Source organism: Artibeus jamaicensis, unplaced genomic scaffold, assembly GCF_021234435.1.
Source record: "Artibeus jamaicensis isolate MK-2021 breed Jamaican fruit bat unplaced genomic scaffold, CSHL_Jam_final scaffold_369, whole genome shotgun sequence".
Classification (NCBI taxonomy): domain Eukaryota; kingdom Metazoa; phylum Chordata; class Mammalia; order Chiroptera; family Phyllostomidae; genus Artibeus; species Artibeus jamaicensis.
In genome coordinates this window covers 17157978-17302156 of record NW_026522042.1, presented here as the reverse complement: position 1 = coordinate 17302156, position 144179 = coordinate 17157978, and the positions used below count along the sequence as shown (strand labels likewise).

Genomic DNA, 144179 nt, shown 5'->3' with positions numbered 1-144179 from the left:
GTTGTTTAGCTTCCTGTTAAAGGTGAGATCATATGGTATTTGTCTTTCAGCACCTGGCCTATTTCACTCAGCATAATGCTTTCCAGTTCCATCCATGTTGTTGCAAAGGGTAGTAGCTCCTTCCTTCTCTCTGCTGCATAGAATTCCATTGTGTATATGTACCACAATTTTTGGATCCATTCATTTACTGATGGGCACCTAGGTTGCTTCCAACTCTTGGCTATTGTAAATTGTGCTGCTATGAACATTGTGGTGCATAGGTTCTTTGATATTGATGTTTTAGGATTCTTAGGATATAATCCTAGCAGTGGAATTGCTGGGTCAAAAGGCAGGTCGATTTTTATTTTTCTGAGAAAAATCCATACTGTTTTCCATAATGGTTAGACTTGCGAATACTGCTCATTTTGTTTTTATATAAGACGTATCACATTCTCTCCCATTAGTGCCTGATTGTAGTACTGGTAAATCTACAGTGTATTACAGTGTGCTATATAGGCACCAACTAAGTGTTCTTTTTATAAAACATCTAAAGTCTGGTCTTGTAACCTTCCTACCTGAGGGAAGGGAGGTTGGGAACCCTCATTCAAATATAATTACTGGTTTCTTGTCTTGTCCAGCTCCTTAATATTTATAGAATTTTATCAATACTTTTAAATGATAAGCTTCTAAAATAAGCTTTATTTCAAATCCCTAAACATGAAAACAAATGTGAACTCACTGTATTTAAAAGTAACTATTAGCCTCGGCTGATGTGACTCAGTGGATTGAGTGCCAGACTGCAAACCAAAGGGTTGCTGGTTTAATTCCCAGTCAGGGCATGTGCCTGGGTTGAGGACCAAGTCCCCAGTTGGGTGGGAGGTGTGAGAGGCAACCACGTACTGATGTTTCTCTCCCTCTCTTTCTCCTTTCCTTCTCCTCTATCTGGAAATAAATAAATAAAAATATTATTTAAAAAGTAACTTACACATGGTCTTGTTTATACATAGTTGATTACAGTATTAATTCACAAAAGCTGTTTTAAATGGTTAAGATAAACTGCCAGCTGGAAAAGATAATGCAGTTTTCATAATGTGAAAGGTAAAAGTGCAACTGCACGTGACTATTTTAACAGAAGATCTAATTATATTTCATAATGAGCAAACATGATCTCCTTCTTTAAAAACTAGGATGTCAAATCATACTTAGAATACCACATTTAAGTGAAAAGTTAATTGAGAGATTTATAAACAATGAGAGCTTATACATTTTCTGTTTTAAATTTTGTTTACATTTCTAATAACAACCTGAGAAGAAAGAGAGTGTTATTAGTATGTAACTATTTTCCACTAATTACAGTCTCGTTGCTGTCATTTCACATTTTTTCTTTTTGTCCAGAAGATGCTGCTGCTGCTGCATAGAATCTGATGCAACCTTGGCTACTGGTTGTTCTGTAGTCTCACTGTCACAGTTATCGTTGACTAAAAAAGACATCGATGTAGATTTTCCTCACACAGATTTTGCTCTCTACTCCACTGATGGCTGCAGTCTTAGAAAACAAGATTTATAAAACTTAAAGGGTATTCTAAGGAATCCATTTCTGCTATCTGATCCAGAAGAAAAGCAAAAGCAAAGATTGGATTAAGATGAGGTCAGGCACTAAAGATTTAGGATATGAAGGGTAAATGTGGTAAGTGATGTGCATTTGCAAACAGTATTAAAACCTAAAGAAATCATTCTTACTGGAAAAAAAGCCAATGCTCTTAACAGAATACACTGGAATAAGTCAAAAGGGAAGGTTAAAAAAATTAAAAAGGAATGGTTCATTTAGGAACAGATACAATCAAATAATTTGCTTTTTTTGCTTACTTATGATAATATAGATGAAGCTTAAAATATTCTTTAAAAAATCAAATTCCACATTATGATTTAAGGATCCACTATGCATGAAGCTGCTTTTGTGTATGTTCTGTACCCTTTCAGTTACAGAATTCATTAACTTAAACTGGAAAGGGGTTCTGATATAACATAGCTTCTCTCTCTCTGCAAAAGAGGAAACGATCTTCACAGTGATAAGCTCGTCCCATCTCCTGACATCCTTGTTTATGAAAGTTCTAAATGAAGCATAATATCTATAGGTCTTTTCTATAGATGCAAAAACATGTGTATACACATACACATACACACATCAGTTACTTATATAGACTTCTTTGTTTAGCCGCTATATACAATGAATTTTAGAGAAAATTTTTATCTGTTTTACATTTGTATTCTTAAAATGGCAGTTTTAAAATAATGTGGACATTTGAAAAACATGCCAGTATGGACCTATGTATTAAAGATCTTATTTTTGCTTGTGTTAAAAAATAAAATGTGTGTGTAGAGAGAGAAAGAAAGGGGTAGATGTTCCTTCTCCTCTGTTAGAACAATGTTAAAAATACTTCCTCTGTTGTGAGAAAATATTGTTAGGATCCCAAATTCTAGAACCCAATAGCTGAAAAAAATAGCTGGAGAGAGAGAGAGGGAGAGAGAGAGAGAGATTCTCATGTGGCTGAAAGTTAATAAACAGTATGAAGTTTCTCTATGGTACAAAAATGATTTTTTAAAACTTGGCATTGATAAGCTTACTCTGAAAAATAGCCATTTATTTCAAGCATATCTAAAACAAAAAATGGAGCATAATTCACTTCCAACAAAATAACTCTCAGAAAATACCAAATAATAAAATCACATATTTTCTTTTAGCTATAATGCAAAAATAATAATTTAATAAAAATATGATAGCTCCTGGCTGATGTAGCTCAGCAGATTAAGCACAGGCCTGTGAACCAAAAGATTGCGGTTCAATTCCCAGTCAGGGTACATGCCTGGGTTGCAGGCCAGTTTCCAAGAGGGGACACATGAGGAGCAATATGTGATTGTCTCTCCTGCACCCCTCACTGGGGACCTGGCCTCCAACCCAGGCATGTGCCCTGACTGGGAATCAAACCCACAACCCTTTGGTTCACAGGACAGCACTCAATCCACTGAGCCAACCCAGCCAGGGAAGAAAACGTTTATGTATTTAGAACTAGAACAACAAAGAAAACATTTTTGTACAATGTTTGGAATAAAAAGGAAAATATTTATTTTAGTGTGTATACTTTCTCATACAACATGTTTGCTATTAAGCAAACAAAAAATTATGAGGCATGTAGAACAATGTCAAAAAGCAATGATGAGAATAATTGGTATGTCTAGGATTAGACATACCATAAGATACAATAAAAACAGAGTGTTAAAATAAGTATGATTAATATAATAAAGCCCCTAACAAAAAGGTAGATTATATGCACAATGGGTAGGTAAATTCAGCAGTAAAATGAAAATGAAAAAAATGTAAAGGAAATGAAAATGATTAAAAATTATGTATGGAGATGGAGAAAAGTAAGTCTGTAATGAGCTCAGAAGATTCAGCAAAGCTGAGGAAAAATCAATTATTTTGTTGCTTCCAGCACTTGGCTATTGTAAATTGTGCTGCTATGAACATTGTGCTGCTATGAACAATTCAAACAATTCTTTTGAATTGGTGTTTCAGGGTTCTTAGGATATAATCCTATGAGTGGAATCACTGGTTCAAAAGGCAGATCCATTTTTTAGTTTTCTGAGGATATTCCATACTGTTTCCCATAGTGGTTGTACCAGTCTGCAATCCCACCAACAGTGTAGTAGGGTTTCCTTTTCTCCACAACCTCTCCAACACTTGTTGTTTGTTGCTTTGTTTGTGATGGCCGTTCTGACTGGTGTGAAGTGGTATTTCATTGACCAGAGGGGAGAAGAGAGGAGATTTCAGGGGGAAAGGGGAAGGGTTTGCAGGAACAAGTATAAAGGACACATGAACAATTACAAAAGGAGTGGAATGGGAGGAAGGTGGGGGTGCTGGAGGGTGGTCTGGGATGGGAGTAAAAGGCAGAAATCTGTATTTGAACAACAATTAAAATTTTAAAAAATGAAAAAAGAATCAATTATTTTGAAGGTAGGGTGTTTTAATTACACAAAAAGAAATGGCAAGAAAACAAAAGTAAAAGACAAAAGGAGCAAGAAGTCCAAGAACTGTAGCAGAATGTTAAATGACATATGTGGGGTCTAGAGAAAGTCCAGCCATTGCTAATATAATAAAAACAGTTTGCACTACATCAATGTATCTTGGCAGCCAAGGAGAGTGGACTGAAATGTACATGGGTGAACAGTGACAACTTTACTGTATTAGTCAGTGAGGGGTGGTAGACACCGCTGAGTGAGCTTGTGTACTGTGTGGCTATCACATTCAAAATCAATGAGCAAGGAGAACAATGAATCTGCATCAAATTTTTCATTAACCTTGAACACTCCTCCATGGAAACTCTTCAGATGAGTCAGAAGGCTTCAAGGAAGATGCAATGAATGCAGCAAAAATAAAAGTGTTGCACAAACACTTCAAAGATGGCCAAGAATCTATTGAAAGTGATCCACATTCTGGAAGGCCTGCAATAAGCTGAACTCCTGAGAATGTAGACTATGCATGGCTGCAATCAAAAAAGATTGGCAACTGACAGTACGAGAACTGGAAAGGATACTGTGTCTGAGATTTCAAAGCAGGATATGGTATGAAATTTGTCATGGCAAAAGTCTTTCTATACTTTCTACTAACAGAGCAGAATGCAAATAATGCTGTAGTTGCTAATGACCTGATTCAAACTGGTACCAATGAACCAGAATTCCTCAAGAATGTCCTAAAAATGAGAGAATTGTATGAGGCCCCAAGGTGGCTACTTTGAAGGAGACTGAGGTGTCGTTATTCTAAGTACAATGTTTCTGTATCTTGTATCTTCTTCAATAAATATCTCTATTTTTTTAATAGTACATGACTTGATATTTTCTGGACAGACCTCATATGCTTAATTGCAATTCCTAGAAGAGAACGTTTGAAAAGAAAATGGCTGGCATATTTTCAAAATTAATAACAGACAACAAATCATTGTTCTGAGAAGGTCAAAGAATATCAAAATCACACACTTACTCACTTACGCATGCATACAAACAAATGAAAACACAAATGCAGGCACACATACACATACTAGAACATATTATAGTCAAAAAGCTAAGGAGCAAGGACTGTGAGAAAAATCATTAAGCAAGTCAGAGAATTACGTTTTATGTTCAGAGAAACAGTGATAAAAATATAGCAAACTTACCAAAAAATTATGAAAAAAAGAAAACAAGGATTTGATCCAAGATGGCAGCAGGGTAGTTGGAAATAACACCTTTTTTCAGGACAAAAACCACAGAATACTCAACCTGAGTAACCAACTGCAAAATAACTAAAAACAAGTCTTATAACCAAGTATTTACAGAAGAAGCCACATTACAAGAAGGTGGAGAAAGTAAGAGTGATAAGTAGACACAGCTGGTAAGTAGAGCCACATCTTGGGGTGTCTCGTGTCTTTTGTCCTAGGTTCAGTGTTGGTGGAAGCCAAACTTGGTAGGCAGCTTATGCCTTCCCACATACACCCATGCCAAACAGAGGCAGCCACCAACAGTGGGTGGCTTTGACCTCTTAAAAAGTAGACCAAGACCGTTACAGGGAACTTCTAAATGACACACACCGGTCTCTCCAAAGAGGCCCCAAAACCAAGACCTCCACTGGAAGACTTCAGACCACCTTGGACCACAACAAAATTAACTCCACAAGCAGCACACCCAAAGGCAGAACTCAGCAGACACTAGACTCTGCTGGGGAAAATCCCACACTGTGGCGTCAGCTTTGGCACAGCAGCTCACACACTGAGGATTGTGTCAATACTCACAGACAGCTTGAGGGTCAACCTCACCCATCCATGGGCCAACAGGAATCAAGTCTCAGCTATATCAGCAGGGCTCACATAACTCACATGATGGATGTTTCTGGAGCATCTAACAAAACAGGTGATCAGGGAGACTGCACCACAGAGTCCCACAGGACACCTACTACATAAGATCACCCTACCAAGACCAGGGCATGTAATAAATCTACCTAATATATAGAAACAAATACAGAGAAGCAGCCAAGTTGGGGAGACAGAGACACATAACCCAAATAAAAGAACAGGAGAAATCTCCAGAAAACAACAACAACAACAAAAAAAAACTAAATGAAATGGACACAAGCAACCTACCAGACACAGAGTTAAAACAAAACAAAACAAAACAAAACAAAACAAAAAACAGTTTATAAGGATGTTCAAGAAACCTAGAAGAAAAATAGATAAACTCAGCAATACCATAAACGAAGTGATGGTAAATGTAAAAAAATACATAGAAACCATAAAGATTACCAGTCAGGAATAAAGCATAAAATATCTGAAAGACTACAGTAGAAGGAATTAACAGCAGATTAGACAAAGCAAAGTAATTTGGATAACAAGGTAGCAGAAATCACCCAATGAGAGCAAGAACAATAAGAAATAACTTTAGAAATGAAGATAGTTTAAAGGACCTCTGGAACACATCAGGCCTAATGACATTAGCATCATTACTAAAGAGTAAATGGGTTAATGAAATCTAGGAAGAAATAAAAAGATTCCTTGAGATAAATGAAAATCAATACACAACAACACAAAATCTATGAGACACACAAAAGAGTTTTAACAGAAAATTTTATAGCATTGCAGGTCTACTTTAAGAAGCAAGAAAAATCTCAAATAAACAATCTGTCCTTACACTTAAAGAAACTTAAAAAAAAGCAAAAAACAAAGCTCAAAGTGAGTGTAATAAATGAAATAATAAAGATCAGAACAGAAATAAACAAAATGGAGTCTAAAAAGTACCAACATCAGTGAATCCAGAGATGGTTTCTTGAAAAGATATGATTGATAAACATTTAACGAGACTTATCAACAAAAAAGAGGACCCAAATAAATTCAATAAAAAATGAAAGAAAATTAACAAAAGACACCATAGATTTATAAAGGAATATAACAAAATATTACAAATAACTATTTGCCAACAAACTGGAGAATCTAAAAGAAATGAATAAATTTCTAGAAACAGAATTTTCTAGGACTGAATAAAGAAGAAAGAGAAAACCAGAATAGATTGATTACAACAACAAAATTGAAGCAGTAATCAAAAAAATCCCAAGTCCTGGACCAGAATGCTTCACAGTTAAATTTTATAAAACATTCAGGGAAGAACCAAAAAATATCTTCTTCAGGCTACTAAAAAAATTTTAGAAGACTCCTAAGCTCATTTTATGAGGCCATCATTATCCTGAGTTTAAAACTAGATAAAATAAACTGCAAAAAAAAAAAGGACAATTATAAGAAAATTGCCCTGGCTGGTGTAGCTCAGTGGATTGAGTGCAGGCCTGTGAAGCAAAGGATCACAGTTCAATTTGCAGTCAGGGTACATGCCTGGGTTGCAGGCCAGTTCCCTGTGGGGGGCACATGAGAGGCAACTACACATTGATATTTTGTTCCCTCTCTCCTTCCCTTCCCCTCTCTCTGAAAATAAATAAATAAACTATTTTAAAAAAGAAAATATCTCTGATGAATATAAATTTTTAAAAAACCTCTCAGAACATATAAGCAAACCAAAATAAAAATACATTAAAAAGATGATCAAGTGAGATTTATTTCTGGAATGCAAGGTTGGTACAATTGCAACATAGCAATGTGATACACAACATAAAGATGAAGGATAAAAATCATATGATCACATGAATGCATGCTGAGAAAACATCTAGCAAAACTCAGCACCCTTTTGTGATAAAAAGCCCCAGCTAAGTTAGACTAGAGGAAACATATCTCAACACTATAAAAGCCATAAATGAGAAACCCACAGTGAAGATCATACTCCACAGAGAAAAACTAATATTTCCCTTAGGATGAAGAACAAACAGAGATGTCCACTTTTACCACTCTTATCCAACATAGTACTGAAAGCCCTAGCCACAGTAATCAGACAAGAAATAAAAAACTCAAAAGATCCAAATTGGAAAGGAAGAAGTAGAACTATTATTGTATGCAGATGACATGAAACTCTATATAAAAAACTCTAAAGAATCTACCAAAAAATACTAGAATTTTAAAATAAATCAGTAAAATAGGATAATATAAAATAAATAGCCAGAAATCAGCTGTATTTTATACACCAATAATATGTACTATATAATAAATGGACAGAGGATCTGAATAGACACTTCTCAAGAGAAGACATACAGATGGCTAATAGGCATGTGAAAAGATACACAATGCCACTAATCATCGGAGAAATGCGAGAAATGCACATTTAAACCACAATGCAATCTCATCAAACATCTGTCAGAAAGGCTATGATAAATAAATTGACAAACAAGTGCTGGCAAGGATGTGGAAAAAAGGGAATTCTTGTGCACTGTGGTTGGGAATGCAGACTTTTGCAGCCACTGTGGACCACAGTATGGGGTTTCCTGAGAAGGTTAAAAATGAAACTCCCTTATGATCCAGCATTTTCATCTGTGGTATGTATCTGAAGAAACACAAAGCACTAATTCAAAACAACATAAGCGCTCCTATGTTCCTTGCATCATTATTTACAAATCGGCAAGATGGAAGTAATACAATTCCCCATCAAAAGACAAGTGGATAAAATATGGTGGTACAACAAAATATCACTGGACCAGAAAAAAATAAAAATACCTCACCATTTGCCATAAATGGAGTAGCATGGATGGACCTAGATGGTGTTATGATAAGTAAAATAAGTCAGATACAAAAAGACAAATATTGTACAATTCCACTTTCATGTGGTATTTAAGATAAAAATAAATGAACAATTCAAAAAGAAATGGGTTCATACATACAGAGGTCAGACTATTGCCCAAGGAGAGTTTTCACTTCTGGGTAAAACTGAAGGAACTGAAATAAGTAGATCAAAAAACTGTGGAACATTTACACAATGAAATACTACAACATTGAAAGAAAGAAAGAAGGAACTCCTACCCTTTGTGACAACACGGATGGAACTGGAGATCATTATGCTAAGTGAAATAAGCCAAGCAATGAGAGACAAATACCATATGATCTCACCTATAAGAGGAACCTAATCCACAAAACAAACAAGTCAGAAAAACAGAACCAGAGACTTGGAAATAAAGAACAAACAGTGACCAGAGGAGAAGGGGGAAGGGTATAATGGGGAAAAGAAGGGTAAGGGGCAAGCAAAGGAACTCATGAATAGAGGACTCATGGGCATGGACAATGGAAGGAATTGCATTTGGGAGTGGGGGCTGCAGGGTAGGGTAGAGCAGTGGAGAAGAAGGCCGGACAACTGCAACTGAACAGCAATTTAAAAAGCAAAAAAAAAAAGTGAAGAAGTATAAATTGGCCATTACAAATTAGTCATAAGGGATGTAAAATACAGTGTAAAAAATGTAGTCAATAATATTTTATTGTCCTGGCTGGCATAGCTCAGTGGATTGAGCACGTGCCTGTGAACCAGGGTATTGCGGTTCGATTCCCAGTCAGGGCACATGCCTGGGTTGCAGGCCAGTTCCCAGCAGGGGACAAAGAAGAGGCAACCATACATTGATATTTCTCTCCCACTCTTTCTCCTTCCCTTCCCCTCTCTCAAAAAATAAATAAATAAAGTATTTAAAAAAATAATATTTTGTTAACTATGTATGGTGCTACATGGGTGCTTAAAATATAGATACCATCTTGTAAAGTATATGATTATATAACCACTAAACTCTACATCTAAATCTAATACAATATAATATTAAATGTCAACTATAATTTTAAAATGTTTAAAAAAGGGTGAGGTGATAAAAGAAAAGTTTATGAATCCCAAATTCAATACCAGTAAAAGACATCTTTCCAAGTTACAGAAAAAAAAATTAGTGAGAAAAACTATCCTGAAGGAATTCAATATTAGTAGAACTACTTTATAGAAAATGTTAAAGAAAATTCTTCAAGAAGATGAGATATAATATAGTCAGAAACTTGGATCACGCAGAGAAATAAATTGGCTGTAGAATAAATGACAACTCCTTAAATTAGAAATGGTAATACTACACATATCTACTTATGCATATATAGCAATATAACTATGAAAAAGTAAAATTTATGACAAAAATATGAAATGAGAGAAAGAAATTGAGAATGTAAGTTCATACACTACATGTTAATGGCATAATGGTACATTAAAACAGCTCCATGTAATTAAAAAATGTATATTATAAAACCTAGGGGAATCACTGAAAAAAATCAAGCAAATAAAAATAATAATAATATAAAAAAAGAAAATATGTAAAAACTATGAAACCATTCAATACTGAATTAAAACCAGGAAAAAAAAAACTGACAAAGCAAGGAAAAGAAATACAGAGCAAATCAAACAAATTGAATACTAAGAGATTTTTTCCAAATTTATGTATAATCTTGTAATTCAAATGAGAGTGGTTTAAACACAACTGTTAAAAGAGAAAGAATGTTAAACCAATTTTTGAAGTAGAACTAAGCTATTTGCCGCCTACCAAAAATCCAATTTAAATATATAAATATAAAGAGTTAAAAAGAAGGAATAATAAAAAAAATTATTATGTAAGGTCTAACTCAAAATAAAGCTAAACTAGCTGCACTTATTTCAGACTAGGCCAATTGCAAAACAATGAAACTATGAAATTCTTAGAGTACCATTAGTTAATTGACAAGGGATAATTTTTCTAGAAGATATACTAAAATGGGTATGTATCTAAAAACAAAGCTTGGAAATACATGAGGCCTCCCTGGTTGGTGTGGCTCAGTAGACTAGAGCTGGCCTGCAAACCAAAGGGTCGCCAATTTGATTCCCAGTCAGGGCACATGCCTGGGTTGTGGGCTATGACCCCAGTGGAGAATGCATGAGAGGTAACTGCGCAGTGATGTTTCTCTCCCTCTGTTTCTCCTTTTCTTTCCCTCTCTCTAAAAATAAATAAATAAAATCTTCTAAAAAATGAACAAGAGTCAAGCACACACATCCTTAGGATTAGCTTCTGGATTAAAAACAAAATGAGAATACTGTTGTAGGATCATTGATCTTCACTCTTAGCTATTAAAAATACATAAAGTCAATATAATATATATGAAAGGAGAAATGGACATTCAAAGTTATATTTGAAGATTTTACTCTGCTATCAGTATGTAATAGACTATGCAAGCAGTAACAATTTAATTGTAGTCTAACAAACCAGTTTAGTTGATTTTTTGAAGCATTCTACTCATTAAGAACAGAATACACATTCTTCTCAAGTGCACATTGACCATTTATCAAGATATATCACATTTGGAGCCATTAAATAAAGCTTAATACAAATACAAGATATGAAGCCCTACAGAGAATCCCCTAATTGCCAAATGACAATTAATTAGAAATAAAAAATAGACATTTATAAATCCCAGAAACCTTAAACATGGAATAATGTAATTACTATAAAGTTTTTCTTTTGAGAAAATCTCAAGAGAAATGTAAAAATGTTTTAAATAAATTCAGATAAAAACTAAAGTGTCAAAATGCATGGTCTAAACTAAAATAGTACTAGTAAAAAATGTGTAAGATTAAATGTTTATATTATAATAAAAAATAAAGTTTCAAAATCAATACCCTATGTTTTTACTTGAAAAAAATGGAGAAAGAAAATCAAATTAAATTCAAAGCAAGTTAAAGGAAGCAAATAATTGTGATTAAAATAAAAATTAATAAATGAAAATTAAAGTAATAAAATTGATGGACTAAAAGGAGACAAAAACTATTGACATAGGCTAATATATGTACCGATCAAAGATATCTCCATCCTCACCCCTGGAATTTGTAAATATAACTTTGTATCAAAAGTAGTCTTTGCCAACATGATTAAAATTGAGTCTTAAGAAGGTGAGAGTACCCTCAATCATAAGGGTGGGCCCTAACTGTGGTCATGCATAGCATTATAAGATAGAGATTTGACATAGAAGAGAAGGCAGTATGACCATGCTGGAAGACACTGAAGTGATATGAGCACAAGACAAGGAATGCTGGTAGGCACCAGAAGCTGGAAGAGGTAAGAAATGAATTCTCTTTTAGAGCTTCCAGTATGGCCCTGTTGAGACTGTAGCTTTGGCCTGGTGATCCAATTTCAGACTTCTAGGGGCTGTAGACACCACTGAGGGAGCATGTGCACTATGTGGCCTTGGCATTCAAACTGAGTGACTAGAGCTTGCTGATGATGAACTCCTTGAATTTGACCTTATCTGAGAAGCACTTTATCTGCCCTTCCATTCTAAATGAAAGCTTTGCTGGATAGAGCAATCTTGGTTGTAGGTCTTTGGATCTCATGACTTGGAATATTTCTTTCCAGCCCCTTCTTGCCTATAAGGTCTCTTGAGAAATTAGCTGACAATCTGATGAGAACTCCTTTGTAGGTGACTGTCCCCTTATCTCTTGCTGCTTCTAGTTGTATGAAATGTTAAAGGGACTTAACTAAGAAAAAGAAGATAAAAATATGAACAGTGAAAGGACAGCAAACTCACAATTATTAACAACCACACCTAAAACAAAAGCAAACTAAGAGGACAACTAGATTAGGAGCAGAACCATAGAAATGGAGATCACATGGAGGGTTAGCAACAGAGGAGTGGGAGGAAAAGAAGGGGGGAGAAGGTACAGAGAATAAGTAGCATAGACAGTAGGTGGAAAATAGATGGGGGGGCAAGAATAGTAGGGGAAGTATAGAATCTAAAGAACTTGAGACACATGGATATAAACTAAAGGGGGACAATGGTGGGGGAGGGTGTGCAGGGTGGAGGGGAATGAAGGGGAAAATGGGACAACTATAATGGCATAATCAATAAAATATATTTATAAGAAAGAAAGAAAGAAAGGAAGAAAGAAAGAAAGAAAGAAAGAAAGAAAGAAAGAAAGAAAGAAAGAAGCAAAATGAGTGAGTAGAGCAATGAATCTGCATAAAACTTTTCATGAAGCTTGAACATTCCCCCATGGAAACTGTATGAGTGATTCAGAAGTCCACAGCTATGGGAAACTGGTGATTGACAGCTTCATTACAATGTACCTGTTCATGCATCACATCTCTTGCAGAGGTTTTTTTTGTGAAACATCAAATCACCCAGGTGACTCAGCCCCCCTACATCCCAGATTTGGTACCCTGTGGCTTCTGGCTTTTTCCAAAACTAAAATCATCTTTAAAAAGGAAGAGATTTCAGACCATCAAGGAATTGTATGAGATCGCAAGGTTACTACTTTGAAGGGGACAAAGGTATAATTTTTTTAATGTATGATGTTTTTTGGCTCTTGTATCCTCAGTAAATGTCTCCAGTTTTCATTTTATATGGCTGGATACCTTCTGGACAGACCTTTTATACTGTGGTTGTAAAATGCTATCATCAAGGCTGATTCATTTGGGTAAAGGGTATGTAATAGATTTTTATACTTTAAAAATTTTGTGTAATCTACAATTTTTTCAGAAGAAAGTTCACAAAAAACATAGCAGGTATTTTCTAGTCACTAGATGTCAGGAAGTATCTACTAATCTATATAATTGCAATGATTTGTTATCACAAAGATGGCCAGAAAATTGAAAACTATTTTTTGTTTGTGGAAGAAAATCACATAGCTTATCTTCATTTCTTTAAAATATATTTATTGATAGACAGTGGTTCTTCTGTTGAAATAGCATAAATGTTCTACTACTTGTGAGTTTTATTTTTTACAAAATAAATCACTTCTCATAACAACAAAAAAAAGTATTGGTGATTTACGGTATTTTAAGTGCTTCATTTCATTACCCAAACTACATTAGTAAACCTAAATAGTTTTATTCTCTTTAAATTTAAATAGATAGTTAATCAGATGGTTTACAGCTGTTAGTATACAAAATGCAGAGTTTATTCTTGTGTTTTTATTTATTAATTTTTATATTACATTCAATACAAACAAAAAAGTTAACCTACCTTTTACCCATGTGTGTATCAATAAATAATTTTATATATTCAATAAGTATGTCTCTTTCATGTACAATTATCCAAGGGAGGAAAAATTAACTGCCCAATGAAGAAGTTTCACAGTATGCTTTGAGATAAAATACTGTATATAGTTTTCAGAATTTTCAATTTGATGTAATGCAATACAAACAATACATCACAGCACAATGTAACATAAAGTTTACAAAAACATAAAGTTAATGCGATGGCAATTGTTAAGGATAGACTTAAAATGCAAGTATTTTTTATTTCTAAAAACTAATAAAAATACTATCATTTCTCTAGAGTTCCTTCAAAGATCTTTCTGATATCTGAATCCATTTTTCATTCTATTTCTGTTTCATGAATCTTCAAAGTATGGCTTCAAAGATTCTGGTTAATTGACCTTCAGTTCACCCTGACAGGTTTTTATGTTGTCCTTGTTTTTGACCTTCACCATTTCACACAATAAATAACCAAAGGCAAGGGAAAATAAAGCTAAGAAATGTGAGATCAATTAGATAGTCTGTGCATCAATTACTACACCTAGCATTTGTTAGTGATTATTTCTAAGATGCAATGACAGATTAATTTGACTATTGAGAAAACTAAATAATTTTGTACACTAGTGTAAAATGTAATGGGTTTTTATAATTACCTGTAAACATCTTTTAAAACACCATTATAACATCAGTGATAATATTTTATATAATTGTCACATTGGATCCTTCAAATCTCAATTGAATGTAATTGAAATAAACACCAATGAATTTTAATGGGTAAACGTCCTACTAAACCAGCTATTTACATCATCTCGTTGAATCATTATGACAATTTCAGAAAGTAAATGCTTTTATCTATATTTTCCTGGAGAATAAAATGTAATTGTTAGATTATTTAGCTAGGCAAATACACATTGAATTTTAAAATTTTTCTCTTGAAAGAGGATAAAATTATGAGGAAAAATCTATCTTAAAGAGAGATTTTTTTATCATTATGTTAGCGTAAAATCTGTATGTGTCCTCCAATAGTGAAAAACACACTGAATTCTGATTGTGGCAGATGGAACAAAGATAAGTAGATCTGCACGGTGATTACGTATTGTGGGGATGAAAAGGGAAAAGAAAGAATAAAAATGTCTCCACTTTTTGTTTGTTGGCTTTTAGTTGCTAGATGTTGCCCAATCATATGATGAAAACAAGGGAAATAAGACTAGGTTTTGTGGGGGAAATAAAAAGGAAGAATGACTTGATTAAATGAAATATAATTTAATCTATTCTAAGCATTTTAATGAAAATATGTATAAAGTTGATATTATTGAAAAAGTATTTAGATTTTTCAACGTGAAGCCCCCCAAATAATTATAAAATGTAAAAGCAAATCTAAAGTATTTAAAGCCATTGTAGAGGATAAGACCCCTGAGCAAACAACACTGAGGGAAGTTATCTTAGGAATGAATTCTGAAAAATTTTAAGAGCTGACTTTTGTAAAGATTAGGAGTCAAGCAATGATTATGAAACGTCAAACTTTAAGAATCAGCAGTTTAGGAAATTGTAGTAATAACATGGGAATAATTATAAAAGTGATGTCAAATTAAATAAGATGAGAATGGAAAATGTTATTGATGGAGATGTCCCTGGTTTCTTGGAAAGCGAGAGTTCCGCGGAATGGTGTATTACCTTGTGTGCCCACCACCCAAAGTCAAATCATCTTCTGTCACCCTTGATCCTCTTCACCTTTTCATTAGGACCAAAATACACAGGCTTTGACAGGCCAGAGCTCTGACAAAAGTGCTACAGTGTGTTTCCCTGAGGGCTTTCGGCTGATTTATACCCTTCAGGTTCACCTCAGCAGGGCGGGACAGCAATTTGTATTTAAATCCTGAGGAATATGCCTTAGAGCAGTGAAATCCTGGGAAAGAATCAGCACAGATTTATGTTTGGAAAATCCTGCCAGAGTTAACAAAATCAATAGAGTCTTTTAGAAAACTGACCACCTTCTCTCCACCCCCTTCTTTGGTTGTTCCTATGTTTTGAACCAGGGATGGGCACGATAGGAGCTCGAAGAAGTAAACGATTTAATTCCTTTCTAGATCTTTCCACTAAGAATTATAGATAGGAGTTGACTTCACTAAGAATTGTGATATGATATAGAGATGCAAATAAGTTCTGAAGTTTCATTCAGCAACTCACAGAGAAGATTTCACCCCCTTTTAAAGACAGAGCTCCCTCTGAATGCTTGAGACTCAACAGTTGCAGAATATTCTCCAAACTCGTGATGTAGAAACTCAAGGAAAACCTACTGCAAGTTGTTTTAAAGATGTATATTGCATAAGAAATATTCTGAAAAAGGTATTAGAAAATACACTGCCAGTATCAAGAAAAATAATGAAAATTTAAAAAGAATAATGTAACTATATCTCTGCATAACATTTTAAACAAATTTATCAATAATAATACTTTTCATATTATAATAGCATACATAAAATACTTTTGTGTACTGCTACTAACTTCACTAGTAATACATTCGTGTAAATGTACATATAGTGTCTAACATCTGGATAAATAGATGCTGAATATCTATTTAATAAGTTAATTATTGAAAAAGTGTAAAAATATATTTTCTCTGTATATAAGCAACATCTCAGCATTAAAAAATGAAGAAAATGACTTTATTATAGATCTAATATTGTTTCTTAGTCCTTCTCTACCCCACTGCATCAAAGTAATTTTCTATTTGTTTATTTTTCTTTGGCTCAGACAAGTTACTTCACATACATTATATAGGACATTTATTCTTCAGTGCATTAAATCATTTCTACTTTAAAAAATAGTTTATCAAATATGTTTGCAGTATCCAGGGTTCTAGTTGTAAATGCACTGTTTGCTACCTCCAAAATTTGAAACAGGTAAGATGCGCTACACAGATGTAAAAGACATCACATGTAACACACTGCAGCATTTGGACTACTAAACTATTGTACTTGGGATATTTTGTTTGATATATTTTCCAGCGGTGATTGCAAAACTTAGCCATATGAATAAGAACTTGGAAACTTGTTAAAGTGCATGTTCTGATTGCCATAGTTCTGTGCAGGGCCGTAGAGATTGTTCACAATGTCATCATGTTCACAAGCCCAGGTGATGCTTCCAACCGTAGTTTGAATAGCAAAGTTGCACAGCCAGTGGTTCAGAGCATATCATGTTAGATCAATACCAGAACACAGTGGGCCCTTTACTGTGTCAGTAAATTATTCTAAAACTTTATTATATTTAACTTTTTTAATACTTGCTTTTTATGTTGAAAATAAAATGTGTAGTCTTTCTCCAAAGAAATGGGAAAAATAAAATGCCAGTCATTCATCAGACATAACCAGCTTTAAGAGATTTTCTCTTATCACTATCTTGTTTGTGTTTCTTGTGTTTGCACTATACTTAACTTATAAATTATGTATAGTGCTTGAAAGAATAATTAAAGGAAATGTTAAATTTCAAAAGTAAAATTAGACATTAAAATAATAACCAAAGAAAGTTAACACATGAAAATATATGTTATTAGGTCATGTATAATTAGTAGACTTGTTCTACAAACTCAGCTATAAGGTTGTGTTAAGCAAAAAAACTAAGTCATAGTCAGTTACAACAATCATGATAGGCAGATGATAAAAATAAACATGGAGAACCTATCTTTTCATATCATTGCTAGTTGGAAATAAAATATCTTTTATAAAATTTAATAAAGTTATAGAGAGAACACAGTGATATTAACAAGAGCTCCCAAATAGGTGCCACATTAAGTCATATAACTTTTCCATAGTACAAAAATATGACTTTATATGCTAAGAAAACTAATACATAAAATATTTGTGAAATAAAAATGATGCAGTGTTCTTATTGCATGGTATTTTATGATTTTCTGGCTCTACCCAATCATATATATGTGTACTGTAATACATAATGTATATATGTGTATATGTGTTTAGATACACATACTTGTATGTGTATATCTATGATTAGATATATATACTAATAAATGTATATGTATATACACATAAATGTATATGTATGTATATATGTGTATAATTGGATATGTACATGTATAGACCCAGAAAACAGTATGGTGCCAGCCAGAGGACAATGAGAGTTAGAGGAGGTGGAAATGGGTAAATGGGTGATGAATGGGGAAGGAGAGAGACTTGACATTGGGCGGTGAGTGGCCAATGCACTGTGCAGATGAGGTTTTATTGAGTTTTGCCATTGAAATTTGTATGGTTTATTAACCAATGTCACCCCAATAAATCCAATTAAAAAAAGAAACAATAGTCATTGCCTTTATGTGTCAAGCAAAAGCTGATAGAAATTTGGAATTAAGAGTAAAGAAATGGTAGCTACAGGAGCAGAAACATTCTACAAAGAGTTTGTATTCTCTTAGGACTTTTACCTCGGGTACTGATGAGAAGTTGGCCTTTTCCAAGTTCACCCAGTTGCTCATTGCTAGTCAATTACCAAACCGGTGTGAATGGCAAACCCTACCGCAGAATTAGCTAAGGCATTGCAGAAACTCCAAGCACTGCTGACAGAAATATTTTGCATGTACTTCAGAAAATTTTCCTGATACCTGTATATAAGCTTATCCTACTTATACATAAAACAATTCTGTCTCTTAAAAATTTCCCAAATTATAGGTTGTAGAAAATGGTCAAATTTCAATCATTATTTCCATTTTGAAAACCTTACTTGAACTTTCTCCTTTATTACTTTCTTACAATGATATTTTAAGGAAGTCTCCTTTAAAATCAGCTCACTAGCATAATAGTATTACATACATATATATACATAAATATAAATATACGTATGCATAAATATACATATGCATACATAATTTCCCTTGTTCAGTGAAGGATCTTTAACAAGGTTATAAACTCATCACTAAGTAATTAACTATAAGAGAGCATGATTTTTGTCTTTTTTTTTTTAGTGCTGTATACCTAGTGCCTAGCTCAGTGCCTGGCTTTAATCACACAATAAATATGAAGTGAAACAAATAGTATTATGCTAAGTGAAACACGCCAGACAGTGAAAGACAGCTACCATATGATCTCACCTATAAGTGAAAACTTATCAGTAACACACACAAATGAGCAAAAACGTACCAGAGACATAGAATCAAAGGACAAATTTACAGTGAACAGAGGGGAGGAGGGGGTAAATAACAGGCTAAAGAAATGGGGAAGGATCAAGTCAAGAAACATGTACAAAGAAGCCATGGTCAAGGGCAGTGAGATACAAAGTTCCTTTGGGAGCAGGGATTGGGCGGGGCAGGAGAGAGCAACTTGGGGGGGAAAATAGGAACAACTGTAAATGAACAACAATTAAAAAACAAAGAAAAATTCATATCGACTTTCAAATAACCTTGTTATTCAGTAAACAAATACTAATAGAAATAACGTTTAAATGGATATTCAGTAAGTAGCTCTGATGTAAAAGGAAATACTATGAGGTCAGAAGACAGAATTTGACAGGCCTGTCTGTGACATCTAGCTGGAATATTACATATGTGTACTGCATGGCCAAGACCTTGAGCTCTGCAACAAAACTGTCTGAATCAGAACTTTCTTTCCATCTCCTATTTGCTGAGCCACTATGTAAAAGAGATTTTATTTCTAAGCTATAAGACTTTCAATTAAACGATAGAAGTAGTATTATTACTTACCTCATTGGATTAATTTGAGGATTAAATGAAGTAACAGATTGAACACCTGTAGCATCTGTAATGGGCTCAATTGTGTCACCTAAAAAGATGTGTTCGAGTTCTAAGCTTTATTATATGTAAATGTGCCCTCATTTGAATGAAGGGTCTTTGCAGAGCAATCAAATTGAAAAGATGCTATATTAATGTGTGCCTCAATCCAATGCCTGGAATCCTTGAAAGATGAGGAGAGGACACAAATAGACACAAGGAGGGCCATGTGAAGAAGGAGGCAGAAACTGGTTGATGTATCTACCAACAAAGGAATATTATGGATTGCAGGGGGCTACCAGAAGCTGGGAAGATGAGAGGCAGGCTAGAGCTTTCAGAGGGAGAATAACCCTGCCTTCACTTTGGTTTCAGAATCCTGGCCTCCAGAAATTTATTTCTCTGGTTTTAAACCACTTATCATCTTTTATGGCAGTTCTCAGAAATTAATACAGCATCTTTAATGTTTAATTAATATAATCTCTTTAAAAATAGTCACTTCATTCCTTGAATTCCGCATAAACAAAAAATAAATCAAAATAACAGTTCACTGTATTAATATCAAAATAATCATTCTAAAGCTCTCTTTAAAATATACATCTGTATATATGTGTTATATATTGCATATTACACACATACATGTGTATATATATATATATATATTCTCAGAAAATATATTATCAAATGTTCCTTAAAAGTATACCTTATAGATATTCTGGAAACATGTATCAATGTACAGTGAAATATTTAGGTAATTATAGGCAAAACCTTGTGTATTTTAATCAGTACTCTAGAATGCTGTGTACTGTTCTTCCTTAATATTACCACGTATTTCTCATCAATGTCACTGGTATATCACACTTGCACATAATATTTTTCCATAAATTAATTTTTTTAACTAATATTATGATGAGAAAGATTTTGGAGCAAAACCATTTGAATAAACATTTAAATAAAAATTAATAAAGTAAATGGAAACAAAAACATGTTTTTTTATTTAACGAATGCATTTAAAAATTATGTAGACTATTCACCTTTTAAAGTGGAACACGTAATTTATTTTCCTCTCTTCTCTGATATTTAACAGAAAAACAATCTACTAAATTATGGAAGGGAATCTAGATAGATGGTTGTGTTGTTGGCACGAGACATTCCTGACAAGAAACTTTCTCTTCACTGGCTTCCAGAAGTCATCTAATAATGTCAGAGTAATGCATTGTCTGTAATTTTACTCAGCATATGTAGGGTTATAAGGAAAGTCACATTGCAAAGTACACCGAATATAGCATTTCACTTAAAATATCCCCATTGTATTTATCCCTTATCTGTTTTTTCCTACCTTTTCTAATACTTAGGTTTCTGGATTTTTTTTCTTTCTTGTAAGAAACTTCCCTCTGTTCTTTTTAAGTTCTATTGCATCTTTCTTTGGTTAAGTAGAACAATGTAATTTCTGTTTTTCTTTTTCTTCCATAAATAAATTTAAACTCAACAAGGAGGGTGGGGACCGAATGAGGCAAGAAAAGTTGGAGGAGACAATGGGATATCTGTAAAAGTGTCAACAATAGAAATGGAAAAAAAAATAAATTCAGCAAAGAATTTTTTTAAAATCTTTCTCCACCTGAGGACATTTTTTCCATTGCTTCTAGAGAGAGAGAGGGAGGGAGGGAGAAAAGGAATCAGGAGAGAGCAACACTACTGAGAGAGAGAAGCACTGATTGGTTGCCTCCTGAATGCACTCAGACTGGAGATCAGATCAGATCGAGACATTCAGACCAGAGATCCAACCGCAACATAGAATGGACCCTAATCATTCATTTACACCATGACGTTCCGACCGACTGAGCCACACTGGCCAGGGCAAGAAGCCCTTTTTTATATCTTCACCTAAAAATCTCTCTTCTCTCTCTCTCTCTTCCTCAATATGTCCCTCTCTTCTTCTTCATTTCCCAGGAGGGCTAGAGCATTTCAAAAATATCATCAGAGTCATGTTGAAACTTCATCTTTCTATATCTTTTAAATCTAGGAGAAAAAAATTTTTATATACTTTGTGCTTTGAAGTAAATTACATTAGAAAGAGTAACAAACTCATAATTTCTCACTAATTACAGTTCTTAAACCACAGGAGATAAATGATGTCTACTATCATTCTTGATCTTTCTCTCCTCCCACAAATTTCTACTTGTCTGAGAAACTGATAAATGTCAACCATACTAAAGTTAAAAGAAAAGATGCTCATTTCTCCCTCATTAGAGAGAGTATTCCTCCACCTAATTTTCAATGTCCTCCCCCACTTGCACTTGGTGCTTTTATCCATACTGTCCATCACGATCAGAAAGATCTTCTCTGGCAAACTCCCCATTCTGTCTTTAAATGTCTGACATTTTTATGTCTCAACTGAAATGGAACCTCTTCCAAGATTCCTTATGAATATCTTAAGAAGAACAATTCGAAATGCCTGATATATTTCACCTCTGGCAAAACTACAAATCGTTGCCTTCCTTGGTGTAGTATTGGCTCCCTTATGTTTTTTTAGATGTCCTTTTATACTCATTTCTCAGATTACTATTTAGCCAAATAAAACATTTATAAAAAAGGTGTTAGTTTCCTATCGCTGCTTTAAAAACTCATTACACAGTTAGATTAAAATGACGATTTTATCATCTCTCAATTTTTGAGATCAGAAATCCAAAATGCATTTCAGGACTCACTGCATCCATTTCCATGGGTCACTGCTCTTTGGGAAAATGGTGAAGGCAACTTGTTTATAAAGACTTACCCTGGGATACAACTTAGTTAAGTGCAACTTATTAGACTCATAAATAATTGTAGCTGCCTGAGCCAGGACAATGTTGCAGATATATATTTCAGTTATTTTGGTATGTATGTATGTGTGCTTATGTAAAGATGGGCAAATATTGTATAAATAAGACAGATATCTCCAGGCTCTAAAGACATTTAAATGAGATGTTGCTATTACTTTTTGTCTATTTACTTTGTTTTGAAATCTTTTATTTATTTTTTAAAATGCTCTATGTTTTCAAATTATATTTGAAAAAATGTTTCTACCTGTTCCATCAGAGATTACATGATTTCAGAGCATCTAGAGTAAGTTTAAGAGCAGCATTATTCACATTTATACAAGAAATTACATCACTGAACAGAAATGGGGTCACTACAGTCAAGTTTGAGACCATATACTTGAGCAAAGAGAATGTACAGCTAGGAAGGACTACTTAATATACAGTCTTTGGTGAATGTAGTCCTCAGCTGTATCTGAGGGCACATGATAGCTTCTTAATGGAGTTCTAGTTAGTGGCTTTCAAATGAGAAGAAGATGAGGGAAGAAGAAAGCAACTTGCATTTATAAAAGGAAATATATAATGAAAATATAATAATCATTTATTTCATTCTAAAGAAAAATGATCTTGATAAATTTCTGGATGAAGTCCTGTTTGTTCTGTACAAATAAAGCCTTCATCTTTAACATAAAGGTTGTGTAGGGGGGAAGAAAGTCTGCTACAGTCTTGAGGGACTCCATCATATCAACAAATATATAATCCAGAAAGCATAAAACTTGCTTATAGTAGGACCAGCAAACTTGGAGTTCAGCATCACTGGGTAGTTTCATACAGAGTAATCTCATTCCAAGTGCAACATTTTATTATATTTAAAAAAAAGATATCTTGATCCTTAAGTGTCTTTAAAAACTTGAGTGACTTTCTCTAGCAGCAAAGCCGGAAGAAACTGGGGACACCTAAATGTAACAGTGACTAGTGCAAAGCCCCAGCACACAGTCTTTCTTCAGATGGGATCACAGAATTAGAGATTTGATAAACACACATCTTTATCCCAATATGTTGAGGGATCCCTTTGAGCCTTCAGTCTAGATTCTGTTAGACAAGTCATACTAAAACAGTTTTATACATCACATAGGATTACTTTTTCAAAAACAGATATCTTTATTCCTTCTCGTGGCTGCCAGACTACAGGATGACCCCCAATGAACTTTACCCCTGGTATTTACCTCTACACATAGTAGTCCTCCCTGTCTCATATAATCAATGATGCTGTGGAAATGCCAGTGTAAGGCTTTAAGGTTAGATTTTTAAATCAGTTGTGGTCCCATCATCATTTTTCTTTAATAATCTTGCTCCAGAAGCCTACTCAATTAACCTTATGAAGAGGTTTGTATGGTCAGGAACTATGACCTCCTGTCAATTGTCAGCACCAACTGACCAGGTATGACAGTGAGGAAGCATCTGGGAGGTCAGTCCTCCGCACAGTCAAGCCATCACTTGAGTGCAACCGCAGTCCCTCCCAGCCTCCTCGCTGCAATTTCCTGAGCTCCTGCACCAAGACGATCCCTCTCTAGCACAGCCGGTGTTTGGACCTACAGAAACCGTGTGAAATAAAAGAAATGTGTTGTCTTAAGCCACTAAATTGTGAGGTGATTTATTATGCAGCAATAAATAAAAGCTTTTTTCCTTATCTTTTTTTTCTTGTAATCTTAATCCTCCAGAGTAATGCATTCTCTTGGTGACCATAATACCTATATCACTTAATCCTCACATTTAAATGTGACAAACTCAGTCGAACACTTATAGTTCAAAGTCTCCATAAGGAAACTTTTACCATTATAATTAGAATTCAATAGAAGAAAAAATTGATAGCTGAATGTGTATAATTGGACCCCGAGATAAATAGACTTTAGCCAAAGTCTATTAGAAGGCTATCCCTTCTTTTACTTTCTGTTTTAAGCTGAAACTTCATGATTTGTTTTAGATTTTATAGGCTCAAACACAGTTATCTTAAAATAACAGTATACAACATAAATGTTACACATAGCTGCAGACTTTTTTCTTTAACTTTTATATTAAGCATTGACATTTCAGTTTTGACAGTTTATTTACCACATAATTAAGGCAATATACCATTAGGATAAAATGAACAGAAAAAAGTATTACCAGAAATAACAAATGGAACATGGAATGTAATTTCATGTAACCTTATACATAACACAATACAGAGCATACTAAATATTATTAAGACGTTTATGTGAAGGGTTAAGATCTTTTAAAAAATGAAATTAACACCCTTCATTCAAACTCAGTGCTAAAATAGCCAAAAGCCATGGTTTGTATTTCATTTACCCTCGACTCCTCTAATTTCCAGATTGATTTCATAATTTTAATTTGCTTAATAATTTAATCATAAGTTTGGTTTTACCTTGTTGCTATTTTTAAAAAAGTTTTAATTTGTAAGCAGTCATTGTTTTATCAATATTATAGTTATTTGTAATTATAATGAATATTCTTTCTTGCTTAGCTGCTCATATTTTGTAAGTAAAGAATTATCTCTACATCTGGTGGTATTTCAATTCTTCTTACAGAATACAAAATTAACAGATTAGTATATCTTAAAAACTTTTTATTTTTCCTTTCAAGTGTTTCCTACTTTTCAATTATTTGTTTGTATTTATTTTTCCTGTGAAAAATCTTTCATGGACCTCTTTTTGATAGAATTCAAGAAACAGTGGAGATTTTTGAAGGAATAATTATAACATTCAATACATTTAATTTATTTTTAAAATCTTAGTATATTCCGTATGTCTTTCTGTATTTCTTCCAAAACTTTTCTGGAAGTATGTAGTAAGATTTTGCTTTCTTGAAAATATGCGTTTTAGTATCCTAGCTGAATTTATATTTTATCATAGTCACATATGTATGTATCTGTGTGTGTTTAATGTGTTTGATGTTTATCAGACTTGAAGAATGGTTTTAAGTTTTGCTGAGAAGTTTATGGAGAAAATAGCTTGAGATTTTTGGGATTTTTCTATATTTTGTATTTGGCAAACATATCCAATCCTCACTAGATTTAGAGGAATGATATTGGAAAAAGAGAATAGCTAAATCTCCTTTAAACACTGAGTTTAAAACATAAGAAAAGCCTTGGAGAGTAGTTGTATCCTTTGCTGAAAGTACTTTTTTTAGAAACCTTACCTAAATCCCAAAGAAAGTCAGTTTAATTATATCAAGTTAAACATTTTAATTGTAAGAACTTATCCTGAACAGAAAATGATTTTAATTTAACAAAAATAATAATGTTATTATTAATATGGATCTTAGAATTTATACCAATAGTTAAAAACATATCATGGCTCCTAAGCAATGAATTTTTTAAATCATATTATAATATTATAAGTATGCATCCAAATGGTCACTCAAAGAAATTTTCTTGAAATATTTTCTAGCAATTTACAAAAAGATAATTCTAGTTGTAGCTGTGCAAAATATAGATACGAGATATAAACATATATGTATACATGCATACATACACAGAGAGAGATTTGTAAATTTGACTTTTGTTTATGCATCTCACGGATGATAGCTTTGATATGACAATAATCAATCCTACAAGTAGGACATTTCCATCAATAGTAAAATAAATAAATTAAAATGTAATTTCTGGCCCTGGCTGGTTTAGTTCAGTGGATTGAGCACAGGCCTGCAAACCAAAGGGTCGTTGGTTCAATCCTCAGTCAGGGCACATGCCTGGGTTGCAAGCCAGGTCTCCAGTAGGGGGTGCAAGAGAGGCAACCACATATTGATGCTTTTCTCCCTCTCTTTCTCCTTCCCTTCTCCCTCTCTAAAAATAAACAAATAAAATATTTTTTAAGAGATGATTTCAATATTCATCCCTGAACTTTTATTATTTTAGCTAAGTCCTCTTTGAGGGACTCTTACTGTTCAGCTGAGTGAGCTACAGGTTGACACACTTTAAAGATGGATGGAGTTAGCTTTAGTTGTGCATTTGGCAATAAAAATCCATAGCAATAGCCAAGAAATTTCACTAAGAATGTATCACGTGTCAGGTCCCTTGCTATATTTCACGAACCTTACAATCTTTTTAGTCTTCTCCACATCCAACCCTTTAACTATTACCTCCATAACATTGCATATCCAGCTAAATATTCTATAAATAAAATTTAGCATTGCTGAAGACACAGATGTCAAAGTATTTTTGTTTATTAGGCATGATTAATGACTTGAGTTTCCTAGGGGCCCAGGGAAGCAAATTATCCTTGTTTATCCAAAAATGAGGGTTATAACAGGTTATGGGAATCTCAGTAATACAACTGGTCCAATTCTGGGAAAATGGGGGAAGCTGATCTTCCTAAAAGTATCAGTCTATGCATTAACACCAGTGGTATAACCTGAGTAAATGAATTATTGGTCAATTTGATAGACAGAATAATGACCCCTCCCAAAGTTCTTCACCTTCTAAATGTAATAGCCATTAGTAGTAGAAACATACAAACAGCCGTTAGGCATCTGCAGTTCCTGAGACTGGGTAATAAATAAATGTCAGGGAACGGCTGGGTTAAAATTCCTAGCCAAATAAGGTAACTGACCAAGGCCCGCCAGATAAGACCCCAGCTCCCAACCACCAATTAGAGACTTTCGCCGTTTTTTTAACTTAGCAACCTGGCTAATAGCTAACTGCCACATCTGCTTCTGTAACCCCGCATTCGCTTGCTCTGCCCTATAAGAACCCCGTAGTCTGTGAGCCAGGCGCGACTCTCATCTGCAGCCCTTTTGGGCACCGTGTCTCTGGACACCCCGAGGGTTCGCCCCTGCGCAGGTAAAGCTTGGCCACCAAATTTATAATTAGACTATTATTTTGTAATCAATAAAATTAGAGATCTTTGAAACCTATCTTCATCTCCGAGAGCGTGCATTGACTCATCTGTTGCCTACAACACTAAATATCAGAACATTTTAGTATATAACTTTAAATGGAAAAGGGGACTTTGTAGATGTGATTAAGACTATTGAATGGGGGAGATTATACTGGACTTCCCACTTGTGTACAGTATAATCATAAATCTTCCTATGAAGGAGGGGCAGAAAGGTCAAGCAGAGCAGTCCATGTGACTGTGGAAGCTGAGAGAGCTTCTAAAACACAATACTGCTGGCTTTTAGGATGTAGGAATAAGAGGTAAGACATCAAGGTGACTTCCAGAAGCTAGACAACTAAAAAGAAATGGGTTGCCTCCAAGAAACTCAAGAAGGAACTAGTTTTCCGATACCATGCCTTTAGCTCCATGGGGTTGATTTTGGACTTCTGAATTCCAAAATTGTTAATATACTAATTTTGTGTCGTTTTAAGCCACTGGACCTGTGGCAATTTGTTACAGCAGACATAACAAACTAACAAAGTACAACTTCCTGAGATATGTGGATTTTTGGAGAGTTTCTGTTTTTTAACATTGTTTTACTCTTTAATTTATCTGATAAAAATATTTGTTAACTACAAATTGTTACAGCTTGATTTGTGAAAAAAATATGCTGTTTTTTATACTCCATTAAGTATACTTCCTTTCAGTCAAGAAATCTTATGTGTAAATATAAATTTTTCTTTCTTCTTTAAATAAAATTAATTAATAACATTAATTAGAGTCTATTAATCATTCTTTAATTAGAAAATAATATAAATATATATGCACTGATACATGGTTTTATATATGTATAATTATGGATTCATGGTATATGAATTCAGACACATATGTATGAAACCATGTACATATAGTTTCAACCTTCACAATGAATGAGATGTACCTGGGAGAATTCTGATCACAGTGAAAGAGGTAACTCATGGTTTTGAGCATGATGATGTTTTCTTGGTTTAAATATAATGTTCAATCTCATTTTCCTGTTTCCCATCATGTTCTACTTTTGTTTATCCAGCTCTCAGAGACACAGAGGATATTGATTAGTTACTGAGACCATGTAGCTCCTCAGATTAAGAGATCTGAATTTACATCCTGGCTCTAACGCCAAAGCTTATGAAGTTTACTCAATGCATCTAATCATCATTTTTCTTATCTATTTATCTAATCCAAATATGTCTATATCTATACATATAGGTAGATGAAATGAACATTTTTAATTCTAATGATATAAAATATATTTTGGTTATTTGCTACAAAAAAACATTGACAGCCAATACTGTTTATTAAGCAATAAATTGATTGCTATTTGAGGATGTAAAATCTTAAAAAAAACAACAATAGTTTAGTACCTAATAAGTAAACAGACTGAAAATACAGTGGCAGTCAGTGGTAATACTTTCAATATTTTACTAAAGTGTATATAAATTAATATATAAAGATATAAATTAATTATGTCTTTACTGTAGCATTTCTTTTTCTATCACCAAATAGGCTGATGATAGGTCACTGGGGAGTCCCTCCTGAATCTTCTTCATTTTATTAAGAAGACCCTTTCACAGTAAAATTTGAAACTAGTACCTAGTAGAGAACACAGTATAAGATGATTTGTGAAATTTTAAGATCAAATGGAATCTCTCCAGAGAGAGAACAAATTATATTCAGTTTACTTGGGAAGTCTATTCTCCAGAACTTTCTCAAATGTATGAATTATATAAGACTAAGTATTTTGGGCATTGTCAACTTAATTCCAAACCATCTTGAAGATAATGACTAAAAAGTCATTCTATACTAAACTAAAGAAATGATGCTTTGACAACCACTGTACTATCATATTCTGGAACCCTAAATAATTTTATGTTTCTCCAATTCAATCCATGAAAGAATTTTGCTTCATTTTTAGGAGATTGTTGAAATAGTTGGCTATCCATACTCTAACATCATTTGGTTCTACCGATTTGCCCTAAACACAGCAGGATTCTCTAAAAAAAATTAACAGATAAAAAATTAAATTCAAGTTTACAGTGTAATGAAGGAGTGAGGCAATCAACATCGTTCTTTTGGAGACCTTGAAAGGCTGCTTAAGAAATCATCTCCAATTGGGAAATGTATCAACGTTAGAATGAATAAGACAGTTATCCCTGGTTTCACAGAATTATGGGGAATGTTGTAGCTTATTTTTTTTAGTAGTGATAGAAATGTACAAATCATTTTTGGACATAAATTGCATGGTCATAAACAAAGTCATAGAATTTCACAACAATTAATTAGTAGAGACTAGAAAAGAAAGCTTAAAGGTCATATTACTAATGACCTTTTACTAATGAACAATCAATGCATAACTATAAGTAATGTTGTAAAAGTAAAGTATATTGTTACCAAAACCAAATTTAATTCATACTCTTATTTGAATTTTCAGCATGCCTTTCTATGATTCTTTGCATATAAAAATTTTATTCATAGTTGTATTCTTAGCATCCATGTAAAACCTGCCCTAAATAACTAAAAGACTTATATATCACCTCTTATGTTTTAACACAGACAATGGGGGCAGAGGGTATAGATGCACAACCTAAAATCATTATGATATGTGATAATTTGAAGATTTTTTATGTGTTAGGGGTGTTTGTGTTGAAATTATAAAATATGCCACCAAAAGTTTTCAAAGAGTGACTATTTACTTACTTACTTACTTACTTACCAAGAAATCTAAGGATAGTGAGTTCCAGTGTCATTTTATTTTTCCAGTATGTAATGTTTATTTATCCCCATCAAAAATGTAGCAATGATCTAAAAAAGATGTCTCACTCATCAAAATTCTGATCTCGCTCATCAGAATTTCCTTTCAATTTTTCTTAATCTTCAATATCATTAAAGATCATTATATCTCTCTTCCCATGTTTTTGTAAATGTTTCAACATTTCATGTATTAAGGTAGTGATCTATTTTGGGTCTCTGGCTTCTGTGTACTCTCCTTAAATATTTCTCTTTGTTCTTTCATCTAGGTAAAATTTAACTGTCAGATAGCTTCTGACACCAGCTTTCTGAAGTGTCTGGGCAAAAACCTGAGAGTCTACCTCCCCAGCCTTCATTTTCCTTTAATCATTCTGTCCAAGAGTTCAGACTCTGGAGTAAAATTTTGACCAGGTTCACACCAGGAAGCATGAAAGTCAACATTTAGTGGTTTCTCTTCTTGTAAAACTTTTTCATTGAAGGTCTGAGGTGTTAGATCTGTGGGTGCTTGAGGTAAATATCCTAGACCCTAGGTTTTTAGGGAATAGGAAATTCTTATTCAAACCATTGTAATTACACCGTTGGTAAGCCTTATTTGATTTTTGGCGGGGTGGGAATCTTATCTCAGAGTATTTCCTAACATTTCTTTGGCACATAGAGAATGATGCTGTTGGCGATCTCTGCTTTCCACATTGATTAGTCCAATTAATGCCCAGGCTGTTCTTTTTCATTCTGACATTAAAACTTGACATGGATCACACTGTGGAGAATAGAAATCAACAACCATCCAAATTTTGGCATGTTTTCTTTGTTTAACTAGTTCATTGAAAGTGGAGGAGGATGTCAGGGAGATCACAGGATGATTTGTAAAGTCCTCTGGGAACTCCAAGGTCTGTTGGGCAGAATGGTGTCCTTCATATTCCTGAATGCTGGACTGTGAAAACTGCTGTTGTTGGCTTAGCTGGAATGTTATGTATGTCACCAAATCCCTCATGAATTGTACACACTAGTTTAACAAATGTAATCTGACCATGAAGACCCTTCGATACTTTTCTTAACTCTGGCAGTAAAATACAAGCTGTGGTTACCAAGAGGGTAAAAATTGACAAGCCATGGTTGTTTGTCATTGACAGAAAAATTATGAAGTCCAAGTTTGGTGACATGAGAATGAACACCTTTTTTTGGCAAAGGCAAGTGAATCATACTGAACCTTCTTTCCATGATTAATTTCACACTGTTTGGTCCCTTGTCCTTTAAACACTGCTAGACATGTCTGAAAAACATAGAGATTGCTATAGATTTCTGGGACTGAGAAACAGTCAAAGTTGCCAACTTGAGTATGTTAATTTTTAAGTAAAATCTTCAGTTTCTTCCTTCAGGGTCATTTTGTTTTTTTTCTTTTTTTCCAGAGTAAAAATATAAGAGCAGCTAATGATGAGTCAAACACTCTTCTAATGTGTTTGCCAAAAGGAGTTTAAAACCTGGAAGATTATGCCGTATTTCTAAATCCATTTCTTAAGTGTCCAGTGACTTAAGCAACAAAATACTACCTTTTTCCTTTTGTTATTTTATGTGTTATTTTGCTCCAGGAGCAAAATAGTAGCACTTGTACGAGGGTGTGCTGGGTGACACTGTCCATCATTGCTACATCATCAAGACCATCCAACAGGCCATTAAGCCTGAGACACGTCTGTGAGGTTAAACAATCTCCTCCTTTGAGACAAAGAGTGATCAGCCAGCCACTACCAGCAGCAAGACTGGTTTGTACAGCATTAGCAAAACCCCCCCTCCATAATTCTGTCATTGTCCATGTAAAATGCTACACGGAGAAATTCACTAAGGTTTCCTTTGATCTGTCACCATGATACTGAAGCAATTCCAGATCTAAAAGTGAAGAGGCCAGGATTACTGTTGACTCCTTTCATTCCGCAAAGCATTCTGTCATCACCACTGTTAACGACTCCAATCCATCAGCTTCTTTAACAAAGTCTCCCCAAGTAGAGGAAGATGCTCTGCACAGGAAATCTCATGTTGGCTCCAGCCCAGGGTCATTTAATCACTCAAAACTGTTGGGATGTTTCAGCATTAGAGTCTGTTATTTTTTGGCTATTCTTTTTGGTGATGAGAGTAGCCTTTGGCTTCTACTATTCCAAACATATTGTCCCACAGAATGAAGAGCAGGGCTGGTCTTTCCACACCTTTCATCTGTCCGTCTATCAGAACTTTGAGAAGCTCCCAGTGTATTGTACTTTGGAGGCAAACAGCCGGAACCAGGCCTCCTGTCTGACCCCTGGCTGAGACAGATGTGAGGTTCTCTGTAATTGGCCTTTTTAACCTTCAGAAGGAATGGGCTGTAGTCACTCCTATAAGGAAATCTCGGATGGGAATTGTTGTTTAGGTAACAAAGACATCTGCTGTATACCACTTGACTACTGGGGTCACAAGAGAAAGACAAGTCTCCTCATGATCACAACACACATGAACAAGGGCCCATGTGAGAATTTGGTTGCCACTAGTAAATGAGATATGATTTTTTAGAGAAAATAGATTCATAACTGATGATTTGCTTACATCTAGAAATCCTATTTTAAGCACACTAAACAGTGTAGAAAGAAAATTCTGTAGGAATAATAATATAAATATGATATTGGCAGTTTTGTGATAATTGTTCAATTACTTTTCAAAGGGAAAAACTGTTATTATTTTAGCAAATAATATATCTAGTAAAGTATAGGGATTGAACATCAGCTCAGTTCCAGCTATGCTACTTATTAGCATTTAGATGTTGCAGAACTTCTGTTACTCTTGATCATTGATGTCTCCACGTGTCATGAAGTCGGTGATGTTGATATTTGAGGAATAAAATGAGACAGTGCAGCGGACATGCAGAGCACAGTCCCTAACCGCCCCCGCAGAGTCTTCGGAATATTCTGTTACTCCACCTGTTATTCCATGAGACCAGTTTATTTATCTTCTTTATTTTAATTAACAAGGACATAAAAAATTGCAATTCATGATAACCTGGGCAATGACTAAGTTTAATTTTTATGGAAAAATATGCTTGCTTAACAAAATATCAGTTGTAATTTTTAAAAATATATTTGAAATATTAAAATGTTTATATAAATTATTGAATTAATAATTAACTGAAACTCATTACCGTTCATCAAAACACATGTGGCATTATATAGTGAACAACACAGATAATCTCTGATTTTTTAAAAGATTTTATTTATTTATCTTTAGAAGGGAAGGGAAGGAGAGAGGGAGAGAAACATCAATGCATGGTTGCCTCTCGTGCATCCCCTGCTGGGAACTGGCCTGCAACCCAGGCATGTGCCCTGACTGGGAATCAAACCACGATCCTCTGGTTCACAGGCCCACTCTCAATCTACTGAGCTATGCCAGCCAGGGTGATAATCTCTGACTTTTTTTATTCTGAAATAAATCAAACAGGAAAAAATGTGATTATACTTAAATTATTATCTTTTTAAATCTCTTGGACAGTTTATATAAACATACATGGAAAGCTATTGGCCTACTTTTTTAAAACTTAATTTGGAATTGTCTTTGTGTATAGGTTCATGTTTAGAAGATTTGCTATTTTAAATATTGGAAACAAATTAAAGGCTTCAAGTGGTTAATTAGTATAAGCTTATTAACTAGAAAAATGACACTTGTGGTAACCAAAACCATGTGAGCAAATTATAGAAGTCCAAGAAAGAAAAAAACACAAGAAAAGATAAAAACAGACTAAGTTTCTCTCACAGGAGGTCATAAAAAATGAGCAGTACTAAAAGGTGGGCATGACTCCTGCTGTGTACTTTACAAATGTCAATGTCATTACCGTTTATTCACACTGAATAATGATGAATACTTGCAGTCAATCTCCCATAACCCTCAGGATGTGATATATGTGATGTATGTGATATATGTGATGTATGTGATGTATGGGTTAGGGTCAAATTTTATTTCATAAATCAGAGAATGTGACTTTCAGTGGCATAAAGCTTAAAGATTAAATTTGTTCTTTGTCTTCTATATTATCAGATCATAACGGTATACCTAGAAAAATATATTTAAATGCTGCTCTATTTCTGTATTTTTCAAAATGAATAATGTTTTATTTCTCTTTAAAGCTGTCATTTCAGTATGTAAAGTATATGTTTATATTTTTATATAGATATAGACATAGGGTAAGGCAAAAGTAGTTTTACAGTTGTGGCTATACGAAACAGAGTTTATTCTTATTTGTTAATTATTATGTAATTTTTCATACAAACAAATGTAAACTTACTTTTGCACTACACTGTATATACATACACATGTAGATAAAAAGTTAAATAGAAAGGCAATCCCACAGTAATAAAGATTTTGATTTATTCCATAGTACTGAATCACTAAAGTAGAATTAAAAACAAAATAGAAAACAGTCAGTTTCATAAATCACTTGGCATGCTTGCATTCAGGTTTTTAAATCATTACACATTATTCATTATGTTATCGATGTAAACATGATGTCTTAAAATGATCCAAATTTACTTAATGATCATTTAAGATACTTTTATCTCAGAAAGGTGTTTCAAATTAGAATATTGAAAGTTGCATTATTTTTGTATTCTGTCCTCTGTTAGTGGGTATAGCTCTAAGGGAAATTTTAGCAGTCACAGTGCAGTTTCCCCTGAAATGAACTCAGGCCTAAACAACACTGTGAGTCGGGGAAGTGCCTTCAGGGCATCTCTATCCCCTTTTCATTTTTCTCTCTTCTCACAACACCCCCCTCTCCTTTAATCCCTGAAGCACCCAGGTTATTTTCAGTTCTGAGCTTCCTTGTTTGTTGAGAACTGCCCTGCTTGGTTTTGTTACCAAACAAGAGGTCCGAGGGAGGGGCAATACAATATTTGGCCCACCTAGGGATGCCAAAAACTGCTATACAACAGGGGCTCCTCCCAAGGACAAAATACTAATATCTATTGGGGTCTTCTGTCTGCCACCAATTGGAAAGACATCTCTTAATGCCAGAGATTCATGAAAAGGAAACAAAATGTTTATTTAATGCTATTCAGGCCTAACGCCTCCACTAAAATATCAAAGTCCTTTAGGGTATACACCTACACCCACACAGCTCCCTTCTCCCACTGTCCCAACTCCAGGTACCGTAAATCAGGAAAAGAACACACGTCTGTGTTTCAGTCCGCTGGCACCATCAGCTGTATCATCATGTAGGCAGGATCTCTCGAGTTAATCCAAAAATCATGTGGCACCTTTTCACAGTCCACTGGCAAGAGTTCTTTCTACCAAGTTCTAGTCAAAGTCTCTCCTGCTTTGCAGGCCCCACAGCCAAAGGGGGCACCCCAGAGCCACGTGGGCCTCTTCTACCAAAGCTGCAGGGGTCTGCACTCCACCAAAAGCATGTGGCTTTCTTCTTCACCTGGCTGTAGGGATCTCCATTCTGGCAAAGCTGCATGGTTTTTCCTTTCACCTGGGAAAGAGGGGGTCCACGCTCTGCTGAAAGATCATGGCTCTCTCCCTCAGGAGTGCAGCCCCTCATTAAATCCTGAGTCCCAGCCACTCCCTTCTCCCTGGCTCCAAACTTGGCCACAGCTATTTAACATATCTATGAAACCAGTTAAAGGTTATAGATATGTTAAATAATCATTCCAGAGGTTAGCTGCAAAACTATTGCTATGCAAAACAGCTCTCAATGGCCCTGGCTCTATTTGTCTCTTCCCCCTGGGGGGCGGGTGAGGACATCTTATATGTCTCTCCAATATTCCTATACATTTTGAATTCTGGACGCCATTCCAAATGTTTTTTGGGGTCCCCCTTGGCTGCACCCTGAATCAGTTTCAGGAATTGTAACTCTACGCCCTGTGGCTAAGGATGAGCCAGACACTACCTCTGGAATGTGAGCCACAGGAAACAAAGCTTGATTCTGGCAGCAAGCTCTGCTTCTGCTTCTTCCCCTGTACCCAAAGCATGGTCAATGTCCATGGCGGGTACGACCAATCAGAGAGCGGCAACCTAGGCCAGACATGATCACTTGGAAGGTCATCATGGAAGGACTTGGGGGCAGTGCAACAAAGAGGGAGTGATGGACCCTCGTCCCCCCACCCCCACCCCCCGGCTATTGTGGCATAGCCCAAGTCCCCATTTCCACCCTGGAGAAGTGCTTCCTGGCTCTAATCCACTTAAGCCTAAAAACCTGTGATGGGGAAGGCAGTGCAGCCCTGTGCTGGAAAGGGCGGGTATCTGGGGTAAATCAGGGATAAGAAAGAATATATAAAAATCCTGTGAAATCTGCTTTGTTTAGAATGGTCTCATTTAAATGATAAGGGTCCAAGCAAGAAGTTTGTTCCTCAAAGTTTTATGGCTTGTTAGCTATCTGACCCAGACTGAGAATAAGCCCTCATAGTTCTTTGAATGCCATCTATTGTTTGATCCCTACCTGTATTCTTGTGCAAAGGAACCCAACAAAAGCCCCTTGAGCAGGGGGCTCTTGGCCCTTCCCCTCTGAGGGACTGGCCACCTTTCCTCCCCAAGCAGATCATGTCTTGGTAGTGTTTGCTTTCATCCATGGCAGACGGGGGGACTTGCAAGGAAAGTCACCCCCACACCTGTTCTTTCCTCTCCACTAAAACATAGATTCTATCACAGCATTCCTTTGAATAATTACTTAGTTATTCGCACTGACAGGTGTATGTTTTTAGTAAACTTTCTTATCTGTACTGTAATTTGATCTTTACATTAAACAATGAGACATTACTTCTTGAACTAGTTGATTATAATAATAGCTACATAAAAGTAGCAAATAGGAATTCCTAGAAATTCACTTTTTCTTCAAACATGCAGAATTACCAGAAAATTTCAGACCTTTCAAATTTAAGGCAAAGTAGATATGTTATTCTGTGATACAGCCATGTCGACTACATGAAGCTACATTCTAACTTACATAACCGCAACTGTGAAATAAAATTTTTTTGAAAAAAAATTTTTCTTTTTTTTATTGATGTTCAAATATAGTACCTATTTGGAATTGGTATGAAGTATTTGCAGTATTTATTTAACTGACTATTCATTTTACACTGCATACATGTTATAAGTTTGGTCAGTGAGCACAATAATCACTATACATTACCTGTATCAAATGAGTTTATGAAATCTAAATTTTTAAAATTTGCAACACATTTGTCCTCATGGGTATCTAATTATGTACTGTGGACCGACTTACTAATTTTATAATACTTCTTCATTTTTATGAAAGGTTTTTAAAAATATTTTATTTATTTATTTTGAGAGAGAAGGAAACAGAGAAAGAGAGGAGGAGAGAAACCTCAATGTGTGGCTGCTCTCACATGCCCCCTACTGGGGACCTGGCCCACGACCCAGGCATGTGTCCTGAATGGGAATCCAACCAACTACCCTTTGGTTCGCAGGCTAACACTCAATCCACTGAACCACATCAGGCAGGGCTCCATCTTTTATTTGCAAGTGTAATTATTACTTTTGAATTTCTCCTGGTTAGTCATTGTATGAGAGGAGGTCAGGCTGAGGTCCCAGTTAATAATACCGTATTTTGAAAATAAACTATCTACATCTTACAAATGTAATATTGTAATGGCCTGCCCAGGAGGGGAGCTAGCCGGTGAGTCAACAGGATCAAGGAGAGCAAGTAACTAAGTAACTGAGGAGTAAGAACAAAGAAATTTGTATTAACTCCTAGCAGCAGTTCCACTTTCTTGCTTCTGCAAGCTGCTTCCTGCTTTCACGCCAGAAGTAAGGGTCTGAGCGACAGACTGCCCACCCTCACCCTATATAAGCCATTACTCCCCACTGATTGGGGCCCAGAATTTGGAGACTGACTCTTCTGGGTCCACGCACATAAAAATAAATTTCCACTCCGTACACCCGAAAGTGGCTGAGTTGTTTTCTGTAACAATATGAATGCAAGTATTAGCACTTTTTTGCAAATATGGAAGCTGAGACATTTAAACATGAAATAGTCTAATGTCATATGACTAGGTCACCACAGAATCATAGCACAACACCTTTCCCAGTGAGTATATTCATTGCTTTCATCTCTATCATCTCTCATCCCTCTTGTAGTATTTGGCTTAGAAACAAGATTCTTAGACTAGAGATGAATTCAAGCTGAGATGTTTGCTGGTGACAATAACTTTTGGAAACATCAATATTTTGTCACCAGCTTTCATTGTCTATAATATGGCAATACAACAAAGCCCAAGGAAGAGAGACATTTTTGAAAATATGACTTCTTTGTTGATATTATGGAAGATCAGCATGAACCCCAAATCTGATTATTGTAACTAGTACAATTAATGCTACTATTTCAGGATGCTACTTTTCTTTTTAAAAATCATTACATGATTAATTAATTAGTTACAAAGGAGTGGTATTTTATATTTATATTCTATATGCGTATTTGTTTATTCATTCAGATATTTATATAGGAGTGTTTTATTTTGGGGATTTATTAAAATATTTTAATAAATAAGAAATATACAGTTTATTAACCTTTATAAAGAGCTGTAGCCTATAACAAATACCCAAACATTGTAAAAGTGCAGCGAACGTGACTGAGTAGTTTTTTTCCCTTCTTTATTTATTGTTGTTCAAGTACAATTGTCTTCATCCCCGCCCCCCACAGCCATCCCCACTTTCTACCCTTGATCCTACTCCCCTTTGGGTTTGTCCATTTGTCCTTTATACATGTTCCTTGACAGCCCTTCCCCCTTTCCCCACCCCCCGCTGTCTCCTCCTACCTCTCCTCGGTTACTTTCAGTTTGTTCTTAGTTTTAATGACACTGGTTATATTTTGCTTGCTTGTTTGTTTTGTTGATTAGGTTCTACTTGTAAGTGAGATCATATGGTATTTGTCTTTTACCGCCTGGCTTTTTTCACTTAGCATAATGCTCCTCAGTTCCAGCCATACTGTTGCAGAGGGTAGGAGCTCCTTCTTTCTCTCTGCTGCATAGTATTCCATTGTGTAAATGTACCACAGTTTTTTGATCCACTCATTTACTGATGAACACTTAGGCTGCCTCCACCACTTGGCTATTGTAAATCGCACTGCTATGAACATTGGGTGCATGGATTTTTTTGAATTGATGTTTCAGGATTCTTAGGGTATACTCTCAGCAGTAGAATTGCTGGGTCAATATGCAGTTTCATTTTAAGTGTTTTGAGGAATTTCGCACTTTTTTCCACAGTAGCTGTGCCAGTCTGCATTCCCACAAACAGTGCACTAAGGTTCCCTGTTCTCCACAACCTCGCCAGAACTTATTGTTTTGTTGATTTGTATATGATGGCCATCCTCACTGGTGTGAGGTGGTATCTCGTTGTGGTTTTAATTGGCATCTTTTTAATAACTAGTGACATTTAGCATCCTTTCATATGTCTCTGGGCCTTCTTTATGTCCCCCTTTGAGAAGTGTCTGTTCAGATCCATTTATTAATTGGACTGTTTGTCTTCCTGGAGTGGAGTCGTGTGAGTTCTTTATACATTTTAGAGGTGGGAGTGCTATCAAAATGTTGAAGGACTATTAAGTTAAAGACAGTGTTGGAACAGTTGAAATCAGTTGTACATCCATATCATAGGAAATATGATATAACGTTCTTCATAAAACTTGGGAATCAAAGACACTTTTTGCTTACAATGTTACCTCTACATTTTTAAGTATATTTAACTTAAATAAAAGTGTTAAAATATGATTTATCATAATTAAACAACCCGATAAATACTCATTCATCATGTATGAGAAGGACCCATAGTAAATGGAAATCCTTTAACCTGCAAATAGATTATCTAGATACTTCTATCCATATAGCTTATTGTGGCATTCTGCATTATCAAATTTTGGATTGTAGTTTATTGTCCTATATGTTACAAATATAACAGAATATTCTATTATCTTTTATATTTTAAATATAACAATATAGAGTGACACTAGTAATTAAAAATGGACATTTAAAATCACATGTAAATAAATTTCAAACTATTACACTAAAAATATACCACTTAATACAAATTTATATTTATTTTTAAGAATAATAAGTATTTGTTTGAAAATGTGCTTTGTAATTTCTCAGTGTTCTTTCATATAAAATGCACTCAGTTTTAAATTACTTCAGGACACATAGAAAGTAAAGCATCATTAAATAATAGTATACTTGAGCAATTATATGTTAATATTAATATAAGCTTATTTGTTTTTTTCTCAAATAGATTCAAGGCTCTTATACACTTTTTAAAAGCATTTGCAGAGGGACTGGTTTTAAAACTTCAGTTTTGTTGGTTTCTAAGTGTAGGAGGTGTTGTGAGTGACTCACCAAATGACTGTGAATGACTCAGTATGCTTTACTGACGTTCTTAAAAGGACAACAGAAAAAACGATTAGATTGATGGAACACTTGGTGTTAATAAAATTCTGTTTGGTCAACAAAACCATCAAGTAGCTCCTGTCCATCCCTGGAGAATGCTTACATCACTTCTGACAAACAGTTTTCAATTGTTGTGACAAACAGTTAGTCATGATTTTCTTCTCCTTGCAGGTCCCTGCTTTGCAACTGCTCCCAAGACTAAGCAACGGCTAAAAAATTGGATGGAGACCTTATCGGCTTATCCTAGGAATTGACTGACTACCACAAGACACTGTTCATTTTTCCCTTGCTGGCTCAACTTTCTGTTAAATATGTCTACTAATGTTTATTACTCCTCCTCATGAAATTTTTATGGAAAAAGAAACCTTTTTCCATTTGATTTTAATATACTTGTAGATTTCTGAGATCTAGGCTCCTTCCCTTGCAATTGTCTTTCTTCTAAGTAAAGTAGTTCCCTATCTAGGTCCAGATTTCTGTTCATTTGACACTACCCAGTGGCTCGAGTTTGGAGACAAAGAGGGGCAGATAGGACCAACTGTACGCTCTGACAAAATATCCAAAGCCGTTCCCACAAATGTACCACCTGCTACAATCAGGTGGTACATTTAAAAAAGACTTCATCCATGATAATGACAAAGGACTTCTATCCATCCCAGAGAGCTAGAGCAGGGGAAAAATTGCTTAATTCCTCTCCATATTACCACTTCAAATAAAGATCCATTTAGAACTGCAAATTTGTGAGACAGTCTTATACAAAACTGATATTCTTTTACTGTGGTCTTCCCCATTATGTATAGAACTATAAATATACCATCTATTTTCCCCCATGAATTGATGTATTGAAGAATAACAAAACAACTACCACAAGGGGAAAACAATATATAAAGTCTGAATTTATTAATTTGACAGGAAAAGAGGATTCAAATCACTCTGGAAGGAGTTAAAATTTGCATTAACTATAGAGTCAACATGTTGGATATGAGACCAGTAAATAGTTACATTAAAATGTTATAAGATTCCCAGGCATTTTTGACTGGTTACTAAAATAAATTTCTCTTTTAACCGATCATGTTTAATCATGAGATATTTTGAGTGGGTATTAAATACAGGTTCACTTCTTAAGTACTGGAAATATTTTCTGTTGTTGTTTCAGGGATATATTTAGGTAAAAGTTGAAAAGTTTTGGTCACAAATCTACCTCATGTTACGTATATTTTGACCACGATTACAGCCACATTATATTTCATTCATCCATGTGCAATAATATGTGGCATTTCATTTGTTTCTTCTTTGAATTTTATTATATTTTTTCATTACCATTTAAGCCCTGATATCTCCCTCTGGCTTGTAGTCTCCATTCTATTGCCCATTTCATGAATTCCTTTTCTCTTTTTTGCTGGATCTGTACATCACCTAATTTTCCCCCAGAGCTGTCATCTGCTCTCTATCTATGAGTCTCTCTATTTTGCTTATTAGTTCAATTTGCTCATTAGATGTCATATATAAGTGAAATCATATGGTATTTGTCTTTCTCTGACTAGCTTATTTCACTTAGCATAATGTTCTCCAGGTTCATCCATGGTGTTGCAAAGGGTACAATTTTCATCTTTTTTTATGGCTAAGTAGTATTCCATTGTGTAAATGTTCCATAGTTGTTTTATGCACTCATCTACTGATGAACAAGTGGGCTGTTTCCATAACTTGGCTATTGTAAATAATGCTGCAATGAGCATAGGTATGTTTATGTTCTTTTGAATTAGTGTTTTGTGTTCTTTCAGATATATCCTGAGAAGTGGAATAACTGGTTCAAAAAGCAGGTCCATTTTTAATTTTTTGAGGCACCTCCACACTGTTTTCCACAGTGGTTGTACCAGTCTGCACTACCACCAACAGTGTAAAAGAGTTCCCCTTTCTCCACACCTTCTTGAGCACTTATTTGTTGATTTATTGATGCTAGCCATTCTCGAAGGTATGAGGTGATATCTCATTGTAATTTCAATTTGCATTTCTTTGAACATCTTTTCATATGTCTATTGGCCATCTGTATATCCCCTTTAGAAAAGTGTCTATTCAGGTGCTTGTTCATTTTTAAATTGGACTGTTTGGAGTTTTTTTGGTGTTGAATTTTATGTTTTTTATAAATCCTGGATATTAACCCTTTATCAGATGTATTGACAAATCTGTTGCATTCAGTGGGTTATCTTTTTATTTCACTGAGGTCTCCTTTGCTATGCAAAACCTTTTTAGTTTGATGTAGTCCTATTCATTTTTTTCTTTTGTTTCTTTTGACAGGGGAGATAGAGCAGATAGAGTTTGACTGCAAGCAATGTCTGAGACTTTCCACCTATATTTTCTTCTTGGATTATTATCATTTTGGTTCTAATACTTAAGTCAATGGAACAGAATAGAAAACCCAGAAGCAAACACACATATTTATAGTCAATTAATATTCTACAGGGGAAGCAAGAACATATAATATGCTAAAGATAGTTTATTCAATAAGTGGTGTTGGGAAAATTAGACAGACAAGGGCAGAAAAATGAAATTAGACCACCTTATTACACTACACATAATAACTAATTCAAAATTGGTAGAAAATTTTAGAGTTGAGACAGGCATATGGATTTACAAAGACTTTAGGTAGAGGATTTCTCTACTGAGGTCAGTATTATGTTTCTGAGACATTAGTCTCTTATAGAGTTTGTGAAACATGTTAATCCATCAAATTATATCAAATGATGATAAAAGGTATGATTATCTGGGAGGTGCTTTGCTCAGAAAGACCAGAATCCTGAATTGTCAATGTGTCCCCACTTGGAATAAACAGGCCATTTGTTAATAGAAGTGTAACAAACAAGAATTAAGATTTTAAAATGCTTCCCAGTTGCTAAACATAAAGCCCAGTTTTAACATATAAATTATTTTGGTGGCCATAACAAAGTACTGCTAAATGGATAGCTTTAAACAGTAAGTATTTAGTGTCTGAAAGTCTTGGAATCTGAAATCCAGTTACCACAGCACTGGATTCTTTGGAGGACTGTAAGGCATCAGGAAATACAACTCAACTCAAAATCCTCCCTTAACCCAGAAAACTGCCTCACAGTGGTAATGGAGAAATAACATAGCTTCATTGTTGAGTAAAAACTAAAGTTGAATGTGATGTTTTAACAGCAAGAGCACTAAGAGGTTGAGAAGACAGAAAGGAAATATACTCTTTGATATAAACAAGCAGATACAATGTATTGTATATATATATTCTCAAGATAAGTACTAGCTGCAAGGGTTGAAATTTGTGAACTGGGGATAAGAGCAGAAATTAACAGATAGCAAAAATTTAAACATTCACAATAATTTCTAAAATACATTATTTAAATCAATACAAATGGAAAGAATTGCCTATTATTGAGGTGTGCATTAATTTATTTTTGATTTTTGAGAATATAACTCAATTTATCCCAACTCTTATAATCGTATATATATGGGTGGATGACTGAATCCAATGATTCTGGGGCAGAACATTAAAAGAAATATTTGATTTTATATTAAATTACATATATTAAAATTGTATACTAATTTGATCATTAAAAACACTTTTGAACTTAAATTAACTGAGGTCTAAGGTCACATTAAACTAATAATATTAACATAATACAATGTACATTTGAATATTTTATTATATAAAATATAAATATACTGAAGCAAATTACTTCCATTTCTCTCATTATGTATTGTGGTATGTACCTCAGGTATAAAAATGCACAATACAGAGAAAAGTACAAATTCAAAAGAAAAGTAACAAGCAATGAATAAGCCACAAGTTTCATTACAATAGTTAATTTTAACAAAATGGTGGTTCAGCAAAACTCAACAATCCAATTTATGTAGCAAGCAAAATGTTTGAATAATATGTTACCTGATTTCCATTGCTTTAAGTATGATTTTTAAAGGAAAAGATTTTATAAATAATAATTAGCTAACTAAAACAGTAAGCTAAACCTTCATTAATTGATATGAATGGATATTCTTGATTAATTATTAACTAGAAAAGAATGTCAGAAAATAACTTTAGTAAATGATACACACAATGACTTTGTAAGATGTGTGTATGTAAATAGATATATAAATATATGTGTGCATGTGTATATACATACATGCACATAAATGTATAACTAATGATTTCTGAGTTGCAGTGCAGAAATTCATTTCTAAACAAATGTAGTATAAAAGTTGAAGCATGTTCTAGTTTAAAAGAGATGAGATGGTGATTTTGTTGGCCTTCACGTCCCAGCAGATAATTTTTTTAGTAATCTCTAAGGAAAGATAATGATGCTGTATCCCTGAGTATCTCATCTTGAGAGAGCACAAAATTACCCTTCTTAAATGATAATGAGTTTGAACTAAATTTTGGCACAGTAATGAGATTGGAGCATGCCATTCTCTGTCCTCACTTCAATCTCTGTTTTGAAAAGGAAGGCTAGACTGTTAACAATTGGTATTGTCAGAGCAAATAATGGCAATACAGACTTCTCTTTCAGAGGAATTTTGAATGAATGTGGTATACCATGGAAACAATCTCCCAGCAACAAAATAGTTCAAATTGGGAATTAATCCCCAAGTCTATTTACTCATTTTACATATACTTTTGTGGTTTTCTTTAAGCTATTATAATTTTCCCATTAAAGAAACTCTAGTGATAAAAATCTATGACTACATTAGTAGAGTATCCTCTTTGAATTAGAAAATCAAGTCACAGAATTACTGCTTTGAATGTTCCCTTAGAAATAATCTAGAGCAGTATATTCAAGGGAAATAGGAGGAAAGCAAGATCCAGGATGGCAGAGTACATTGCCCAAGGCCAGGCAGCTAGTGACTGGCTCTGCCTCCAGAGACATACAATTTCCCTATTCCTTTGCAAGGGCTATTGTACGGAAGCTTTAAAAACTATAGAATGTAAATTGAGGAATTACTCACATAATTAAGAATAGAGTGTGTATTTTTTTAAAAACTTGATTCTAGAAAATATTTCTCTTATGAAATGTTTTCATTAATTTGGTATTTAAAATGTATGTTGATTAGAGGTGATGATTTAAAATTTTAATGAATATCCTTTAATATATATTAAATTGGGTTTATTAAGTATTCTATCATCTTATATTTTTTGCAAAACAAAATTAAAAAATAGTTATGTATAAGAAACTTCTCACTTTGATGTCAGTTATAAAATGAACTTGCTTCAAATTAATAGCTTTTGGAAATAAAAGTATTTGAGTAATGATTTACAACCCAATCTTGAGGAAAATAAATTTTCCTGTATAGGTAAATATATCATTCATCTAAAGATATTTTGGTTTTGATTTTTGTTATTTGATGTAATTCAGTTCATTTTTTTATGTAGCATGTATTTTTATATTATATCAGCAGCTGCCAACTGTTCAAACAAAATAAACAAAAGTTTCCAGAATCCTCATTTTCTTTTAGCTTGTATAATTCTGAACAGTTGGTTCCAGAATTGCCTCTGGTATCTTGCATACAAAAAATGAAAGAAAGAGAGAAAGAGAAAAAGAGAGGAAGGAAGGAAGGAAAAAAGGAAGGAAGGAAGGAAGGAAGGAAGGAAGGAAGGAAGGAAGGAAGGAAGGAAGAAAGAAAGAAAGAAAGAAAGAAAGAAAGAAAGAAAGAAAGAAAGAAAGAAAGAAAGAAAGAAAGAAAGAAAGAAAGAAAGAGAGGTACAGACATGCTTTAGTTAATTTAAAACCAGAATGTTTCCAGTGGCTATGTCTTTGGGTATATACTGTGTTATATACTCTATGGGGCATTATCGCTCTACATCATTGTCTCTGTATACTTTAATTTGTTTATTCTCTCAAATATTTAATGGTAGCATTGTATGTGCTTAGTTTAAAGTTGAAATAAATATGCAAGTTTCTTAACTTGTGGAATCTCAATCTAATGGGATATTTAGTAAGCTAGCAAATAATCAGGGGAAAAACAAATAACTGTAAAATACCACAGCTGTGATAAAAATAGTACATGCTTCAACTTTGAAATGCTGTAAGAGGAGAAGTTGATCATTTAAGTAGATCAGAGAAAACATCTCTGAAGATTTTACTTAAAATTGAAATTGGAAAGAAAATATAATTTCACAAGTGGAAGGATGTGTGAAGCAGAACGAAAAGTGTCCCAGGCAATGGAGAGGACAACTGTGTCTTTGAACAGACACACATCTCATCTGCAGAGCTGTGTAAGGACAGGGTGGCTGGTGTCCAGAAAGAGCGGGGGTATATCTGATGCAAAGCTGGAAAGGTTTCTAAATCCCGTTAAAGGGTTTAAGAGCAATGGGAAGGCATTAATTTTCAGTTTTAATATTTTAAGGATATGCGGTAACAAGCTTTTAATTTTGTAAAAATAATCTTTAATGCAGTATACACAAAATACTTTGAAAAAACACTAAAATACTAAGAGGCAAATAAAAAGGCTATTGCTAAACTCCAGAAATGATGATGGCAGTATCTTGGGGTAAGAAAGTGGTTTTGCATGTGGAAAGAAGTAGACACATTTGAATGACATTCAAGAGAAAAAATTGACAGTGTATGATCATGGATTAAGTAATGAAGGCTACAAGAGCACATGGTATTGCGGTTGCTCGCTTATATAACTGATTGAATCAGTTCATTTACTAAGATAGGGAAGGGTGGAAGGTAATGATTTTGTGATGTAGAAAGATCATGCCCTCTCTTTGGTACTGTTGAGTTTAATTTGCCGTTGAGTTAACCAGGGGTTGATTCAAGTAGGTGTGTGGGTCATACATCTGGAGCAAAGGATATTTTATGGTAAAGAGTTTTATATGTGGAAGTAGTCATAACTAGAAGTAAAAAAAAATGTAAGTAATCTCGGCTGTCAATATAGAACTTTTAGTAAAACTGAATTCATCCCAAGCCAATTTAATGTAATCATATCTTAAATTCTACTCTCAAGCATGACTGTTATGAAAATGAATAATTCTTTTATTCTGAAATTACTGCTAATCTTAAAATTACTATTTAAGCACATATTGAAATTTGAAGTAAAATTACAACCTAATGGAAACAAAATAAATAGAAGTATCTGAGTGGAATACTATATATACATATAGATTTAAATATACGCCAAGATAAAGTCCATTGACCAGGACAAGCAGATTTGATTGACTAGTAAAGATTTAGGCTTCGAAAGCATTAAGACATTTTAATTACTCCAAATGTCATTGAAGACATTGGTGTTTATATAGATTTCAGGGACTGTAAATACTGAAATATTTGGAATATTAGTTACCATGCTGAGGGAGTTGTCTTATATGTAAAGCTTATAAGGACTTTAAATTGTATCTCTTATCTAAGACTTCCCAACTGCACAAAACATCATTTGTTCCTTCCATAAACCATAGTAGGAGAGTATTACATGAAAGTCCCTAGGCATATCCTGCACTGTAATACAAGAGTTCTTACATTTTTGAGGTACTTACGGTCTATCAGAGTAAGACTGCTATAAAACTTAAGTGCCAGACAGTGTTAACAGGAGCACAGGATTCAGGGTCAAGTAGTAACCCGAAGGAAAGTGGTCAATTGTTCTTGGTAGTGGGGGTTAGAGTCTTATCGGGGCACAAAAGAGTAAGTGCTGGTACTTCAGATGGAATTAAGTTGAAGTGCAGTTGACGGCACAGAGGCACTCTCTGAGATGCCTATGTCGCATCTCCTCTTCTCTCCTAAATAATTTTACCACTTCATTTTCCTGCTTGTGCCCAGAAAGCTTAGCTCTTTTTCACTGAGAAAATGGAAGCAATAAGAAGAGAATGTCTATACACATCTACCATCAAATTCATAAAATCCATCTCGATGTGTGTTCCTGCCTGTCTTCCTATCACAGTGTACACACTGTTTGGATTACTTTTCAAAGCACAAAGAGCCACTTGTGATTTCTATCTTTTTTCTTCTTTACCTTCATTTCCAAAACCTCGCCCTCTTTCTACTTCCTCTACCAGCATGTTTTCTTTCTATTGAGTCATTTGATCAACATATATCCTGGCTTTAATATATCCCCAGCTTTGATCCTGAACTCTGTGCAGCTGACAAAAATTTTATTGGCTCCTAACTTAAAGGAAATTATTTCAATTGCAATTTTTTCAACCTTCTGGTTTATTCCTTCCTTTCTCCTTTGAAAACACCTCAGTCATTATTTGATTCTAACCATTCCATTGACACAGCCCTTCTCATTGTGTTAAAAATCCACATCTCTAGCCCATGTCTTACCCCTGACCTCCAGAAAGGCACCTCTTCTGTTACTTGCACATGTAGATCTAGCAGAGACTTCAAACTTAATGTGCATAAAATGAAACTTTGTAATTGCCTCATCAAACCTATACCTTCTGCAGTACTCCAGTCTCACTGAAAAGGCACATCTATTCTTCTACTTATTCAGAGAAAACCTATGGAATCATCTTCGAGCTTTCTCTACCACAGTTCATATTCCAATAAATCAATAATACCACTGGTTGTTCCACTGAAATGTGTCCCTTATCTGAGCACTTTTCATCACCTCTGGGCAGCAATCATTGTCTATGGCTTCAAACTTAATCCTTTAAAAATATAGCACAACGTAGCACTTAAAGTTGTGGAGGTTTTCCCAATGTCACTCAGACGACACTTCAAACTCCATGTGGTAGTCTCCCGGGCTGTAGGTAATCTGGGCCATGGTTTTATAATAACCTACGTCTCACCTCCTTACCTCTTTCTCACCTTCATTTTGATGCTTTCTTGTCACAAGCTAATTCCTGCCTCAATGGCTTTGCATTTGTTTTTCTGTCTATCTGGGAAATATTTCTTCAGAATTTTCAAGATTATTTTTTTTGCCTTTTAATTTTCTTATAGTGTCTGCTAAGATGTTATCTCATCAGGGAGCCTTTTCCAATAGCCTTATATGAAACAATACACACCCACTTAAAATATTTGTCTTGCCTTACCTGCTTTATTTTCCTTCTAGCTACTTAACTGTCTATTACACTACACCTATGTAATTAGCTTTGGTGTACTTCTCTATTAAAATATAGATTACATCCACTAGAATATGATTACAATGAACTTGTGTAGCTCCCTCAGCTCTATTAATTATACATTGATCTGTGTGTAGTATATATTGATCCCATATTTGCTGAACAATTGAGTGACTGACACCAAATAAATCAATGAATGAACAAATGAATGAAAAACAATGTGAGTAAGCTTTTAGAGGTTATGAAAAACTCAATATGCCTAGAGATGTGTAAGATTTAAAATATTGTCAGAATAGCCCTGGATGGTGTGGCTCAGTCGATTGAGTGACAGCCTGTGAACCCAAGGGTCACCAGATCCATTCCTAGTCAGGACAGACACCTGGGTTGCAGGCCAGGTCCCCAGTAGGGGGCCTGAAAAAGGCAACCACACATTGATGTTTCTTTCCCTTTCTTTCTCCCTTCCTTCTCCTCTCTCTAAAAGTAAAATAATATTTTTAAAAATAAAATAAAATATTACCAGAATATAGTTAGAATTTGTTTTGTGTAAGAAAAAACAGCATGGTCAATTATTGTTTTTCCAGAAACAATTAATTGCCCTTTTTCTATCTTCATCTATAAAATCTTGGGACTCTATTTCATTCAGGACTTCCTGGTGTAGATGAATAATTTTAAGTGTTTGGCATCATGTTAAACCATTACTATACAAAACAAAAGCAGAAGCTAGACATCATTGATCAGGGAGAACAATCATTATGCAATTCTATAGAAAAAATAAGGGCTATAATTGAAGAACATTGTTTAAACTACAGTTAGAAGAGGCATTTTAGATGGTCTTTATTCTAGGCCTTGTAGATTTAACCATTAGATAAACTGAACATTTACTTAAAGCATGAATTAATTAATTTATTTACATTTTGATGCTCAAATGGGCTCCAAAAAGTTTTAAAATGGCCTCTCTTGTTTTGTTTCTTCAAGTGGCACTGATCATAAGTCTTTAACTGCATTTTTCTGAGGAGAAGCCTACATCTTTAATTTTATCACTATACATTCAGTAGAAAAGTGTTATGTTTAATGCTTGTAACTATATCTAAAAACTTGGACAATCATTGCTGAATACTGACAGGTAGAGACATCTACCAATGCAGATAAAAAATTATGCTGTACTATTTAAATTTACATATGGTGGACCGTAAAAAGTTAGAAGTGAATCTTCTTATTCCATTTCCTATTTTCTAGGAACTTTAAGTGTTTCTCTCATCTTGCTCAGGAGCTATAATTCAGACGCTTTTGAGTGAAAGAACCAGGAGTTTCACTGACAAAAATATACTTTTGTTTCCTGAGGGTATGATTATCATTTTGTTCGTTTGCCAAGGATTTTTTTTAATTCAAATACGATTAGTGAATTCCTAAGAAAATATACATTTTTTTCTACTGGGCACAAAGGGGTAACATAACTGTCTTTCTAAAGTAAGGTTATAAAGAGATCACACTGCACATTGCTATAGCTATTTTGCATCGATGTTAGTATTGCAAGAAGTGAGACACGGAGGGACAAAAAAAGACACAGTAAGTGGCAGAAGTAGAATCTTCAAAGAGCAAATAAAAACATGAGAGAAGTGAGCAAAAGACAGAGAGAGCATATAAATGTTCTCAGTGAGTACAGTGAGGGTTCGTTTGAATTCATCCTTTTAACACATTGGATTATTTTAGAGAACAGTAATATCTAAAAATCATACAGAAACAAGCAAAAGTCAATGGATGTATGAAAAATAATTTGAATGAAGGTGGACCACAAGGAAGAAGGATGTTTCTAAACATTAATCCCCAAATAGTCTTACAAACTACTTAATGAATATCTTCACACAAAATTAAATGACTATATTTTTAGTACATTGCTATATTAAGTGTGTTTTATTTACACTAAATGTATAATATTTAATGTTAATACGTCTAAATATATAATTAATCATAAACTAAATTATTTGTACCACATTGTATATTGGCTAAATCATACATTATATTTGGCCGGCTTAAAATGGAGACATATGTCAATGAAATTGAAGTAATGAAACAAATCACTTTAAGTGTTATTATTTTTCTTGTTTTCCATAGTGTTATGGAGTAAACTCTTTATGGTGAATAACAACTTAGTTTTGGTTTTGTGACATCTTTAGCTCTAGAATACTTGATTAGTTACACTAGTATTCATTTTTCCTATTTTTTCTTTAAAATATATTTTGATTTTTTAAATCCTCACTGGAGGATATTTTTCTTGATTTTTAGAGAGAGAGGAAAAGGGAGAGCGAGAGAGGCAACAATGTGAGATGGAAACATTGATCAGTTGCGCCTCTACATGCCCCAACCAAGGGTGAACTTGTGACTTAGGGACATGGCGAGCAAAGATGCTCCTACCAAACAACAACAAGCCCAGGGTAGTTTTTCTTTTTAAATATTTATTTTATGTGAACAAATTTTCAGTGTGCTATCTGGAAAGACAACTGTATGCTTTTACTATAAACTTTATCTGAGTCTTCCATTGTAACCTTGATTAAAGCATAACCAATAAATTGTACATGTGGTAGTTGATATATCACATAGCTTTAAGAATTCAGAAGAATAAAATAAGAATTTCAGATGATGATATCAAGAGAAATATTATAGATTCCCACAGTCCCTTTTGGGGCATAATGGTCTTAAATGATATTGTGCAAAATGTTGTTGGATTTATGCAAAATATTTAATTTACATAAAATTAAAAATGATTTTCTGAACTAATTTATGCAGCAACTTCTTCATGCTTTGGGCAAATTTCTTCTTTTAGCTGGACTTGAATTATGTTTTTGTCTCCTTAAGTGAGACATTAGGAACTTTTACTTCAATAAACAGTCATAAACTCTTGTGAACCTCAAGGGCTTCTACCCCAGCTCATATTCTTTCACTCTGAAATGTAATGGGCCAATCATTCCACCATGGCCCTCTGATAAACTCACCACATGGGAAAAGACTGGATCTATTCCAATCAGATGTAGGAAAAATATGACTATGGCTGTTAGTGTTTAGAAGTAAGCATATATCTTCTAGGTATTGGAAAACAAGTTTGCCCTTACTATGACCTTTGCGTATTTTTCCTTCCTGCCAATATGGTCTTACAACAGATTCAAAGTGAGTCCATTAGCAAGCATCCACATATCCATTACCTTGATCCTTTCAAGGTTTGAGATAATTATTGTATTTTATTCTTCTAGAGAGGCAACGAATTGAACATCGTTATGTCAAGGTGTAAAATAGAATTTTATTTTATTTTTTACAGAGGAAGGCACCTACAAAGGCAAGAATTCTTATACTCATCAAAGCTGTAACTCAGCCCTGGATTATATCTTACTGCAAGACTTAGAATAAACATGTATTACTTCCTGTGTTCCTTATAATGTTAATAAGCAGAGACAAGTCAATACAATTAATGCTCAAATTTCAGATGCTTAAGTCTTATTTTTTTGTAATGCCAGACACAAACAAATTGTTCATGAAATACTTACGGTTAAAAATCCCTTTGGTATTGAAAAATGTACAATCCAGACTGACTCTAGGAGTATCTACAATAAATGTGCTCAATCTCTTTCTCACCTTGGCAAATTCAGTGAATGATCTTAGTCTGGATCAAAACCAGAAATGATATAAATGTCATTTTATATTTATAAATGAGGCATATATTATAAGAGAAAAAGTGTTCTGGGAGAAACTCAGTAGAAGCACTGGTCCTTATTCTGATGTTCAAATAAGTAATACAGGCTGAGAAACAGCAGAATGAGTAGGGTACGAAAGCCTTGGCTGGATGTCCAGATAAAATCCACTGAGTGAGGGGCATTTCATCTAAATGGCATGAGAATTACAGTTCTCCAAATGATAACATTTGGTAAATGTTCACAAATCTAAATCGCTATTGTTCTATGTTTGGAAGACGTCTAATACATAAGCTAAATTCAGTTCTTTACTGAACATGTATCATTTCTTTGGTACTGTTAATTATATACTTTTCTAATGAGTATACTTATATTAAATTATTTAATAATTGCCTTTTTTGGGTCATGGCCAAGTTAGTCTGTAACAAAGTGATACAAATCCTGGCTGATATTGAAAGCTGATTTATTTTCCCATTATAAACTATCATATTTGACTTATTCAAAATTTTGGCCATCTTCAAGCTTCATTATTTAATTCATCCTTAAAGAAGCAGCTTTCAGGTTGACTAAAGTAAGCTGTTTAAAAGTTCATTATGATAGCTCTCTGATAGAATATCCCTGGCTTATTACATAGTGGTTGCACCAACAGAATTTAGTCAGGTACCTGGGGAATATTTCCAGCTTTGTTACTTATTAATGGTGAGAATGTATGTAAATTGTTCAATCTCTCTGTATTTGCTTTTTATATCAGAAATGTATGCAATAATAGTTCAACCTAAATAATAGAATAAATTAATTAATAGCTTTAAAGACCTTAGAATAGTAGCGAATCCATAGCAAATGCTCAATAAGTAATACTAAATACTGTACACTGAAAGGTACTTTGGTGAGAGGTAAAGAATAAGGAAGATGTTGGTGTCTCTTTTTTGTTTACTGTTTTTCCTCAAATGTCCCAGGGTCTAGTAGATAGTTCTTTCTGATGTATTAATAAAACTCAAGGCATTCCACCAAAATACATCATTTATCAATTTGCAAATGAAAACTCAATACTCAAAATATCATTTAATGTAATTGGTATAGCATAGAGTCTGTGAACTAACATACTGGGATGAATCCCTCTAATTTAAGTGCTGATCTTCCACATCCTATGGTTTATTTAACTTTTGAGTCTCATTTATCTTATAAATAAAATAGGATTAATAAAAGCACATCACTCAAGTTATTTTAGATTCAGAGAATATTATATGCCAAAGTGCTTAAAATACTGCTTAGAAAAACGATATATATAGTAATATATGTATAATTTTTCATATATGTATCATATATTACTATTATTATAACCAATATTATAACCAATATTACTATTCAGATAACCATTAAAAGTATAGAGGTTCTTTTTATGCTTTAGTTTCATTAACATTCAGTAGGCCCCCTTTATACTCTCCTTTTTTTTCTTTCATTAACTTTTAGAATGCTTGTTTTCTCAGTAGTCATGTTTTATACCATTTTATATTCCATCTGCTCTCACTGGTATATGACTGCAATGAATGCCAACTGGTGATTCATCCTAGTGATTTAAGAAATAGTTCTCTTTAGATATAAAATCAAGTAAGCCATTTTCTCTGTGATCAATTACTCATGTCCTTCCTCTTTAAAACAGAGTTTTGACAGATGTGCCACTCAGTAACCTCTCAAAAACAGGGTCTTCTCCAATATCTTTTTCATTTAAATGAATTTTTTTGCCATCATGCCCCAGAATAGAAATACTTTTTTCACACATAGGTTACTAATCTTATAAGCGTAGCTGCTGAGAAAGGTTTTCACAGAATATTGTACTTACTGTCTTTTGTTAATTCTCTCATTTGCAAAGGACAAGCAAATAATCTTTGACTTTATTATTATTATTCAACAAGTCTTATTGGTGGAGACCATCTCTTTGTAAAGATTGCTATCTTTTATTTAATTTTCTGTCCAGAATCATTTTGAACACCTTCTAACTTATATGAGGTAAGGTTCATCTAGTCTGCTCTCTTCTGTGAAAACAAGCAATATTCATCCCAAATACATTGACTAATTCTTCCCAAATACATTGACTAATTCGTGTTGACATGTGCTTTGTGCTAAGGATGAGTGAATAAATGGGATTTGGTTTGTGTTCTCCTGGAGTTACCAGTCTAGTATGGGAGCTAGGTGAAGATGAGTAAAAGTAATAAATATAGCTAGTGCATTTAAAACTTATATTAAAGGGAACTAATTTACTAAATTTTGAAAAACAAAGAAAAATGTATATATCTTACCCAAGATATTAATTAGGTGGATTTTCAAACTTTATTTTACTGCCAGGCACTATATTTAAAAAGGCAGTCTATTACAAAGTATAGGAATAATTTATTTTAGACAATAGCATCCTTCTTTCTTATATTTTCTACTGCAGCATTGCTTAGATAATAAAGTACAAAAACCCACTAAATCATCAAAGAGATCACATTTCCTGAGAATTTATTAACTTCAGCTTTTAGGAATCTAATACCTTCACTTTTTATAGGTTTATTAACATCAAGAAGTTATTGCATAAAGTTAAAGTCCAGTAATCTTTTTGTACTTGGTGTAGTACAATTTTTAGGGGGATACAAAACAATCACATAATCATAGTTTGATCTTCAGAATGTTTTACAATAATAGACTTCTGTTTATGCTATTCATGTAAGTTAATTTTTTTCTTACATATTTCTGGCTAGTCAGTATGTTATTACCACTAATCTAAAAAATTATAATTCCAGATATGTAGAATTGAGAATCAATTATGTTTTGAAAATTTTTATGAGAATTGAAATTGTTTAATGCATATAGATTGATGATTTGGGTAATATTACCTTTCAAAGATAATTTGAAATTATGTTCTATTCAGATTATCCTTTATATTATAATTAATCTGATAATTTTTAAAGCCTCTGAAGCAAATCACAGTCCAATAAGGAAATATTCAGGTTGATAGAAGATAACGTCTGCCTTGAGATAGAAGCATGATTACTGACTGGAGTTGGGTCTTTTGGAAGAAGTTGACATCAGCGATCCTTTAGCTCATTCAGGGTTCCCTTAGGAGATTCTTAGGAGACATCTTTAAATCTGCTGGGTGATCTGTTGAGAGCTACTTACTAAACAGTCTTTCTTTCTTCTTCCTTTAATTCCTTTCTTTTTTTTTAAATACAAAGCACTATGTTAGAGTTTGCATCCAGGTTTTACAAGGAAAATTGTATGCATTCTCCAGGGGTAAAATGAGAGGGACTGTCTCTTCCAATCTGACTGAGCGTGTGCATAAAGATGGCTCCTGGCTGGGTGATCAGTGTTTGTGGGAAATGATAGACCGACCGTTGGCACCTCTAGCTACTCAGACTCCTTTGAAAATCTGCTTTAACTTCTTAGCCCTGGGTTTTAAGGGCTGCCAGCATTACTTATTTCCCCAGTAGCAATACTATAGAATCTTTTCAAAGTAACACAGAGAAGTTAGCAAAATTATGTACTCTGGATCCAGACTGCTTTTTGAATCTCTAATCTTCTTCCTTTTAGCTGTATGACCTTGGAAAAAATAACTCTATACTTTGGTTTCTTCAACTGTGAAATAAGAATACTAATGATACTAAACTCATAATGTTTTCGAGAGGAATATATGCATTCATAGACATAAAGCACACTGCCTGACACATAAGTGCACTCAGTAAATATTAGCTTTATATGTGCAGAATTATTGTAGACCGCTCTGCCTGGTTCTAAGAATTGTATCTCGACCCCTTCTGGCTAAGGGCAAGGGATGACCTCTGGAATTCGAGCCGCAGGAGACAGTTTGTCTCTAGTAGCAAATGCTGCCTCAGTTTTCTCCCTGCCCCCAAAGCTTGGTCGAAAGTCAGTGACGGGTAAGACCCCTCAGAGGAGGGGCAACCTAGGCCAGACATGATCACTTGGGAGGCCTTCATGGAAGGACTTGGGGGGCTGCAACAAAGAGGGTGTGATGGACTCTTGCCCCCCAGCTTTGACATAGCCCAAGTCCCCATGTTCTCTGGGAGAAGCACTTCCTGGCTCTAATCCCCTTAAGCCTGGATACCTGTTGGGGAGGGGTGCAGCTCCTTGCCTTGCTAGAGCGTGTCCTGGGGAAAAATCTGGCATCACAAAGACTTCCTGATAAACCTGTGAAATCTGTTCTGCTAAGAGTGCTTTCATTCATATGTTAAGGGTTGGAATAAGAAACCCTAAAACTCTGTTCCTGACAGACTCTGACTCATACTAAGCTCTCAGATTTCTTTACAACGTTGTCTACTGTTTGATCCTTGCTGCCCTGTATTACTGTGTATTACAACCCAATAAAAGCCCTTGGAGGATGGGGCTCAATGCCCTTTTCCCCTGAGAAATTGGCCACTGCTCAAAGACTTTTTCCTCTGGGAAAATGGCCACCTCTCCTCCTCAAGCAGATCACATCATGTCTCAGTCACATTTACTCTCATCCGTGGTGTCTGGGGGGACTTGCGAGGAAAGTTGCCCCTACACAGATGTTATGGACATTGAATGGAACTTAGATACTAAGGTCTTAGACAACCTGGATGCCTCCTTTTTGTTGCCTTATCTGACCAGTTTCCCTAGCTTTTCTGACCTTCTTTGTGTTGTTCTGCTCTATGCTCCAGAATGCTAATATCTATACCCTGTACCACAGGTCTTTCTTTTTCTTTTTTTTTCTCATAGGGTTTAGCCAATGGATACCACCCAAAGCAAATAAAGTGGCAAGAGGAAAGAGAGGTCGAAATATTGTTTTCCTCTCCTTGCCATGGTATAGTATTAAACAGATTTCTCTATCCACAGATGCTGGCTAGAACTCTATTGCATAGGTTATTTCTGTCACATTGCTATCTTCCTATTCTTTTAGGTCTGCATATAAAAAGTCTTCTCATTGTCATTTTCAGTGGTTTATACACTCACCCTTGTTGTTTCTGTAAATTCTATCCACTCTTTTGTACCCAATACTTTTCCTCAGTTAAATATTCTGACGACATTGACTGTGACATCTTTATTTATTGATTAATTAAATAAAAGACAAGGACAAAATTGTGCCATTAAATACTTCTTTGAGGTTCACTAAGAGACCACTGAAATGTCTATGTTCTCCAATCACCAAACACCTGCTGTTCATCTATTCTTGATGGGAAAAGTTGCAGAAAATCTATGTCCAATTTTTTTCAGTCTGTCATAGTTCAACCTTTCAAAGTCAGATGAAGTATCTCCAAGAGAACCAAACATAATTCACACAAACGTATCTAGGATAATTAAAAACATACAATCCATTTCCTTTTTCTCATTAACTAGATGCTTACTAAACTCCTGAATAGTAGCCTCACTCTATTTTTGTCATCAAAGTAGAGAATCTATCATGTGTCCTAATTTTTAATGGTGGGGAGATTCTGGAGGTTCTTTCTGTTGCTAGAGAAGGGCTGAGACAGGGCAGGTCTGCCCTGACACATTCAACAAGTATTTTCTTGCAGTGTCACAGGTAAGAAATTTCAGGGACACTTGAAAGGGAGGAGTTTAGCAATAGTGGTGAGATTTATTAGAATGGAAAGAGATAGTACACCTTCTAAGAGGCAGAGAGTAGTCAGATTATAGTAGTGGTTACCTCAACGTCCTTACTGACTAAGCCTCCATATATTTCCTTGGGTTTGGGGAAAGAACAGGCTTTCTTTAACTTCTTAACTCATTGTTACTTTGTCCTCAGTGGATGAGGACTTAACTCATTTGTAAGGTTGATTTTATTCTCTTTTGGAATATATATATATATATATATATATATATATATATATATATGCTTCCATATATATATGCTTGGGACTTTTCTTTTTGATCGCTTACATTAACCGCTTTTCTTCTTGGATGCTTCATAAAAATTTGAAACAGAGTTATCTCCTCAAAGATGAGCAGAATTTCCTCTTCATTTGAAGTTCACATCCTTGATCCCAGTTCTCGAAGGTGTTTGCCACATACGCAGGAACTAATCAAAAATAGATACCTAAAATTAAGTAACCATTTATTTTTCCATTAAAATATTATTTTATTTACAGATTTTATCTTTGGGTTTCATTGATATTTATTTATAAAAGGAAGACAAATATAGAATTTAAGGAATAAATAGAACATATTTTTGTTTAAGCTGCTGAGATAACAAGTCATGCTAATTAGTCACATATGAACTAAAAGCTACATATTCAGTTCTATTAGTTTCAAGTGCATTACAGTAGGCTTTTAAATAAAGTATTTTAGGAATTTGGTTCACTCTTTTATTTAACGTAGATTTGCATGTAAGTATCTTTTAACGTTACTTTTAATTATTTGTTATTTAGTGAACAAAACTGATGGTTATTGCATTAAAGTTTTCATGAGAATAGGTTGAGAATATTTAATATAATTTCATGATAATAAGTATGTGAGTAGATTAATAATGAAAATGCGTAATATGATCTTTCATTATAGCTGGAAGGTTAAGGAATTAATTTTGCAAACCATGAAATGAAAATAACTTGCCCACTATTTTATTAACTAATGCTTAGATCAGTAGAATAAACTCTTCTACTCCGAGAATTCCTGTTGTCTTATTTAGCGTCACTAGATAGACATTTTTGTCAGGCCATAATGTTATGATAATTCAATAAATAACATCCAAGTAGATTATATTATATAATTTCACCGATGTTTTATACTACTTAACAAATACATCAACAGCTCTGAAACTGAAGTTGGTAGCTACATTTATTATAAGTTAAGCAGTTTATTAGCATGATGCCATCAATGTAGGAAGCCAGCACTAAGCAGGAACACAAGTGGAATATTTAGAATATGGTAAGCTTCATAGTTTTTTTTTTCCCCTATGATTCAGTAAGTTGTAATTTAAAGTAGGATTTTTCTATAAAAATTAAAGACCAAATGTCCAAAAACACTCAAATAATGTATACGAATAAGCCTCTATATTTTAAAACTAGATGGTATTAAATAGGTGCAATACATGACTGAGGATCAACATAAGAACTGTTAGGTACAATGTTTTTCTTATTTTACCCTCGGTGATTGCTAAAGTTTTCAATCACTGAAAAGTTGTCTTAGCACTCGAGAAACTATTTGCCTTTTGACAAATTTAACATCATGCTTGGGAAAGTGTCTGGGATGGAAGAGGGGAGAGCCATCAAAATGTCTCCCTGGCTTTCCCACTGTAATTTAATTTAATTTAATTTAATTTAATAAAAATGACAAAAAAATGCATTTTATTCATTGATCACAGAAATGAGTAATGGGCTTTGTGTTACCACTGCCAATTTCTCTGTGCTCTCCTATTACTAGAATGGTCCCAAGTTCCAGATGAAACTCTTTAGAATGAATGTGACGAATGACATGGGTAATCTTCAATCCTCTGCTTGGAGCTAGACTTCATTACTTCTAGCCCACATCTTCCTTTTCTTGCTCTACAGATTAATTTACAGGTGATCTTTTCAAGGTTTCAAAGCATTATATATAACTTCAAAAAGTATGATCTGACCTCTGGTCTCGAATGGCTATTGTTTCACAGTGTTCCTCCACCCAAGTACAGGACACGCTTCCCACTGGAACCTTCCTTCAAGGCGTAAGTACAAATTTACCTACTATTGTTAGTTTTAACAGAAGAGCCCCAATAAACTAAAATATGATCATCCATATCTGAGCCTACGTACATTCCATCTGACTTAAGGACTTATTTTTTAAGGCAAAGAAATAATGTTCAAAATTATGTGGGATTTGTCCCCAATCACAGATTGATTTTTCCATCTAAGGAGAAGAAGGCAACATAAAACTCATCCATATTGTTGCAATTTAGTTTTTACAATTAGTGATTTTTAAAAATATTTCCCAATGTTTTGCCAAGTATATATTATTAGTAAAACATTTATTGACTCTTTGGATTTTTTCTGTAAAACAAATGATTATATATGTTGTTATTTAATAGTAAGCATTTCAAGTTGCCTAGATTTAAAACTTTTGCTTCACCTCTTACTAATTTGTGACCATATGTAGGTTTTAGTTCCTTGTTATATAATAATGAAAGTCCCTATTGCTCCATCCTGCCTGCCCGTGATATTTATACCATTAAAGAATGATAGTGATGCACTCACTCCATACCTGGCTCATTACTACAGTTTAAAGTTAGCTTTTGATATCTAGTATTATTAGATATCATGGCTTCAGATCCAGGTATTGCTCTTTTCCAGAACATGTCTTTCATGTGTAATTTCAGACATTTCTATCTATAAGAAAAATTATTTTATATCCTTTGGTTTTTCTAAACTCCAAACTCTTGTTGGACATTTTATCATATATTTAAGCAAATCCAGTGCCATTCATATTTTCTGAGACAAATATGATGTGATTAAACAGTTCACAGCTCAATGCTACTACCATGTTTTCAGTTTCATAAAATAATGATAATATAGTATTGGATACTTTCAATATCAGATCTTACTGAGTCAAGTTGCCTAGACTTAAAACTTTGCTTTACCTCTTAATAACTTGTGACCATATGTAGGTTTCAGTTCCTGTTGTATAGTATAAAGGCAAAGGTAATATCCAAATAAGAGACTTTGGGACTTTAATGAATAATCCATGTAAACTGATGAGTACAATGCCTGACACATACGAGCACTCAGTGCGGATTAAGGTAAAGTTATTTTCCTGCACGTGTCAACCCCTTTATTCTCACAATAGTCAAATACTCATCCCATTATAATTAAAATCATATATATATATTCCAACCAAAATATTTCATTTAATAAAACTGAATATTTTATTAAATGAATAAAGCTAAATGTTGACCAATTTCATGATTAAAAAAAGCATTAGCAAATATCTCTAAAATATTATGAAGATGGGGATAAAAAGCAATAAAATACATATTTTAGAATATTTACAAAATGTCCGTGTATGTTATTAAAGTTGTTTTTAACTTTACTACATGACTATTTTTAGATTTCAAAAACTTAGCTCTATTTGTGTGTTATTTTTGTGTTGCTGTCACTTGATCAAGTGGATGGACACCTCCTCAGGTGTGGGTTGATTGTGCAAACTGGTGATTGTGCAAACTGGTGATGCTTTGCAAGCCCCCTCAGGTGTGGGTTGCATGTGCAAACAGGTGATGCTTTGCAAGCCCACAGGTGGGTTAGGAAAGGCTTCATTACTTACATAATCGATATCCCTGGGGAGAGCAGGCTGTGCCTCTGAAGCAAGTTGGAAGTGGCTAGAGAGAGGAAAGAAAGGATACTTGTTCTGTGTTGTTACTGTGGCTAGGGCAATGGGCTAGGTGAGTGCTGTCTCCCGCGCGCAGGACTTCTGAGGTTCGAATTTTCCAATCTGTACCCAAGGAAGAAACACCAGGCTTTCTTATCAGCTTGTCTAGATGTGGACTCAAGAAGAGGGAAGAGTGAGGCTTTAAAACCATCAGTGGTCAGATATCAAAAAATGGTATCAATATCCTCATTATATTGTGACTTTAAATTTTCATATGAAAAGTGACTGAATTTAATAGTAACAGTTTTTTACCATATTTTATTCACAGATTGATTGATTTTTACCAGATACAGTAATTCTCATTCATACGCTGTATTTTTTTAAAATCTAGTTTTAAAACACAAGGGAAGCTAAAAAATATTTCTTACTATTTTTAACCTTTGTATCATTAGCAAGCCTCAATCAAATACCATTTTATTTTTTAGTTACTGGCTTTAGTTTTATCTATTGAATTGAATTTCAAAATATTAAAAGGAATAAGTTCTGAATTGTACTATTTTTTTCATTTTTTCATCTAGCCTCACAAATGTTGCATTTAATAAGGATTTACAAAGTCAGTGTTCTATTAACCATTAATTTACATAAGCTCCTTTCAATAAAGTTTCTTTGTTGATATATTGTAATTTAAATTATAATTTATAATGTGAGACAATACTGTTTATTAAAATCATACTTTTCTTAGTATACCATTCCTGTAACTTATAGAATACAGTACCAATGCTTCTTATATAAATAAAGTGAAAACATATTCCACAACTAAAACAGTCATTGTAAATTAGCATTAGAGAGTGGCTGTAAAGGTCCCATACTTTGATAATTATAACTTCTAATTCAAATAAACATATAAGCATTGTATATTTGATTCATTTTAATTGCTTTCATATAAATAGTGTTCCACATCAAGTTGTATTTGATTATTAAATAAGTGTGAGAATACTGAATTCCAAGTATATAAAAAGTATTAAATGAAATTTGTAGGATACTTTACATTGAAAAGTATTACTGAATAAACATAATGAAAATGTTTAAAAATTGATCTGAATGTTTATATTTATCTCAACAATACAATTACTTAGATATATTTTCTTATAATTCATATATATGAAGTTATTATTAATACCATTAATGATTATATACTAAATATATAATAAAATCAAATAAATATATTTATTAATAATAGCACCATACATTTTTAGAATTCTGCTCAAAATCATATGAGTAGAATATGACCTACAAATGCAATGCCTAATACCTATTAGAAGCAGGCAAGCCATATAAATTAATGAGCAATTAAGTGTTCATAAAATAAATTTCTGGTGACTAAGGAGTTAAGGCACTTCAAAATACTAAGAAAACTTCAGTGTATCAAACACATCTAGAGCAAAAATACAAAGAAACTAATTGAATACCAAGAGATAATTATTGTTTAAAACATAGTGGATCTATCACATTAGGGACAAATAAGCAATAACATTATTTGGAAGATATGTAGACCAAGTTAACTTAAATATAAAGAGGATGAAGAACAAGGGAAGCAAACCAGAAGTGCTTGACTTGAGCTGTGGAACTCGACCTGTAACCCTAAAGGACAGATCCAGGAAATGGGCAGGTTCATTGCAGGATTAGTATGAGGATGCACCTGGAAGAGAGGGCAATTAGTCCACCCACTGGAATGGTTCAGTGGCTGAAGAAAAGATTTCTTCAAGGGGATAAAATTGGCTCTCTGCTTTTTGTGCTTGAGAATCTCATGAGAGAAAATTTAGATGATTGACAAAGAGCTTGGAGCCAAATTAATAATGAAGGCACATATAAAAGCAAGCAAATTGTAGCAGGGAAACTAAACCAGAGTGTGCATAATTTTGATAACATTGAAAATAATCATTGTAAAAAAACACATATTTATGAATGTTATTTATATCATTAAAATAATTGCTATAAAATTATATAATTGTTTAGAAACAGTAAAATAAGAGTATCTAAAGGAAGCTGTCTCCCATAAAACTAGCAATTTATGAAATTAACTGAGTGACCCATTAATATAAAGGAATGTTTTAATCTCACTAGCAGATTCTTCAAGAAAGGTGGATCCAAAGGGGCACATTTATAGGTAAAATGTTTTGACTTGTAAATAACAGGTGATACTTTTGCCCCAGTTGTTAACACTATGTTAGCTAATTTGATTCTGAGGAACAATAAAGACAGCAAGCAGGTCAGATAAAACCCATTGCCTGGGCATTGCTGTTTGACCACAGAGACTGAAAGGGCTGGTGTCTATTTCATATAAACTATCATTAACCAATATTAATTCTTAGAAATAGCTATGTATTATTACTGAAATTTGGGAAGAAATTAAATATTTAAGTAAGAAAATATTTTGAGGATCAGTTAGCTTGCTTTTACCCATGTTCTATCATCCAAGTATAAAATAAAAGTGAGCTAAGAGCAGGCCATTGGTTAGGAGATTATGAAGATAATTAAAACTTCAGAAGAGAAGGTTATTATTTTATCCCTTCTTTTGGTTGGCTTGTGATATAATTCTGACATTTGGATTTGGTGGCCTGAAATCTAGTTACGTTTCATTACCATATTCTTTTACAAGCAAAGATCAGCTAATGCTATTGTAGTTCTGTGAGAGGCTTTAAGAAAAATGGAAATATTATTCATGCTTTCTGTAATTTTGAAAAGATTTTTTGAAATAGTGACTTAATTAAGATGAACCAGAATTTAACAGTATTTGGATTTAACAGTTTATGCTGTAATCAATGCAATGTTGAATAAATGCAAATTATTTTAACTTTGAGTATAACCTATTTTATTTATATGTCTTTTATGTTAATCTCCTAATTACTCATTGTATTTTATCAAATGAAGAAGTATCATACTAAATATCGAGCATGTCATTTGACATTTGGCAAACCTTTGTAGTATAGTATCTAGGAAAAATGCACTAACCTATGAGAATCAAGTGATAGAAACTATAATAATTGGGTGTACTTTGTGCATCTAGTAAAATAAAATCTAAATCAAATAGGGTAAATATTGCCATGTCTACTTTTCTGGAGAAGGTAAGGCATTATTTTCAACTTGTCAACAAGAAAATAATAAAATCTGATCTGACTTCTAAATGCTTTTTTTCTCACAATAGGCATTCCCTGAATTATTGGAAAGTTATAGAAAGTATTGGTATTACATAGCTCTGATAATTTCATTAATCAAATCAGATTATCTGATTTATAGCAAATATGATTATTAAGTATATCTATTAAATATGAATATCTTATCCCTGTCCTAATAAAGATTCTGTATATCAGTCATTTTCAGATGAAGGAACAAGAACTCTGAATCAAACTTCACTATTTAATAGCCAAATTGCCAAAAAAAAGGTAGTCAAATTAAGATTTCTTCAAATGGAGCTTAAAAAAATCAATATCTTATTCTAGCTAATATGTGGTTAAAATATTATTTTGTCATAGCAACTGTAGATCTAAACTTGTAGGTGGCTTGGTTGGTTGTGATACTCGTAGATGTTAAAGAATGGCAAACCCAAACAGGCACATGATGTAATCATCAATTTCTCCATCTCTTACTTGACATAATTTCTTCTTTTTAAGCAGCTGTTACAAATGCAGTTATTATCATCCTCTTCAGAATTTGTTTACTTATTGTCACTTATCTTTCTAATGATTATAGTTTAAGGGATTATGAGGCATCAATAGCTATCTAATTAATTCATTTTTTTCTAACTACCTTGATATTTTATATCATCCTCTTCAAATATTTGTCTGATTCAGGTTGAAAGAGCTCTTGCAATGAGGTAGCTAACTACTTTATGAGGTAAAAATATTGAACATATTTTTTAGAACATAAAAATAGAACATAAGATGTTCTAAACTAATATCAAAACAGAAAACTTTTTGTTTTCTGAAACATTCCAGTTATTTAAAAAATCAAATAATTTTAAGGGCCCAGTATGTTTTTTTCCTTAACATTACATTAAATCTTTAATATGTGTTAGGTATCTGTGGTAAAATCAATAAAGCAATCTTACTTTTTGAAAATGTTATCACATAGTACAATGATAGAACACAAAAGTGCCTATTTGTGATTTGGTAGGTATGTGTTATTTGAAAAGTCTTGACGACAGACTATTCAATGTTAAATTTCTATACAAATTTCAACTAGGAATCACCCTGACCATAACTTTTGCTCCTTGAAAGATAAGTAATAAAAGGGAAAGAAGAGGATCATTAACAGCACAGAAAATGGAGAGCAAGGAATCTCACTGTGAAATTACTTTTGGTTTAGGTTTTATTTTCCAGGCCAACCAGGGCAAGTTTTCTATATGTCAGTCTTTCAGACACTGCAGGAAAGTTATTATGCACAATTCTCCATCTCCTTCTTTCCGTGTGTGAAGGTGTCTATGTTCTGTTTTTGGACTATCTAATCATTAATTAAATTTTACATTTTTTGAGGTTTGTGGTCTTTAGTCTATATGTCACTAGTTTTTTCAAAATTTCCTCAAATACACTGACTATGTATCTACTCAAAAATAATTAAAATACTTCTCTAGCTGGTATATACACACTTTAAATGTTACTCAAGTTACATTGCATGAATTGTCTGATCATGAAGAAAAAATATCAGAAGTATTACTTCTCACCTTGAAAATTACTATTCATAGAAGAAGAGAGATTTAGATGTCATCTACATAATATCACTGGCAGAATTTCCCTCCTAATTCATGCGTCTGTCTCATAGTAAAGAATTATACAAAAAATTAATCCATCAGAAGCATAATATCTTCTGTTCCAAATGTGACTTGTATCCTATTGATAAGTAGACACCAGTAGCTCAATAAACACCCATTTATATTTAAGTTTTGAAGCAGAAAATCACAATTTGTACTACAGTTCTCGTACAGTTCCAGTACATTCCAATTCTGTATCACATGCATAACATGGCTACTTTTTCCCTGAGTACCTTTACCTTATCGTGTTTTCCATCTAAAGATGTAAAAAACTTTTGTTATAAGTGACATCAGAACTGCTTCTAGGAATTAAATAAAATGAAATTTATTTTTACAAATACTAGTTTATTTCATAAAAATACAAAAATATAAATATACATTTATAAAAATATGAATAAGTTAACACCAAGACATTCTTCAACTAAATAAATATGGCAGTAATATTCATTCCTATTTCTTTAGAGATATTTTTCCATTTTAATTTACAAAGCAGTTGCACAATATTCATTTAATAGTAAAGGTAACTGTAATTCAGTTAAGAAAACATTTATAAAGTTCTTATACTTAAGGAAAGGCACAAAAAGCCTTCATATATTTTTATTTATTATTGATGTGATATATTTTCCTTCAGAGATTCTTAGGCAAAGAGGGTGAACTGGTTTATTATTACTTTTTGAAAAATCTATGCCATTCATATTCATTTACAGAAAATTACTGATTAAGCAAACCCATACTAAGACAACACCTACGTATTGTTTGCAATTTTGACTTTTTAAAAACTCCCTCCAAGGAAGAGAATACAGGCCACTCAATCCAGTAACAAAGAATACTTTCACTAACATCAATCAAGTCATAAAATACTGTTATTCTCGGTCACTTTCATCACCTCCATACATATCCGCCAGTTTTTTAAACCGAGGCCCCCAGTCGCTGAGGTAATCATAATCTTGGTTACAATCTGCTGTGAGAGATTCTAAAGAGCTGAGTGAATCTGCTATGGAATCATTCCCTTCATAGGCATATGTAGCCAGTGAATCATAAGGAGGTGCATTTGGGTCCGAGTCATTTTCTTTTAATCTTCGATGGATAAAATCTTGTACATCAATATTTTCCCACAGAGGCACAGTCCTCCTTATCTGAAAAATAGTTTCCGGCATTACGTCCCTTCTAAGTTTACTTTCTTCTCTTGCTTCAGGATTCCTCAATGTGCCAATGTCAAAGGCTTGAGTGTCTTCTTCCCCGCCGCCTTCATCATTGTAAGTCACGATGTTGTCCCGGACGTCATCTTTTGAAATTATGAGAGGTTCCTTTTTTCTTTGCCTCTTCAGTGCAGCAAACAGCACAACTAAGACTGGAGAGAGAGAGAGAAGGAGAGATAATTTCATGATTCAGATTTAAATGATATATAGCACATTTCTGTGAATAAAGTTTGTGTGGGGTGAGAAGTGCTAAAGTTGCCTAAAAAATAGTAACTTTCATATACAAATGCAGGGTGCTTTGAGCCAATGACTAGGTACACTGAATTGATATTATAGTGTCATTTGTTTACTTTCAAGACTCACTCTCCCACTAAGCCTTGGCATTAAAAAATATTTATTTGGTTATCGTTAATCTATCTAGCCAACTATAAATATTTGATATCTCACTTCTCCCAAATGCATATTTTTATTAAATACTAAAATTTTAAAGCTACAGTAATTATTATGGCAAGGGAAATGGACCATCAACTTAACATTTTCCTACCGACCTAAGGGAACATACATAAAACATTACTCACGTATGTGCATATATACATGTGTGTACATTCGACATAGGTTATGTATATAATGTATATATGCACAAGTATATGCAAACATCGAATATATAACAAAGATGTATAATGTATATATGCACATATATGTCTGTGTAGCTCATCTCATCCCTTCTATTGCTCACACCTGCTTACTTAAATGTCTTTATTTACCTGGTTTTGAAGCCTGCTTAAGATTTCAAATACAACTCAATATTGTCTTTTATATTCACAATATAAAATAAAAACTCAAGTGAATCTTAAGCATATAATCATCTTATGAGATAGCTCTGATCACATCTTATTACTGAGGACTTCCTTGAATTCCATGTTCGCATTCAGCCTTTTGGGCTAAAATGTTAACTTGTATTCCCCATGCTTTCTGTTTTGCTTTATTATTTACCTATATTTTTACTTATATTATATAATTACCTACATAGATCTATATTATCAAGTTTGATATGCTTTTGATGCATACTTGATATACTTTATTTTACATTATATTGCAAAAACTTAACATGCTTGACAGTGAACACATGAAAAATAAATATTTACCTTATGCTATTTAAAAATACTTTTATTTAAAAAACAAGAAAAACACACTGTTGCCAAAATACAACTTTTCCATTTATTTGTTTGTTTGTTTGTTTATAGAGAGGGTGAGAGAGGGAGAGAAACATCAACATGTGTTTGCCTCTTGTGTATCCCCTACTGATGTTCTGGCCCGAAACCCAGGCATCTGCCTTGACTGAGAATCAAACCAATGACCCTTTGGTTTGGAGTCCTATGCTCAATTCACTGAGCTACACCAGTCAAGGCAAACTTTTCCATTGAAAACATACTACATCCCTATTTATATGCATAAGAAAAATTTAAAAATAACTAAAAAAATTCCCCAAAGTGCATTTACACATTGCCTGAAATAACACACAGGTTTCCCTTACTTTAGGGCAGTTAAATATTTTGCCAATACATGTTTCAATGCTACAAGGAAATGTTAGCTCAAAAATCTATCATTTCTTTTCTCCATCTTTGTTTCAAGATTGCACAAAGCAAATGAGACTATACCTCACATCACCCCTTACGGCCTCATAACTCCACCAAAAGCTTGGCCACTGCTGTTGTCACACTGGCAAACAAAAACGCTCTTCAGCTCCTACTAATTGGCAGAAAAAAATTTTTTTAAGATTTTTATTTATTTATTTTTTAGAGAGGGGAAGGGAGAGAGAAAGAGAAGGAGAGAAACGTCAATGTGTGGTTGCCTCTCATGTGACCTCCACTGGGGACCTGGCCCGCAACCCAGGCATGTACCCTGACTGGGAATTAACGGGCAACCCTTTGGTTCACAGCCTGCACTCAATCCACTGAGCTACACCAGCCAGGACAGAAAGAATTTTTTAAAATATTATTCAAAGCATCTTTAGTCTGCACACAATGGTCTTTGAGTGATGAGCTATATTCAGAATTACCTTAAAGAAAATTTGTTTAATTTCAGTAAAAATGAGACACACTGTACTGAAAAAAAGATAAAATTAAACTGATTATGTCAATATATATTTAAAATCCAAAAGACTAGAGAACCATGAAGTAGTAAAAGTTGGCTCTTTGTAAACTTAACATTGAATGCATTAATTTATGAATTGTCTACTTTTTAAAATCAAAAGAACAACTAAATAGTCAAGTTATTTTAAAATTTATTATCTAACATAATGTTTCTTAACTCTCACAAATGGTCCTTAGTACCTATTCTGAGTGGTTTTATTTTTGCTGCCAAGTCAAAATTATCCACTTCTTTTCCCTAGAATGAGGTTATCAGTCTCGGATATATGAATGAAATGTAGAGAGGCTAAGATGTGGCACAGAAAAAAGTATACCATTATTTTCACTAAACCATAACTGGAATTTAGCACTTCTTTCTATTATGAACTTCAGCATAAACCATCATGATAGTAACAGTATGTGACTATAAACCAGTGCAAATCACTTATTTAACTTTGCATCATAGTCACAACTATTTCAAGTGATTATTAGACTTTTACTAGAACAAGGAAATATGACAATAATCAAGTACAGTTTGCTTTTTTTCAGTTGACATATTTGTTTTATCTTATATATCTCATTTCTATTAATTTAAGTTATTGTAAATGGGCCCATACTCTTTATCTGATTGCCAAAGGTGTCCTAGGAACCAAAAAGTTCAAATAATCCTGCCCTAGATTTTAATCCCTTACTTCATCTTGAAACACAGATATAAACTAAGAACTCCATTTCTTCCAATTTAATAGGACATGAGTAAAATATTACTGCCATGCTATATCACTGTCTTGCAAGAGCAAGACTTTCTTAACTAAATAAATGCAATAACTCTGTCCAGTCATCTGCATGAAGCCTCAAAATAGCAGCAAGAGTGCATTGGAACTGTGATCATGAAACCTGATGTTTTATTATCTGGTTCTCACCATTTTAACTAAAATAATAGCAAATCACTGTACATTTAGGCAATAAGTTGGGAAGATGAACAAGTGTGTTTCTTCTATATTGCCCTGGAAAGACAAGTGACACTTTGTAGAATTAAAAAAAAAAGCCTTCTGGGATTTTCTGCAGAAGAAAATCTACAATTTAGTATAAGAATGCTATAATATCTAAACTTATTTGGGGAGGGTGCTTTCATTCCCCCCATGTATGCATGCATATCTTTATGCATGTGTGCATCTTATGTTAATATGTGAAGAAATCTATTCTGAAATATACCTGATTTTATGTTATTAATTAGGAAAGTAGAACTATGTGAGCAAATAAAACAATATGAAAAGCATCCAAGTGGCACGTAGCTAAAAGGGTAGGTCAAAATTTAATCTCCGTGGGGATACAAAAATTTATTACTGAAGAGCCGAACTTGGTAGCAGCAGGTGGAGATGTGGACTGCTGATGGTGATGATATAGCATGCGTGTTCTGACACCCCAAGAAAATGTGTTTCTAAATAGTTGGATCATTTTAACGGAAAAATAGCAGCTTCCCCTCACTTTCATCAATCCCCCACTGAAGTCCTACAAGGATATCTGGCCAAAGGGATTTCATCCAGATAATTTGAAAAGATTTGCAGTGAAAAGGAGCCAGCACATATGGGCATTGGAACATAAATTTGGCTAGATCTCCTGCCCCAAGCATAAGCATTTTGGATGAATATTTGCTGGAAACAGTTTTGGAGGAATGTTTTACAGTGGAACAACTGTTTAATTGAATTAAATCGTTGTCCTGTTAGGGCATGCTCAAATAAAACATTTGCCATTGGAAGCATGACTTTATTTAGAAAACACTGAACAACTACATAGTCCACAATGCCATAGTGATAATTTGTTTAAATGAACATGAGCTTTTAATTTCATGTATTACATCTACATATAACACATTTTATGAAAAAATTATCTTGTGAAAACTTAAATACATTTGCCATTTAGATGTCTGATGTACATAGCTTAATAATGGTTTTGTATTTGTAAAGATAGACTTTGGTTTTGGGACTAATGGTTAGAAAGGAGAATTCTGAATTCAAATAATCTGGGTTTTAAATGTAGTTAGAACACTTTCTAAATGAGTGACTTTATGTAAGTTATTTAGTCTTTCTGTAGAAGAATAAAAGTATTTCCCTTATAGTGTCTATATAAATATTAAATTGATTCTTAAAAATCATTAGAACAATGACCATGATTAGCTCTAAACTGTGTAGGGATTAAAAAGCAATAAATATAAAATATCATCAGCTATTTTACCTTTTTTTTTAAATCTCTGGCAAACTAGACCCATCTCCACAGACAAACACTCAATTGTTTTCCAGGTTAAAAGGATAATTATTTTTAAAAAGTTAAAGCATTCAGTCTTTAGCTACAGAGAAGAGTGCTTTTCGGCTCAGGATCACTGGGCAATCAGAGAGAATTCTGCAAGTTCAATAGCATTCGGGGTGTAACTTTACCGAGTAGTATGAGGACGCAGAGAAGGATGGCAACCAGAGCTCCGGTGCTCAGGCCGGCCGACAGGACCAAGGCCTGTGCGCTGCAGGACTGCATGTTTCCTTGGCTGTCGCAGGCACACACCCGGATAGTGAGTGTGCCGGTGCTGCTTTGAATTGGATAATCGTTGTCAAAGATCAAGACCGGTAGGAGATAGGTACTCATTTTGTGGCGGCTATAGCCATCTTTCCGAGTCATGATTCCTGCTGTATTATCTGTAAAAAAATGAGTGAGGAGGGGATAACTCATATTAGTTCTTAATTTTGCACCTTATGATCTCAATTTTTGATATGAAAAAGTGTTCTATACCTTTATTATCTACAATAGTGAAGTTTGGATTGAGGGGAAACTCTGGCACTGGTTCAAAGAAGAATTTGTGGCCTCTGGGAGGGTCATCTTTGTCCATGACACTGACAGTCTGGATCAACTGAAGCAAAGGACATCAAAGAAAGCACAACAAAAAGCAACTCTCGTTATTTATTACAAGAGAATTTTAATGAGCGTTCGTGCTTTAAATATGCCACTGAAATTAAGGAAACAAAAAATATGTCAGCTCAGAAAACTGTGCCAAAATTTTTGTTTTTGTTTTAATGGTTATATTTATTGTGGCTCATTTAATTAAGAATAAAACTTACACAAAACATAATTGAAATAAAACATATTATAAAATGTAAAAAAAAGGATAAAACAATGTTCGTCAATATTCCTATACAGGGTATCTCTAGGATTCACTGTTGGATTCTTGCCCAGCACGGTGTGCAACCGACCTTCAAGCAAGAATTGATCACTCCAGTATCAATCTTCTTTGAACATTTTAGAAAGTACCAGTTTTTTGTTATTAATTTTTTACCAGTCTGTTGTATCCACTAGATAATGGTTGTCTCCAAGGGAGAGATCACAAAAGATGTATTAAAAAACAGAAGCACTTAGCATAACTGCCTCCTAGAGATTAAAAACACTACTAAATACAGTTTTGGGAAATGAGCAATATGTCATATAGTATCAGAAATCAAAACTTTTAAAGTTATGGGGCACCACAAGTACAAGTACAAACATATTTCATTCAAATATTTGCCTTTCTATTAATGGTGTTCAAAAAGTTTAAAAAGATATAGAAAAAAATGCTTCTAAAGTTTTGTAAGATCCATGTCAACTCAGAGAAAACGCAGAACCTCTTTGCTGTGCCCACGATGAGCCACAGGTGAATTGCAGTGTAGCCTTTGGAGCAGCCAAGGTTGAGTTGTGCACAAAAATTCCACTAAGCACTTGTTGTGGAAAAGACATTGAGCTGCATATCAGGGGTCTGTTTTCCTAGTCCAGGGCCTGTAATTTGTGTGATTGGACATCACAGTCATTAATTACTTGGACTTTCAAATTTCTCTTAAAAAATGTTGTACCATTTTTAGATATCATAGCATGACACTCTTTGATAAACTATTATTGGAATTTCACAGTGGTTTAATGTATGCTTTGCTTTGGGTGTTATATGTACCTTTTTTGGACACACTAATCTGCATACTCATTAGTCAAGAGTTATCCTCTATAATTTGATATAAATCATAGTTTTATTCATTTTGAAAGAATGACATGCCACCTTATGTCTTTTTACATGATGCTTCTGAAAGTGCATGATTATTGATGCAAAGTGGACCCACTGTTTCTCCTTAGAAATTTGAAGCATAACACAGAAAAATGTACACAAGGCTTAATATTATTGCTCAATATCCTGTTTCAGGATAGCAAAATCATATCTATTATTTAGTAATATGTATATCATAGACAACAGTGTTTCTTTAATTATACAACTGAGTTTTTTTAATGATTAAGTGGACCATTCTTTAAGCATATTTTAATAGAGAATACACATCAGAGGCCTAAACTAGATATCATTTTTAACCTTGCCAATTTTTACAAGAATATCAATTTATATCAAATATATGAAAACCCATAAACATTTGACAGTAGTATATATTAAAATTTTTATTAGCCAATATCAAATATACTTTACCATTATAAAACATTAATTTGTAACATACGAGTAACTCGTATGAACAAATAAAACAGTCTACTGATAGACAAGTGAATAAAGAAGCTCTATAAGCCAACAGTGGCTGGCTTGTGCCCCTTCAAAAGTTATGCCCAAGTCCTAATTCCCAGTACCTATGAATTTGCTCTCATTGAGAAATAAGCTATTTGCAGATGTAATCAAATTAATATGAGATCATACTGGATGACATGGGTCCTAATCCAATTAATACCACATCCTCATAAAATGAGAGAAATTGGGATGAGAGAAAGAGACACAGGAAGCATGACATGCAACAGTGGAGACAGAGATTGGAGTCACTTGGGATCCAAGCAACTGCCAAGGTTAGGAAGTAGCAAAAAATAATGGTCCCCTTATGCCTTCAGACAGAACGTGAACATGCTGACACACTGAGTTTAGAACTATGTCCGAGGATTCAATTTATTGTTTAAACCATCTAATTTGTGGTAATCTGTGATGGAGGCCATTACAAGGAAACTAATTAGAAACTAATATACCTATGAAGATTTTTTAAATGGCCACATATTTATGAGAACTATCTTCAACCTCAATATTTTGGAAGAATTGATGTTAAAATTATTATGAGACATTACATGTACATTATTTAAAATCAATGTTGCCCAATAAATAAGCAATGGTCCACATATGATGGGAGTTACTGAATATGACATATCAGATATATAACATATTTGGAAGCATATGAGTATACATGAAATTAAATTATTCCTGCTTTTAGAATTATATCAAATAAAAATAACACCAAGTAGTGTATAAATATAAATGTACTATATAGTACTCAATATAGTACTGTCTGATAAAGTAATACTTTATTGATAAAGTGAATTTTCATTAATAGGTATATAGATAAATAGTTTAATAACTATGCTATAAATATTAAGCATCAAATTAAAAATAAACATTTTTTTGACCTGGGGATATGCTCATTACTGGTTGCAAGATAAGAAAAAAAATAATGTTTAATCTAATCATTGTAATGATTCATTGTTGGTAAAATGAAATGAAAACTTTGAGATGAAGGTACAGGTACAGTGGGCTTCTTGTGAGAGATGACTTCCTGGCATGCAGGTGTCTGCTTTCTCCCTGTGAATCTCCATCTGGCCTTGCCTTCCTGGGTGTGCGTGGAGAGAGCGTGATCTCTCTGAAGTCTCTTCTATAAAGTACACTAACCCGGTTAGATCAGAGTCCTACCGTAATGACATTTTAAAACCCATTTCTTCCTTAGGAGCCCCATCTACAAATACACAACAGTGGTTAGGGGGCTTCAATATATGAAGGTTGGGAAGAATAGAAACACTCAGTCCACTACAGTCTCTATTGGAACAGAAGACTGTATTTCACTTATATTTTCTATATTAAAAAATAATCACATTATACAGGATTCATTTACCTACATTTTCTTAAAGAAATACCTAAATAATTGGTTAAAACTTCTCTCAGTAATATTTATGCCATTACCGTCATTTGTAAGGTACTGTAGCAGTGTCGAAAATAAACATATTTTGACTTTGCTTAAAATTATTTTAGAGCTATCTGAAGTATTTCTCTGTAGAGGACTTAAAATATTTATTTTAATGTCACTAGTATTCAAGTTGAAAAATAGCAAACAAAATATAGCTTATATTAGACCAAAATATTCTGAGCAACTAAAAGTGACAAAATAAAATCAACAAAATGATGATTGATTCCCTTTATACTAACAGAGAACAATTTATTTCAATTTTATGTTTTTTAAATGTATTTCCATTCTGATTATAATTCAGTATCAACATAATTATGAATCCAGCTAGGACTGGTACATGAATGAAAGCATATATTATATTTTTTCCTGTGTTAACATGGATTCCATAATTAAAAAAACATATTTAAATACTCTTTTTTAGATCATTGTGAGTTTTGTGGTAAAGGAAGCTAAGCCACACAAAAGACTGACAATAGTTTGTATGAAAAATAAAAAAGACACATTCAAGTAAAGTAAGGCAATGTCATCAACTTTGTAAAGAAAAAATATCATTTTTAAAGTTCAAAATAATTTTATTTACCTGCCCAGGTTTTGCATTTTCACAAACAAAAGTTTCATAGTACATGGCAAATTCTGGAGCATGGTCATTTATATCTAGAATTCTGATGAAGACCGGGACGTGGCTGCTTTGTTTTGAGTTATCTGCAATGAGAACATGGATGAGAGTTCAGTACTATGTACTGAGAAGCAGTGATACCACTCTCCCCATTTGCAGCTTAGCAACAGGTCGTTTATGTGGTGTTCACCACTCGGCTGCATTGCTCATGGGCATCTCAGCTGTCTCACATGGTCCACAGGGAAAGCATGATAAAAAGAGGAGAACATGATGGATAAAAAACTATTATTTGTAAGAGATACCTTTCTTAAACTGATTAATGTAATGAGGTTTGATTTTTTTCTATCTTATAGGAAAGTATCAAGAAAATCAAGTTTAAAAGAGATGAATATTTAATAATCATTAAAATAATTAAAAAGGCAACCCACTCGAAATGATTCCTCTCAGATCTTTTTAATGATATAATCCTTCCACTCAAGAAACAAGAGTCTTTTTTAATGTCATTATTCTACCACTTTGGTGAAAAAGAATGTGTTCAGGTGGTTGTCTTTCCCACTTACTTAACTCTGTGGCTATAATGGTGATGTTGTGCCAGGGAGACGATTCCCGGTCCAGGGGCTTTAAGGTGAAAATAGAGCCGTTTTCTGCGTGGATGCTGAAAATTGAGTCCGCGTCAGTGTGCCGATCAATGGAGTATCTGACAGGAAAGAAAGTCCTAAATCCAAGTATCGTTTTAAGATTATTAGTTCACACAATCGGTGATTCACACCATGTTCTGATAAAACATAACCAGTAAAATGCTGAGAACCTTTTTAAAATTTTTATGTAATGTAATTGCTATTTAAACAATTTGATGTATTTTTCTGTTTCAATTCTATGATTATATGTACTTTGAAGTGATTATTTATAATCATAAACCTTTGCGGCTGCTTGTAGGTAAGCTTCTAATTGTCACTTGATTTAGTACCTTATTACAGATCCGTGCAGTGTTTGAGACATATTAAGCATTTATTTTAAACTTGGGATAGTTGATTGCATTGGATAAATACAAATTATATTTTAAAAAATCACATAAGAACACGTGTCTGCAGAGTCTTTAAGAGCATAAGCAAATGCAGAAGGACTGTAGTAAAATTGCTTTTGATTGACTCTCTTCATAACAAAATATTTAAGCTGAATCAAATGTCTTCCTCCAATTTATCCCTCCAACCTACACCAAATAAAGATTCAATGTCATTAGCAACATATATATCTCTTATTAGGTCTAGATATGGAAGACATCACCATAGACTTCCTATCATTCTGTGGTTTGCAAAATAATGCCATTCCATAAAAGATGTCCATCTCCATATTCCTGGAACTTGTGATAATGTTACTTTATCCCACAGGAGTTATTTTGCAGATGTGATCAAGGTTAAAATATAGAGATGGAGATTAACATTGATTATCTAGATGGCCCTAAACTAATCACACGAACCTTTAAAAATAGAAGAAAACAGAAAAGTAAAATACTAACATATATGAATTACATGGGAATCTTGTTAAAAACAAATTCGTGGGAGCTGGGATTCTGAATTCCTAACAAATTCTTAGGTGAGTTTTATGTAGCAAATACATGGAAAAAAGGTCATATAGCAAGATGACAGACCATGGGATAAACTGGTTAGGAAGGGAAAGAACATGCTTCTGGTTACTGCAAAAACCAGGAGGGACTGAGCCCATAGAATAAATTGCTTGAGTCCCAAATTGTCCCTCTTAAAGAACCCACATACAAACGTGCTCAGACTGATATACTCTGATCTCCAGCACTGGATTGGCAGCTTAAAATGTATCAGTGGCTTACAGGGAGAAAATGAAGTGCCTGGCACAAGGCAAGAGCCGATGGACAGCTTTCTCCTGAACAGAAAGCTGGGCAGAGGCCATTATCCCTTTTCAAAACTTCCCACGATAGAGCCACAGAGCCAGGCTAACACTATATTCCCCACCCTGGAGATCCTCTGAGACTATGTTTTACCCAACTTAGTGCCCACCTAAGCTGTTAACAGTGAATTTTCCATATGAATGGCAAAATCAGCAATCTTAGCTCATGCTTCACAACTTCCTAAATCTTCTCAAACAAGCAACGGCTGGCCTCAGTGAGCTCCCATATCTTTTGCTAAGTGCCCCCCTGACCAAACACTAGCAGCAGCCAGCCAAGATTCATAGCTTGGCTTTGCTTGGGAGTCTCCAAGCCTAGCACAATTAACAGCCATCTCAGATTACTTTATAGCTCAGGCACGATGGCCCCAGGCAAAACACAGGTAGGGGCTGACCTTGGCCTGGGTCACCCAAGAAACTCCAGAGCCTGCACACCCAGTGGACAGCTACAGACCATGTCAAAGCACCACCAACCTGCCTCTGCATAGCTGATATTCCACAGAAGACAGAGATTGGTGGCCAGTGGTTTTAGTCAGTCCTCGAAGCTGACTGACCTGAATAAATCCCTCCCTTTGACTTCCCAAAGCAACTAAGCTCAACTACAAGAAGAGGGAGTACTCACCTCCCATGAAGGGTACACCTCAAGTGACCAGCTTGAGTAATACAGGGGGCTGTGCCACTGGACTCTAAAAGACCCTATTACATTAGGCAACACTACCAAGACAGGGATTTATAACAGCCCTAGGAAACACACAGAAACAAACACAAGGAGCCTGCCAAAATGAGGAGACAAAGAAACGTGGCCCACATGAACAAAAAAAAGTTCAAAACTCCAGAAAAATAACTGAACAAAATGGAGATAACAATCTATGAGATGCAGAGTTCAAATCACTGGTTATAAGGATGTTCAAGGACTTAGTGAGGACCTCGACAGCATAAAAAAGATCCAGTCAGAAATGAAGAATACACTAATTAAACAAAAGAACAATTTGCAGGGAACCAATGGTGGAGTGCACGATGCTGAGAATCAAATCAATGATTTAGAACATAAGAAACAAACAAAAAAAAAACACCCATTAGAATAACAAGAAAAAAATACAAATAAATGAAGACAGTCTCTGGAGAAACTTGAAATATTCCAATATTTGTATCATAAGGGTTCCAGAAGGATAAAAAAAGAGCAAGAAATTGGTTATCTATTTGAAAAATAATGTACTAAAACTTCCTTAATTTGGTGAAGGAAATAGACATGCAAGTTTAAGAAGCACAGAGTCCCAAACAAGATGGATTGATAGAGGCTCACTCCAAGACACATCATGATTAAAATGCCAAAGGTCAAAGATAAAGATAAAATCTTAAAAGCAGCAAAGATAAAATCAGTTAGTTACTTACATGGAAGTTCCCATAAGACTGTCAGCTGATTTCTTAAAAGAAACTTTTCAGGCAAGAAGAGATTGGCAAGAAATATTCAAAGTCATGAAAAACAAAGACCTATAGCCAAGACTGCTCTAGCCAGCAAAGATATCATTTAGAATCAAAGGACAAATAAAGAGTTTCCCACACAAGAAAAAATCTAAAAGAGTTCATCAGGAAACCATTATTATATGAAATTGTAAGGAGGCTTATTTTTAAAAAAGAATAAATCAAAACTATAAACGATTAAGCAGCAATAAATACATATTTATCAACAATTGACTCTCAAAGACAAACTAATCAAAACAAGAAGAACAGAGACAGAATTATGGATACAGAGAAAGGTTTGATGGTTGCCAGAAGGGAGGGTGTTGTGGAAGAATGGGTGAAGAGGTGAGGGATGACAAAGTACAAACAGGTAGTTGCAGAATAGCCATGGGGATGTAGAGTACAGAATAGAAAATGTAGTAGCCAAAGAACTTATAAGCATGACCCATGGGAATGAACAATGAAGTGGGGATGGCCTAAGGGAGTGAGGGATACTGTAGGGAGGGACAAAGGGGGAAACTTGGGACAACTGTAATAGCATAATAAATAAAGTATAATTTAAATACTAATAATAAACAAAATAAGTCACTTCACTCATAAAAAAAGACTAGTAACAGATAACTAATGGGCTGATTAATAACTAATGTCTTTGTTAGGTATCCATTACAAGCACTTAACAAATGAAGTCCTTTTAGTTCAAGAAATTAAGGAATTATGGTTCCAATCATAAATCTATAATATATTTACTATCAGGCATGGACTTTGATAAACATAAGTAATAGGTATTTAGGTTTATAAACATTGTAAAATATTGGCAATTTTTAAACATTGAATGAATAGGATGAAAATACATTTATCTAAATGATAGAGTATTTTTGGTTTGGGTTGTTTTAATAAAGAACATATAAGTTAGTGTATTATATGAGCTACACTGAACATAAGGCATATATGTTAGTAAACTTAGAATTAAAAATTAATTTAAACAATTTAACATAGTACATTCTTGTGCTTGCCTAATTTATTTTCCAATAAACTTTGTATAGTGGTTTGTTCAGACTCATAAATATGGCTTTAAAGTGAATTTGGGGCATAGATACAAAGGCTTATCCAGAAGGTACCCAGCCATGTAATATAAAATATAGAGGCATTTTCTAAAGAAGATAAAAGATACGGTAATACATAGGACAAGTATACCTCAGTCCCCTTCAAATTAGGCACTGTGGTACCTCACACAGTTCTCCCAGTCACCATCAGCTGCCCTGTTGTATTTTCCTGAATCTCATGGATGGTCTTAAATCTCTTCCCTTTCAAAGATGATTTTAGTTTTGGGAAAAGGCAGAAGTTGCAGGGCACCACGTCTGAGCTGTAGGGGGCTGCATCCATGGGTAATTTGATGTTTCACAAAAACACTCTGCGTGAGACATGGATGTATGAGTGGGCACGTTTTTCTGATGAAGCTGCCAATCACCAGTTGCCCATAACTGTGGCCTTCTGAATTATCTGAATAGTTTCTGCTGAGGAATATTCAAGCTTAATGCAAAATTTGATGCAGGTTAATTGCTCTATTGGCTCAGTCATTTTGAATGTGATGGCCACACAGTACACATGCTCACTTTGTGGCATCTACTGCCCCCACTGACTAGTATAGTGAAGTCATCATTGTTCACCAATATGCACATTCCAGTCCACTCTCCTTGGCTGCCAGTTAACATGGATGTTGTGGAAACTGTTCTTGTTATTTTAACAACGACTGGACTATTTCCAGACAGGCCTCGTATATGCATCTCAAACGTGGGAAACAATTTAAATATATGTTCCTAGGTTTTTTTCTGTACCTCACTCCCAAAATATGGAACCTTGGCTCAATCACCTTCTTGTGTTTGGGGAGGGTAATTCAATGAATGACACTGCTTCCTGGAAATAGTAGTGTTCCCTCACTTTTTCAATAACTATTGTTGTGAATTTCTTATATAATTATTATAAAAAGCATTTGATGGGTTTGGAAAAACTCTCATGACACACAGTAACTGCCCAAGACTAGCTATGTTCTGGTGTACAAAATCCTAGGTAGAGAATATTTAGAAACATAGATATATTAATAAATAATGAATATATGAAAATATATAAAACATTATATGTGTTTATCCTAAAAACAAAAATTGTATTAATTTTTAACCAGAAACTCATAAGCATCTGAGATAGTTTATATTTTTAGGGTTTCTATTAATATATTAAAATGAAGGATGGAAATCATATATATTTTTTAATCTCCATTGCTTAATGATGTTAAAATGAAATCAAATAGATTGTTTTCATTAATGATCTATTTACATTAATGATCAGAAAGGAAAATAAATATGCCTTTGTGCCCATCGCTACTTGCCCCAGATATTAGCATGAAGGTTTTTATAAATGGAGAAACAGTTACCAGTTCTAACATTGTACAAATCCAGGTTTGAGTCACTTAGAGCTTCTATGAAATCAGACTAAGTTGGAAATTCAGTTGCTCTACACTTAGGTTCAAACTTGAAAGGCACTGTTTTCAAGTTAAGAATTCAGGAAGATCTATCACTGTAATGATTTAGCAATAGCTCACTTCAACATTAACACTACCAACTTCCAATATACTCAGAAATTTGCCCTAGTGCAAATAATGCCCTGCCATTTTTCAAAGCCCAGGTTATCATTTTCTTCTACTTAGTAGCCAGTATTCTATTTTCAACCTTCTGGTTTACCTATTAATAATAAATACACTGGATTATAGCAAATGACCAGAAAGAACCCAATAAACACTTGACACTCAAAAAAGCTATGTCTGGTCCAGCAGATTACCTATTAAAACATTTTCTTGATCTCCTCACATGGAATTTGAATAATAATATAAAAAAAGATCTCTGGCATGCTTTTTTGAATGATATCTTCCTCAGAGACTACATCCAATCATACAGGCTGAAGACAGTGAATAAATAAAAATCACAAGAGAACTGAACCTCTGGAAGCTGAAATCTGGTTTTGGTAATTTGCTTCTTTTTACATGTTCTACCATTAATACATCAGATCCCTGTATTTTCACCTACTATAATATAAAACATGTAAATTAAATGACAAACATCAGAACAAAATGATAACATGAAGAAACATGTCAGATAGCATTCCTTTCCTTTACTTAATTTCAGGCACTTTGTTGACTAATTTGATATCATCGGGCTATACCTATGTGCTTTCCTCCCCATGCTCTGCTTTTCAAAAATGTGTTTTCTGGCTATGAATTATGAAACTTTCATTCCCTATTAAAAAGAGATGTGACTATAAAGTTTGAACAAACTTTGCAGATATTAGTGACTTTTTAAAAATTCTTATTATTTGAATCCTTGGGATAAAATCAGGAAATATCAGGGAGTCACATATATGAAAGCACTTATTCTCTTATTGCAGTTTATGGTGGAATCAAGTAGATTTTATCAAGGCATAACTCATTTCTCACTAGAAAGTTTGTTTTGGACTTACCCTCAATTTGACTGCAGGAAAGAACTCTTTAAAATTTCACTGAACTTTAAATATTTTGAGCATAAAATAGGTTTGAAATGAAAGAACATGTTTTTTTTTTCAAAAGCTGTAAAGCTTATTATCAAACCTATAACCTAGGGAATCCATGATTACTAATAAAGCAAAGCAAAGCTGACAACAGCTGCTAATTGTACCCATAATCTCATATCACGAGTGGCAGATGTATTTCAGAAAATATGTTTGATGAACAGATGTACTGGTGGGTGAGCATTACTTCCCAAGCTTTCCATAGAAAATGTTTTTCCATGATGATTATCATAGCCTATTTCTGCTCTGGGCATCAGTCATTCTTCTAAATGCAATCAGAGAAAACAAAAGAGCCACAACTACAATGTTACCTCCTTGTTAAATCATTGCTGAGTTTGTACACTGTAATTAGATATCTAAAGCATTTTTTCATACATTGCTATGCTAACAGGAGGCAGTCTATATGATATATTTTCAGGAATGGCCTTAAGCATTGGCACTCTTGGCAATATAATTTTAGTTACATATTTTGAGATTCAATTTGTCTCCAATATTTTTCTTCTGTCATAATCCTTGAGATTTTATTGGTAAAACTGCTGTTCACTGTCTTTTCAAGTTTTTAATTCCCATAAAAACCATATAATTCTGAGAGAGCTTTGAACTTAAAAATTCATCAGCTACCTTTAGGTTGCAAATTTTACTATTAGTTTTTTACCCAGAAATTTTACTTCTGAGATTGTACCCTGATGCAATCAGGTATAGAACAGGAAAAGTGTGTGCAGAAGCTTTTTTGAAATGCTTTGACCCAGAAAGGTTACTTGTGAAACTGTGTCCTGATATCACCAGGCATAGAACAGGATAAGTGTGTGCACACACGCATGTGTGAATGTCCCCAAACAATCTAAAATGTTGTCAGCACTGTGTCACCTGTGTGACAGTGTGTTATTTTATGCAATAGAAGTTTAAGAAATAATGATATTGTCAAATATTCACAATTAATAAAAGTACACTCCTATATGTATATCGTATGAGCTCTACTTAATTAAAAATGGAGATACAAATGTGTATAAGTGTATTGTAATATTCACATATTTTGAATAACTCAAAATGTTAACCAATAAGTGAATAGATAAGCAAATTGTGATAGTCCCATACACTGGAATTAAAAAAATAAATTATTGATGCACACAACAACATAGAACAATCTTAACAACATGGAAAAATCTAAGACAGTTTTACTAAGTGAAATAACTTAGACAAAAGAGGATAATCACTGTATGACTTCATTTGTATAAATTCAAGAAAATCCAATCTAATCAAATCTATGTTGACAGAAAGCAGAACAGTGTTAGCCTGAGAATGAGGTTGGGTTCCAGGAAGTTTGAGAGGGGAGTGTTACAAAGGAATATGAGAAAAGCATAAGATATTTGTACACCATCTTGATTTTGGTGATGTTTTAATGGGTATATTAATATACTGGACTTTACTAAATCATATCATTTATATTTTTGCAGTTCTTTTCTGGTCAGTAATATTTCATTAGGTTTGTTAAAAATGAAGAGTAAAAATAAGGCCATAATTTTTAAGCAAACATGCCTATAGTGAGAGCTTATGTAATTCCATATTGTGGTCAATGGAAAAAGAAAAGAGAAACAAGACCAAAATCTGAGTGGGCAAAAGCCCTGTTTTTCCTTTTGCATAATTTTGTCTTTGAGTACTGCTTTGTACCACTGAATTTAGTGGATTGGTCAATGAATGGACATCTTATTAATTACCTTTAATTAATAAGCATAGTAAGAAAGCAGAGTACAATACATTTGGTAGAGAACTGGCTATACATTCAGATCAACAAGAGTTTGAATTCTCCCTTTGCTAATTGTGCTGAGTCCTTGAGAAAGTTCCTTAAACTCTTTGCAGCTCAGTTTATACTTCTGTAAAATGTGGGTGATAACAGTAGTAACTACCTTATAAATTTGTAGTGAGGCTTCAATGAGCTAAAATATAAAGCTTGTTAGACAGTTCTAGTTCAGAGAAAATGCTTAATAAGCCAGCAATTCTTTTATGGAGGAAAATATAGCCAACTTGTTTGACAATTTCATACCATGAATTTCATGCCACAATTATACTCATGGAACATATATGTTGTTGCTTATTATTTAATAATTAATAAAAATTTGTGTAAGGAGAAATGTTAAACTGATACAGCTTGATAAAGCCACTGATGTTCTCTGAATAAACAAACACCCTTGACAACATGAAGGTCAGAGTGCCTCTCTCAATTTAACCAACATTCATTGAATTCCAAATATTCAAGGTATTATGCCAAAGGAATGAGAAAAGCATATACAGATTATGAAGACTTGGTCTCATTCATACTGACGAATGCTCAATAGTTTGTCAATAAGTTACTTTTTATCTGAAGAGTAATTTTTTACTCTTCACTAATTTTGTCATTAGCATATAATTTAGCTATATTGGACATTAATTCTCCAATAGGCATTATATATCGTATCCCTCATGACTGTTATCAAAAGAAGATATTTCAACAATTTCCAAGGTCTCTTTTAATAACATTTCTAGAAGAATAATTTTTAAATTTATTTGGATCACGTATTATCTGAACTATCATTTACCCAAGAGGTACTAGAAGATAGCATCACAAGAGCTAAGGGATTAAAAATCCCAGACTCTGAAGACCAACAGCCTAATGTTCAAATCCAGCTTGATACTGACTAATTATTTACCAAGTTATTTAAATGCTTAGTACCCTAGTCTTCTCATCTTCAGGCAGGTGTAATAAGGTCTACCTTGTGAAGTGATGAGTCAAATTAAATATTAAATATATGTAGAGTACTTATAAGACAGTCCTGGTAAGAACTTTGTATAGGAAAGTATTTGTATCTGATCAACTAGTACAAATTACATTGTGCAGTATAATTTTTTCACATAGCATACAAATGGTGAGATTATTATTTTTCTGCAAACCTAGATTTTCTCAAAACCCTTACTTTATGAAATTGTTCACGGCATCTGGGTCGAATGCTGTCACCTGCCCGATGATGCTGCCCTCCTTCACATCTTCGTCTGCCTCTATCAGGTAAGAGATCTTACTGAACACAGGGGGCTCGTCCACGTCCTCAACGGATATTTTGACCACAGCTGTGTCTTTGAACGGTCCCAGGTGTAGAAATCGTGGGTCTGGGTGTGTGTTACTCGCATCTACTCTTAAAGTGTACAGCATTTTATTTTCAAAATCTAAATTCTGGAATTAAATAAAAGAAAATAAATTAATCTAATAGAGCGGGCATGACAATGGAAGATGACTTTAATGTTTAATAACCAGCATTCTTAATTTTTAAGTAGTTTTCCAAATTATTACTTCATAGGCATATCAAATAAGTTAGGAAATATTTCTGTCTTATGTTTATTTACAGGATGTAACTGAATATTATGGAAAATACATTAATACCAATTCTCACTTATATGTCACATTGTTGTGGTCACAGGTTTGTAATCTAATGTATATATATAGATTATTTTTACTATTACTATTATTATTACTAAAATTGTACAAAGTTAAAATGAGAAGATATATAGAATAAAGTAGAGATTTGTCAAAGCATTCATATAAGTTGCTTCCTTAGGTCCTACATTTCTAAAACTGGTATTAATAAAACTATTTTATTAATCTTAACACTGTGAAAAGCAAGAAATGAATGAAAGCAAACAATCAGGACAATAGAAAGTAATTAATATTTAACTGGATATATAAAGCTTCAAAATATTCTCCCACACTACATTAAAAATCAGTAAATCCAACATAAAGCAAATAGCATCTGCAGATTTTTTTACCTTGAATAGAATATTTAAAAAGGTAAATGTGCTAAAAAAAATCATTCAATGAAGTGGTGACTGCATGCCTATTTTGCCGCTGTGGATAAACACAAAACATGCACTTTGGAAGTTACCTAACCCCAGTTTGATTGGTGTCTTCTATAATCACAAACAGTTGAGGGTTTGTATCACTTTTTAAGTGTCAATAATAAAGGTGTTTAACTTGAAGTGAAATCACAACTATTCCTGCTTCCATGAAAGATAGACAGCATGTAAAGGATGGGAAAATAAACCCTAGGTTTTTCTTCCCTTAACTGGAAAGCAAAAATCAACCATAAAGTGCTCAAGGAAAAAATGAAGACAGCAAAGAGTAACCTGTTTGACAGTTATAATCCCTTCCTGTGTCTCCTTGTCAGTGAGGACGTCGAACATGTCGGCTCCCTCTCCCTGGGCAATGCGATATTCCATCTCCGCGTTCTCCCCCACATCGGGGTCGCTGGCTTTTATTCTTCCAAGGTGGGTTCCGAGAGGTGCAGACTCAGGAGAATTAAACAGATACGTACCTGAAAATTAAACAGGCGCTCTTTTGAGCATTTCATCTTTGGATAACAAAAATCCTTTATTTCCTTTGACCTTTCTACTTAAATAATTTTAAATTGGGAGAGTTTTTCACCATATTGAATTTTAAGCTGTCAAAAATTATAGATTTATTAAGTTGGAAAAATAACTTACAAAGGCAGAGCACTCTCATTTTGTAAATGAGACATATAAGTTCCAGAAAGATGAGTGAATGTCCCAAGGTTATGCAGATAATTGATTGCAGGCCTAGTATTAGAATCCAGAACTTTGACTGAGGGCAAGAGTCAAATAAATCTTTTAAATAATTTAATTCATATAAAAGTGTGTGACAATGTTTGTCTAGATAAGTTGTAAATATTTAGTTTATTTTTAAGCTCTTAAGCATTTGTTTTATATTCTAACAGAGGGATAGGCAATAAATTTATATTTTTATATATTATGTGTTAATGCCTTTAATTGGGATATGACTGTTGCTGTTTCCTGCAGTTCTAACCAACCACTATTTTGCACTGTGCTGTCCCTGAAAGCATGTTATATCGTTTCCAACTATGTATTCAAAATACAAATGTATTAATTAGGCACATAGACAGATGTACCTACATGGATCCCCACCCAAACATAGACAGAAACATAACTCTATGGGCCTCTAAGAAAATGAAAAATGCTGCCAAGTGAAGCAACCTACATTGACTTTAATATGGTATCTGATTTCAGAGATTGTTAAAGCACCAAATCTGGGTTTCAGAATCAGTTAAATAAGGAATTATAATTCTTATGCACAGACAGGAGAACTAAGGCAAGACAAATTGTAAGCATGAGATTTGAAGCCAGGCAGTGAGATCTGAGAGTCCACACTCCCAACCAAGAAAGAGATAAAGAAAAAACAAAACAAAACAAAACACCAAGTTGGTCATAGGGAAGGTTGCAAAAGGTAGTCTGGAAAACTTTACTACTCTTCTAAATATAGAACAAGAAAAAGTTACCAAAAAATATTATTTGCATGTTTTCTCCAACTACCTACTTCTCACTGATAAGAATGATCATAATGACTTTTCATTCCTGGGAAACTGATATTTTGTAGGGACGAGTGCAGCAGCTTTGCCTTTTTGCAGAGAAATGAAGTGAAACTATCAGTACAACTATTAGCCTCTGTTTACGGCGTGTTGGACAAGCCTTTGGACGTGAAACCACGGAGACCTTTCTTACTCTGGGGAAATCGAGGGGGGTTGTTGTTGACGTCCGTGAGCGTGATGTTCACGGTGGTGGTCCCCGACAGGCCTCCCATCTGGCCGCCCATGTCCTTGGCTTGAATCACCACTTGGTACTGCTCTCTGTTTTCTCGGCTCATGTCCGGCAAAGCCGTTTTTATAATGCCTTTTGGAAAAGCAGAGACGTATTTTATAATTCAATTACTGATTTTAAATTTAAGCTCAGCAAGGTCCATTTTACAGAGGTTAATCATAACAAAGAGATAAAATGTTGGTGTACTTAAATGTGCACTTCAATTTCTAACCAATTTAACATAATTGACAGAACAGAAAGGATTCTTCCATTGGCAACTGTTCAGGATTCGAGTCTTTCTAAATCAACGTGATTATCTTTTGATTAATAAAAAAATGAACTTCAAAAATCATTAGACCAACTTAATTTTGATGATTGCCCCATTCTTTAGGTTTGAATATTTCCTATGACACACAAAGTGCTGAAGTTCTGTGACTTTTAAAAATTTATATTGTTTATGCTATTATAATTCTCGCTTTTTCTCCCTTTACCCGCCTCCACCGAGCCCCGCCCACTCCCCTCCCTCAGTTACTCCCCGTGTCATTGTCCATGTCCATGGTTCGTGTGCTAATGTTCTTGGGTTAATCTCCTCAGCATCCTTCACCCTGCCCTCCCCTCTGCTCCAAGGGCAGCCAGTCTGCTCTATGTAACTATGCTTCTATTTCTGTTTTGTTCATTAGTTTATTGTGTTCATTCGACTGTCTGAAATTTCGTATTCAGTGTCACAAATTTAAACTCAGTACATAATCCAAAGACCTCATGATTCAAATAATCTCTATAAATTATAGGAAATTTGTTATTCACATGTAACAACTATGGGGAATAAGTAGAAACATATACTGAACAGCTAGCTTTTGAAATACAGAAAAATATAGAAATTAATGGCATATCCAGATGCATTATGTAGTGAGAAAGAGGTCAGGTTAAAAGCTGGTACCTGATTCTGGGTCCACTGAGAAATATGGCTGTCCTTGTAATATGCTGTAGACCACTTTGGCACTGTTTCCGTAGTTGGCATCGTCTGCATCTGTCGCAGTCACTTGTGTGACAGATGTACCTACATGAATCCCCACCCAAACATAGACACTGAAATGCTTCTGAATTAGAAACTATCTTATCAAAAAATTGCTATTGATAGACCGTGGTTAGTTTGAAGAAACACGTTTAAATTTTGCTGCCTGAAAAAAAGCTCACCTTTGTCTTTAATTCTTTTTAAAATTTAAATACTCTTTGCATTCATGGTTTGAGCTATCTCAAAATGAAACGTGTCATATCACAATGATGAATACAATTAGACAAATGCTGCTTTTTACTCTGGTAAATTGACTGTATATTGTAAATAGAATGGAAATGGAGAGGCTCTTTTTAATAAAAACGAACAAGCAGATAAAATGATATAAAATTGACCTGCAATGGTTTTATATGCAATATATATATATATATATATATATATATATATATTATCAAGTGTTGCCCCCTTTAAGATGTAGCTAACAGTCATATTTGATTATAGCTATTGATAAGCTACATATTATTAGCCATATTATTAGCTACATATTAAAGGTACATATTAGACATATAGTCAGTAGACTTTCCTTTAGAGTGAAAAAATGTATAATTCTATAATGTATAATACTATAATTTAATATTAATCTATGTTTAATTTTATTTTATAAAATTTAAATTATATTCTTCAAACTTTTTCACAAATAATATTTTAAAGAGATTTTTAAAAGTCTTAAAGGAGTTAGCTTCAGAATCTGAACATAATATAATATGTTGATAATTTTTTCTTATATTTCATTAGCTCTCTATAAAGAGCCAAAGCATAATTGTAAAATTACTATTAACTGAAGCCTACTTTGGGAAAAATGAGTTTGTATGGCATTTTCCAATATACTACATATGACTTTTCATTCTTACATAGGTTTTAATATTCTTTGGGACAATGCCCTCTCATATACATTAATACCCCACATATATTACACCCATAACTGGTCTAGTTGAGTTGTGGTGAATGTTTTTGAATTTTACATGTATATGTAAATGCAAATTCATAAAATTAATATGTTGTGCATTAAGATTAAACTAACAGCTCATTTCCTAACAACATATTTAATATGATACATTCAACAAAGCTTTTGTGTTCTTCAAATAAATTATCAAAAGATGAGAAGCTTAGTTCTTCTTGAGGCCTCTGTTTCCTTAACTGCAGTGGAATTGGTATTTCCTGTGAGAAGATACAGTGCAACTAACTCAGTCAATCCCAGATGTACTTTTTTATTACATAGAAAATACCCACTAACGCACTAATGTTCTAGCTAGACCAAAGCAAAGTGACCTCCCTGCTACCATGTGCAGAGTTCTCAGCACTTGATTTGTATTATTACTTTATCCTAATAATAAACATAGTGCTAGGCCCTGGGGCATTTAGAGGTGGCTAATGATCACCCACCTAGGAGGTGATGGGCATGGAGTTCAACCTCACCAATCTGAGGAAAGAAACTTTATGCTAAATACTTTCCTAACTGGCTTGTCTGGTGTTGTGGGTATCATGGTACATGTTGCATATTGAATTCACAGATGGGGCACCTCTAACTATGTTCCTGAATAAGGATATATCTTATTTATCATTTTATATCTTCACATAGTACCCAGATCATGCATTCTGCTCAGATGATAAGGTGTTTCAGACTTCAATAGTTAATTGGAATCATTGGATTTCAACTAAAAAGGGAGAGGGGCACATGATTCTGATAATTAAAATGAAATATGCATATGATTTTGAGAGAAACGAGCAGAGGGAAAATCAAGAACAGTTATTAAGAAAGGAAAAGGAGATAAAATATATTGAAAAAATAAAAAAATAAACAAGAAGAGAGCAATACGGAGAATGTCAGAGGAGAACTTTGGAAAGAAGGGTCTAGAATAAAAAAGAAATTTTATTTTTTGTATAAGAGTCTATTTACCCCCAAAGTTTAGTTAATCGTTTTTCAACTCTTTGACTTAAATCAAATTCACTAATATACTAAAAATAGCATTATAATTAAATCATCGTGTGCTTATTGATTTGTAGATGCATTCTTTATTATTTGATGATGCATGGGCTTTAACTGTCAGTGTGTGGTTTACATATAGTATGACATCCTTTTAGTTTCGCCCTGTAAGCAGTTATTTGTATAAGGAAAAGAAGAGTAAATCACATCTGCAAAATTATAACGAGTTTATCTTTATTTTTAATAAAATATTTATTTTAGTAAGTAAGAGTAACTCACTAAAAATGCTAGAAAATCTTACTGTAAAATGCAGTTCCTCCCTCCCATGTCTATCTTATTTGTATTTAATATTACCGAGGGAGGGGACCATTCTTAAAAGAATAAAATTAGAAAGAGTTACTAAGACTGTAATAAAATTAGAAGCTTTTCAAACTATATTTTACCTAAGCACAACAATTATACAGCAGAGAAAAATAGTAAAGCACTATATTTATCCTGCTATTTGTCACTTATCAACATTTTTTAAAGATTTCATTTATTTATTTGAGAAAGGGAGGGTGAGAAGGAAGAAACATTGATATGTGAGGAAACACACAGACAGGTTGCCTTTTGCAAAAGCCCCAAAGTGGGGGCTGGGCCTGCAGGCCAGCACTGTGCCCCAACCAGGAATCAAACCAGCAACTCTTCTGTTAGTAGGCCGATGCTCAATCCACTGAGCAACACCAGCCAAGGCTCAACCTTTTTAAAAAAAATTAGCATTGTAATCAACTGTCTTTGTGTATGGTGGAGCAAGTCAGTTTAACTCTTTTAGGCTCATTTTTATTTATTTATTAACATATATGAAAAATCTAGTATATCTCTACATGTAAATATTTATATATTTAAAGATAGATACACATATAAAGTCTCTGGGTGGGCCAAGGAAGAAGCAAGTAATGCTGTGATGTTAATAATAATAATAGAGGATAATAACTATCCTGTATAAACAGGACTAAGACTTCCCTGTAGTTCTCATCTGTATTTATTATCACCAAAAACTGCAGCCAGGGCCACATTGTTGCCTGCTTTGGTTTTTACTTTTTTTTGTAATTGTAGAAGGAAGAAATGCAACTGTCAATGGCCCGAATTCTTATTTTTTAATTTCTGCAATTATCAGAAATTGTACTGCCCACAATTTAAATCTTATTTAAAAGAAGTATGGATTGCATTATAGGAGGGGCATTTTGGACAAGATTACAAGCAAGCCCTCTTCCATGCATAAATTGTGTATTCTGAATTTTATTAGGAGCTTTGAGCAAGAGGAGGGCTTTAAGAAATAAAATGTAGATGTGCTCAGTCCACTCCTGGTCTTATTACAAACACTGTAAGTACTAATAGAATCTAGACTGTATCTGTACTTCAGGTGAGGAAGAACATGTTTGAATTGGGTCTATAGGGGTTGTCAAAAGTAGGTTTACAGTTGTGAATACATGAAATGGAGTCCATTCTTCTATCATTATGTATTGATTATTGGATTATTTATTTGTATTATAGCTGTACACCTACTTTTGCCCACCCCTGTATGGGTGATAATATTGCATTAAATATGCAAAATAATATAGGAGAAAACCCAGGTCATTTAGTTTAAATAGAAATAGTTTCTAACAAATATTGTGATTTCTAAAATGAGGTAATGCACTGAAAATTCAAAGTTTTACAAATTAAAGCAATTATTATCAAAATATAACCAAATATCTCTGCCATCTTAATTATATTTTTTACTCCTATAAGTGTATCACACCTTTTCAGAGAAGGAAAAGTGAAAGTGTGTGTACTGTTAAGTGTCAAAATATCTGACAAAATGTCTATAACAAAAAAAACATTTATTTTTTTTTAAGAATACCAGACTTCATTAGAATGTTCATTGATAGCAAGTTGAGGTGGAGAGTATAGTTTTTAGATATATCTGCATCCCCATTGTAATCCCACAAAGAGAACATGATGGATATCTACCCTGGCCTTCTGGTTGACCTCCCTGGACTACTCCAGTACATTTCATGGAACTGGACCAAGATAATACATATTTTAAATTATTTAAGAGAACACAGCTGCTCATATTTCATCCGCGGCTTTGTAATGGTATAGGACTCCTTTTAATTTGATAAGTCCCTTTCATATTATTGAAATGAATGCCTGAAAAGGCTTTAGAACTGTAGTTTTCTAAGCCAGATGAGATTTTATTTGCTGTTAGAGAAAATTATGACTTTTTAAATAAACTCTTTGTTCTTCTGACTACGTGGCAAAAAAGTTAAGAAACCTTTTAGATCAGTCACTCAGTAAAGCATGGATATGTTTATTTTCCTCATAAAATTATTTTAGACTGGAAAATGCACTAACGAGAATAATGTCAAAATTATATACTTAAAGCTGATTTTTAAAATAATATTAAAATAAATAGCATTAATTTGTGAAAATCAGTTTCACAGTTTAGATATTATAGTAAGCTTATTTTTGATGTTTATTTTTAGAACTATGTCATGATTTAAAGTCAGCTCTTATGTCATTAACTAATCTAAACTTTTCATAAAAGTGGAGCTAACTGTAGTCAGACATACAGATAAAATAATAATGCATACCAAATGGTATTTAAAATACCATGGTAAATGGTAAAATATTGTGCATACCAAATGGTATTTAAAATACCATGGTAAATGGTAAAATATTGTGCATACCAAATGGTATTTAAAATTATGGGTAGCCTTAAAAATGAAACAATTATTTTTAGTTTGCATGATAGGAATTGAAATGACACGTAAGTGAACAGAATTCAAATATTGTTGTGATGCTACCAAGTCATTTGATCTTAATTCCATTGCTTAATCTTTCTGAATCTTGGTTTCCTAATTAATAGAATGGGGATTTGAAGTTGTATTTCCCACGCCTACAACATTATGTTGTTTCAGTCATCAAATGAGATGATCAAAAGAAATTTGTCAAATGCAAGAGCATTAGTTGTTATTATGCAAAATAATGCAAGCAAAAGTGTCCCAGACTACTGATACTATTTGTATTCCTTTCATTTTAGACAAAAAAATGTACTCAACTCGACTGCCAGTTGAATGGCAGTCCAGTTGAGCTGAAAATAGTTGAAATGCAGCAGAGTAATTGTCCTCACTACTAATCACTTTAGATATCAGTGACAACATAGCAGGAAACATTAAATATATATAGCACTGGGAATACTTAAAAATGGAGTAGATAACATTAAATACTAGCTTTAGTTATAGTTCTTATCCGGAAACAGGCTATACATCATACGTCTGAATGTCTATAGTATCACCTTAGCAAACACATAAAAAAGTTAGTTTGCATGGATTAGCATATACCTACCTACTCCAGACATTTCAGGAACGCTGGCAGTGTATAAGTCTTTTGTGAATTTTGGTTCATTGTCATTGATATCATGTATTTTAATGATAAATTCAGATTCAGGTTCCACCTGTCGCCCAGTCTTTCTGTCTATAGCCTTGGCACGAAGAATGTACAGGGATTTTTCTTCTCTGTCTAATTTCTTTGCAGCATGAATATCTCCTGTGTTTTCATCTATGACGAATATGTTGCCAGCCCCATCTCCTGTTAATATGTATTTTAAATTCCCATCTCCTTTATCTTGGTCAGTGTGAAGCTTTAAAGAAGTGGAAACAAAAAAAGAGTTATATAAATACATGCATTGTCATTAAAGAAAAAATAATTTGGCACAAATCAATTTGTCTCCACATAACATCACTGGGACAATGGCTGCAATAGTTATCTCAATTTTTACCTGGGAAAACTCAACATTTCACTTTTAACATTCTCAAAACCTTTCAATAATTATATTTATACACCATAGGGGCTGAAATAAAATATGATGAAAATGAATATTTTTTTCAAAACACAGTGTTTCAAAAATATTTTTGAATAGAATGTTACCAAGATTTTAACCTCTAGTATATTAACAAGAAAAAAAAGTTTATTAACCTATAGCTGGAGTACAAAATACTAATGGACTCTTAATTACATTTAAAATCACTAAACTCAAAGAAGTAATATGAAGAATTTCTGAACTTATAATGCTGATAAGTTTAGAAAAATGTATTGTAGTTTTAAAGGGATTTGGCTCCTTCAGCCTGTTGTTTATAGATGCACAATTTCTGTCATTACAGTACAGTTGGAGAGAGAGGGTTTTGATCTTGTATATTAGTCTCATAAGACTTTGGGAGGGTACTCTTTCAAACACAGTGTTCTCTCCTTCTTTTTAAGAAATTAACATTTTATAGACATTTGAAATTTCATGTGATACAGGGCTTTTCCAATGGCCATAGAAATGATTTAATAAAAATATTAGGATTTAAAAAAAATTATCTTTCTTCTGATACATACACATCTCAGTAATAAATTTCTTAATGCAGGAGACTGTTCACTGGGTATATAAAACAGGTAAAGTGAATCAAGTATTCACAGACAGTTTACACTGGAAAACATCTTAGCATGTTTGCGAACTTCACTGTTCTGAAACCTGAGCTTTCGCTCCACTGTACCTGCCATGTCGTCTCCAATTATACGCTGCCCGGTTTTCATTACAGCCTGGCTCTACCTGTTTCTTCGGCTCCACATTCCATCTGTTAACTATCTGACTATTTAAGTCTGTTTTTTATGTTAGCGAAAATTAAAAACTTGGAGTTCCCATTTTACTCCTCCTCTGCTTTTTACTCCAATGTTAAAATAACCATCTGCAGTCTTTTTTCTCTGAAATGTCTTCCTCACTCCTCTGTCTGCTTCCATTGCGATGGCATAGTAGCAACTTACTGCGTTTTCTATCCTCTCTGAGCTAGTCCACTACAACAACCTCCTGAATGAAACCTGCCTCCTCTCCTGCTCTAGTCCAAACCGTTTCACATACTAAAGAAGTTGTACCTACATCACAAATCTGGTCCTATTGGTTCCAGCTTAAAAATTAATCAGGCACAGTGTGTAACCACCAAGAATCTAGCCTTACGAACCTGTATTAGTCTCATGTAAATGTCGGCGTTATAGTGGGCAAAGGGTGTGTGTGTGTGTATGTGGATATGTGTGTTTACTACACTTGTGTTATTAGTGGGCATGATATTCCTTTTAAAAAGAATCTTTACTTTTACTGTAATTCTAATTTTTGGAGGTTGTAGCTTTATTTATACATCATTCATAATCCAGTCCTCCTTCCAGTATGGGATGTTGCCACCTTTACCACTTCAGTTAGGCATTCTATAGAAACCATTTTTTTTGCCTTATTTTATTTTCTTCATTTCTTAGAACTGTTTCAGACTTTACACGTGATTTTGGCATATGTTTCTCTCACCCTTTAATATCCTTCCTCTTCTCTGTACTTTTCCCTAGAGAATACTTATCACATCTCATTTTAATATTTTCTTCTTAGGGATACCTTTTCTGACTCCATAGAAACCCTCAAATGCTGATGCAATAAAGTCTGTAGATTAAAACAGACATGACTGCTATGTAATTGTAAAGCACATTTCACTTTCTATTATGATATTCATTGCATTTGAAATTGTTTACCATGCCCACTAAACTGGGAAATAAAAAAGAGATTCTTTTAAAAAGCTAGAATCTCGACACATTCTATCCCAAATATGTCTGCCTTTTTAAACAGTATGTTTTCACATGTATACAACATGTTTAATTGTAATTTATTACTAGAAAAATCAGGTAATAAATAATATAAAACTTCTTTTACATATATTACATCTTAAAAATCTATGTAAACATTCTTTTAATGACTAAACTTTATGGATATTTTTCAAGCTATTTTATAACAAATATTGTTGAACATATATCCTTGCATTACTAGTATTTTTCTTCTAAGGGGGTGAAAACAATACTTTTAAGAGAGGGAATTATGGGGAAAGTATGAAAGATATAGATAGGTAGGTAGATTGAGAATTGATATGTATTACAAGTCCTAATTTGGCAAAATTTGTGGAAAGAGCTAAAGTTTTCACTTTATGAATTTGGTTAGGCTAATTAGGCATTATTCTTAGCCATTAAAATTATGATTATATATGTGTGTATCCAAGAGAAATTAAAATATTAATGGAATTGCAAGATTTTCAAAGTATGTGTCTAAATTTATTAAAATTTAATTATAAAATAAAATATTTGGACAAGTGATATAATTTTAGTAATTTATATGTTAAAGTCATTATTTAGATTAATCTGTTCATGCTTGTTTTAGTTTCTGTCATGCTATACCATGCTCTTTATTCTGTTCATTTAGAACATAATTTTAAAAGAACAATTTAACATATAATTAAACATATATTTTAAAATAATGTTTTTTTTAAAGATTTTATTTATTTATCTTTAGAGGGGAAGGGAAGGAGAGAGGGAGAGAAACATCAATGTATGGTTGCCTTTCGTGCGTCCCCTGCTGGGAACTGGCCTGCAGGGAACCTGCCTGCAACCCTGGCATGTGCCCTGACTGGGAATCGAACCCCGATTGTCTGGTTCGCAGGCCCATGCTCAATCCACTGAGCTACACCAGCCAGGGCTAAAATAATGTTTTTAATTAACGATTTCATTTTAAGAATGAAACCTCTCAATGTTTATTTTCTTATGCAATATTACAAAACTTCAACTACTATCCTGAAATTCTTTATCAATTACATTATTAATTTTAAAGCATACATTCAGCCCTGGCTGGGGTGGTTCAGTGGATTGAGCACTGGCCTGCAAACCAAACAGTTGCTGGTCCAATTCCCAGTCAGGGCACATGCCTGAGTTGTGAGCTAGGACCCCAGTAGGGGGCTCAGGAGAAGCAACCACACATTGATGTTTCACTCCCCCTCTTTATGCCCATGGTCCCCATTCTATAGTCTTCTCTCTCTCTCAGGCTGTACTAGCAATTTCACAAGGAATTCCTTCAATCAGCTGACATAAGAAAAAACGTCTTAGACATGATTTAAAGATACTTCTTCGTGATATTCAGGCATCACTAAATAGTGGTCAGCTGAATCATCATAGTCTCCTTTTTGGAACATCCTTAAAGGACAGTGGTGAGGAGAAATCCTCTCAGTGGGCAGAGCTTCAGGCAGTACACCTGGTTGTATCAATTCATGAGCTGTTACTAATGGTCTGGCTGGGTGATGAACAAGTTGAACAGACCATGATTTTAAAAAATGGTGAAAAGAAAATCTGAGGAAGAATCTTCTGGGCGCATCTCTTTAAAAGTGTAAAAAAAACATGCATCCCTGTGAATGCTCACCAAAGGATAACTTCAATAGACTAGAATCTTAATAATAAAGTAGATAGGATGAACTGTTGTTCTGCATATACCAGTCTGCCTCTTTCCCCAGCCACTTCTGCCATCTCATGGACTCCCAAACAAACTGGCCACTGGGGCAGGGATGAAAGCTCTGCATGATCTCAGCAGTGCTGACATCCACTCACTCAGGGCCATCTGGCCACTGTTGAATGTCTAATCTGCCAGCAGCTGACTAGCATTGAGTTCCTGAGATGACACTAGTCCAGAGGAAGCAGATTGATTACCTTGGGCTGCTTCCATCATGAAAGAGGCAATGTTTTATTGTTACTGGAGTAGATACTCTGGATATGGATTTGCCTTCCATGTACACAATGCTTCAGCCAAGGTTACCAACATGGACTTACAGAATGTGTTACCATCATCATGATAAACGGCACAACATTTCTTTCAATCAAGGAAATAACTTCACAGCAAAAGTGAATGGACATGGGACTAGAATGCTCATGAAATTCATTGGTTTTACAATGGTTCACAGCATCTCGGTTTGACAGAATAGTGGAATGGCCTTCTAAAGACTCAATTACTATATCAGTAGTAAGGAGCTACTGACTAGGAGCTAATACATACAGGGCTGGGGCAAGTCTCTATAGAAAGCTGTATATGCTCTGAATCAGCACCCAGTATAAGGTAGTGGCCTCACAGGTCTATGAATCAAGACATCAAAATAGGGGTGGTACCACTATTATTATTAGTAACCCACTAGCAAAATTTTTGTTCCAGGTTCCAGCAACCTTATAATAGGATGGACTAAATCTTTGTTTTGTTTTTTTCCAGAAACAGGAATATCTACAGAGACACTAAATTGATTCCTTTGAACTGGAGAACAATTCCTTGGCCACTTTGGACTCCTTATGCTTCTGAATCAAGAGGCAAAGAAAGGAGTCACTGTACTGCCTGGGGTGATTGATCCTGACTATCGAGGGAAGAGTGGACCTGCTACTACACAAGCAAGACAAGGAAGAGTATATGGAAACATGAGGTCCTTGGAGGGTCTCTTAATATCGCTATGTCCTGTGATTAAAGTCAATGGAAAGCTATAACAACTTCATCCATATAAGACTACTAATAGTTATCATTAATAGTTATTAATGATTATTACTAATGGTTAAATTATTTCTGTTTAAACTGGTTTTAATCCCCAAAGCATGTCCTAATATCCAACTCTTATCATCAGCAATACTCATATACCCTTAAAAATATATTTGAAATCTATCATTTTGTTCAGTTTTTAATAAGGAAAGACATATGTTCTGTTGCTGACAGTTGCAAAAAGAACTATGAATAATAGTATTTATTTCTCATGTTTAATAATGTTCAAATACACTAATATATTTTCAAGAATAGTATGTTTTACGTCACCCTTAAAGGTAGATTTTTCTTCTTAAGTAAGTTACACATTTTTTCACTGCTATTATTAAACAGAAAGAATCAAGGAAACATCTTTTATGACTGTATCACAGAACTCATTGCTTGTGGAGAAATGCTCTATTCAATAGGCAATTGAGACACTCGCTACTTAAAAAGGTGACAAAAAGGCTCTATAGGTTGGCTTTATTGTTTAATAAATATGTGGTAATTTTGACTATCACAGGAAGTAAGGGGGGCCATCACTGAATTGTTTGTAGAATCTAGACATAAAGATTGAGGAGTAGGGGGATGCAATTACAAACACATTTCTACGTATCAAATGTTTTCCTCCATTGTTCCTTACCCAGTGATGCCAGGCTGATTAAAAATTTTTTGTATATATAATTAATGCCTAAGGTCTGATTTTGATGTAACTGAATTTACCAGCACATATTTCTAATGGTATTTAAAGATGAGTCATACCATCAACCGTTATGGACTAATTAAAGCTACCTATAAACTCACTTCTATTATCAAGCAACAGGCTTGTTCTGGATCCTCTACCTGCCAAATCCCTAATCTGCTGAGAGGTGGGGGTGGAAAATGGCTAAGTGTGAGTAAGACTGCTTTTATTACCATCTCCAGAGGTAGATGATGTGCCAGCTAAATTAACAGTCAATCTTAGGTGGAAAAAATAAATGAGAGATATAACAAAAAGAAAAGGTCCTCATAAAAAGATTAGTATACCAGGGAGGGGCATGTTTATGCAGTTTCCAAGTGAGCATCTCAGGGCAAGAAAATGATACTCTTAGTTATTCCTTTCCATTCTAATAAGGACTAATGGCAAGTGGAAGGAGAGACCTCAGTACTTGATATCCCTACAGCAGAAAAACTGCACTCCTGCTCATTTTGCCACTGCAAAAATATATGTAGTGACTTGATAAGCATGGCCCACTGTTTAAAATGTTCTGTGGATATGGTTCAGAGCTCATCTGTAGATTCTGAATTAGCATTCCTAGAATGTTGTCAGCATGATGAAACAGTCTTGCTAACCTATATAAGAACGTCAGAAAAAAATCTCTTCTTTAGGAGACTGTGATGGCTGGAAATTGATCTTGAGAGGGGGAAAAAGCTCTAATTAAATTAATTAACTAATAACTTTAGCAGAGCTGTCAACAGTGGTAGAAGAGGGCTTATATGTTACACAAAAAGTCTGTCTTATATCATAATTTCTGGTGGCTTTAAGGGCCAAAACTGTGTGGCTTAGTCAGCCAAATAAAAGGAATGCAATTTGGCACTGGCTGCTGCGGCTCAGTGGATTGAACACAGGCCTGCAAACCCAAGTGTCACCAGCTTGAACTCCCAGTTAGGGCACATGCCAAGTTGCAGGCTAGGTCCTCAGTAGGGGGCGTGCGAGAGGCAAGCACACATTGATATTTTTTCCCTCCCTTTCCTTCTCTCTAAAAAAAAAATGTCTAAATAAAATCTTTTTAAAAAAGTAATGCAATTGTGTGAATACTGTATTAAACTTCAGCAATAGTGAGACATCACATAAAAGTGTGGCTTTTATCACAGTTTTTAAAGTCCTGAACATTACATATTAAAAAAGTTTTTACAATGGTGTAACTCATTGGGTTTTAATAGATGGAGAACAAGGTTTTGTTATTACACCTGGCAGCCAGTGTTATAAACCCTTTCCTGTTTTAACTGGGATATCATTATACCCTCAAACCAGATGTGGCAAAGAATTCACAGAATGATGTGTTTTGGTTCTTATCGCAGTCAGTTGAATGCATGGTACACAGGGAAATTACTATATTAATCTCTCTGACAAAGCTATAGGATGAACAAATGCTTTGCACATAGATTTATAGAATTAAATTAAACCTAGACTTGTGTAAATGATAACTCTCCAGAATAAGAAAATATTTTATGATCTGAATTGAAGTCATCACTTTACAAAGGGCTTCTGAAAACTGTCCAGAAAAGGAAGAAAATCTGGCCTTATAAAAATTACACATTCAATAAATACTCACATCAACACATATAAAAATGTTCAACTGACTATGGCCACTGGAGGGATAAGAGTAATTACCCTGACAAAAGACTATTAAAACAACTCTGAAGGGATACCACCATGTTAAGAAGCTTAGCAAAGGAAATTACTATTAAATATGGTATGAGTTAAGTTCATTTTACTGGTATGGTGTTATTAAGATTAATCTTTGTAGAAAATATAACACAGGGAATTAAAAACATCTTAGAAATATAGAAATATTGCCCAAGGATAAAGGATTGACTAGGAAGTTCAACAGTTCGCCTACAACAGGTTTCCTTCACAGTACCAAAGAGAGGTTGAAATTAAGCAGGTGAACATGACCTATTTTTTTGTAAGCATGCTGAAAAAATGCCCTAAAAAAAGCTAATATTATTTGGTAGAAGGAGAATATTTAACTTCAAAGTGCTATAGTGTTTAGTGGACTTACCATGGTTTAGAGTTGCCTTTGGTACTTAAATCAAGAATTAATGAGTAATGAGGCATGCTCTCTGGAAAATGTCTCATAAGCTATATGAGTACATAATGGAGATGCTTCATAACTTAAATAAAATATTTTTAAAAGCAGGTGACTGTCTACCTACTTAAGGACGTATTCTTTAGACATGTGCTAGAGATGCATTCCCTGGAGATTTGGGAACTTGCAATGAATGCTTTGCACCTTTTCTTACTTTACATTCTTCCATAGATTGTACATGCCCTTGAAATTATCAGTAAAGCTTGATATTGGGCAATATGTCTTTCTATGCAAGTCTGACTTGACAATTCTTTATCATTTGTCTTCACTCAGAAGGAAAGGACAATCATTAATCAATCCTTAATAGTCACATCCCAATGCTGTTCTCACAGATACCTCTTTCTGTGGTCCAATCACACCCACAAAATGTTCATCCACAACACACAGCTACAGTTAAAATAAAAACAAAATTCTCTCTAGGAATTTAAATTTTCTGTTTTAAGATACTAATTCTCACTGAATTAACCTGAAATGTCTCCATTCCTTAAGCATAAACAGTTGAAGTAGAGTAAATTCAAAACTGAATACCAAGGCTGTTTTAAAATGGTAAGAAAATTAAAATAAATATGTACTTAAGAATCATGTTATATAATTAACACTCTATGTGGTATCAGCATAAAGCATACTGGCACCAGTGGAGTCTTCTCATTGACTTCAGTGTAACCTCGGTGTTTATAGAAGCTTTTATGTTTCTACAACACATTTACTCAATTCTTATTGCAAAACATTAAAGTTTATACTAATACATCTTTTCCTTTAGAAAATCTAATAAGGCAGTAATTTGACATACATAAACCTCATATTATTTTGATTCAATTACTATGGTGTGAATTTTAAGTGATAACTATCATGCTATTAAATTGTTCTCCATTATACTTCCAAAATAGTTTTTAATAAAATTGATGCACTAATAAACTACAAGTGAATTCACAAAATGTTTCTCTTAGGTATTGTCATAGATACTGCCCTAGCAAATGTATCATTATACAATAATGAGTTCTTATTTCTGTCTTCTATTTGTACTTTCTAAGTAGTTTACCTTGTCAAATGGCTTTGTAGACAAATTATACATGTAAGCACTCTCACAATGACATTCCATTCATAATTCTTACTGTTTTTTTCAAATCTAATATTTTAATGCCTGTTTTTCATACCATCGCTGTGTCACATAAGCCATATTTTATTTTCTATGGTACAAATAGAGTTCTTTATTTCTCTCTTAGCCATCCCCTCACCTTGCCTTTTCCAGTGCATTCCACTGTAGTCAAATAGTGCTATTCTTTGTATCATTAATTGTATCAAAATTATTTCCTCCCTTTCTCTCTCAACTCCTTCATTCACTCTATCTGTAAACCCCATCATCTCAATTTTTCATTTTAACTTTTTTAAAAGATTTTATTCATTTATCTTTAGAGGGGAAGGGAAGGAGAGAGGGAGAGAAATATCAATGTATGGTTGCCTCTCGTGTGTCCCATGCTAGGAACTGGCTTGCAACACAGGCATGTGCCCTGACTGGGAATTGAACTGCCCTCCCTTAGTTTGAAGGCCCATGCTCAATCCACTGAGCTACACCAGCTAGTGCTCTTTTAATTTCTCAGTTCAAGCCACCAATGTTGACCACTTGAATTACTTTAGTAGCTTTCTACCCACTTTCCCTGAGTCTTTCTCCTTCAGATTCCATATTCCACATAGCAACAGAGTAATATTTTTCAAACTAGATTTAGTTTATATGAATCACTTGCTTTAAGCAAATCTATGGCTTTTCATTCCAATAACTCACTCTTCCCTCTATCTCTCCCTCCCTCACTGTCGTCACCTCTGCCCCCACAACAGATACCTACATATACACACATACCAAAAAAGCAAATAAAACCAAAAGATTACTATGACTTCCAAGAATCTACACGACCATCTCTCTTTCTACCTCTTCAAATTATCTACTCATTGTTTCCCTCCTCACTCACTAAACTATTCCCATATTGGCTTTCTTTCTTTACCATGCATCTCAATACATCCATTGAGTATAAACTCTTAGAGTGACAGATTAATTACCTTGCCCAAGGTCATGATAGACTTTTATTGCAGAAAAGTATTTAAAACAAGATTTCCTGACTCCTCATTATTGTGTTTCATTCCTTTCTATATAAGATACAAATTCCAATTAGCAGTAACACTTTCCACAGCTTCCTTCATTAGTGATTTATATCAATTTTGAGCATTAACTCTCTCTCTAACTAGAGTTCTGGAATATTTAAATGTTTTTCTTTTTGGTAACTGCCCTACTGCCCCTGTTTGGAAAAAAAAATAATTATCAGTCTGAATCTTAAGAACTTCCTTTCTGGGGTAAAGATAAAAAATTATATCCATAGTCTTGTGGAGGAAGATTATACAGAACAGATAAAAGGCTGGTGTTAGTTCATATGCTTATAAATCTGTAAAGACTAAAATAATGTCCAAGTTGAGTTGGTTATTTTGAAATATGATGAAAATTATCATTGAGGTAAATCATTTTTATTAACTAAATGATCACAGGATCTACCCATTTTTCAGGACAGATATTTTTTAATGTGAGGAAAATAGGTAAAAATATATATATATATATATATTTGATGGTGATTGCATTTGGGATCCTAATCAAAAAAATCTGTAGAAAAATCTGCAATGTATAATTTGTCCAGATTAGTTTTTATTTGAACAAAGAAGTTCTGAAATATTCCCAAAGCAGTTTACTCAATTTAAAGTCCTTTGAAAATAAAATCACTGTGGAATGATGTTATGTGAGGCAGAAGAGGAAAGTTCCTTTAGCTATTTTGGAGGAGCTGACTGTGAAAAATAGTTAAATGGCTGAGTTTATGTGGTAAAGTTAAGAATTTAATTTGTTGATTTTAATGTTGTTACATCTAAAATAAACATGTTCTGGTAAAATTTTTTTTAAAATACTTGATAATTTTAAAGTTATAATAATTCCAACAAGACTATTTAAAGTAAAATGCTGTGTTATATGCCATCATAAAGTTCAATTTAAACTACAATTTGCAGTGAACTGTTAGGCTATTTTTCTAAGCTGTTAAACACTTACCGTCAACTAAAACAAACATCACTCTCTATTGTATCAGTCATCAACTATTCTTTTTCAGCTGTCCTCTCCCTCCCTTTTTTCAAGCATTACCTCCCACTATTTAGAATGTCTTCTCTACACTTTTTGAAGTATCATTTGCTGACTGTTCTTCAAGGCTCAGGTTAAATGTTACAATATATAGAAGTCCTTTCTTATAACTTGTGTTAGTTTCCTGTTGCTGCTTTAAGAATTTCCACAATCTTAATGGCCTAAAAGTAACACAAATTTCTTATTTTACAGTTCTTACAGTTCTCTAAGTGAGAAGTCCCATAGATCTAACAAGGTTAAAATCAAGTTGTCAGCCAGAGTGCATTCCTTCTGGAAGCTCCAGCAATCCATTTCCTTATCCACTTCCTTGGCTCTTAAGTCCCTTCCTCCATCTTCAAAACCACCAGCAGCAGGGGAAGTGATTCTCACATGGCAGTTCTCTGAACCTTTCTTTTGGGTTACATTGCTATCATCTATCATCTGTCTATCTATCTATCTATCTATCTATCTATCATCATCTATCTAATCTATCATCTCTATTTCAAGAATAGCTGATTAGCAATCTCAATTCTCTTTTGTGGTATAATGCACTAAAATCACAGATTCTAGGTATGAGGACACAAGGATACCATTCTTCCTTCCTGTCACATAACTTTAGGTAGCGTTGCATACACTCATCTCTCTGCATTGAGCAGATACACTATTGCTATATCATACACTAAGCTACACCAGGCACCAGTATAGTGGAATGGTTTAAAAGGATGAATTTTTAGAGACAGACAAACATGTTTAAAATCCTAGATCTGCAGCTGATGCTGTGTGATTTGAGGGAGTAATTTAACCTTTCTCTAACTGCATAAAAGCATGATAATAGCAATCACTCTTAGAATTGAGGCTTAATTTGTCTTTAAAATATATGAAACAATAAAATACCTTAGCCATGGTTAGTGCTTAATAAATATTATACATAAGCATTAGTAAATTCCATAAAGTTGCCTTTTCCTCTGCTTTTTTCATTTGTCTATGAGGACATCTAATTAACTTGGGTCTTTTGTAGTTAGCTTTTAACATTTTATTGAAATATGGTGGAATCAATCTGAAAACTGTAACTCCATTTTTTAATTTCATTTGCTTGCTTATTCAAAAATATCATTAGTTGAATTTTTATATTTTCTATTTCCAAGTAAAACACTAAAATAAATAAACTTGTTTTTGAAATTTATAATTGTGTTTGCTATAAGACTGGTATTGAATACATTTAATATTATATTAACACCATTTATATATAATATTAATGAGAAGTGATATCACCATAAGTTAAGGAATAACAAAATATAATTATTAAAGAATATTTTGTGATCAAATTGTTATTTTCATGAATATTCGGAATTACTCACCTAAATGACAAATTCAATGCACCACTATAGGCATTATGCAGATTCCATGTTATACAATGATATGCTTGCTCTGCATCAAATTAATTAATATATTCTGGAACTGCCTATGTTTTAAACAAATCAATTATTTCACATATGATTATATTAACAAATTACCTCAGAGTCATTGTGAGACTTTTGATTTAAAATGATAGAATAAGAGAACAAATTTAGATTCTTATTCTTCCTCATAAACAAACTGAAAGATGACAAAAGAAAGACTAAAATAAATGGATTGAAAATACTGTTGAGAATAAGAACTGATGCATTCATTAATTCTAGCCAATTCCTAGAGGAGAGCAAATGGGGGGGATTTACTTAGACACCATTTGAGAAAAGAGCCCAGATTTCAGTGAACCACAACAAATAACACTCTAGTGAGAAACAGAGGAGCCTTATTACTCTTTAGTACATGGACGTCTGAGGTTAACAGGAATGGAAAGTGAAAGTGAGAAACATGAGCACTGACGGGGTCCACCAAAGAACCGCTTATCAAATGGCATCATCGGTTGGTTCATTGTCACCAGCCTTGTTCCCTAACCAATACTGAATTTGAAGTAAGAGATACGCTTCTAAGAAATCAGAAGTCTTACACTAATTTTCCTTACTTATTTACCAGAAAGATAACTGCCTTTTTTGCCTGACAAGTACCCATACATGCTTGCTAAAATAATCTCTCATTCTTAGGATTTGTGCTTAGGATCTTCCCTAAGCACAAAACTGAAGTTCACCTATAATTTAGGGGATAGTAGATATGATAGCAGTGATAGATATGAACAAACAAAAAATGCTCATGGCATGTTTGAAGAAAACTGGTGACTAGAAAGTAACTGAGATTAGAAAGCTGAACTCAGAAGGGTCAAGGCACATGTATGAAGGACTCACAGACAAAGCCAAAGGGGGTAAGGATTGAAGGTGGGAGGTGGGGGGAGGGGGTGACAGAAAGTGATGGTGGGAAAATGGAGACACGGGCACCTGAATAACAAAAAAATGCAAAAAAAAAAGAAGATAGTACATCACTACAATGAAGACAAAATTACTATAAATAAATTCTAAATAGTGTGCTTACTGTACTCATGAAGAACTTAGGCTCACCAAGGAAAAATATTCTGTTATAAAAGAAGGATGATTAGAAATATAGAAAGAATCTATGTAGCAAAAATGTTAATAAGAATGATGGAACAAAGGTTGGAATAAAAATTAAATCAGGTCAAAAATTAACTCAAAATAGGTCAACGACCTAAACTTAAGGATTAAAAAAAATGTTAGAAGAAAATGTAGACTAATTATCCATAATCTTGGATTTGGCAGTGTATTCTTAAATATGACACCAAAAACCCAAGCAAAAAAAATAAAACATAAGTAAATCAGATGTCTTAGAAAGGAAAAAAAACAACAAAAAACTATGTGCATTAAAGGCACTACCAGGAAGGTTAAAAAAAGAGCTACATGATGGAAAAAAAATTTGCAAAGCATGTAAGGCTTTAGTGTTCAGAATATATAAAAGCTCTTATAATTTCACAACAAAAAGGCAACCAGCACAATTAAAAATGATTTAATGACTTGAATAGATATTTTCCCAAGAATATACACAAAGCAGCAACAAAAACATGAAAAAATGCCCAACATTATTAGTCACTAGACCAAGGGTGTCAAACTCATTTTCACCAGGGGCCACATCAGCCTCACGGTTGCCTTCAAAGGGCCAAATGCACTTTTAGGGCTGCTATAAATGTAACTACTTCTTAACTAGGGGCAAAGAACTCTGTACTGCCACCAGGTAGAAATAAGGTGGAGGGCCAGATAAAACAATGTGGAGGCCCAGATTCTGCCACAGGCCTTGTGTTTGCCACCTCTGCACTATGGAAATGCTAATCAGAACCACAATGAGTTGGCAATGAGTTTACATAAACCATATAAGTATTGAAAATAAAACAGGAACTAACAAATCTAGGCAAGGATGTGAAATTGGAACCCTTTTGTATTGCTGGTGATAATGTAAAACAGTTCATCTACCATGGAAAATAGGTTAATGGTACCTCAGTAAGTTACAAATAGGATTATCACATGATCCAGCAATTCCACTCCTACATATATGTGCAAAAGAATTGAAAGCATGTATGAAAATATTTGTATATTAATGTTTGTAACAGTATTATTCACAGGAGCAAAATGTGGAACCAAATATCCATCAATGGAGAATGAGTAAAGAATATTTGGTATAGTTATATAATGGATTATTATTCTACTATAAAACTAAGTGAAGTGCTGATACATACTACAATATGGATTAACCTCAAAAAATCAGACTGAGTGAAGGAAGCCAGAAATAAAAATAAAATATAGTCTATAATTTTATTTATATAAAATATACAGAAGAGGTAAATCCTTAGAGAATGAAAACACATTAGTGTTTGGCAGGGTCTGGAGGTTAGGGAACTAGGGAGTGAATGTTTAGTAGGTATAGAATTTTTTTGGGGGGTGATGAAATGTTTGGTAAATAAAGCTGATTGCTGCACATTAAAAATATATTACATTCCATTGAATGGTGCACTTCAAATGGTTTTTTATGTTAGTAATACTTCAATAAAGTAAAATAAATAAATCAATGAGTCATAGAAATCTGAATCTCTTTCATTTGACTTTGTTTCTCTTTTGTTGTCAGGACATTTCACTACATAAAGAGAATCACCTCAGTGCTTCTAGTAAGGGAGAATAAGCAGTTCACCTGTGGGGGAATGTGCATTTTATAAACATCAACAATCTTAAACACTAAATGATAAAGGAGTGATGATCAATGCTCTAAATGTTTATGTTCAAGTTATTGTGAAACATGAGTTATATACTCAGTACAGTTATTAATGAAACATGAGGATACTCCTGACTGGTGTAACTCAGTTGAATATCCTTCCACAAAGCAAAAGGTCACCAGTTTGATCCCAGTCAGGACACATGGCTGAGTCACAGGTAAGGTCTCTGGTTAGGTTCCCAGGAGAGGCGACAAATCATTTCCCTCTCACAGTGATATCTCTCTCTCTCTCTCTCTCTCATCCTTCCCCTCTCTTTAAAAGTAGATAAATAAGTATATTTTTAAAATGAGTATAAAAATCAAGACAACTCACGCACAAACACAAAACGCTTACATCTCGTATGCCATGTCTAAAATAACTGAAAAGTTTACACATCACATTAATTATTCAAATTAATAGTGTAATGACCACACTGGGGTTTTTGGTTGAGAATAGCATTTATAAACTTTGTTAACATAAAAAAAATCAGTTACTTAAAGATAAAATAATCTGGAAAGTATAAACAGTCCAATTAGAAACCAAACACGAGGTGTTCCTACTGACTTTTAGTGACCCTTCTTCACCAAGGCAGTCAGTCTTCTATCGCTGGTGGTTTCCCAAATTACTGTCTTTTTTTTTTCCTTGTACTGCCCACCAATGGCATAGAATCAAACAGAACAACAACAACAAAAATGTTCTCCTTTTAACTTTTTGTTTTTAATGTTGTTGGTTTAAATTCTGACATAATGATTTCAGTTTCTAATTAAGTTTATCAATTTTTTTAAATAATATTTTATGATAAGAATCTTTTTGATAACTGTCAACATATTTTACAATAAAAAATCTATTCTCTTTGAACAAGTTAATATGCAGAGTGATTTCAAGAGCATATAAAAAGTAACAAAAGTATTATTCATTACTATTGTTTGCAAATACAATTACAATGATACACAAAAATACTAAGCAGTAGTTGGTGAGACCCATTAAATCACATTAGAATTAATCATTAGAAATTCTGGTAATGATATAACCTTTAATCTATAGCACTTAGATGTTTGTTTGGTTTTTTCCCCTTTTAGAGTTATAGGGCTTGCTTTGTCTTAAAGAAAATGTAGAGCATAAATAGTACCAAGATAATTTATATTCATTGTAGGATAACAGTGGATATAGCTTCTGGCTACAGTCCCCTTTAAAGTGCTTATGGCAAAACTACTTTCAGGTTGATTTTGAATAAGCTACTCATGCCTTAGACTCTCTCAAACTCTATATAGAATAGATGACCAACCACAAATGTATTGAATGCCAACTCTGTCTTCCCTGGTTTTTGGTGACAACAACTATTCATTGCTGACATTTGAGCCCAGCCAGAGCATTTCAGGCTAGTATTTTATAGGTTGCTCCAAAGACATTAGATCAGCACTAAAGGAATATGTACATACATACACATGTACAAACAAGTATATAAAGCAAAGTGAATATGAAGACTTCATCTTACTGACCTAGAACAGACTCTAATATATCAGAATGAATGAATATATATGCAACTATTACTTGATGCTTTTTGTCCCCCTAAAATTAAACTGTGCACTTTTTTTACTAAATAATCTATATAAGATAGCTTTTTACATCATTTTTAAAAGGTTCATGCACTTGTTTTTCACTGTGAATGAGTAATTTATTGATATTTATGCAATTTTCAATTAATGAATATTTAGGGTAATTCCTTTGTTATGTCTGTTGGTTACTACATTGAGTGTTATAGTGAATACTCTTAAACATACATTGTCACATATTTCTAAGATTATATTTATGGGATAAATTTCTAGTGGGTGAATTGCTGCATCCACTATTAATTATTTTATTTGTTATGTTAGGATACTCATCACTAAAATACACTTCAAAATCCCTTGACAAATATTAAATTTTTTTCATTTCAAAATGCTTATTGGAGAAGAATTGCATTTCACTATTGATTTGATGTTATTTTTGTTATTTTGAATAAGATAGAGAACCTGTTCTTATGTTAGCAGGCAGAAAATGATTTTCAGAATGATAATCATTTCAAGTTTTTGAAATATCAGTGTGATAAATTAGAGCATGAAAGTAAGGCAAAAGCAGGGATTCTATTTAAGTGGGTTGTGGGAAAAATTAGCTCTTACCTTTGGGTGTATGTGCCTGCAGCCTGTGCTCATTGCAAGCAAACATTCATTGAAAACCTGAGATGCCCAAGCATAGGACCTGGAACTGACTGATACCAATACATGCTTGTAGAGTTTAATTGGACTGTACTGAAAACTTTTTCAACCTACCAGTGAAATCAACAGAAGCAGAGCAAAATAAAATTCTAGAATTCCTGACATCAGCAATGAAGAAAAGGGAAAATAATGAAAATAAATAATAAGCAGAGTTATCAGGCAAAGAACATTTTGAATTTTAAAATTATCACCACAGCCCAATTAAATTCTACAACTATGTATTAGTATCATTTAGTTCCAGGTACTATGCTAGGATATCTCAGGTTTGCAATGAATGTCTGCTTATAATAATCATAGGAAGCAGGGACATACATACAAAGGAAAGAGACAATAATTTGAGAGGTGTTGTTTTTCAGCTTTTTGTTTAGATGCACAGTTTAACTTACTGTTACTAATCTAAATCAGTTTTTTATAGCCAATAAAACTTTTTCAAAAAGCTTATTGAAGAAATGACCACGAGGCACATTAGTTAGCAGTAAAGAATCATGCTCATAGATGTATTTATAGCTTTGTTATCAAGTTACTTAACCTTAGAAATGGGTGAAGAAAATCAACTTCACTACATCAGCATGTACACATATACATGATGTATGTGGTTCCATGTGTTCTAGAAACAGTTTCCCTATATTGGTTTTCTTGGATAGTCATATGTTTAAGTTAAGTCACATTTATCAGGCTTGTTAGCCTAAGATAAACATAGAAAATAACTTATTGCAACAACTACAGAGAAAAATAATAGAATACCTGAGTGCAAGCTGATGTTGTTTCATTTGTAATCAGAATCTTCATTTTTCTGCCTTTCCTGAACTTTCTTTCCATATATTTATATAGATTATACCTTATTTATTTGGAAAAAAACTAACTTGGAAAATTTGACCTTGTCCTCTATACCTGTGTGTATATATATATATATATATATATATATATATATATATATATATGAACATGTCTTTCTTATAAACATTGCCAAATACTACAGTGATACAAATGTCACATATAAGTATGATAGAAATGGTCCTGGAATTGTCACATATAATTCAAAATGAATATCAACACAAACTACTATTTTCTCTAAATTTTCTAATCTGTAGCAGAGAAAAGTATGTTAGCAACAAAACCTCAGAAATACTACTGACAAGAAAAGACCATTCTTATCACAATTCACACATTTGTTACCTTTTATTCTACGGAGTTTCTTTTGACCTAAATGCAAACTTGGCTTCTTTTCAGCTTTATGCAAAACTAACATTGCAGCCTCTATTTCTAGACTTGACCAGAACATCAGGAAAGAGAAGGTATACTATCTGATTTCAGAATTATTCACCATAAAAATGGTCAAGATGAAGCACATATTACCAGGAGTGAAATGACATGAGAGAATATTGGGATTCGCTCATTGGTCATATTGTATCTCATAGAATACAAACAAAGATTATAGCTAGAATACATCATTTTCAAGAGGCAATTTTTATACACTAGGGAGTGCTAACTACAGCAATGTATTATCACTCTTTCTTTTTCATTCCAACTTTAGAAAAATAACTCCTCAGTAGCAACGACTTTAAATAGTATTATTCATTGTGTTTTCAATGTACAAAATCTGTTAAATATAAACCTGCAAGTCAAAAAGAAGGAAGTATAGACTGAATCATTATTCTATGACATACGTGTGTATGTTGTTAAAATCAACTGCATAGCTAAAATATTTTGACAAAAGAATTTGCCTTAAGATATTTGCTTGTGAAGTTTAATTTCCTTATAAAAAAGAGTTATTCTTATTATGCTAGCAATAAGGGAAGTGTGTGTGTACATATGCCTACACTCCTCTTAGGATTGTTAACTGCAGCAAGGTAGTAGTAAGCTTATATTTTTATCCAACTTTGAAGCGATGAGTGCTCATCAGATGTGGCTGCAAATAGGATTATTGAATGAGCTCTCTGTATTAGTTCTATACTATGTCTTACCTTAAGAGCTTAAGACATTGAAAAATCTAAGGTACCAAGATCTGAATAGCCCGTGTAAGATTCTGGTAGATATCTGATTGCATAAATAATAGATCATTTGCTTTTGTATGTTAGTTTGCAATCATCTCAATGACATTAATTCTATTTTGTGTGCTTTTACTGAAGAGGTTACTTGAATATTAGTGGTATGAGCCATATTAACTATTGATTCATAGTTAAAATGGAATTTAAATTCATCACGAACATTTAATTATAAAATATTATCTATCGATTTAAAACTCTTTCACAACCAACATTTTTCAAATGATTCTAACAAGAAAATTCACTGAACCCTGGATGGTGTAGCTCAGTGGATTGAGTGCAGGACTGTAAACCAAAGGGCTGCAGGTTTGATTCACAGTCAGGGCACATGTCTGGGTTGTGGGTCGGGTCCCCAGTAGGGCGCTCATGAGAGGCAACCACATGCTGATGTTTCTCTCCTTCTCTTTCTTCTTCCCTTCCCCTCTCTCTAAAAATAAATAAATAAAATCTTCAAAAAGAAAAGAAAATTCACTAATTTTAATGTTTGTCTCTCTGCCCTAATTCACCCTTATGGATCATGTTTTAATGGATATTTTCATGATTTTTGTTCTTTCAGTTTGCATAGTGATCTCATTATCTGTTTTAATAGCATATATAAATTTTAAGTTCAAAACAGTGTTTATAATGTATTTTTATACTTCAAAGTATATCAAACATCAACAAAAAAGAATATAAAGTTTGTCATTTAATGTCTTATTTTACTTAAGTATCTCACATAATATATTTTAAAACTTATTCTTCCTCTCTTATACCATTTTTTAAGATCATGTTTTCATGTTCAGAAAAAGCCAACTTTAGTGATCAAAATGATGACTTCTGTACTTAGATACATTAGCAAAGAGGCATGATACATGGATTTTCTTCCCTTTGAAAAACTCCACTACAGAAGTTCAATGTGTTATATGCCTGTTCACTTTAGCTCTATATTGTACTTAATCTGTGCAGTATTTATAATAGTGATGACAACATCACACAGTCTTATCTCAAAAACTTAGATTAAAACTAACATTGTAATCAGTGTTAATAGGTACCAAGTGTTGAACTAAGGGAAGGAGAAGTATCTGTATTTTCAAAGAGTAAACAATCTGAATAGAATAGGGGTAATTTTTTGAAATGCACTAAAAACAAAAGAGTGATGTGATGATTATTTTACATAACTCTTATATATACAGTAAAGGAAAGGATGAGGTAATCAAAGATGATGAGAACTTAGTGCCCTGACTTCAGCCCTCCTACTCTCATTGATGTACTGGTGGAATGAGCGGAGGTGATCAGAACTGCACTGGAAAGAAGGGGCAGTGACCACTGACCTCACAGGCCCTCCCTCTCTCCCTCCCTCCCTCTTTTTCTTCTTCCCTTCCTTCCTAGCATCCTTGGAAATGCAAAGAAGATTTTATTTTTTATTTTATCCTTACATTGGTTGAATTTTTACAAATAAGTACTTTATTTTTCTATGAAAGTTGAATCCTTTGTTTTGCAAAAGAAAAGTTGAATTCTATTGTATGTGAGGCACTAATAAAAGTCAACATTTATAATAATAAATTCTGAAGTTTCTGACAATCTAACAATCACAAACAAGCTTTTTAAATTGTGGTAAAATATACATAATGCTCAGTAACCATCTTCACTATTTTTAGTGTATGGTCCAGTGGCATTAATTACATTCACACTGGTGTGCAACCATCACCATTATCCATCTCTAGGACTTTTTCATCACCCCAAACTGAAACTCTGTCCCATTGAATGGTCCCTGCCCAGTCTCCTTAGAGGCTACTTTCTAGTATGGGGTTCGGGACAATATATAACTAGAGCTCAAACAGAGAGAAGGGGTGGTTTTGGGCTGTGGAGATGGTTAAACTTTGGGTCTGCTGCAATAGCTAGAAACTGGAGAGCACAATCAGAAGGAGGAGGGAGTCACAGAGATTTGATCCTCAAGTCCCCGTTAAAGTCCCCAAATATTTAGTTGATATCTAAACTTCATGTGAACAAGATAAAACTCAAAGTAAGATAGATAATGTCAGCAAGAATGCTAAGAAGCTAAACAGAGATTTGATTGGCAGAGAACGGAAGTGAGAATTGAATCCTTGCCAAGTCAGTGCGGCTTTGCAAGTACTGCATGTCTCCTGTAGTGTTTAAAGGGGACAAGTCCTAGAAGCAATAAGCAAATGTAAATAGCTCTGCCATAGCATAAAATCTTTATAAATCAAGTGATAAAACAAATCAGATAAAATATTGATAATTGGTAAAAGTGCTGAATGATGTGCAGAATTACTTCGCACAATTCGAGTGACCCTCCCAAAGTTTTAAATTATTTTGAAATAAAGAAACACACAAATATTGATTGGAGTACATTTAACTTTTAGATTTTGTGTCTTCTAATCTCTAAGTACATTGTATTTCTCTATTTAAGTCTCCTTTAATGTTTCTAGCATTTGTCGTTTAATCTTAATCTGTGAAAGTCCCAGAATGTCCATACCATCATCTTCTCCTTGCACTCCGGATCAGAGTGGTTAAAATCAACATTTACTAATGAGTTGAGAATTTAGTAATTTGTGTGCTTCCTGCAGGAGACTTGGACATCATCTGTGAAATACCCATCCAAACATTTTGCCAATTTTTATATACCTGTTCATATTTTTATTGTTTTACAGACTTGTGTAAGTCTGTTAGTATTTGTCCTCTGTATTATTACCTGGGTTATATTTTCTAAAATTATCTTCTCCCATTTGTAGGTGTCCTATCACCTTATACTTCTGGATGATTATTTCATCTCTATAACCTTAGAATTAGGAAACTAATATAGCAAAATTATAAAATTTAAAGGATTAACAATATAATTACATTTAATATTAAAATAAAGACCATTTTAAATATGTCAATTATCCCAATAATGTATTTATTGTAATATCCCACTTAAACCAATGATTCAATCCAGTACAACATATTTTCTTAGATAGGTCTTTTTAATCTCATAAATCTGAAATAGTTTTTGAAACTAATGAAAATTGAACAGCTAATTTTAAAAGATTTATGAAAATGCAAAAGACTTTGAAAACCACAGTGAAAGAAGAGGAACCTGGTTGGGAAATTTAAATGACCAGATTAAAAAAATTACTTCAATAATTAAGGCAGCTTGGTATTAGCATACAGATTAACCAAAGGTCAAAAAATGACTAGAAATACATGCACACATAAACAAACATGTTAATTTTTTAAAGGCCATTGTAATTAGATACATAAATGATTTTTTAAAAAGTAATGATGCTGGGCAACTCCAGAACTTCATGGACCCTTTGATCTCTACCTCACATCTAGTCCGTAAATAAATTCAAATTTGCTTATAGGCCTATACATAAAATTACCTGAATACTGAGCAAATGTTTCTTAAATAGGGTCCAAAATTAATGACCTTAAAAGTTTAACAAATTGGACTAAATTAAAAGTAATAAACTTTGTTCAGCAAAAGACACTATAACAGCAATGAAAAAAGTAACCTGAAATTGAAAGAAAATGATTTTCATATCTCTATCTAATAAATGAGTTCTATCTAGTATGAATAAAGGGCTTTATGAGATAATAAGAGAAAGTTGGGTAACAATAAAAAATTGAGCAAATGACTATGCATTCAATTTAAAACTAAGATCTCCAGTTGTTCAATATAAAATGAAAACGTGCCTAGCTTTAAAATCTTCAATGTCATTCAAATTAAAACTACAACGAAATAGTACTACACATCACCAAAAAAGGTTAAATTTTTAAAATATATAATAACAATATAAAAGATTAGTAAGTATGTGCAGTAACCAGAATTCTCACAAATTCCTGGGTAGAGTAACTTCATACAATATTTTTGAAAACCTTTCATTAGCATCAGCTAACAATGTATGTCCACTCCATGATGTAGCAACCCCATTGTTGAAATATGCCCAAAGGAAATAAATTCATATATGAAAATAATAATGTATAAAATTTTTTAGCATTTTATAATAATCTCCAGTTAGAAGTAGATCAATCAGCTATTGATAGTAGAAAATAATTTCAGTACATTTATACAATGGAAAACTGTATCACCAGTAAAAATTTAATCCTATTCACAGTGTCATGGATTAACTCATCCCCATGATGTTGATAATAGAAGTCAGGCATTACATTTAAACCATACATATTAAATTCAAGGACTGTCAAATTTCTCATGAAGGATTGGAGTCAGCTAAGTGGTTACCTCTAGGGTATTGATTAGAAAGTCATGAATGACAGGGTGCATTCCTGGATGCTGCCAATTTTCTACATCGTGGCCTTGGTTCTATTAACATAAGTATTTACAAGCGTAAAATCTCTTTGCCATGATTAAGATGTATATACATTAACTTATACATATACATCTTTGAGTAAGAAGGTAACCTATATGCATAGAAATACCCAAATATTCATTAAAATTTTTGTCTATCGATTCAGAATTATTTGTCCAGAGGAGTTATTTATGTTACAGTCAGCATAGCTTAATGATGGGCATATGTTGTGAAAAGTGCATCGTTAGATGATTGGGTTGTGTGAGCATGGTGGAGTGCACTTACACAAATGATGGTACAGCCTACGACACACCTAAGACAGATGGGATAGCCTATTGCTCCTAGGCTAAAAACCTATATGGTATATAACTTTACTGAATAATATAGTCAATTATAACACAATGGTAAGTGCTGTGCATCTACACATATCTAACCATAAAAATACAGTAAAATATGGCATAGAAGTATAGGTATGTATGTATGTGCCTTCCTTGGTGGGACTGAAGGGGACTGTGGAGGAAGGAGCCTGTGGAGAGAGAATAGACTTCAGGAGGAGGGAAGGAGGGAGGAAGAGAGAAGGGGAAGGAAGAGAAGGGGAGAGAAGCAAGAGCGGAGATCAAAGAGACCCCAAAAATGAAGCTTGAGAAGAGTTACAGTTAAGAGGAGAGGGAGAGGTGAAAATGGAAAGAGAGACAGAGGGAAGGGTAGAGGAGGGAGAAAGCAAGGATGGAGAGAACAAGGCACAGAACTGGGGAACAAAAGAAGGAAAGTGAGTTTGTGTGCACAAGTGTGTGCATGGGTGTGCTCAGAGATCAAGATTCAGGACTATTTTAATAACTAAAAATTGAGAGGAAGAAATTTGGGAACCCAGGAATCCAGAAAGAAGATAGTTCTAAACTTCTAATGCATTCAACATATTACAGGAGGCTGACTTTTACACTGATAATTCATACAGTAAGACTCCAAGGAATTCAGCCTTAAGGTTAAAACTGAGCATTACTTGTAGTGTAAATCTTACAGTACAAGTAATGTAAAAAAGAAGTCTTCAGGTTGAGAAAAATGATATCAACAGAAATTCAGATCTACACAAATGTGTAAAATGCACTGGCTTGAAATGGTAATAATATAAAATATAACAGTATAATATAATTAATATAACTAATATAAATTGTCTTTTTGTAAGTTTTTTAATATACATTAAAATGCTTAAAAATAAAGATTAGTAATGTGTGATGAATTTTATAGTATATATGGAAGGACGTATATGACAAAAATAAAGCCCCACAGAGGAAATTAAATTATACTGTTGTAAGATTATTTCACTATGTACTAAAATACATAACATTAATTTATATTATAAAAAGTAAGAATTATTTATAAAGAGCATAAATTTGGGTATTTTTTTAATCCTGAATTCATCCAAATAAGTTAGAAAGCAAACACAAAAGTTTAAAGAACGAGATAAATAAAAACAAGAAAATAGTAGACATAAATGGAAATTCATCAATAATTACATTATACACCTGGTTGGTGTGGCTCAGTGAATTGAGTGCAGGCCTAGGAATTGAAAGGTTGCTGGTTTGATTCTCAGTCAGGGCACATGCCTGGATTGCAGGCCAGGTCCCCAGTAGGGGGAGCTCAAGAGGCAATCACACATTGATATTTCTCTCTCTCTCTTTTTCCCTCCCTTACCCCGCTTCTAAAAATAAATAAAATTGAAAATCTTTAAAAATAATTTCATTATTTGAGTATATGAATGGGCTTCATATTTTAATTAAGTGTTAAAGATTTCAGAGTGGAAAAAAACATAAATCAAATTTTAGCTGTTTACAAAGCCGAATTTTAAAAAATTACACAAAAAGTTTGAAAGTTTTGTATATATACACAATGGAATTCTATGCAGCAAAGAGAAAGAGCTCCTACCCTTTGCAACAACATGGTTGGAACTGGAAAGCATTATGCTGAGTGGAATAGGCCAGGTGTTGAAAGACAAATACCATATGATCTCACCTTTAACAGGAAGCTAAACAACAAAACAAACAAGCAAGCAAAATATAACCAAAGACATTGAAATAGAGAACACGGGGACAGCAACCAGAGGGGAGGGGGGAAATTTAAGGGGAATAAAGGGGAGGGATTTGGGGGAACAAGTATGAAGGACACAGGGACAATAACTAAGGGGGATGGAAATGGGAGGGAGGTGGGGAGCATGGGGCGGGATGGGCTCGGATGTGAGAAATAGACAGAAAACTGTACTTGAAAATAACTAAATAAAATTAAAAAATAGCTATCATGATATTTCAATACAAAAAAAAGCTTGAAAGCAGAAAGATAGGAAAAGATAAACACTACAAATACAATTATAAAAGTACTGGTGTGGATAAATTTGCATCAGAGAAGGTAAACTTTAAGCAGGTAGTAGTATCAAACATAAAGAGCACTATTTTATAAAACATCAATTAATCAGGAACATAAAAGATAATTGGCTATTCACTTGATAACTGCATAAAAATGAAGAAAAAATGACCAAGGTAAAGAAAGAAAGTGAAAAATGAATTTAAAAAAATTATTTATTTATCTTTAGAGTGGAAGGGAAGGAGAGAGGGGGAGAAATATCAATATATGATTACCTCTCATGTGTCCCCTGCTGGGAACTGGCCTGCAACCCAGTCATGTGCCCTGACTGGGAATTGAACCATGATCTTTGGTTCCCAGGCCCATGCTCAATCCACTGAGCTACACCAGCCAGGGCTTTAAAAAATGAACTTTTTATATTATTCTTGATGGTGCTTATGTTTAAATATATTTTTTCTATACCTCTCCATGTATTTTCCTGAAGATTTACTACTTCTATTTTAGTCTTCCTTCCTTCCTTCCTTCCTTCCTTCCTTCCTTCCTTCCTTCCTTCCTTCCTCCCTCCCTTCCTTCCTTCTCTCTCTCTCTCTCTCTCTCTCTCTCTCTCTCTCTCTTTTAACACTAATGGGTATGTAAAGATGTATTTGATGTTCTACAAATCTGGAAACAGGACGTAATGTTGGAGTATCAGAAACAGTACTAAAGCACTTAAATGAGTGTCAGGGAAAATCACACATAATTTCTAATCATACTAATAAACATTTTTCTACTATACTGTAATAGTTTTCAATGGTTTAACGGTTATTTATATTCCAGCAAAAGAAAATCACTAAAATTTTTAATGCAAATGTTTCTAAGAGTAGTTACAATTTCTTTCCTTATTCAGCTGGAATTTGTTTAATCTTATCCTTTAATCATGAATACCTCTTTGAAATTTTCTGTGTTAAGATATAGAAATTATTCTGGAGTGAAAGCGAATCTAACATATGTCCTGTTTGAGAGCAGAGAGCAGAACAGGAGGGGCTTGGTTGCAATTAGGACCCTCAAGTATAATGGAAATACAGGAAAAGAGTTGAATTTGGCCCAAAATCTGTCCGGAAAGGGAAATACACTCATTTTAAATTGTCTCTGCTCTTTCTGTGTTTCACAGTGTCAGTCTCTCAGGACCCAGGTTATAAAAGCTCAATAAAGGTCTGAGCACATGAATGTCAATTTTGAGCATATATATAATGTCAAACACTTTGGAGAACTAAAACCCAACCTAGATTCAAAGGTCACAGATTCTAGGTGGTAAAATAGCAGGCCAGAGTAATTAAAATTGTGCCTTGAATAAGATTTTGATAGGGGATATAATTTTGATGAGAAATTCCAGCTGGGATGAATGAAGATGGGCTTTGTGTGACAAGATGCATTTGATATTAGACATAAAACAGGGAGAATAGGAACAATCATGGAAAGGGTGCTTAGATATTTCCTGGCAAAAGGTCTGTGAACATAACTAGGTATCGGTCAAGTGTAAGGGAGGAGGAAGTTTTATTCTATCTATTGCTAAGACTACATAGTTATGGTAACATAAAACAGAGGCTGAATGTCCAATGGTATTGAATACTTTGAATTATATTTAACTAACTCTGAGTTATTTTTCTATAGGTATTTTGTCCAAGGTATTGGTATCATTCAAGAAACACTGTGTAATATATTTTGAAAATTAAAATAAGTTCATGTAAAAGGGCTATTTAGTGTACTATACTATGCAGTGATATGATTATACAGTACTTAATTAAATGATAGCATTCTATCATAAAAGCGGATGTTTATATAACTCATGTGAAATAAGCATTTGTGCATTGTCTTGAGAACCTAGTCTTAATGCTTAATATTTCTCTCATGTATTCCTAGTTTTAAGCAACCAACCTATGAAGAGAATTTTTGGATACAAGATGCTTTTCAAATCGTATGTACTACACCATGAGAAATGATATTCTAAAACATTTATAAATGTAATTTATTTTGATTCTGAAAAATACTGTAATACTATAAAAATTTATCAAACATCCTGCAGGAAATTTGAGATTTTGTTTCTTTGTCTATATATATCAAACTGCCATATTCTGAAGCCGCAGAGAAACCTGTCTATCCAAATACATTATTTTATGTATGCTTTAGGAAAATATCAACGTTTAGTGCTTATGTCAACATAGATAAGTGCAAAGGCTTGATTACTCAACAGTTTGATAACTCAGTTTAATATAAACCAGACTTGTACCTGTTTTGGAGTTGGTATCTGTGCTCCATTGTTCTAGTTAACATCTAAACCAATCCTACTGAATTTTAACAAAAGCTTGATAAATGTTAAAACCCCCTTCCATTCTAGGATTCTATGGCGACACTAATGATGATTATAGATATGAAATAATAATTTTAAAATAAAAACTATTAAAAATTGATGGCTAATTCTATAAAAATATATATATAATATTCAGATGGTGACTACTTATAGACAGTTCCTGGATACTATGAGCAAAGTAAGTGCTAAAAACATAGCTTTGAATTAAAATGTAATGGTCAATTAAGTTGTTATTTCAAAATTATTTAAGGAAAACCTAATGTTTTCCTTAAAAATGAATTAATACTACACTTGTAATTTTGGCACCTCTTCATGCAATAAATGAGCTTTAATAACTAGGTATTAAAATTAAACATTTAAATTCTGCTAATTTTAATAACAATAGGCATACAATCAATTAATCATTAATCTATAACAACTAGGGATTCTTCAGGAACTAGATCTAATTGCAAAGCAAATGCATATGAAAAATTTTTAACAGATAAGTAGAATCCTTTGCTATACTTCTTGTTAAATGTATTTTAATTCATTTCAAGTAGTGTTCCTAGTCTGCCTAAGTAATTCAGTCACATGTACTTATTAAAATTATAGGGAAGCTCCATGGCAATTGCTATGACTTTGTAATCTTCTTAAGTAAATACCAATGGTTTCTCTTGGTAGAGAAAACAGAATTGGTAAATATCTGACAGTTTCAGTCAGATGTGACAACCAAACTCCAGATGGTATTATTGAGAAAAACAAAAATTGGTCTTAATTTCATTCTACACTTCTGACTTTTCTCACCTATACTGCAACTGTCTGAAATAACATAAAAACATTCTATAGCATTTCCTTATAGAATATTATTGTGGTTTATCTTCTTGCTCCTCTGGTCCATCCTGACAATGAAAGGAAATTTATCATCCCAGATTGGGCTCCACTCATAATGCAAAAGTTTTATGCAGGGACTCACATACCATTTTGTATGTAAAAACAATTCATCCTGGATTTGGGGGACTTTTATGGTGATGGTCTATACCTAACCCATTGGACGGGTCTAGGGGGGTATCTTTTATCAGGCCATATGCAACCCCTTCTCCTTGGATTATCTACAGGCACATTTTTATTACATTTTTACTAGCTGCTCCAGCCCACAGTCACAGCCTTCTCCACAACCTTAGAATATATCAGAAATTTAGACTGAAATAAATCTCAATGACAATTTAATTTAACCTAACAAGAATCTGAGGTTTGAGAAGTTTAATTGACTTCTAAATTCTGCATAATTATTAAACGGTATAACCAGGAATGAACCTTGCAAGTTGCATACGTATAAGTGTGCATACATAGCTTTGTATGAAACCTTGCTAGTACTATTTTCTTTGTTCTAAACCTGTTTCCTCTAAATTCAGAGTCAAACCCTGGGTTTTGCATTCAAAGATCATATATTTTCTGATTTTATACAATTTTATATAACTTATAAATTAATATAGATTTTATTTTTCCGGAATACTTAGTTTCTGTAAAACTAAGAAAAAGTGTGAAAGTCTCTTCCCAGCAGAAGTTACCTATTCTTGCCCAATGTTGGTGGTACACAGGGAATATGGTAAGCCTTTACTTCGCATGGGACATTGCCAGGACAAGGTATCTGAGAAGACTAGGTTTGTGTTTACCCAGGACAACCAGACCAGTGTGATCAAAAAGACAATCTGTGTTGTTGCTCAAGCAGTTAAATCCTCATCAAAACTCATGTGTTCGGCCAACCAGGGTAAGAGTCTAGCTAGTCTCTGTACACACAAATGAATAACGATGGCAAAGCCTGGAGAGCAGGTTAGGAGAGGATTTATAGACCCTTACCGGCTTCGAAGGAAGGCTAAGAAGTAGTTGGAAATGTACTTTTATGGTGAAATAAATACGCAGTGTATGGCATATCTAAGACAGGGCCTTATTACCAAAGAAAGAAAATTTTTTTACAAAGTAGTATAGATGTTTTCATTGAAATTTGTCTTTCATGTGCATACTGTTTTCATGGATAATTTAAAATAGTTGACACAGATTTGATTTGATTCTCCTCATTTGAGAAAAGTTATGATTATTATATATGGGCTTTCCATTTTGGCTTATGATCTGGTTGTAAAAGGTAATTGAACACCTTAGTTTGTCTGTAGGTGAACACAGAGCTTATTTTCCCAAAATAATTGGCAACATTTAACAAAAAAGTAATTTAAAAGAAAACCTATATATCCACTGTTAGTAGCTACCTTTGACAGATTACAGAATTAGTTAAACATAAGAAAAATGGTACAAAAATATCTATAGCATAATGTATATTTTATTTACTGATTTTAGAGAATGAGAGAAACATCAGTCTGTTGTTACACTTATTTATGATTTCATCAGTTGATTATATTATGTGCCCTGACCAGGAGTCAAACCTGCAACCTTGGCGTACTGAGTTAACCAGCCGAGGCCTAATGCAATGTATATTTTAAAATATCAGTGCAGCAGTGGTGGTTAATTAGTCAAAGAACATTCATTTTTAAATAGAAAGCATTTTTGTTTACAGCGAAAAATAAAAGCTTGCAGTGTGGCCCTGATTGCCTTAAGATTGTGAGTGTCTCTTTTTACGTGTCCTCTATCTGTGAGTCTCCCAGGATGAAACCCTTTATATTAGGCCCCGTGAATGAAATGCATCCTTTGTACGCTGCCTTAGAAAAAGAAACATAAAGCAATTTCAAATTCTTTGACACGGAAATATCTGTCCGTTGAACTCGAAATATCAGGATGTTGGTTATTAACTGTGGAATGAAAAGTGATGCTGAACGCGGGTTGCAGGAGGATGCCAGATGACTAACCTAAGCAGAAATATGAGAGACAAAGGAATCATCAGGTGAACTGTATGGGGCAAAATGAGTCTGACCTTTGAAACCAGAGGAGACAGATTTCAACAGAAGTGGAAATAATAGACTTCTGATAGAGGAAGCTGCATTTGAAAAAATATATACTGTCATGCACAAAAAAATAGAGAGTCAGATCAAGGTTCTGGAAAATTCATAAATAAAGGTATTTCCTGTTTAAAAGCAATAGGCATAACTTTGGTGATATTGGGTCCTTTTTTGTTATAGTTTAGGCCTAATCTATTGTATTTGCCTGATGTTGCAGTTAGTCGACCACTACTCATATCATTACAGTTATTTCTATTATCGCATGCTAAGAATCAAGAGAAATAAACAAGGATCTATGGGAAATGTTAGTATTGTTAACATTTAGTATTCAAAACATAATTGTTTAGTATATTTTATTCTCATGACTTGAAATTAGTGGCCGCAAATAGGGGGTGATGCACAGGGAACACAAGAATCACAAGGCATATAAAGTAGTGCAAATGAGATAGTTAAGGCGAAGAGATAGATAAAAAGAAAACTTTGGACATCAGAAAAATTATGTCACATAATCTGAGACACAGATGAAAGAGAGGGAGAAAGGTAATGAATCTGTTTTTCAAAATTGAATTCAAGAAGGGAATTACATATCCCCCATTGTCATTTGCTCCCAGCTGCTAATGAGCAACATCAACAATCTACAGAAGGATAATGAGCAACATCATCCTGCCATGAGAATGCTATTAAATCTTTCTAAAAGAAGTTTTTCTTTTTCTTTTTTTTTCCTTTCTTCCTCCTTCTGCCTCAAACCCTTCGGTCTGGATTATAAGCAGGGAGTAGTTCAGTTTACCTTGATATTAAGAAACAGGAGTATCTACAATTATTTGTGTCTATTTACTTCTCAGACATATCATACTACTCTTAATTATGTTATGCATTGATAGAGAATAATATAATTTAGTGATTTTGGGTATATTATAATTGCTTTTGTATTGTCACCTGTCACCCAAGTTATTACTTATCCATGATTTAAATTAAATTTCAAAGGAAGGGTTTTAATTGTTGAGATGCACATATAAGATTAAATCTTATCTACCTAATAATAAATTGAGTCCACATATAACTTATTTTCTTTTGAGGCACACTATCAATACAGACCTACATTTAGCTAATCAAATAAATCACATTCCTGCCCTTACCCTACTGAAATATTGTGCAATATCATACCTTTTGTAGATCATAATTAGGCAAGTATTTCTGAATAATCATTAGTGATGTGAAAAGCTACTGTAAAAAAATAAATTGCTACCATTTTCAGCTTTCAGATTATCACACAAACATTCTTACCTTGCCCACATATTGGGTATCTGTTCCTGTGTACTCTTCCAACAAGAAGAACTGATTCCACATCCAGCCACGCTTGGTGCGACGTAGCATTTTACCATCATCTTTTGTCAGACTCATTATGGTTTTGCTTGGTAAATCACTGTTAGCTTTTTCTTGTAATGGAATAGCATCAACTGTATAAAACATATAGGTCCAGATGAATAGTGGTAGGCAATGGTAACTCCTCATTATCTGCGGCTTCAGCAGGATATCAAATTCAATGTACCGTCTATTTCCCCTGAGGAGTAGGGGGAGAAAATGGTTCATTAGATTGTGTTGAACTTTAAAATCACCTGTAAACCATAAAACATTTGAACATTTAAACAAATTTAAAATAACATTTAGAATAACATCTAAATGTTATTTAAATTTTACATATAATATGTTACATTTATACCAGTTTCTATGTAACACTGTAAACTATTCTCTAAAATTCATATAGATAAGTTGGAAGACACATGTAAACTAAACAGAAAGTTAATCACTGACTTTAATATAGTAACTATAATGCAGCATACAAATGCGAATTATTTGTAATTTAAAACACTAAATATTTTGAACAACTAATCTCTACAAAAATCATCTTGAGCTTTGCTTAAGATTAATAAAAGTAGATGGTTTATTATAATAGCCATGTATGTGAAACTATATACTTTAACACAGTTTTCTGCCCACAATCTTTTAAATTTTACAAGCTTTTTCTCCTTCTTCTCTTCCTCCTTTTCCTGCTTTCCCTTCTTCCCCTCCTTGTCCTTCTGTAATAGGTTGAGATGTTGCCTCAAGGCAAATTAAATGATACTAAGTACACTTTGGATTGTATCCTGCAATACCTAACACTTTACCACACTGGTCCTTTACAATAGATAAATATTTTTTTTCCAATAATCACTGGAATGAGTACGCCAAATTTATTTGAGACTGAGTTAAACATGTTCTAAGTGGAAACATTTTACCTGATAAATAAAAACCACAGCACATTTATTTCCTAATATAATAATAGTAAAGAACATACCAAATTAGTATTGTAAAAGTAAATGCGGGGTTTTATCTAAGGCAGAATTTGATCTACAATTTTGAAACAGTGTGTCTGCTGAGATAGTAAATAGATTTTTCACGAACTAAAACAGGTAACTTGTGTGCTATATCTGAATTAATTGCATTTATTAGCAAATTAGTTTAAATGTGTAAGACATTTAGTTATCAGACTATAATAATGATGCTGCTGATGATGATAATGATTTGGTAAACAATAGAATCCCATCACAAACTAGTGTCAGCAACAACAACAAAAAAAGATTAGATCTTAAAATCAAATTAAGTCTGGAAAGGAAAGAATGTAAGAGGCAAAGAAGCTATAGAGCATTCCTTGCTCATAAAAACTAGAATCATGGGGTTGAGTACTTCAGTACTGTTCTCTGTATTTGATTCTGTCTCTCTCTTTTCTCTCTTGCTCTGAACTCAATCTTCTCAACTTCATGGAGTATAGGAATATATAGAGTTCCAATTTAACATGTTCCAATCCAGAAAGCAACTGATAGTCTTTTCTAAATTGAGTTTGAAAAGTCTTAATAGTGGATTCTGATTTGTCTGGTTCAAGCAGATGCTCAAGACTCCATCTACAAACTCAACTGCAGTTATCCAGGGTTAATGTCAAATGTAAAGTACTAGCTTGGCTTTATCCCTTATTATCTATGAGACTTTGGAATATTACCCATATAACTAGGCCTCAACTACTCTTTCTGTCATAGAAGAATAATTAGTACCTGACTCAGACAATGTATTATTAATTTTACTTTAAAATTTTAATACTCATTTGTAGTACAAAGGATTATTTTTACAGTAGCATTTAACTATTAAAATACTGAGGTATATAGAAATTAAGTATTTTGATAAATATCTTACAGGAAATATAGCTCTAGCCGGTATAGCTCAGTGGATTAAGCACCCAACTGTGAACCAAAGTGTCGCTGATTCGATTACCAGTCAGGGCAAATGCCTGGGTTGCAGGCCAGGTCCCCAATAGGGGGTATATGAGAGGCAAACACACTGATGTGCCTCTCCCTTCTCTCTAAATATAAATAAATAAAATCTTTTTTTAAAGAAGATCTTACAGGAAATAAATGTTGGAACTAGTTTTAGACACACAGCCTTAAACAGTATGTTTTATATTATATATGTAAAGAATTTGGCACAGCGCTGACATACAAATTCTCAATATGTTAGTGTTTTATTATCAAACATGGTAGGTATTTGTGTGTGTGTGTATATATATATATGTATATATATATACATATACACATAAATATATATACATACATATCCATGTATACATATATATATATACAATCTCCAACACAGCAGAGAAAGTACTTTGGATTGACAGATAATAATATGGATGCTTACTAGGGTCCAGAGGTATTGGCTCTGTCCAGCACACAGATATACTAATTTCCATACCTACTATTTTTAAAATGCTCTTACCAAAATAAGCAAATATAGCTACAAAACCATAGACTTAACAATTAAAAGAAACAATGTCACATCACTTTTGATTCTGAAATCTTGGGTGATAGGAATTTTTTCAAGACTTTATGCAGCTATTCATAACCTTGTAACTATGGAAAACGGCTACATTTAATCACAAACAATGAATGCAAAACTTTGAAATTAATATCAGAAAACTTCAATGTCAAAGAGAAAAAGTGCAATGGAAAAGTACCACTGAGTGGCCACTGGCTCAGAACATGCCCTGTGTGTTGTCGATTAGTGATGGTGCCGTAGAAAATGAGCAGCCAGGGAATCTCAAGGGCAGCTGATATCTCACTTTGTTAAACTATGACAAACTCCTTAGATGACCACACTGATTAGGCCAATTTCTCCTCCCTTGGAGGGTTTTTTTTTGTTTTGCCATTATCCTTTCTGATTACCCTTGCCAGAGAAAGTACAGTGCATTCCTCATCTCCTGAGGTCTGTTCTTATGATGATGTCCACTTTAGGGGGAATGGAAGCCTTTAAGCAGAAAAATCCAGTTGTATTAAATGGAACCAGAGATTTAGGAAGGGGTTAGGATCCTATAGGCTCTAAACCTGGAAAAAAACGCATTCATTTTCAGTGCACTGGAAAACAGTTTGCAGATTTCAACATGGTGTGTGTATAAAACATCAATCTGGCCACAGAGCTGAAAATACTTTAGAGGGTAAGAAAGGACTTGGTGAAAGGGTGACCCAGTTAAAATCTACTGCTCTAGTCCATTAAGAGATGACAGTGGCCTATGGAGAAGTAGTTCGAAGTGTACAGTGATATTCTGTTGGGGCTCCCTTTGATTTTTTTAGTATGATCACACACACAGCATACACTACATCTTTGTATGTTTTTGCTTCTTCTAACAGCTTGCACCTGCAACTCTTTGAAGAATTTCCTTTGGCTACTGGAGCCACTTTGCCCACAGGCAGAAGGATCCTAAAGTGCTTGCAACTCTACAATCCCTGCCCACAAAATCCCTGGGCCATTGTCCAACAGGTGCAGAAATATGAAAACCTACATGTTATTTATATTCCAGACCCCCCTGCAGAACTACTTTAAAATGCTGTCATATATATATGACACGTTAAAGTAGTGTCCTTGTCATTTCTCATGTTATCATAAGGTAACTGAAGTAGAAAGAGGTTCAGTGGTCGCCTGGGTTTATATAAATGGAGACAGAAAAATTGAGAATCAAAACTAAGTTCTCCATTGTACTTGGGCTTAACCTACTAACATCTATGATGCTGGCAGCCAACATTTCTCTTAACTTGCTTCCCATTCTAGGCAGTTTGCTGAGTCTTTCTTCAAACACTTTTTACTGAACTTTCATCTCAGCACTATTACAAAGAGAAAGTGGCTGTGTTAGACGAAGGATTAAACTGAGTTTTTTTGCTTGTTGAAGTAATTTACTAATATCACAGGATGGAAGGCACCTATGGAAAAGGTGGAAGACATCCAGGATTTAAATTCTGTATGACCGATGACAATTCTTGTGATAGTATTATACAGCTGCTAAGTAACCTTGACCCTTATATGTCTATCAGGAGGCCTCCTTCATGTGCCCAGTCCAGTCCTTATCTTTACTCACACTCTTGTCCTTGAACAATCTTACCTGGCTCCTCCATAGCCATTCCTTCCTCATTATTTCCAGTCTATGTAATATTCTGTAATCTTGAGAAGTCTTCTAAACAACTTTTTGAAAAATCACTTACCCTACCCTAATACAGAATTAGGAATTCATTCTCTATCGATTTCTTTTATACCATAAGTTTATTTTCTTTATCCCATTTAACGTGGTAAATTATCTCTTTCATTTCGTGCTTTATATGTTCATAGACTCTTTCCTCTTGTTATAATGTAACTTCTATGACGATGAGATATTTAGTAAATCACTATGTCTTGTATAAAGCAATTACTGATATACAGTAAATACTGCATATGTATTTGCAAAATTAATTGTTTAACTGATACATGCATAAAATCGGTAATCCCCAATATAAGCTTGAGATCACCTAGATTAATTTAATATTTCATTCCATAAATAAGGTAATAGGAATATAGAAAGAGTTGACCTGGGAAGAAATGTGCCTTCTAAAAGAATGTTGCTGCCCTGGCAAATGTGGCTCAGTGGACTGAGCCTCAGACTGTGAAGCAAAGGGTCACCAGTTCCATTCCTAGTCAGGGAACATGCCTGGGTTCTGGGCCAGGTTCTCGTTAGGAGGAGTGCAAGAGGCAACCACACATTGATGTTTCTCTGCCTTTGTTTCTCCCTCCTTTCCCCTTTTTCTAAAAATAAATAAATAAAATCTTAAAAAAAAATAAAAGAATGTTGTTCTTTCCCCAAACAAATGGAATACATTCTGCAGTGAAGTATGAGTAATATTCATACAGAATTTGTATGACAAAAATTGGTATAAATTTTACAACATAATTGGTATAAATGATAGAAGGTTTGCTTAAATTTTGAAGCCCTTTCATGAAATATTAACTTTATTTTCCTCATAATTCTTTGCATAATTCTTCACATTTAGGAAATATTATTGAACCCATCCTGTGACAGATTTAACACCTGTATATTTCTCTCCTCCATACAAAGTGTGCATTCTAAAAGACTTTTGTTTCATTTGTTTTTAAAGTTAGCAAGCTCTTGTCCCATCGGTTTTATTAAAAATTCTTCATATCTTAGGCCTGACTGGTGTAGCTCAGTGGATTGAGCGCGGACCTGCGAACCAGAGGATTGCGGTTCGATACCCAGTCAGGGCACATGCCTGGGTTGCAGGCCAGTTCCCAGCAGGGGGCTCATGGGAGGCAACTGTACATTGATATTTCTCTCCCTCTCTCCTTCCCTTTCCCTCTAGAGATAAATAAATAAAATCTTTAAAAAAATTCTTCATATCCTTTAGTCATTCAATAGCAACAAGCTGATTACTAAATTTTCTATGTTTAATTATGTCTATCAGCCTTAAATGCTCTGCATTTTAATCACATTTTTGTTGATAAATAAATAACATCAGATGCATTATAAAGTACTATATTTTAAATTTGGTTTGACTTTGATTTTGTATCCAGGGAATTCACTTGAATCTTATTAACTTTAAAAACTGAAAATTGTTTTATTATTATTCCCTGTTCCTTTAATTATATTTCAATTGCATTTGAGAAAAAAAAGCTGTTGGCTATTTTTGAATCAAGAAAAAATGTGCATGATTATAATTAAGTAGATGTTCACCATATAAAATCCACACCCCAAACTAGATTATATTGTTATTTCTTATCCTTGTAGTTTAAACAAAGATAATGTTTCTTAATAAGTTCAATCTTGTTTTTCAGGCAAAGCTTCTCAGATGAAATGTACACATAAGACAAGTGTATGTATTAATTTTAGTGTCTTATTATACAATTTGTAATCAACAAAGTACTTTCTCATACATTAATTTATGTACCTTCAAAATGGCAACAACTGTAAGATAAGTACAATTTAAGTACTATTCCCAGATGAGATACATGGGTTTTGGAGAAATGGAGAAAACCATTTCTGATTATCCAGTTATTTTATGGTATTGGCAAAATTCCCATGTATGTTGTTTAATTCCTTGACTATTTATTTTTTTGAAACTTTATTATGTTTTTTTATATCAAGACACTATTAATGGATATATGTTATTATATGTATTTTTTACAATAGTTGATAATACTTATATGGATTATGCAAATTTAAGTGGATATGTATGACTATATGTGTAATTAATAGTTTGTTATGTATACATACTATATACAAAATAAAGTATTACATATAAAGTACTATATTTTGTTTATATATAATATTTATACCATGTTATATCATTTACATTATGTTACATTTAATATCTAATATATTGTATTACTAAAATATATGATATACTGTGTGTTGTGTATTATATAATATATTGTATTATTTATATATATATTTTTTAAGTCTCCAAGATAATGTACCATTTATTTTAAGACTTTATGCCCACATACTTTCACATTGTATTCTGGGATTCTACCTTTCTTTAAATAAATGTTATGAAATAATTTTTTAAAGCAGAAAATGGTGGAAGAAATATGAGCTGCCAGGTTTGTGTAAGCAATCATTAATAGTTAATACCACTACACTTCCAGTTAAAAAAATTTAACATTAGATCTTCCCTAGAAAACCAGCTATATAAACTGTTATTAGGAGAAGCTCTTGAATAAGGTTTTGCCAATATCCTATCAAATGAATAATAATAGTATTATACATAAGAGAATGTAAAGACATATATATAGAATATATAGTATTATAGAATATAAAGACATGTACACAACTGATGGCCAGTATTTGAAAATAATGTTGGATGAATTTTTGATATATGTCAAACACATGGATTTTCAATAAAAAGGAGATAACCAAGCAAAATATTTCCCCAATATCCGTCCTCTGAATGGGGATCACATGTATCAAAATTTATATATGACCCTCTATTACAAAGATGCCCCTTTTGAAGTTGGCCAATATATCATTATATCTACTCAATTAATGCACTCCCTAAAATATAACAGGCAGGGGAAAATATTAGACAACTTAGGTTTATATTGGAAATATTTAAATTTTTAGATATGCCTTGTAAATCAATCATTTTAGTGTGTCAGTGATTTAAAAAAAAAACCTGCTAGAAAAGAGTTGCCTATGCTCTTGTCTATGCTCTTGTCTGTGTTTAAGACTGTTCAGAAGGTATTATTGGTGTTAGGAGAAGGTAAAATTTAATATTATCACAAACAAATGGTGAAATGTTTACTCTATGTCTTCTTATACACTGAAAACTAGACAAAACAATTTACAACTTGGTGTGGCACAATGATATAATATGCAGTATAAATTGGGCTGTAATAAAGCAAGGGACATGAATGCCATCCTATCAGCATAAGAACACATAACACTTTCATCTGAGGGGAAAAAAACAAAAATAAATAAAAGCACAACACAGGGTCTATGAAAATGAAGGAAATCTGAAGAGAGCGCTTTAGGTAGGAAACAGTCATTAAGCTCATACAGATGATGGCAGTGCCCAGTCTCAACACTTCTCTCTGGGGACACTTCCCTGTAGATACATGAGAAAAGAAGGGAAAAAGGCAATGACAAATTTTATGGAGAATGAGTAGATATCATTAATATATAAAGAATGTTCTTTAAAAACATAAACAAAATAGTAGTTATAAATAAGTATTTTAAAAGAGGTATGATGAATTACAGACATTCATGCATTCGTAGTCTAAATAAAATTGATAAAAAATCGTACCATATATAAAGACCATACCAGACCTGGGCCAAGGAATTGAACAAAGCACCTTACCCTGTAGATATGGTGATCAGAGAAAAATAAACAGAGAAAACAAGAAGTAACCCTCTCAGTTTTCTGTAAATATAAAACTGATCTAAGAAATAAAGTCTGTTTAAGAAAAATAAAGTTAAACGGTAGACAAATTTTATGTATTGGGAGAGGTACTGTTATTGTTAATGTGGTCAAAAGAGCCTATCAATTAGGGTGACACCTGAGCAGAAAGCCAAAGGGAGTTGGGATGAGTTAGGAGGGTTTCAATGGATGCAGCGTTCCAGACAAGGAATGAACAAAATGTGAATTCTCGGTGAGGAGTATTTGGGGGACAAAGCATATGCAGTTGAGGCACCTTCAAGTCAGAGAAAGGACCTACATGTAAGTACAGTTGAGTGCACAAGAGAAGCATTATAGACTCCAAGATCAAGGCTTCTAGAGTCTTATAAGCCATAACAAAAAGTTTACACCTTCACGATACTGAAATCACTTGAGAACTTGCCACAGACGACAATCACGACATAATATTAAATGGGTACTTCTAACTGGCATATAAAAAATAGACTTAACAAGGCAAGAAAACACACAGAAAATGCTGAGAAGGTGATCGAAATAATCCTTGTGAAAATGTTCTTACTGGCTTACAATTAATAGAAGTGGGGGAGTAAGAACTACATCACAGGCTGTGATTTGAAAAACAGATTTAGAGCTGACATTTACTGATGAGCAGCACCGGAGGAGTTCAGAGTTGTGCTGCAATAGAAATACAGTGGATCTGCAATATGTGATTACATTCTTCCTTTACTTTCAACTGAAATTATTGATGAAGTCATTATATAATTATATTCTATTAAGCTGCAATAAAAGAATATGTATTTGTCTAGGAAACTAGAAATGAGAATTGGGAAAGTCATTATAAACTATTACATAAACCACTTTAAAAGTATAAATAAGCACACTCACAGTTTATTTTAAGATTCGGTGCCCAGCGTAGCTCCCATTGACAAAGCCCTCTACTTACCAGGCAGCTGCTATGACGTTTGGCTGCTAACTACCTCGAGCTACTCCTTTTTCTAAGAAGTACCCTAGGATGATGAGAACCACCAAGGTAGGGTCATTACCTCGCTCACCATCAGAGTCAATGGGACTGAGATACAGAGAGTCAGACCCCTGCCTTACGGCCTGTCAACTCTCATTCCACTTCATGCCCAGAGCCTTCTCCCTGTAATCAGGCCCAGGCTAGACTCAAGCTGAGACCATGTTGGTGCTGTGTCCTTTCCTCTTCTCCCTCCTGCTTCATTTCCTCCCTTACAGTATTCACTTGCGAAGCACATTTTAAATTAATCACCTGGGTCAAATATAAGTCTCAGACTGACTCTAGAAAAAATATATATATTACACACACAGTCTGAATGAGCATCTATTTGATTAGACATGAGTCATTAGCTGTTCTTCAAATAGTTATCAGATGCCGACTATTGCCAGGCACACAGCACCGTTACAGTGTCAGGGATATATACACACACATATACCAATACCAAGGCTCCTGCTACTTATGTTCAAACAGGAACAGACAAACACTATTCAATCAGCATAAATATGAAAACATAGAGCCATAGAGCATAAATATTCAGTGCTACTGAAAAAAAATAGAGCAATATAGTTGGATCTCAGTATGGGTAAGAGAAGGAAAATGAAGTTCCATATTGGTCTTATAGAGAAGAAATTATTTGAGTAAATATTTGAAGAAAGGGCAACAGGTAGACATGCGGAGAAAGTATTTTCAGTTGAGCAAAAGAAAGAGCAAGGGTCCTACCACAATAGTGCCCCTGGCTTGTATTAGACTTCATTGAGGCCCAGTCTTGTTTTATTTATTTATTTGTTTGTTTGTTTGTTTGTTTGGTCTGGGCTTGTGGTTTCTGGCAGGACAGATCTGTCAAACACTAAATTACTCCTTATCTGTTTGACTCTGTTTAGTTTTATGTGTCAAGGGACACTCTTTATAAGTTTTTTTTTTTAATTTAAATATACTTCTTAGAGTTTATATATTTATTTGCTTACCGTTATTTCACAGGTCTGGCTATTTCTACTTGATTAGAGTTTCCTTCATTTTATCAGAGTTCACTGGGTGAACCACAACTTCAGTGTTTGTAACATGACATATTTTGTCCAGGTAACATTTGCCTGGATCCAAACTTTTAGCTGAGTCCTTCCTTACTTGCTGATATCATGCATTCAAAAGGTTTAAAAATAGCTGTGATGGCCATTCTCTTGTTTTTGCTCTAAGAGTTTCAATCAGTAATTTTCAACGAAACTATTATTTTTTTATCATGAAATGCTAGCTCTCCCTTTCCACCTGTCAACCCCTCATCCATGCTGTCCTCATTTCCTTACATCCTGCCAGCAAACTGGCAATTGCTTTTGAAGTTTTCTTTCTCATAGTGCTTCGATAATACAACTATAGTGATACTTTGTTTTGTCCACATTTACCTACTGCTGCAGTTCATTTGGCTGAGGATTGGCTTTCTCAATTTCCACAAGTGATAACTTTACCAAATAGTATACCACTGAATGAAATAAATTTCCATTTTTGAGACCCTGATAAGGCTTTCTCCACTGCTAGATGGCCAGGTCTTAACCCAATGTTCCAAATTCTATGTTTTCTCTTATTATTGTTAGAACAGCATGTCACTCCTAGCAGATTTTTATTCAGCAGTCACAGCAGGCTGGGTTGTGCTGTGGTAACTGAAAACTGCTCAGGGCAAATGACCACTGTACTGTTCCCTGGAGGCTTCTCACGGGGAAACCAAGGCAAGGGAAGTTCCATCACCATGTTCTTGTGATTGCAAAGACAATGGTGGAGGAACCTGGAAAACTCATGTTTTCTTCCACAAAGGACAGACACACTCATTTGTGCTCTCATTTCAGCAGGCAAAGCAAGTCCCAGAGTTATGTCTGACTTCACAGGTGGGGGATACAGTTTTATGGTATGTTTGGAAGAGATAAATTCAGAAATGTTGGTCCACAGTTCTGATGTTGCTTCACTAGTATGAGAGTCATTGTTATGGGTTTAACATCATCCACCATAAAGATGTAGGGATTCAACTCCTTACCCCTGGGACCAACGATGTATGCTTATTTGGAAATAAGGTGTTTAAGATGAAATGGAGTTAAAATGAAGCCATCTTCAGTTAGACTGGGCCCTGATACAATATTACAGGTGTTCTCATAAGAAGAAAAGAAGAAACACACATATAGAGGGAAGACGGTCAGGGGAAGAGGGAAGCGGAGACTGGAGTTATGCTGCCACCAGCCAAGCTACTACTAGAGGCTGGAAGAAATAAGGAAGTTTTATCCTCCACTGCAATCTGTGCAGAGAGCATGGCCCAGACAACAGCATGACATCAGACGTCTTAACTCCATACTGTAAGGGAATCAGTTTTGATTGTATTAAGCCAAACCAATGAATAATTGTAAAAATTGTACTATAGTAATGTGTTATGCTAATAATAGACAAAACTGGATGAAGGGTACATTAAAACATTATTACTATCCTCTCAATTTTTCTGTAAATCTAAAACTGATCGAAGAAATAAAGTTATGTAAGAAAAATAAAGGTAAAAGCTAGATAAACCACAGAACCAAGAAAACAATAAAAGCTCTGTTAAGGTTAGGTCTCTTAAAATTACTTGCAATTCTCTCTTTTTCAGATTATAATTTAAAATGCAGTTTTACACAGTGCAGGAGATTAGAATAAATGTTGAGGAAATAAATGTTGAGGAACTAAATAGCTGGAATTTAAAATCCTTAGTAATCTGTATATGTAATTACATAGAGTATATCTCAATATTTTTAGAATTCATATAGCAAAATATAATTTAATATGAAAAGATAATATATGAGGTACTCTGATACCATTAAAATATAAAATCATATAGATCAATATTTCCATTTAAGTATTTTACTCAATATACATGCATACATTAATTTGTTACCATCAGCCTATGTAAATAAAAATACCAGTAAAATTACATTTATATTCTTGAAATGTACTGTGAAATACTGTGAGAGCTCTAGTAAATATTTCTTGGCACTGGTGACAATTTAAATGTTACTATAGTAATCACCATGGCAGCATTTTCAATTAGCACTACATGGTCACGACATAACATGAGATTAGTGTACCATTTGGCAACATCATAATAGGCTTCAACATTATTTCATTTTGTCAGTCAAGTAAAATCTAAACTGTCTACAAAAATGAAATAAGCCTGTAATATCTTGTGGTTTCAAATTTCAAATACCTCTAACTAAACTTTAACATATATTTTAGAATAAAGATGCATTAACACATTTCACTTTGCAAATAACCGAACTGAAGAAAAATTATTAAGGAGTAGACTTAGTTCCCATCCCACTGCCCCAATATTATGAGCAGACTGTTGAATAAATTGCACTCTGTGCTCATGGACCGCAATTACTGTTGGTTCACAAAACGACCTTCTCTCGTTTTGTTGATTTATTTTTATTTTTATCTCCATCAGCCAATCTCATTTCCCTCAATCCCCCTGAGGATTTTTTAATTACAGCCTTTGAATCAGAAGTGTTTTACAATAAAAATTAATTATCCTCATAATGTATAGAGAGTTAGTGTAGAACTTAGTCTGATTTGGAGGAGGAATGAGAGACCAATAAGAGTTCAAGCGATTCAGTGCACTCAGACTGTGCCTTATAAGATGACATATAACGAAACACCTAACTACGGCAGACTATTTCAATAATTTGAGCATGTTATCTTTCACTTTACACATAATGAACATAATTGTAGTTCATTTTTAAAGCACTACAAAGTTTGAAATGTTTAAAATTTAGTTAGAAGTATTATAAAACCATACACTGAAATACAACAAAGATACTATACAACTGAATATCTTCATTAACCCACTGAATTTAAAGAGATAACATTTATTTTACTTTTTATCTATATATGCTAAAGGAACATTCTTTTGCTGATTAAATAGCATCATTAAGCATGAGAGATATGATATACTCAATTAAATATATGTTCATTGAAAACAAAAAAATCCTCAAACGTTCTCCTGTTAGGAAGGTGCCTGTGATGAAGTATAAATTTTAAAATGTATGCTCCGGTTTCCTGTACATTCACAGCGATTCCCAGAATCATTGAATTCATATTTCTATTGCATAACATTATAACTCTATATCTGCCAAACACTTTTCACAGCTGTCTTTTCTAATAGAATTCTGCTTATTAAGCATGTGAGCATTGCCTGTGTCAACAATGAGATGCAGAGTTTTCAGTGTGTCATTACCTCCTGATAATAACTTAGTGGAAAGTCATTCTTAGTTAAAGACTTTGTCACCCTGTTCTAATGAGACATCATATCATCAGGCCTAATGTAGGTAAATAGATAAAGGAACTGTAGAGATAAAGACAAAAGCAACAGGCATTGAGGACTTGTGTCATTTTTATTACTGAGATAATGTATTCTTTAACATCCTACATAGTTTACTGGCTTTAAACAGTTTATTTTTTCCTTAATTGTAACCATCCTCAGAAATAGATACTGTAATGTCTCAATAAATCTCTAACAATCAGCAGTGGTCTGTGAATACTTCCTATTAATAAATTTTATCTTTGATTTTCTAGAACATAGATGTAATACCAAGAGTGTTACAAGAGTGGGTTTGGGCCATGAATTCATAAAGCATTTCTATGACACAGAGGGAATGAACTGACTGTATGAGGTTCAGGAAGGGTATGAAGGTGAGATCGCTACTTGACTAAAAAATGCATTACTCATGACAAAATGTCACAGTGTGAACAAAAACGATAGGATCTATATACACAAAGTTTAATTACTGTGCATTAATCAAGCTTGCCATCAATTCAGAAAGGGAATCCATGTGGCCAATATACTTAATATACATACTGTTCATCTTGTAAGAATGCTTACTTAATTTTAACTGTTTGTGAAGTAGGAGATTTTCAACGATTACATTGAAAAACCTAATGATTTGATTATTTTCATTTTTGGGAGGAAATTTAGTGCATTGGTCACATAACTTGATCCTAAGTGGTAGTTTAAAATCCAGCATACCTTAAATCCAATGTGGAAGTTATGAAACAAAATGTTTTCTTCACACTATTGATAAAAATATTTTTAAGTCAAAAACTTAGAATGTGACAAATTTTATTCATGAAATTTTAGTTAGATCAAGAGAAAAATTGGAGATTAAGATAGACATTGTCAAAGAACACATTGTATGTGTGTCTTTGTGAGATACATATATATGTGTGTATATATGTATGTATATATATACTTATGTGTGTATATATGTATCTTATACATTAATAGTAATTCCCAGAATTCTTTAATTCATGTTTCCATTGCACATCTATGTGTGTGTGTGTGTGTGTGTGTGTGTGTGTGTGTGTGTGTATCCAGGAAATATCCAACCATGTAATATGAAAAATAGAAACATTTATTGAAGAAAATACAAGATACAAGAATCATTGTATATAGAACAATGACACTTCAGTCCCCTTCAAAGCAGGCAGCTTGAGACCTCACACAGTTCTCCCCATTGCCATCAACTGCCCCAGAGTATTTTCCTGAATCTCAGCAATGCTTTGAAATTTCTCCCTTTTCAAAGGTGATTTTAGTTTTGGGAAAAGTCAGAAGTCACAAGGTGGCAAATCTTGACTGTAAAGGGGCTGAGTCAACTGGGTGATTTGATGTTTCACAAAAAAAAAAAAAAGAAAAGAAAAGAAAAGAAACAAAACTCTGCATCAGATGTGATGCATGAGTGGGCATATTGTTGTGATGAAGCTGCCAGTCACCAGTTGCCCATCGCTGTGACCTTCTGAATAATCCAAACAATTTCCACAGAGGAATGATCAAGCCTAACACAAAATCCGATGCAGATTCATTGGTCTACTCTTAATCACTTTGAATGCAACAGCCACGCAGCACACATGCCGCATCACTGGCATTTACCACCCCCACTGACCAGTACAGTGAAATCATCACTGTTCATGCATGACATTCCAGTGCACTCTCTTTGGCTGTCAGGTGATATCGGTGTCATGCAAACTGTATATTAACACTGGCTGGACATTTTCTGAGCAGATTTGATGTATAGCCACCAAGAGGAAAAGCATTTTCTAATTTACATCCTGATAGTTTTCAAAATATGGCATTTAGGTCACTTAGAGTTTCAGGTGCTTGAGTGTTATGGAGTTCTGTTATTGTTTTCTCTCTGTTTCTTCTTTTGCAACATGACAAGTTTCAAG

The 144179-nt window shown here is 33.8% G+C and overlaps 1 protein-coding gene and 1 pseudogene across 2 annotated transcripts; both read right to left on the bottom strand.

Moving 5' to 3' along the window:
• Nucleotides 1-30386: 30386 nt before the first annotated feature.
• Nucleotides 30387-36138, bottom strand: LOC119049395 (dnaJ homolog subfamily C member 10-like; annotated as a pseudogene).
• Nucleotides 36139-68198: 32060 nt separating this feature from the next.
• Nucleotides 68199-129194, bottom strand: CDH9 (cadherin 9). Of its 2 annotated transcripts, XM_037145371.2 has the most exons (11): nucleotides 128967-129194; nucleotides 96247-96541; nucleotides 90819-90938; nucleotides 89807-89974; nucleotides 88397-88584; nucleotides 87196-87449; nucleotides 77836-77972; nucleotides 77240-77361; nucleotides 73442-73559; nucleotides 73096-73347; nucleotides 68199-68686 (listed from the first exon to the last, which is right to left on the bottom strand). In XM_037145371.2, the coding sequence occupies exons 1-11, from the start codon at nucleotides 129192-129194 to the stop codon at nucleotides 68199-68201; spliced, it is 2370 nt and encodes a 789-aa protein (XP_037001266.2). The 2 variants fall into 2 exon arrangements, with proteins under 2 accessions (XP_037001266.2, XP_037001267.2); XM_037145372.2 differs by lacking the exon at nucleotides 90819-90938 and having other exon boundaries at nucleotides 128967-129044.
• Between the last annotated feature and the right edge of the window lie 14985 nt (nucleotides 129195-144179).

Coding starts and splice junctions, on each gene's coding strand:
- CDH9 (XM_037145371.2), bottom strand. CDS start 129,194: ATGAGGAGTTACCATTGCCTACCACTATTCATCTGGACCTATATGTTT. Junction 89,975..90,818: donor CTCAGTGGACCCAGAATCAG/GTACCAGCTTTT, acceptor CTTTTCCAAAAG/GCATTATAAAAACGGCTTTG. Junction 87,450..88,396: donor GGATTATAACTGTCAAACAG/GTTACTCTTTGC, acceptor ATTTAATTCCAG/AATTTAGATTTTGAAAATAA.